At 43.4% G+C, this 144,179-nt stretch overlaps 3 protein-coding genes across 5 annotated transcripts; 1 reads left to right on the top strand and 2 right to left on the bottom strand.

Annotated features, from left to right (window-relative positions):
* Positions 1-26,408: 26,408 nt before the first annotated feature.
* Positions 26,409-114,521, bottom strand: LOC147616421 (ubiquitin carboxyl-terminal hydrolase 9-like). 3 transcript variants are annotated; one of them, XM_086777501.1, is made up of 14 exons: positions 114,248-114,521; positions 113,245-113,492; positions 112,884-113,114; positions 112,530-112,677; positions 59,199-59,258; positions 59,010-59,105; positions 40,308-40,703; positions 40,028-40,168; positions 29,557-29,727; positions 29,170-29,427; positions 28,829-28,977; positions 27,996-28,523; positions 27,592-27,856; positions 26,409-27,317 (listed from the first exon to the last, which is right to left on the bottom strand). In XM_086777501.1, the coding sequence occupies exons 2-14, from the start codon at positions 113,394-113,396 to the stop codon at positions 27,147-27,149; spliced, it is 2,766 nt and encodes a 921-aa protein (XP_086633627.1). In that variant the 5' UTR covers positions 113,397-113,492; positions 114,248-114,521; the 3' UTR covers positions 26,409-27,146. The 3 variants fall into 3 exon arrangements, with proteins under 3 accessions (XP_086633627.1, XP_086633628.1, XP_086633629.1); XM_086777502.1 differs by having other exon boundaries at positions 29,170-29,421; positions 114,248-114,518; XM_086777503.1 differs by lacking the exon at positions 26,409-27,317 and having other exon boundaries at positions 27,598-27,751; positions 27,826-27,856; positions 114,248-114,518.
* An 8,645-nt stretch (positions 114,522-123,166) lies between these two features.
* Positions 123,167-136,054, bottom strand: LOC147616420 (uncharacterized). Its single transcript, XM_086777161.1, has 3 exons — positions 135,980-136,054; positions 135,473-135,883; positions 123,167-123,255 (listed from the first exon to the last, which is right to left on the bottom strand). The coding sequence occupies exons 1-3, from the start codon at positions 136,047-136,049 to the stop codon at positions 123,167-123,169; spliced, it is 570 nt and encodes a 189-aa protein (XP_086633287.1). The 5' UTR covers positions 136,050-136,054.
* Positions 136,055-139,337: 3,283 nt separating this feature from the next.
* Positions 139,338-141,934, top strand: LOC147616419 (uncharacterized). Its single transcript, XM_086777079.1, has 2 exons — positions 139,338-141,614; positions 141,698-141,934. The coding sequence occupies exons 1-2, from the start codon at positions 140,734-140,736 to the stop codon at positions 141,855-141,857; spliced, it is 1,041 nt and encodes a 346-aa protein (XP_086633205.1). The 5' UTR covers positions 139,338-140,733; the 3' UTR covers positions 141,858-141,934.
* The last annotated feature ends 2,245 nt before the right edge of the window (positions 141,935-144,179 follow it).

The following is a 144,179-nucleotide window of genomic DNA, read 5'->3' as shown; positions in this document are numbered from 1 at the left end:
TGTGCTAAGGTGGCCTCTTCATTCCTTTCTCCCTCATCCATTTGTGGCACTTGTTGTGCTGTTGGAGCCTTTGTTGCACCAATCTCCATGGAGGTGGGCTGATCTAAGATTACATATTCACGGAGTGGTGAAAGGTTTGTGAACACCATATGAGCAGGTGTTTATTGTGTTGACTCAAGAACTGCTCTTGTTGTCAAGCTGATATTCTCTTTTTCTTTTGCTTCTTGTTTCTCCAGAACCTGTTGAAAAGATGTGATGTCCTATGCTACCTCTTCTTCCATCATATGCTGGATTTCGGATTCTAATTGTTGGAGGCTGCCTCGCATCTTTTTACCTTTCTTTGATTTCTTACCACCCTTCAGCTCTTGAATTAGCTCCTTCATTTCCTTTAGGACTGCCTGTCCCTACTACAGCTCTTCTAAAATGAGGGTAGAGGGCTCTATGGATCCTTCAGTCTGAGGTGCCCCTACCTCCTGAGTGCCTTGCGGAATGGGAATATTCGCTACATGACTAAGCATTTTTGCTATAGGAGATATGGATTACACACCTTGGATTGGTGTGACTTGAGGTAATTCTCCATTTTGCGGTGGATATACTAAGCCCAGCCCTCCTATTTTTCCTCATGGACTTTCGCTATGCGATTGAGAGGGACCTTGTTATACCTATCCACTGGCTTTACTTGCATGAGCATTGACATTGCTCTGCAAGCTTTCTCATCTACTTCATCCCTTATATTCTCATATTTTGCTCCAGTTGAGTTGAAGGAAACCCTCTTCAGCATGTCCTCCATGGGCATCTCTGATCGATGATATAGACATGTGTCGGTATGAGTGGGGGAACTGCAAATATTCTCGTATATCATTTCCTCTGTGATGATGAGGACCTACTCAGTGTGGACCCATCCGCCTTTGTGACTATACCCCTCTTGGTGTTTCTGTCACATAAGTCTTCAGAAATTTCACACAGTTTTGGGTTGATGGTGCAAGGGAGGATCTCTGCCATTCTGCCAAGGCCTACCTTCTCTAGCTTGTTCTTGACATCATCTATATCTTCTAAGATCTTCAAACACTCTGGGCTATAATATTGGAACATAATCTTCCCGTGAGTTGTCTAAATGTCTTTGTGGATCATTGTACCTTGGACTGTCTATGCATATAGCCCAAAGTAAGTTAGCTTGGTGCCACGTGGTGCTCTTTTCCTCTTGGAACATAATCTTCCCGTGAGTTGTCTAAATGTCTTTGTGGATCACTGTACCTTGGACTGTCTATGCATATAGCCCAAAGTAAGTTAGCTTGGTGCCGCGTGGTGCTCTTTTCCTCTTTTTCACTAGTGACCCTATGGTACTGGCTTGAGTTATGGGTGAGTTCCCCTCAACCTCTAATTTGGAAGTAGCGAGGAGGCCATCTGTAACATGTGAAAAGAACATCAGTCATTGTGAATGGTAGGAGCTTACATTCCTCCTTTTTCTCCTTTTTTTTTTGTATGTGTGTGCTAGTGATTTTTATGCATGGGTGTATGATGGGAAGAGTGTGAGTGTGGTGAGCAATGAATCAAGAAGGGATGTGTGTGAATTAGTGTTTGTCGAGAACTAATCCTAATCCGTGAAGTAGCAGGCTAGGAAATGGTTGGGCATGAAGTAGCTGTGCATGAAAGGTTAATCCGTGAGGTGTTAACCCGTGAATTGTGAAAGGTTAGTTCGTGAAATTTTAACACGTGAAGTGTAAAGACATGAGGGCTTAAGTCGTGAAAGGCTTAACTCGGGAAGGGCTTAACCCGTGAAGTAGGAGGAGTTAATTCGTGAAATAGCAAGTTGTGTTGTGTGACGATTATCAGTGTTTAACTCGGGAAGGGCTTAACCCGTGAAGTAGCAGGAGTTAATAACACGGGAAGGGCTTAACCCTGAAGTAGCAGGAGTTAATAACACGGGAAGGGTTTAACCCGTGAAGTAGCAGGAGTTAATTCGTGAAATAGCAGGTTGTGTTGTGTGATGATTATCAGTGTTTAATAAATGTTGATGGTGTAAGCAAATATTAGCATGAAATAGCGGAGTGCTGTTTCACAGGCCATTCCCATATGCATTTATGATGAGATTTAGTGGTTATGTCACTTGAGTGATGATGGGAAGACATGATGAAAACAAGAAATGGCACCAATGCAAGCAATGTGTGCATAAGCATAGAGATGATTTAATGAAAACGAATGAAACGATGGTTCACTAATAATTTAATGAAAACAAAAGACACCATCAAAAGTGTGTGAAGAGCTCCTACCTGAGAATCGATGGTGGTCGCAACCAAGTAATCGATTGAGGAAGAATACTGATGTGACAAACACACTCCAAAAGATGATGCAGATGATGATGCTAAAAAGCGAAGGAAGTTGGTCGATGAAAAATGACAAAATAGGAAAAAAAGATGTATTTATGATCTAGCCATCGGCCCCGGTGACCATCTTAATTAGGTATGCCACGTGTCCTCGATTCGTGGAGTTTTTTTTACCATTTCACAGTGTAAACTAGCATGAGTCAGTTCACGACGTGAACCATTTTGATTCGTGGAGTTTTTTTTACCATTTCACAGTGTAAACTAGCATGAGTCAGTTCACGACGTGAACCATTTTTTAGTGTTTCACAATGTAAAACAGTCCTGAGCGTTTCACGACGTGAACTAGCCTAAACCGGTTCACAACGTGAAACAACTTGTACCCTTATGTATGCAAATATTGATACCCTATTGTTTTCTATATACTCATACACTCCAAGGCCATATGTTATGCATTATGAGGAGTAAAAGTGTACACATAAAACAAATGAACATGTTTCATGGCATGAAAAGCATACCCCTTTACCTCGTACTACCCAATTGTTGGAGCTGGGTACCCCTCATCATCCTCCTTCCTTTTAGTGCCACAGGAACCAATCTTGTACTTTGGAGCATGTGGGTATGTGTTTTTGCAACCGCTTAAGTTCTGAGTGAGAACTTTTTATTTTTCCCTCCATCTAATGGAGGAGTACATCCACCGAATCCTGGTGAACCTATTTTGCTTCTTCATGTGATTATGAGTGCACGTCTCTCTTACCCTGGTCCATGGCTTGGTTTAGCTTTTCCTCCTTGGCGGATGACATTGGTGGTGTCGCTCTCCCTTGATTACTTATTTAAACTTGTTTCTTTTTCTAGATCAACTTTGGTGCTTCCTTAGCACTTGATTTTGCTAGGGCTTTGTCCCGTCCTGTGCTTATGACACTCTTCTGTTCTTCTGGAAGTACATGCGGAATTGGGTTTTAGATTGGTTTTTGGTACCCGTACCATTTTGTTTCCTTGATAATATATGTGTGTCGCTAGTAAGTCTTTTCGTACCCACCACTGTTAAATGTTGAGTTGTATGCGGGCTTGCTTGGAATACAGCTTCTTGTCCTTGTCTGGATTTCCTTATCTCTTGCTTGTAGCATGGCTTTTTTCCTTTGTTACCCATACCATGAGGCTTCCTATCGTTGTTTGGATTTCCTTGTCTCTTGCTTGTAGCATGGCTTTTTTGCTTTGTTACCCATACCATGAGGCTTTGTCTGTCTCATAGTATCCTTACGCTTCAAGCTAGGCCTTAGGAACCCACTGTTTTTTGCCTGAATACTTTTGTTGCCTTTGCTTTGGTTCTCTTGATGAAGAGGGATGATCTTTTGATGTGGATGCGTATTCTATTAAGTCTTCTGTTTTTTGTGGCGTTGGAAATTCCATGTTGCATGCCACTTCATGTTTCCCCTTATTCAATGGACTCCATAATGGCATGGTGATGGTGTCTTTACCATCATTAGTTGTACTTCTCGTATTGCCCATTGGATGTGGCAGTTGATGGTGCAAATCGAGGATTGTCCAAGAAGCATTTCCTTTTCCATGGTTCTTGCAAGCATAACAAACACCTTCCCGACCAAGGGATTATTTCCAATTGAGATGTTTATATTCAAAAGTCCTATTGTATATGTAACAGATGGATGCACATTGCGAACCTGTGCATTAGTTGCCTCTAGGGGGGGTTTGTTTAAGGCTACCCATGTCTCATAGGAAATCAAATTATGACTTGACCCCGTATCAATTAGTGCGATGCTTGTCATGTGACCCTCCTTTTGTAGTGAACTTTACACTGAGTCGTGCAGGTTCAATATCCAAGTCATCCTTGTCAAGAAAGGTGAGTGAAGCCATGTTTACGTGTAGCGTTCTCCTTGGAGTCTTTGTTTTTCTTTGGCTTCCTTCACCTTGGATTCCTCTTGAGCTTGTTTGACCTTTTCCATGACTAGCTCTTTTTTTTAAAAAGGAGATGCTCTTGTGTGAGCATTTCCTGGGTCAGGGGTCCATTATATTTCTTGAGTTTGCTTCCATTGATATACCCTTCCATTTCCACCCCTTCAATAGTTTTAATTTGGACTGACCCTTGAGGGGTGATTTCAGACACTCTAAAAGGCCCTGACCTTCTGCATTTTAGTTTCTTTTTCTTGGTGCTTTTTCCCACACCATACATGAGCATGAGGTCCCCCGTTTTTAATTCTTTGTATTTCAAGTTATGGTCAATCCAGTGTTTTTTCCATAGTTTTTCGACCATAAGCCCATGCAAGTAATCAGTCTAGTTTCATCGAGTTTCTCCAAGTCAACCAACCTCTTGGTTGGCTAACACATTTTTAGTGAGCCTTTCTTGTACAGAAATTCACAAGCTTGGAACTCAAAATTTCATAGGCATTACCGCATCAATGCTATAAGCTAGACAAAAGGGAGTGTACCTTATATAATGTGCGATAAGCCCATAGTAATGTAGTCAGCTTGTGTTCCTAATCTGTGTGCGATTGGCTTCCAAGGTTTTAGTCAACATAGCACATAAAATCTTGTTTGTGCTCTCTGCTTGGTCATTTTCTTGTGGATAATAAGGTGATGATTTGTGACGGACTACAAGGAATCCTGTAAGTAATTGTTCAATCACCTCATTAATAAAATGTTAACGCCGATCACTGACTAATTCAAGTGGGTAGCCAAATCTGGAAATGATCTGTTCATATCAGAACTTGGCCGTAATCCGAGCATCGGCTCTTTTAGAGGCTCTCGCTTCTGCCCACTTAGTGGAATAATTTGTGGCCACGATCACATAATGAGCTTGTGATGACAGATGCGTTGTTGGACTAATGGGTCCAACAAAAGCAATACCCCATTTCTCAAAAGGTTGTCTCACAATCACGAGGGTGAGTGGCATCCTGTACTTTTGTTATGGAATAGAAAATTACTGACATTCCTCACATCTCTTTATAAATTCTATGGCATCCTTAATTACATAGGCCACCATAGTCCCGCTTTGAAGCACTTTGCGAGCTCTAAATTCTCCAGCAAAATGTGCTCCGACTATTCCTACGTGTGCTTCTTAAGATCGTGAGACAAACTCATCTTCTCGCACACATCTCCTAAGGATATCGTCCTTTCCTAGCTTATATAATTATCCATCAATCAATTGATAAGGTGCGGCCAGTTTAATAAGCCAATGCATCTTATCTTTGTTCAAGGGTTTATTTTTTTATGAATAAACAAGCATCTAGAAGGTCATCGTCAATGCCTGTTTCTGGTTCTCTGTTAAGAATCCTAGACATATGGTCCACCAAAACATGTTGTGTTCATTTTCGCATTGTTATGGCTCACCCTAACCCTCCTTGAAACACATCCTTGAAACCCTTGAGGTCTCCAAGCTCTACAACTCCTTGAGAATCAATTCCACCGCGCCTCTTCCACCACGAATGTTGTCACACCGCCACGTTGCACTACGGGTACTCGTCCCTCCTCTCACCTCACTTCACTCACACACACTCACTAGCATGCATAAGGGAGAGAGATTAGCAAGAGGATTAGCAAGAGAAAGACTCAATTGCACAATGGGAGAGTATGTTGTATTATGAGAGAAATTCACTTATATACATGGCCAGAAGTGTTCACACTCACTTATGTTATATTATGAGAGAAATTCACTTATATACATGGCCAGAAGTGTTCACACTCACTTAAACTGTGGCCAGTCGGGCACTTTAGGCTCATAAGAGGCCTAATGCTATTACAATGACTACTCTCATAATATATCCATGAAGTACATCACTTAGGACTTCATCCTAGCTTACTACCACACGCTCTTGAAGCGGGAATCGCCATAAATACTCTGTCACACCATTACGAGCGCCCATCCAAGTTGTAGCTTTGGACACTATTGCTTTATATCTTGAATGTATGACCCTTTGGTGTATCTATCGTGACTCCTTGATAATGGCGGTAGCTCTTGTTAACCCTAGAATTGGGTTAACATCCCCCCTTCCTGATGGCGATCGTGTCCTCGTGATCGCGTTGAAGACCTTTGTGTGGGGAGAATGAACAAGCTTTGTCGATGGCTTTGATGTTGAGTGACATTAAATGGTCTTTGTTCCTACGGAAGGAATAAGAAAAGCTAGTTAATGAATGAAGAGGTTAGTGGTATATTGGGAATTCCTAACGGGGTGGGGGGTGGGGTTTTTTTGCGAATGGTTGCATTTTTATATTTGTGTGAGTCCCCTTTTTTTCTCTCTCATTTTTTTTGGGACTCAATTTGTTTTTGGCAATCATAAGCAAGGTTACATGTGATTTTTGTTAGTGGGGACACTAAGAGATGTTAATAATTGGAGAGAAGAGAGGGAAGGATCCGGAGGAACGTAGACTTACTCATCGGAACGAGATGGTGATTCTCAGTTCCTCATTCGATTCATTGAAGCAACATTCATCATTTGAAGAAATTGGCCTTTGATGATGTCCCTTTGTGTGGCAGGATTCTTATCAAATGTTGTTGAGTAGGATCCGTTCCTATCTTCTTCTGCCCATGTGCTTTTTATGTTTTTATATATATTTTAAGTGCTCTTATGAAGCAAATTTACATGAAGTACAAGAATTGAGTCATATAGACTCTTATTGAACTGCTCTATGTTAAATTACGTCAACTTGCGAGGCTATATGGATATCTTCACTAAGGATTGAAGATTATTGATTTGTGAGAATGGTGGCGTTGTTTGGATGGGTTTGTAATTTTAAGGAAAATTCCAGGCAATGGATTGTACCATTGACCAGGATTTTGCCCACCATGGCCCCCCCATCCAGAGATGTACCTGGAAGTTATCGATCGCTGTGTGAAGGAATATTCCATGAGATGGCCTAATCCCGTGAGATTGCAGTTTTTTTTTTGTCCGTGAAGGGATATTCCATGAGATGGCCTAAACCCATGAAAGTGCAGGCCATGAACTGGAATTCCGTGAGATGGCCTAAACCCATGAAAGTGCAGGCCATGAACTAGAATTCCGTGAAATGTAATTCCGTGAGATGTAATTCCGTGAGATGGAATTCCGTGAAATGTAGTTCCGTGAGATTTAATTCTGTGAATTTGCAAGTCGTGAATTGGAATTCTATGAAAGTGCAGGCCGTGAGATGGAATTCCGTGAAATGTAATTCTGTGAGATAGAATTTCGTGAAATGTAGTTCCGTGAATTTGCAGGCCGTGAATTGGAATTGTGTGAGAGGGAATTCTGTGAGAGGGAATTCTGTGAGATTGCAAGTTTGACCCCGTGAAGTTGTAGGTTTTGACCTCGATAGTTTTTTTTTAATTGAGTTTATGGGTCAACTGGGTCATGACTTGCGAGCAACAACTTCTTGTGCACTTATTTCTCACATGGGACGACAAGAGCATTGTTATTTTGTCCTTGATGCACTCATAAGTCTCTGTTGTAGATGTGGGTCAATATTGATTGTTGAATTTTTTGCTCAAATGTTATCAAGGTAGTAGGTAACACTATTGATTGTTTACTTGAACATACAAGCTCTTGTGTTGGTGTAGAATTCAGAAGAGTGGTTGAGTCATTTGCTTGATGTTGCTCGGGCCTCCATTCTTATCAAAATGAAGCTATTAAGGTTGAAGTTGGTGGTGAGGTTTTCTTCACATTGTTTAATTTTGGCAACCATATGATGGAATTACCATCATAGTATCATTGTTGTTGAAGCACATGCACAGGCACCCATCTTTGATGAGCATTATAAACTGGTGGCCGATGTGCTTAGTGCTAAGGCTTCCTTCTTTCTGCAAGCTTAGGGGACTTTGTCATGCGCTTGGGTACCCAAGATTTGGTATTTCTTTGGTAGTATCCTTGTGTGCCTATAGTAGTTTTTTTGGTACCCACACTTGTTGACTTGGTGGAGTTCTTTGAGGAACTTGCATAAGCTTTTGTAGATGGTGTTGTGGAGTACTTTTCTTCTTCCTTGGCCTCTCAGTGCTGCATTGAGGAAGAGGCTTTGACAGTCGAGGCACCCAAATTTGATTAGCACCTTCATAGTAGCCTTGAGCTACAAGTAGTTGCTTCTCCACCCACATCTTGATACTATTAAGATACCTTGATTGTGGTTGTTGTGGTGGAGTTTTCTTTTGGGTTGATGTGGAAGGTTTGGAGCCCTCCTTGACTTTGGTTGGCATTGAGGCTGCAGGTTTGAGACTCAGAGGCTAGAGTCTCTAGTGGATTGACGAGGCCTTTGAGTATGTGGTTGTCTTCTTTGGTGAGGTTTGTCGATGAAGATGCAGCATAGGCTGCTCCAGGGCCTTCCCTTTGAGCTCCTTGTTAGAGATAGATGGTTGGGATATGGAAACTTCTTCAGAAATAGCTGTTGATTGTGAGGTTTTGGCATTGAACTTCGTAGGTGAGGATAGGGTTGAAGGAGTAGATGCTCTAACAAAGTCAGTTGTCGCTCGACGCAGATGGTAGATCATTGTCTAGAGGGGCTTTTGTGGAAGAGGCTTGTATCCTTTTGCATTCAGTATCATATAAATCCATTAAAGTTGGATCCTCTTCTTTGCAGTATGGTAATGTCAACTTTTTGTGGTTGACCATCATGATGACTCTATTGCTAGCAAAGCACCGTGGTGCTTGGACAACAATAGTCCATTTATGCCCCAAGATCAAATCTGCTTCTAACACATACTCCACCACAAAAAACTTGCAAGTGACGGGGTTAGTTTCAATATACATTGTATGTTTAAAGTATCCCAAACATGGCATGTTCAAGTCGTGTAAAGGTAATCCTTTCAGGATGTGTCATGAGTGTTGGTTGACCTAACAAATCCCATAGCTCGAGGGTCATGAGATTGTGTTCTCATGTTGGATAAAGTTGTGCTTGAGCTATGGTGATTTTATTTGAAATTTCCAATCCAACCAAAATCCTAGGGATCTTTTCAGTAAGATATGTTGGAAGTTCCATCTCCTGCAAGGTCTCTTCCTCCCATAATAGTAATTGTATATTGCTTGTAAGAGTGTTCAAGGTGAGTGTTTGCATAGATTCATCTATTGAATACAACAATTCGCCTATCCAAGTTTCACCAAGGATGACATCATACTCAAGAGAATCTAGGGTAACATGGAATGTAAATTCCATATCGCCACCATCGATTGTTTGAGTAGTGTATCTGAAGTAGCCTGGAACTTCAATGTTTTTTCTATTGGCTCCTTTTGCAAGACTATTGTCTATAGGGATGAGTTTAGGTTGTCCCAATGATACCCAAGTGTCTATTGTCTCTCACAATGTTATGACTAGCTCGAGGGCTAATCAATGCACGTTTGCACTTAACATCATTGCCTATAGGGAAATCCAATCATACCATAATAGAATCTTCCAAAGGAACCATGGATGTTTCAATTTTTGTTTCGGCTTCAAATCTTGCTTCTGTTTCATACTCCCATTCACTTTCATCCTCATTTTGGCTCTCAACTTTTTCAAGAGTACCCAATGTGTACACTGGCACACTTGGCCCTCTGACAATTCTTAATGAGGTCTATTTGGAAACTTGCGAATCCTCACAATCCTATTCTATGGAGATATTTATGTCTTGGTATAACTCAGGTTGAGCCCTTAAAAGGTGCAAGTGCGGATGTTATGCTGGAGCATTCCTCCAAATGAGGTTTTGAGAGACTGTTTTAATCTTGTAAGGGAATTATTGAATTCCTCACGTGTTTTCACAAGCGTATAGTTTTTGCAATCTGTCTCTGCAATGACTCTTATGTAGAGAGTATGTCTTCCTCTTGAAAGGGGAAGCAGTACTCCTCTCGGCTTTGTATTTTGGTTACTGTTTAAGGATTGGCATTATGAGACTCAATCACAACTGGTGACCCTATAAGACATTCAACCAAGCTAAGCATGCTCTCTTGAGCTTGCTTTTTGCATTCTGCATATATCATGTGATCATTATTATCCATTTGGGGTGGTTGGGTGGGTTCTAATTTCTTGATTGGTCTATGTGGTGCACTGAGTGAAGAGTAAGAACTTGTTTCATCCTCACTTAGTGACGTACTAGAACTTGTTTCATTTTCTCTTTCTTTGGTTTGCCAATTTTTCATTATGTTTACCCATGCGACGAGATCGAATTTTCTTTTAGGCTTTTGTATCCTATGTCACACATATGGGTTTTGTGGTTGTGTGGTGGTTGTGTGGTGGTGGTCTTTGAGGTGGATGCTTCTGCATCATGTATAGCTTTTCGCTCTTTTGGGATTATGTCCTCTATAGGCTCCTTTTCCTTGCCCTTTAATTCAACCTTGGTTTTGATAGTTTGTTGTCCCTTGTTTTTTTTTTGTTATAGAAGGTTTTGTTTTCTGTTTTGGGTTTTGTTTTAGAGCATGTTCTTCTACCCATGTTGAGGTATTTTCTTTTGCATTCCTTTTGACTGTTTATCATGCCTTGGCTTGTAAACATGCAAGCACATTCAAGGACACCGTGGACAATTGCCCGTTTTGTACACTTAAGATGTTAAGAGTTGTATTTTGTGAGACAAGTTGCATCAAAGCAACTCGTCTTGGGCAATCTTGGAACATGTAATCAATGCCACGTTGTTCAAACATGGGTCGCAAGGTGTCAGTGACTATGAGCATGGAAGTATTCCAAACTGTGCAGTCTGCCACCTTGTGAGGTCCACGACAATAGAAACAAACACTTAAGTGCTTCCTGAGCAGTTTCTACCCTTTGGACTGTTTCTGTTTGGTGCAGGAGAGATGGAGGTTTTGAGTCAATTATGGATGAAGCGGGACACTTTTTAGTATCATGGTCAAAGGTTTTATAATATATGCAGTATAGAAGAGCATGTGTCTTGTATGCACACATTAGGGATTGGGATGATCGTAGTGATTGCACTCAACACAAGGTATTTTGTTCCTCACTTGTAAAGGCATTAAGGATGTGTGTTTTTGAAGGTTCTCATCCTCTCTTAGAGATGTCGATTGGAAGGTTTTAAGCAAGGCTGCATAGAGTTCGGGGAATCTCAATTCTTCTGAGATCAGTCTTTCTCTTGCCATGGCTTCACTTGGTTTAGATGAGGAACACCTCGTAGTATGATCATCTTCTAGCACGTTGTCATCTAAACATATTGCTTCTTTACAACATTGATCGAATGTTTCCGGATTGGATACAACAATGGTCAAGTTGTGTAAGCTGTTATTCTTCAAGCCCATCATGAATTATCTCTTCAATTGAACATCGTTTAATTTTTCTCATGACTCACAACGTGAGTCCAAGAGTTTTATTCGAAGGATAAAATCTCTAATGGATTTATTTGGTTGACACTCAATTGAATAGAGTTCTGTTGCTGCACTCCACCACTGATCACCTTATCTGGAAAAGCCTTGTATAAAGGTTGATTTCAAGGTTTTGAAAGTTGGTGTTGATTGTTGCAGGCATCAATGTAATAAACCATCGACTAGCTTTTAACTCTAAGCATAGGTTCAACACATGTACATTGGTGGGACAGTTGGGATTTCCAAAGGCTTCACATCTCTGTTTAAACATTTGAACGAATTGAACAAGGTCTTTTGTTCCGTCGTATTTGCCCATAATTTTAAAAATTTGTATAACTATATTTTTATATGATCACTTAGGCCGCATGTGAGTGCTCTTGTTGTTGGGAGCGACTCATTGAGTCCTTAGGCTACCCCCCCTTCCTAGACTAGTCAGTATGTCCAAGGTGTGGGCATCCAAGAAAGGGTTGATACCTATAGGATATGTGGAGATGTTAGATAAGGGACCAAACCCTGGTGGGATCGAAGTGATAGGGGGCGTAAAACCCAGTGACACGCTTGTTAATAGGCATGGCCAATGGCATTGGGAGGTGCATTTGCGGCATAGATCTCAATGGCTCGAAGATATTAGCCATTGGGTTCAGTCTTTTTGTGTGATCCCTGGCAATCCCTCTATCGTTGCCATGTCGGATTGCCTAAATTCTCCTTAATGAGCAAAAATATTTATTTTTTTATATTCTCTCTCTTCGTTGGGTCAAACGAGTGTCCATTCACCCACCCTAAATAGCTTAGGCGCTTTACGCACATGAATGATAGATAATTTTCCAGAAAAAGCATATGCTAGTAACTTCTCAGATGGAAGAGGAGGTCCTAAAACCTATTTTCCATCACACTCTCAAGACGAAAAAAAATTCCAATAATTTTTTCCTGTTTCGCAGTACGTTTTTGAGGGTGTTCCAAGAAGGAATTTTGAAAAACTTTGTAGTATGAGGGAGTTGTAGTATTTTTGGAGTACTACAACTTTGTTCCCCTGAGTCGTCCATGATTTTGTCGTTTTTTTTAACCCTTAGAAAATAGCTCGAATATGGCTCGTCATCGTTTTCGCGCTATTTTCTGTGATTTTTCGTGTTTTTTTAGCTATTTTTTGCCTTGATTTTTTGGTCGAATTTTGAGGCTACTAGTCGGAGGCCAAAATGATTGATTTTGACTTCGGATGGCCAGTCCAAAGTCAAAGAACTCGATGTCAACTTTCTGATGAGCCCTAGAGCGCTTTCATCAGATATACGGTTTAGGAGATACGGGCCTCTAAACAGGGGTGTTTTTCATAGTTTTGTTTTGTGCGCGCGCGTGCAATTTTCGAGGGCGTAAACCCTTAGGCCGTGAAGTTGTAGAAAACGGTTCACGCCGTGAACCGGACTTCACGAAAATATTAAATTTGATTTTTTTTTTAGTCTAGTGGGAAATACGAATTTTCCTTTTTTGGGGGGATATTTTTTTAATTTTTTGGGCATGGTAAGTGGGAATAAAAAAAGTCAACCTTTTAATGACACCTCTTACACCCTTCATAAATGACTCCCAAAATGGACACTTTGACAACTCATGAGTATCTACTCATTATGCTCAATAGCCTTAATGAGTTATGTAAAAAAGTGATTAAGAATTAATGCAAGATTAATCCTTTCACTAATCTTTCTCACTTTTATACTAATCAAGGACTCTAATTAACCACTAATCTCTAATTAATTCACACAATTGAGCACACCACTGGATAGAACAAGAGAATGCTAATCTTTGTGCATCAACAATTGTGTAAATTAATCTAAAATAAGAGATTAATTAGATTATTAATTAGGGTCTCCTCTTTTAAGGTAAAATTAAGCAGAGAGAGTCAAATTTCTCCAATTAATGAAAAATTTGATGTAATTAGGTGTTTTGATGCGTCTAGATGCTCTTAAAACACTCAAAAACACCAATTTCGACTACTCATATGATCAATTTAGACCCCATTAAACACATTTTCTTTTTTCTTTTTTCTTAACCTCTTGAGCAAGATTAATCACCCTTAATGATAAAAATCAATCCATTAAGAGAAATTAGTCAAATTCTAGGGTTTTTTTATAGTTTTAAGAAATTTTTTAAATTTTTTTGAAAGATTTAGCTACTCCTAATGCTTGCTAACACTCTAATTCAAACAATTTCAACAACAAACACATAATTAAACTAAAATTAATGATCTTAGATCTATGTTTAACACTAAAGAGAGCTAATATTCACTAAAAATTGCATTCTATTATATTGTTTGATGCAATGAATGCAAACTAAGCCTAATATAAACTATGTGCAAGCCCTAAGAACATGAAAAACCACAATAATAATGACAAAACAATAAATTAAGCTAAAAATTAAGCAAAAAACATTCTTTTCAAAAACAAAAAAGAGAGCTATTCTACACCAATCTCACACAAATCACATCTTTTTCATGGGAAACCTTTATCACCATCAAATCCACATCTTTTTCATGGGAAACCTTTAATCAAGATAATGGGCAATGGGTAATGTGTAGATTAGAGAAAAAACGATGGAAAAAGCCAAGGGATGGTTCCGCCGCCCTTGAGGTCTCCAAGCTCTACAACTCCTTGAGAAGCAATTCCACCGCGCCTCCCGCGAGCGTTGTCACATCGCCGCGTTGACCTATAAGTACTCATCTCTCCTCTCACCTCACTTCACTCACTCCACACACACTCACTAGCATGCATTAGGGAGAGAGATTAGCAAGAGCAAGACTTAATTACACAATGGGAGAGTATTGTATTATGAGAGAAATTCACTTATATACATGGCCATAAGTGTTCACACTCACTTAAACTATGGCCGGCCGAGCACTTTAGGCTCATAAGAGGCCTAATGCTATTACAATGACTACTCTCATAATATATCCATGTAGTACATCACTTAGGACTTTATCCTAACTTACTACAACATGCTCTTGAAGCGGGAATCGCCATAAATACTCCGTCGTCACACCATTATGGACACCCGTCCAAGTTGTAGCTTTGGACACTATTGCTTCATATCTTGAATGTATGACCCTTTGGTGTATTTACCGTGACTCCTTGATGTAAGATAATGGTGGTAGCTCTTGTTAATTCCTAGAATTGTGTTAACACTCACCATGACCATAAAGTCGAATTCCATGAGAAAAAGCAACCATCGTGTGATTCTTCCTATAGTGCAAGGCTTGTTTACTAGATATAATAGGACGTGATGGTCCACAAAGAATACAAATTTGTTGGACAGCAGGTAATGTCTATATTTCTTTGCAGCGTACCATGGCCAACCCTTCACACTTAGTGGTGGTGTAGTTTATCTCTGCATCATTCAGTATTGATGACTGGCAAAGCAAATTGGGTAATCCAATTTGAATTCCCCAGGTTGTGCCAATACACATCCTATGGCAAAGTTTGATGCATCGATGTGCAGATGGAATACAAGATCCCAATTGGGTGGTCTCAGGATTGGTACACTAGCCAGTGTATTCTTCAACTTACCATAGGGCTCTTGACATTCCTCAGTCCATTCAAAGACAATGAGTAGTCTATACAATGGCCTAGCAATTTCAACATAGAATATGATGAAGCGTTGATAATACCCAATGTTGCCCATAAACCACTCTACACCTTTGTAGTTGGTTGGTGGGGGTAATTCCAAGATCAATTTTACCTTGCTCTCATCAGTGGAAATACCATGCTCTCATCAGTGGGTTGGTGGGGGTAATTCCAAGATCAATTTTACCTTGCTCTCATCAGTGGAAATACCATTTTTAGACACAATGTGCCCTACGATTACACCATGCTTGACCCAGAATTGACACTTTAAAGGGTTTACGGATATACGATATAATTGACATCTCTCAAACACCTTCCTCAAGCAAGCCAAGTGCTCAGTCCAGCGTGAGTGCACACATATTGTCAATGAATACTTCCAGCCACTTTTGCAAGTAGTCCTTGATGGCTGTGCACATCAGTCGTCGTTGTTGGAAAGTTGTTGGGGCATTGGTGAGACCAAAAGACATAACCTTATAAGCATATGTCTCCCACATCGTATTGAAAGTCGTCTTGTGATGGTCTTTTGGTGCTATGGACACCTGATTAGACTGAAAACCCATCTAAGAAGTTGTAGACTTCTTCACTTGCTACTCGTTCTAATACATGTTCCATATATAGCAGTGGATAGTGGTCTTTCCTAGTGGTTGCATGTTCTTCACTTGCTACCCGTTCTACTACATGTTCCATATATAGCAGTGGATAGTGGTCTTTCCTAGTGGCTGCATTGACCTTTTTGAGATAAACACAGACTCTCAATTTTCCATTTTTCTTTGGCATAATCACAATTGGTAAAAGCCAATCTATCTATGTGCTCGATTTCATAGATGAAATCCACAGTAATAATGAGTTAATCAATTTCCTCCTTTACAATTGCCACATATTTCGGATTCATCTGATACAGTTTTTGTCTGGATGGTCTTGATCCTTCCATGATCAAGATAGTGTGTTGAACCACCTTGGGTGGTACACCCTTTATTTCCATGATGATCGAGATAGTGTGTCAAACCACCTCGGGTATTTCCATGTATTTCCAAGAAAAAGAGTCCTTGAATTCTTTTAAGAGAGCAATGATCTCTTCTTCTTTAGCCCAATTAAGTCTTTAGTAATGTAGATAGGTTTGGTGTCCTTCCTTAGCTCTCCAATATCAACCTCCTTAACTTCAGCTAGAGAACTTCACCTGGACCATCGTAAGATGTGGATTGGCCATCTTCCTTTACTATTTTAGTTGTCAATTGGACCACCTTTCATTCATCAATGGTGCATGTTTTGAAATGGTCCGGCACTGAGAGTAGGTATGGCTTGTCATCCTCCTCATCTTTCATCCGAGCCATCGCCTTCTTTGCCTCACGCTTAGTTTTAGCCAGAGACTTATTTCATTTTCTATGTCATGCCTTAGTGAGTTTAGGCGTTTTCGGCTCTTGTGGTATAGCCTTTTTCTCTCGTTTTCCTTCCAGGGTTATCTTAACTCCTCACCCCAATTCTTAGAAAACTCCTCGTGCACCTTAGTGACCTCAAGATATCTTAGCCACTGAGAATATGTGGGTTTGCTTCGTATTAGGGCATTTCGTCAAGCAATATACCTCTTTTGTTTATGCCATCTCGTGAGGCATTGGGTGTTGTTGTGTTGCGACCCAGGCCCTCTATGTTGGGTTCACGTCATGAACTGTTTTTCATGCTACAGTACCAACTGGTGTTTCACGTTTCAAATTTTCAGCTCAAAATTACTTTAATTTGAGTCGGATAGGTGCAATTAGGGTACTCTCATATCTCTGATATGTGTGACAATCCTTAATTCGTGAACTAGCAGTCTGTGTGAAAGGTTATTTCGTGAACTGCTAACATGTGAAGCATTAGTATGTGAAGGCTTAAATCGTGAAGTGTTAACTCGTGTGAAGCAATAGGTTATGGTTCATGCCGTGAAGTAGTAGACTGCAGTTCACGTCGTGAATTAGACTATGCTTTATGTCGTGAAACAGAATGTTGTTCACGTCATGAAGTGCTTCACTGCTATTTCACGAGATAAGATTTTTTTTGTTTTGTTGTGTCAGATGTGTTAGGATAAGGCATCCTAATTTTAACAAGGTAATCTCGAGATTCCCGGTGCGATTGCGAAAAGTGTTTCACACCGTGAAGTAGCAAGTTATGTTTCACGTTGTGAATGGTTTCCTGCACTTTCACGTGTTTATAGCCACGTTGACAGAACGATCGTTAGAGAGTGATTCCGTATCCAATTGATCCAAAGAGGTTGTGCCAAGGATTAGGAATGCAATTCAAGACATGAACACAACCAATGGCTCCTTTTTTTGTAGTTTTCATGATTTTTAGAAAAAAACAATACACTGTATGTCACCAATTGCTAGCTCACCCACACTTCCAACACACGATTTTCCAGAACTACTATAATTCCTTCTCTACCACTCAAACCTTATCTACACAATTTTCCAGAACTACTATAATTCCTTCTCTACCACTCAAACCTTATCTACACAATTTCTTCAAAATTCACCTTCCAAATGCAAAGGCAATAGTGAATCTTGCATAATGGGAGGTGGAGCTCTAAGAGGATGAAAGAAACAATGGTGTTTCCCCGGGCAATGGTGCCAAAAATGTTATGGGCTACCGCACCTCCCAAGAGAGAACTCTACCCATTCACAATCGGAAGAAGAAAGAGACAACAACCATCATCGGGTACTTACCAATACTTTGATCTCGCGTCCCTTAAGGCTCCCCAAGCTCCCTTTTGGAAGCTCCACTCCTCCAATCTCCACCTCCACACTATCACCCACCACTGTAGAGTCTCTTTCACCACAATGCAAGGCAATCTACCTCTCACTCTTTCACACACACATGCATAGAAGAGAAACATGCACTAGAGTATACTCTCTCTCTCTCTCTTTCACTCACAAGAGTAACTTGATTAATCTTTAATTATTTTTTAATTTACACATAAGGCAATACACATGGTTTAGCAAGTCAATACTTAATTTACAAGAGTAACTTGATTAATCTTTAATTATTTTTTAATTTACACATAAGGCAATACACATGGTTTAGCAAGTCAATACTTAATTTAATAATGTAGTGTAAATTAATTAGTGATTAAATAGAGCCTCTCAATCATTTCAAATGAAAATAATTAGTGAAAGGATTAAGTTTTAATCACTATTTTTCACAAACCATTAGTGATCAATCTGAACTCCATGAGAAGATGCCTAGTGAGTTAATGTGCATTCAATGAGAGAAGATGCCTAGTGGGTTGGGTAGTATTCACGTTTGGGTGTCATTTATGACAAAAATAAACTCCAAAAACCATGCCAAACTAGCTCTCAAGTTCGGGGACATGAGCCCTTATAGTCCCTATGAAAAGACAGGAGCCTAGATACATGATCCTGCAGACATAAGCCTAGACACATGAGCCGTGAGCCTGTCCACCTAAACTGTGGAGTCTATGCACGTGAGATGTGAACCTAGACACGTGAGCTTGCAGACATAAGAAGCTAGAGATGTGAGTCTAGAGGTAGGTATACCTAACATTGTACTGACCAATTATTACTAACATTGTGAGTCTAGAGGTAGGTATACCTAACATTATACTGACCAATTATTACCACCTGAAGAACTCATAAGGACATACCTACTCATGTCCTTTGAGGATTTTCCTATCATATAATCTGTACCAGATGCCAAGGGGGAAAATTATTATCTTTTATAATTATTATTAGAAATTTTAAGTATAATTATTTCCCACACTAAGTGCACAAACACCAACCCTGTCATAGGTATAGCTCCTAGAAGGATTATTTTATAAAAATAAGATACATGAGCTTAGTTTATACAAAAAATACATGAGCCTACATACATAAACTTGAACACATGAGCCTACATACATAAACTTGAACACATGAGCCTACATGTGTGAGTCTAGAGGCATGAACTTGGATATGTGAGCATGGACAAGTGAGTTCGTAGACATGAGCCTAGACATGTGAGCCTAAACACGTTAGCTTGCAAATGTGAGCCCTACATATGTGAGTATGCAGATGTGGGTCCAGAGGTATGAAACTAAATATGTGAACTTGGATACGTAAAAGTGCAAACATGAACTTGCAAAGATAGCCTAGCAGAGCCAAAAAAAAAAAAACAATTTCATACCTACTCCAAAAGCACTAAGGATCTTTATTGCTTTAGATTAATTGTTAGAAATGATAATACATTCAATTATAGCACATCAGGCCATACTTTCTTTAACCCACCAAGCCTTCAATCATTGCCCTAGTTACTCAATAGATTAGTCCTCTTAAGAAGGTAAGACTCCTTCGGATCCCACCTCAAGTGAGGAGATTTGGAAGAAATGAGCTAATGAAACACAAACATCTAGAAATAGGAGCCACCACCATGGTCCTTTGAGCTCCCCAAATTAGCTCTATAAAATAGTGCCATAAGCTTTATGAAGAAGGCATTAAACCACCCTATTATTGGGAAAAGCTTTAGTGAAGGAGTGAGAGGAGGACCAAGAACCTCAAGGTTCGCTCCCACAAGAAGCGGTCAAACCATGTCTGACACCATAATGTTTCAAACATTTGGTGTCAAGATCTTAAGCGAGGTTTATCTCCCAAAGCTTACCACCACCATGATCAACAATTAGCCCAAAAACTATAACTTCTACGATAATTGGAACGTCTATTTTGTTGTACCATTAGGGGTAGGGTGTTCCTCAATACACGAAAAACAATAAGGGTACACAGTGCAAGCAAGAGTCCCACTTTCCAGATGAGCTCATTACAGAAACATCTTCACCACAAAACCAAGTTCCAATTCTTCTCCATTTGGACAAAGAACAGGGAACCAAAGGAACCTGGGAGAGCATTCTCATAATGTGTCCTCTATGAGCCTATAGTCTCAAAGCTAGGCCGATGGGGCCCACCTAGACAATAATCACACTATGTGTTGTGTCCACACACTACCAACCCTAGCTAATGTCCACACACTATGACCAGCTGGACGCGGTCATTTATGTCTCACACATGCTGCTACCTAACATGCCAGCACATAGCATAGTTGGCACACACTGACATCGAGCTTGAATCTCAACAAAGTTCAAGAGTTCCTCGACCTTGAGAGTTCTATACCAACCTTCTAATGTTAGACTAAAGGCATTGGTCTTGGAAACCTCATTTTGTTCTCCTATGGCCTCACACACTTGATCCCTATGAGTATCTTGAATAGGCTTCACCCATAGATTATGCCTCTATGTTTTTGAAACCACGGTGCACCAAAGAGTGAGAGATCTCAACAATATGGTAGTAGGTCACCGATGCAATTTTCGATGCAAGGGCCCACACCACATTGCAAAGTGCCCTCACAAAGATCTTGCACTAAATCCTCCAAGTTCTCTAAGCACTCCATATCACATGCCCAACCCTAACATAATTCCTTACAAAGACACATGCTATAAGTGCATATTCAACCTTGCTTACAATGATTGTCGCAACACAAGGGTCCTTCATAAGCCTTCCTTTGAACTTTAGCTTCTCGTTTTACAAGTTCTTGAATTTTATCCTTGAATAATACCTTGGATTTGATACCACGGGCCCTTCTAAGGGAAACATTAAAGATGTGGCCTACATGCCATGTTATTGAAGTCTCTCACCCTTGTTTGCACCATAATTTAGAACAAGGAGGCATAGTCAATTCCTGGGGGCAACTCAAAACATTGAGGAAGCTGCATTTCTAAGGAAGGTGGTAGGACAAAGTCTTGAGGATGCCTAAAAATAGCATGAAACAAGCAGGACATGTAAATCTAGTGTTGCTAGTAACAAGGATATAGATCAGCCAAGTGCACAGTAGTGCCAGAAAGTGTCGGAGGCACTCGAAGCAATTGGGAAACAATGTAAGACCACGGAAGAATGACCTCAACAAAAAATAGTGTTGTGTTAGGGTATGTCCAAAAGATGGATGGGAGCCAAAAGATGATCCCAGAGAATGGTTATAAAATTAAGGGGAGTATAACTCTATCAAGAAGGGGTTAGATATTTTGCCCCAGCCTCTACAAAATGGAAATCTAAAAGTGATGGACATCTCGCACACCCGAGTATAATTTATGGGATGAATAAGATGAAATTAAACACCACATTGGATCAGTTTCTTTGTTTGGTGTGTCCAACTACATGCAATAATTAATAAATTGGATCATAGATAACGCAATACCTTGTGGATCAATAGAACCTATTCCGAACTTTCACGAAGCAGTCCTAGAGCTCGAAATTTAAGGGGTTAGACATTATCAAGAGTCCTTGTGGATGGATTTGGTGTCAATGTTCTCTATTGGAGCAATGGCTCAGAATTTAGGAATCACATAGATTCAGAGACATTCATTCAGCACCATTTGCAGTTAAAATGGTAGGTCGGCAGAGTTATGCATGTTGGAATCTTCCACCTATGGATAGGAAATTAGTGTGACAGTTTGCAAGTTTCCAAAATCTTTTGTGATATTGTGGATGAAGGACAATTCAGTTGTTGGGTCATCCCCTACTGCTACATGGAAAGATACAACAAAATTAGAAAACTTATACCGTGGGGCAAAAAGAAAATTAAGGTGTCAGTAGTCTCAAAAGGAAAAGTGGATCCTTCTATCAGCCCTCTCTATGCAAAAGGTTTGATTTGGATGGAAGGGGTGGATAATGAAGAAGAAAAGATTCTAAAGGAGGACAATCCATATTTGTTTTTGATTTTTGATGTTGATGTTGCCCAGTTGGTCTCTCAGTATGAGCCGGACATTATGTGAGTACTAGCCAATAGTTTCAGTACTTTTAATAGATCTAGCAGTGTTAGAAGATATGGTAAAGAAGGATCTAGAAGAGGCCATAGAAGTAGATGTTCCAGTACAAATAAAAGTTGTGATTGCTATAAAAGAGGCACATGAGAAGGACATGTTGAAAAGTGGCCGATGAGTAGAATCCTCGAATGGTACAAGTTAGTGCTAAGCTAAGTTACACGAAATGTTGTCTTCAAGAAAAAAAAACTTGTAGTTATACAGATATGAACGGCAATAGTCCCAATTTTTATCACATTAAAATCAACCTTAAGGAATGTGACGTTCCGAGTAGTAAGGATACCGAATAAACCCAAATTATTCAAGGCAAGTCAAGGAAGAAATTAATAAAATATTAAAGGTAGGTCCATTTATCTAGTTGATGAGGCAAGTTGGATGTTACCAACAGTGATTATGCCCAAGGAAAATGGAAAGTTGAGGGTACTGAAAGTTGAAGTCATCCAACATCACATCCTTCTCTCATTGCGATGCAATGGGAAACATGTGATATACTCATTTTTAAATGATTTTATATAGCGGCTACAATCGAGCTTGAATGGCCCCAAAAAGATAGCTTTTGTTACAAAATGGGGAGTGTTTTCTTCTAATGTTATGGCATTTGGATTGAAGAATGTCCAAGCCACTTTCTAAAGGATGGTATAGGAGTTCTTTCATGATTATCTCACAGCTTTTCTGAGTGTTTATTGATGAATTTAGTGTCTTGAGAGAGAAGCACTCAAAACATTTACAACATCTAACCTTATGTCCTAAAAATTGACAAGAAACCAGGCTCAATTCTAATCTAACAAAGTGTGCCTTTGGATGGTTTTCTTCTAATGTTATAACATTTGGATTGAAGAATGTCCAAGACACTTTCTAAAAGATGATATAAAAGATTTTTTATGATTACCTCATAACTTTCCTGAGTGTTTGTTGATGACTTTAGTGTCTTGAGAAGTGCTGAAAACATTTTAGCATCTAACCTTGTGTCTAGAAAAGTGCCAGGAAACCAAGCTCAATTTGAATCTAGCAAAGAATGCCTTTGCAATAGGAGCATTGCTAGGTCACATTGTTTTAGAGAAAGGATTAGGAGTAGATCCTTGGAAGGTCTACTGAGGCTGGAAGCTCTATGAAATATCAAGGAATTTGGGACCGATCAAATGACACACACAATTTCTTTGGAATATTTGGTGTATGTGGCATGTCCACTGTACTTGAAGTATGCCCAATATCATTGTGAAAAGGTATTCCAGCACCTCAAGCTTTTGCTTGCGCAGCCTCGATTGTGTGACCTCCAGATTGGACGAGGCTTTTCCATGTTTTTGTGGATGACTCATATGTTACAATCAAGAGTTCGCTCATGCAAGAGATAAAAGGTGGATGGTATGTAAGAGATAAAAGGAGGATGGTACGGTTCGATTTATTATGCAAGCCGGATAATTTCAAGTGCCTTCAAGAATTACTCCATAAGTGAGAGTGGGAGACCTTAGACATGACATACTAAGTAAATAAGTTTTGGTATTACCTATTGGGTAATCGTTTTGTTTTCTATGTCAACCACTAGGCTTTATTATATTTGGTAAGTAAGCCAAACATGATAAGAAAGTTAGCAAGGTTGGTGTTGTTGTTGTAAGAGTTTGATTTTACAATATGGAACAGACTTCACTATGAACAACTTGTTGCATATTTCTTGTCCCGAACAAGTTCTAGAAAATCGACAGATGATGTGACTAGTTTTTCATGCAGATCAGTTCACATTGGAAGTTCCTCAAATGACTTGGCATGATAAAATGATGATGTTCTTGATTGATGAAGCATTTCCAAAAGAAATTTCATGAGATCACAAGAAGAGACTGGCTCTTTGAGCAAGACATTCATGGTGATTAAATCCTAATTGTATAAGGTGGAATAGATTAAGTGTTATAGAGGTGCGTTTCTAGTCAACAACCTTGCACCAGAGGCACACCAAGGAGTAAGTAGACGAACTTTTTTCGAACACATCACAAGCTGAAGATCTTTAGTGAATATGGCAACCGACAATTTTGAAAGATACATGGCAATACTAAAGCTTCATATTTTTATCATAGGTTGGGTCAACCTAATACTCCAGATAGAATGCCACATAAACCGGTATTGCCTTTAGAGCCTTTTTCAAAAATGGGGACGATTTTATTGGATCATTTAAATCCCCAGCACATAGAATTGGCAACAAATACATTTTGGTGGCCACAGATTATTACACCAAGTGGGTGGAGGCCAAGGCACTCAGAGATAGTAAGACCATATCAGTGGAACTTTTTTTTATGTGAAATGATCATGACAAGATTTGGATGGCCAATAGAGTTGGCCAGTGGCCAGTGATCAAGGAGGCCGTTTCTTGAATGATGTGATCTACATTCTCACAAAGCAGCACATGATTGTACAAAATCCATATAGGGTAATATTCTCAAGGCCAATAGTCAAGCAAAGTCTACCAATCAAGTATTACAAAAGATCCTAAAGAAAATAGTCAATGAAAAGCAAACTGACTGAGATCGAAAGTTGTACTCTACACTCTAGGCATTTCGGACAACTTATAAGATAGCAATGGAACATACTCCTTTTTCGTTGTGGTCAAGAGGTGGTGGTGCCCGTAGAGTTTGTCATTCCAAGTTTTAGAGCGGCGATTATTATTCCAAAAACTTTCTCTAGAGGAATCTATGACTCATAGTCTAGAATAGCTACTGGCGCTAGGAGAGAAGCAGTTCTAATGTCATATGCAATGGTATCAAAAAAAATTGAAGGGCATAAATACCAAATTTATAATATTTAATGTGGGTGACCTAGTGTTACGGTTTAATTCCAGAATGGGTCTACACCTCAAAAAGCTGAAGTTACATTGCATAGGGCCATATTGGATATCCACGAAGATTGGTAAGCTACCACACATACAACACCCTTGTATTCTATTTCAATAACATCATTGCATGATGAGGGTTTCACTCCATGTAGTGTACATGCATTGAATGAAACCCTCATCTTTGCATGATGAAGGCTTCACTCCCCATAGTGTACATGCATTGAGTTGTGCTCAGATCCCTTCATGCAACATTATTTTATATGGAATGATATTTCTCGAACCATGCTACTCTTCAATATTTCATGATTCGACGAGTAGCACAGTTGCCCATTATCCCATCTTTCCTCAAAGTTTGTTTCATTCGCACATTTCCGTTTTGTGCTTTTGTTCTCAATTCTTTGAGCTCATCGCATACTTCCTTCCATACGTTTTGCACTTGCATTTGCTCATGTTTTTTCCTTCCCTTCACAACAATGGTGGAATTCGAGAAGCTCACAATCCTGTTGGATGGCAATATAAATCACGATAGAGCTTGGCTCGAGAATGTGGGTATGTTGCAATTTGCTTCACTTCAGTGGTTCCTTGCAATAGATAACCCAAATGCCACATAAAAACTCATTGGGGTGCAAAAGGATAGAGTTGTCAAGACAACTCGTCAAGGAGTTTTCATTCTAGCCCCAAAGTATGGATCAATGTTCCATCTATATGGAGGGAGCAACAGATATTCCTTTTGCCACCGAGGAGAAGATGGAGTCGTTCTTTGGTTCCAAAGGACTGGCTAAGGGGTATAAGAAGATAACCAGCCATGATGATGCTTACAACAGACTCCGTTTTAGGTTTCCAATTGAAATGACAATGTTGCACACAAGACAACTTATATGTCAAAGAAGGCATTATGACAATCTATATGCTCCTGAGGTAAGCCTATCTCTTGAGCTACCATTTTATTTCCACATGGAGACAGATAAACAATGTCAAGCCTAGCTCAGGGAAGGCAAATATTGGGCCATATCTTATTTTACTACATCCAAGGCATCCATGTTGCAGTACCAACCCTAGTAACAATAACAACTAGTCTACTTGAAAAGCTACAGTTCAATCAAGAGATGAAGAAGGGACAAGAGCTTGTATTCTTAAGGTCAAAGACACATGCTACGGTAAGCTCTTGACATGAACAGCTCACAATCCACAACAACAAATTTGAAATTTTCGGGACTCGTGTAATCTACAATTTATAGATCGAGTTGGGGTAAGTGCTCAAACCTCGAACAGTGTTGCAACATCAAAAGTTTCTATGATTCCAGCCTCCAAAAAATAAAACATGACAAAAACACAACTGGAAGCACAAACTTTTTTTCGCTATTGCTCTCCTCTAATTTGGTAATATTGAGACATTTATAAATGAGCATGTAACTAGCTCAAGGAGGGAGCTGTGGGGGATATTAGATATAGACAATAAAGTGCTAATTAGTTACATTAACAATTCTATCTTTTACCTAAAAATAAAGTGCTAATTAGTTACATTAACAATTCTCTCTTTTACACAATGACATGAGAATGGTTTGTGGATGGAAGTAACAACAGAAAACATTGACTTACTTCTAATATAAGAATGTGTGAATTGTACTAGAAATCAGTTCTACAATAGATCCATTCATGTGATCTGATCTCTACTGTGCTAGCTTCAATCCTTGCAAAGAACAGACCACGTGTAAAATGATTGCTAAGATCTATGAAGCAAGCAAAATCTTCTCTTGGAACCTGCCTTAAACACAAGTAATCAGACCCCTTGGCCTTCAGCACTCTTGCTTGGGCGTGGGCAAAGCCACATTATTCACATAAGTTTTCCATCACCTCAAGGGAATTCCTTCATGGAAACTGGAACTTCGGTGACAGATTTACTTGAAATAACACACACCATAATCCCATAAAGGGCACTTTTCTGTGTTCAGTATCTATGAAAATCCAAAACCACCTCTTAGTTAAGAAGGCATTGAGAAGGCCGACGTATTGTTATGCAAAATTGAGGGAAGGAGGTAAGAGTTTAAGCATGGTTGCCAAGCCTAGCCGTCAACCTCCAAATACATTATTCTCCATCAAAAAAAATCTCTTCAAAGAATATTGTAGTCTTTACATGCACTAATCTGCTGGACCATGCATCAGTTTTAGATGCATACGTCAGCATGTCCCTATCAAGGCCTCAAAGAAGCTCAAGGGAAACCGTGATGCGAAGACCTTGAATCACATCCTTCCTCAATGCATGTTCCATATTCGCATAGAGGAGAAAAGTGACCTTCCTATCACATTAGATCAGCATCATTTTGCAGTTCCATCATCACAACTCAGTACACCATTGGTTGACGTATCATTTTTACGTCTAACTCTCCTGTAGAACAGAACATAAGCCGCAGCAGTCATGACTTCATCTTCACTAATGGGAGAAACCCGACTATCATCAAAGTTGTACCATCCATTATCATCATCGAGCTGCATCAGCACAGTAAAACCATCATGAAGAGCACTTAAGTTGAAGTTCAGCCATGGAGTCAGCCCCCCATATTAGCAGAGAAGGGTAAAGTTGAATCACCATTTGTCAACAAAAAGCATCACTTCAATGACACCACTTACGTATGTCATCGTTTTTAAAATGCACCACTTCACTGACACCATTTATGTTTGTTGTCATTCTTGGCATGCACTGAATGCTCTACTCATAAGAATACTAGTGGATTCAAAGAAAGAGAATGGAATATAAAAGTACCTTGACATAGGCCGTATAATGGCCTCCACCCATGCTCCCATAATGATTGGTAACAGCATAAAGTTCATAAATCGCATCATCCTTGTGAGGGATGTACCTACTCAAATCTAAACCATGGATAGGGAAGTTCACATACGTCTCAAGCTTGTCCTTCAAGTACCTGCTAAAAGAAAACCTCTTTAAATGCAAGACAAGAATATCTGGAAGTCTCCATAAATCCAGTTTCTTACTCGCCTGCTGATGCACCTTACAGACAGGACAATACCTGCAATCAATCATGAAAACAGTCATTTCACGATGATAAAAAAAATAAAAAGAAAATGTAAAGCAAATACATGAACAAATGATAAAGCAAATGCATAAACAACCAATAAACAGAATACAGATAAATAGCCTTAACTCACCACATGTCTTCTGGACCCAAAGGTTCTTCTTTTAAAAAGGCATCTAGACAACCGTACAAGGAGACCACCTCCTGCTGTGGTGTCTTTACAGAACATTTTGAGCTGAACACTTCAGGCATCGCTTCAAATTGGCTCATGTCGTAGTACTCAAAAGCCTTCTCAGACCAGTCTACAACAATATGGACTCTTGTATTCAGCTGAATAGACCTAAAAACGGAAGGAAGAGGCTTCCCCAAGTCTATGAAAATAAGCTTTTCCACAAACCCCTCTTCTGCAAGCCAGAACTGAAAAAGACCATCTTGATTGAACCCATTGGCTAAATCCTCAGTGGGGGAATCTCCTGTATTCAAACCAGGCTGAGCATTCTCCAACATCTTTGTATCTTGGTCGATGTGAATTCTGTTTCTGAATGGGCGTAGAAGATTTTCAAAAAAGTTCACCAAATCTGCTCCTCTTCGTAAACCCTCTTCTGGAAGGGAAGCAATAAAAGGGGGTCCGATCATATTCAACTGTTTTTGTGGGGCATCCCTGCATATGAAGCAAAATTCAAGACCATTTGTCTCCGTTATCTAGAGCCCTGTACATAACGAGCCGTGCCAGCACTTCTAAAAATATAAAAAATCATACATATATGGCCTTGTGCAAAATCAATGCATTGTTTGACAATGGAGTTGGATCAACACCCAAGCCACATAAATGCATATTACACACAATAAGTAGACACAACACCAACGATCAAAATGTATCAATAAATGCATCTTGTTTTCATACACAAAACAAAATTTACAAGGCCATATAAAAAGAAAAGAAAGAAAGTTCGATAAAAAACTTACTTCACAGAGCGTCGATGCATAAAAACCAACAAAGGAGCTTTTTCAAATGTTTTGGGAAGCCTATGTGCTGCTATATAGTCAGCATCACGAACTAGCTTTAACCAATCAATGTGATCCTCCAGTAATTTGAACTGATTATGATAGTCCAGCTGGAAATTGGGTTTAAAATCAAACAAGGCTTAGAATATCGACCTTGATGTTGCTAAGGAAGCCTTCGATTTGAAACTTTCATAGCACACACTCGCAAGCAATCTATGCTTTCAAGATAAAAGTTTCACGACTCACATACCTCTGTTAGGAAAAACCTCTCAGCATAGATAAAAGCTTCACGACTCACATACCTCTGTTAGGAAAAGCCTCTCATTGTTTTGCAAATTACAAGCCTTCCCCACAACAGAAACAAGATCTTTGCATCTCCTTTGCTTTGGCACTGTAATTGTATGAAGTGTTGGAGGTGCACTTCCATCACTACTGAACACCCTCACAGTAAACGTGGGATTTGTGGTTGATGATAATGGTAATGAAAGATACATGAAAGGATCGAATGTTACTGAGACTTTATCGCAAAGCGGGCATACAAGAGTAGACTTATACTGGCCCTATCAAAGAAGATCAAAAGAGTTACTTCCACTAGTTAGTTTGTATTTCCCCAACCCCACAACAAAGCTATCATATTGATTAAATGGCAAATCAAACAACATAGCAGAGGTTTTGAGAGCTGGACAGACCTGGCAGATATCCACGATTATCGAATCATTGCGTGCTTTGTGATTTCTCCAACTTTCATTTGCTACTTCATCATCTGATCTTCCATCGATATCTTTCGGTTCGATATAAGGCTTAAACTTCACTCGATTCAAATCTTCATGCAACCCATCTAGAAGGAAGGCCAGAAGTTCCTAAAGCAATGCGGCAATGAATGACAACCCAATCAGCAAAGCCACCTAAGCAAATAAGGCTCTAGACTACACAACTTTTGGAGACTCCTCACATGAATATAATGCACATAAGTGTGACGTTCATTATTCAAAAACCCCATTTATCAAGTGCATTCATGGCATACTTCTTTTTTTCCCTTTTTTTCCGACTAGCCTTAGGCCCAAGATCCAACTGTAGTTACCGATTTTTCACCACCCGTAGGTGCTTAATTATCCGCTGTAGACGATGCCGAAGAGGAAGCACCAAGGGGGGATTTTGAACCCAAGAACTCTTCGTCCTAGGCAAACACCTTCACCACTCGGGCTATCACCTCATTGGCGCATTCATGGCATACTTACGAAAAACAGAAACGGGAATGGTGTGGTCATTAAGGGAACTAGAGTAGAACAAGAAGAAGTGTTCTGTTTCTGAACATCTTGATAGATTTCAGAAGCTCCAGCATTTTTCTTGACTTCTTGATTGAAAAATGGATAAAAGAGTTATGTAATATCCAACAATTAGATTATGTACTCTCTACTTCCTAAAAGGAAGAAGTACTTTTTGTAATGTCAGTTTATAATTCTCAAATAGGGAATTAGGAAAAAGAGCTATGAACTAGTTTTTGTAATTTCAGTTTATACTTCTCAAATGGGGGATTAGGAAAAAGAGCTATGTAATATTGAAATGCCCAATAAATTGGTTTTACTCCCTAATCCCTAAAAAGAACTTACATTTTTAACTCCAATTTATACGTCTCAAATAGGCTTTTCTAGCTCTAGTTTAGAACTAGAAATAGGAAAGGGTTACCAAATCTAGTTTCAAAAGAAAGGCTAAGGAAAAAAAAGTATCCTGAGAAATAGATCCTTCTTATTAGTCAGAAAAAAAAAAACAAATACATAAAGCAGACTACAACCCTCAAAAGAGGTCAAACGACCCTCTGAGGAGGTCAAGATACAATGCACAACAGAGGAGATCTCCTTCCTTGGCTGGCCGCTCTCATTCCTCTCTAGGGGTTGAAAATAAAAAGCATCATAGCCCTCACTGGTAGGAAAGAGACCGGGGAGAGGCTGTGAAAAAGAGCACCAACTAGACAGTGGAAGGTCCAGACATGGATCCATGCCTAAGAGAAAAGGTGGTGAGCTCTACTCGAGGAGTCGTCAGCCCACAAGGCTTACAGAGCTGGTTTGGATGGGGAATAGGTAATCCATCCTGCTACAGAGACGCTCCCACCTTGCAGGTCTCCAAGGAAGACCACTAAGCACTCGCCTGATTCTCAGCAACCCCTGGATGGTCGTCTTCATAGAGATGAGCCACCTGTGCCTCCATCCATCAAACAAGCCACTTAGATCTCTGAAGCCAGAACAGTCAAGTTCCATCCTCCTACTAGTTAGGCTTGGCTAATAGCATCCGTGAGGCGAATGTCACCAACAAACTCAGAGAAATCGATGACCTCATCCCAAATAGTGGTAGCCACCAACAAACTGTCCACTCCCTTATGAAGGGCTACACTCAGTGGGAGGGAGATGTCACATGAGTGCTAACAGCGGAAGACTTAAACACAGAATAACGCTCAGCCCCGAGAGAAGAAATGGCCCAGACTCTAGGTGCACAAGAAAGTTGCACGACACTACTCCATCAGATTCAAGTTCCCTGTGACCCATCGCCCTCAAAGGGTGTGGTGCCCGTCCAGATGAAGCAGATAGTTTTTGCACCAGCAGGGTGACAGATCCATCAATGGCCTTTGCTGCATCTGGCCTGCCAGATGTACCAAGCGGCAATGCTGTTAATAAGCGCTTACCTCTTATTAAATATTATTAGTGATGAATGTGGGAATAAAAAGGTGCTAGGTGGTTGTGTAAACCGACATCTGTTTACTTAGTACTGTAAAGCGGTTCTAGTGTGTGTGAACAGCTGCTAGTGTGTGGGTTCTTTTGTGTGTGGGAACCTCCTCTTAAGAGGATCTTATGTAAGCAATGATGTATGTAGGTGACACCTACTAGGGACACTTTGCATCATGGTTTGACATGTGGCATATGTGGTGGTAGCATATGTATGCTACTGTAAACGGAAGGGCATCTGTACACGGAAAATCTTATCAATCATGGAATTTGAAAATACACATAAGCATGCTAGATAAAACAAGATGACGAATCTGCACAGTACACCACACTAGGGGCCAGAGGATGGGCTGAACACCCCCCCCCACCCCCTCTTTATGGTTAGATTACCAAAAAGGAGTCTGCTTCCAAAATACAACTTCACGGGCGTCCCAGGATTCTCCATTGCCTAGCACCTATCTCTTCCAATACAATATGAAAGCAAAACTAAAACACATGCAGAATTTGTTGATGATCCTCAGCACAAGAGAGCATTCCTGGCATAAAGCATATGTAGGACAACCATGGACAGCCCATAGCACTCCCACATCAGCCAACGACAGCTCTGCATCTTCATCTTCCTTCTGTCTGGCTCATAGAACTAATTGACCAGCCTTGTAGGGCTGTTAGCAACAGTCGACCAGCTCTCAGTAGCCACAGAAGGGGTCGACTGGTAGCAACACACATACCAGAAGGTCTCAGCTCAGCAAAGGATCACCCTCCCTCCAATCGACCAGCTTTCCCTCCTATTAAGTGCCCTGACCAGCAGCTTTGAAGAGCTGTAAACAGCCAGCCAGTAGCAGGAAAAGCTCCCAGGAGTAGTCGACCAACTTCTCCCATACACCTAGATGGTTTCCGTCGCGATGGAAGGTGGGAAAAGGCTGCCAACAGCTGCAAAACTGGTCGACCAGCTCCCATGCACCGCCTACCATAAATCTGGAGTTCTCCCCAATAATAGAGCCTCCCCGCTGAAAATAGCTTAATCGTGTGCTTTTCTGGTCCAGAAGGGGGCGCCTACTATCAGTTGGTTCAAGTCAAGTCCGGTGCCCACCTTATGGCTGCCACATGTATTAAAATAGTCCTATCTTACAAGTTGTCCGGTAATTTATAAGTGTGTGTGAACCTGCACCCATAATTATTAGTATGTGAAACTATAAAGCCGTAAATTGGGTTTTTGGGGACACTTACCACCTGCAAAACACATGTTGACCACTTGTCAGTTGCAAACATGTGTGCACATACACGTCCACAGGGTGACCAGGTGTCCTTGGCCCCATGGACAACGTAGGTAGAAATCTCAAGCATTGTCCAAGCAAACAATACAAGTCATCCAAAGATAAAATCAAGGTCATGCATACATGAGTGCAACCAAGTGCAAGCAGCGGCACAGAGAAAGACTTTAGGCACAGGATTAAGTGAAAATTTGAGATTTTTTTAAATTCATGCTTAATTGCATGATTCAAGGCAAACAGGACAATTTCATGCACGCAAATGCAAAATTTTTTGCTTGATTGCACAAATTCAAGCTACAAGCTTTGCAAAAATTTGGGGGTTTTCGAAAATTCGTGCTTAATTGCACAATTGCACCTCCATGGTACACAAGGATTTAGGGCTATTGCAATTTATGTGCAATTGGCACAAAATTGAGACCAATGGTGCATTAAAATTTGGGGCTTTTCGCATTTGTGTGCAATTGGCACATCATTCAGCTCTCTGGTGCACAAAAATTTGGGACTTTCCATTGTACGGGCCTTGATTGGATGTTTATGCATTGATTGTCCAGAGATTTGCATTGCTTGATTTGTCAGGACACTCCAAACAATTACTGAAGCATTGTATTGAGGCAAAAAGTTTGCTCAAGAATCTGTGATTGCCTGGCATAGCACTCCGGGGCATTGGGTTTTTGCCTGCAGGTGCTTTTTACAACATACTTGGTTGCAAGTGTTTGCATATCTCTTGGTAAAGAGATTTCAATGTTATAGTTGGGAATACAACCGATATATTCGGGGTTTTGTCCCAAGAGGACAAATTGGATGGCAATAACTACTCCCTCTGGAGTTTCATGGTCCAAAACCTTCTTGTGGCCAAAGGCTTATGGGGTTATGTATCAGGTGAAGATGTACACCCTACAGACATAGTACCTAACACACCTGGTCGTGGTGCTCAACAAGCTGCAGTACCTACTCCTCCCTCACAAGAGCAGAAGAGATGGGATACTCGTGATGCCCAAGTGATGGCTTTCATCACTTTGTCAATAAAGCGATTAATTATACTGCATATCAGGTCTTGCAGGACCTCACAGCGAGCTTGGGATGTACTTGAAACCATGTATCAAGCAAAGAATGAGCCAGGGTTGCATATCTCAAGAAGGAACTTGAGAACTTGGACATGAATTATGCTAACAGTATGGCCGATCATCTTACGAAGTTCCAAGATCTTCGGGAGAAATTGCTCATTCTTGATGAGGTCATTTCTGAAAAGGAGCTCGTTTCCAAGACACTATCATCACTGCTAGAAACTTACTTGAACTTCCACACATTGCTCACTCTATCTATGCGGGAAAACCTAGAACCAATCTTGTTTGAAGAGTTAGTTGGCTTGTTACTATAGGAGGAGCAGAATCAGAAGAACAAATCTTCCGTCATGCGTGGTACTGATGGGGCTTTTGTTGCCCAAGTCAAGGGCAAAGGAAAAGCCAAAAGCAATTTTCAGCCAAAGACTAATTTGTGACAACCTTCACAAAAGGCTAAAAGTGATGTATGCAAACCCAAGAAAAAGGACAAATGTCACTACTGCAAAAAGCCGGGTCACTATTTGATTGAGTGCAGAAAGCGCCTTGCAAAGGAGAAGAAAAAGGAAAGTGGCATGGCTATAGATTCTTCTTCATCACCTGCAAAGAAACATGATGCATCAGTAAATCTCATGAAGGATAAGTGGACTTTTCTTATTTGCAATTATAATGCATCATTCGAGCATATGTCTCTCAATGTCAGATAGATACGACGCATGGTACTTTGACACTAGTGCTTCTAAACACATTACCTCACAAAGGAATTTGTTTTTAAGAAGCTTATGGCTGCCCCTAAAGGCAAACGGGTAACATGTGCAAACAATTCTTCTTATCCAGTTCAGGGTGTTGGGGAGGTGATCCTCACAACAGCAGATGGTGCAAACTTATGTCTTCCAAATCTATTGTATGTGCCAGGGATTAAGAAGAACTTGTTGTCCGTCTCCTCTTTTGCTAAAAGAGAATATGCAGCGAACTTTGAGGACGACGGATGCAGAGTGAAAGACCGTGAAGGTGGATATGCATTGGTCACTTCCGGCACATTGTACCATGGGTTATATAAGCTTGACAGATTTGACAAGAGAGAGCATGATACTCATGTGGTTAACAGTCTTACACTTGCCATGCTAGAGGCAAAATTGTGGCATGCCAGGTTTGGGCATGTCAATTGTGGCAATCTGATGCTATTGCAAAGGCATCAAATGGTGCAAGACATGCCTCATGTAGAACTGCCACCAAAACATGTATGTGAAGGGTGCATATTGGATAAGATGCATAAAAATGCATTCCCAAAAGATGAATCAACAAGGGTTGTCCGAAAATTACAGCTTGTGCGCAGTGATCTGTGTGGTCCTATGCAGACACCATCTATTGGAAAGCATGTATACTTTGTAACCTTTATTGATGACTACTCCCGATTTACTTGGATGCATCCCTTGAAAGAAAAATCTGATGTATTTGCATGTTTTCAACATTTTGTGGCACAGACTGAAAATTAAACAAAAGTTGCAAAGTGCATACCTTGAGTACAGATCGAGGGAGGGAATACATGTCCATTGCTTTCAAAGCTTTTATGGCAAAAAAGGCCATAACACATTAATGCACGATGCCATATTCTCCTCAGCAAAATGGTGTTGCTAAGAGAAAGAACATGTCATTGATGGACATGGCTAGATGCGTGGTTAAAGGCAAAGGCTTGCCTCACAAATTCTGGATGTAGGCAATCATGTGTGCTACACGTGTGTTGAATAGATGTCCTACCAAAGCATTGAAAACCATAACGCCATATGAGGCCAGGCACAAGAGGAAACCTAAAGTTGATCACTTGAGAGTTTTTGGATGACAAAGCCACTAAGTGCATATTTCTGGGCTGCGATAGTGGCAGTAAAGGCTACCGTCTCTTTAATCCTTCCACACAAAGGATTTTAGATAGGAGAGACGTGTTTGCTGAAAATTCAGACCAACCATTGGCTGAATTTTTCGGACAGCCACCTTCAAGCCCATTTAACATGTTTGAAGGACTTCTCCCATTGGGAATTGATGGCACAACAGACCAACCATCAACTTTGCCTAATGGACAACATTTGGGAGCTCAAAATCAGTCCATAAATGAGCTCATTACACCTCAAAATGTAGAGGAAGCAGTGGAGCAAGAGCAAACAGTAATGGAAGAGGCTAGAGTTGTGCCTCGTTGGCTACTCTGTACCTTGCATGAGAGCAAGCTTTCAGCTCCACTTGGTAGCAGGACACGGGCTGGTTCCCATAATTCAAGAGAACATGAAGATGTTGCTTGCATGAGTACTCTTTGTGATTTAGATGAGCCAGATTCATTTGAAGAGGCTCATGAGGATGAGCATTGGATAAAAGCCATGCAAAATGAGATGGATTCTATCCACAAAAACAACACATGGGATTTGGTAGACTTACCTGCCGGCAAGAAGCCGATTGACACAAAGTGGGTATACAAGTTGAAAAGAAAGTTTGATGGTAACATTGACATGTAAAAGGCCAGGCTCGTGGCCAAAGAGTATGCCCAATAAAAAAGGTATTCATTATGATGAGACTTTCGCACCTACTTCTCGTATGGCCACAATTAGATGTGTTGTTGCATTGGCTGCCCATCATGGATGGAAAGTGCATCACTGGGACAAAATCAGCTTTTCTCAATGGGGATTTGCAGGAAGAAGTTTATGCAAATCAGCCCATTGGTTTTGTGATGCATGGTCATGAAAGCAAATATGCAAGCTTCGAAGCACTTTATGGTCTCAAGCAAGCTCCTCGAGCTTGGTATGAGAAGATACATATTTATTTGACCAACCAGGATTTTTGCAATAGTCCAACAGAGAGCACCCTCTATGTGAAAGAGGATCATGGCACTTTGATTATGCTCATTCTTTGTGGATGACATGTTGCTAACTGGGAATGATTTGGAGAAAATTTCAACATTCAAAGCTGAATTACAAACGTCATTTGAGATGACAGATTTGTGATTATTGCATTATTATTTGGGCATACAATTTGTGTAGACAGATGTTGGGATTTATGTACAGCAATCAAAGTACATTAAAAAGCTGTTGCACAAATTTGGGTTTCAAGATTATAAGCCCATCTCTACTCCGATGGAGCCAAGGCTCAAATTGAGCATGTATGACGTTGGAGAGCCTTTTGATATGAGTGTTTACAGCCAAGCAATGGGCTTCCTCATATACTTATGCAACATATGCCCGGATATTCAATTTGGGTTTTCCCAGTGTAGCAAATTTATGCACAACCCAAAGCATTTGCAAGTAGTGAAGCAGATCTTCCGTTATCTTCAACGCTCCCTGGATCTTGCTTTGGTATATACCGGGCGGGCGGGTGGGCAGGCGGCGGGGGTTTGGTTACATGCGTACAGTGATTCAGACTGGGCTGGTGACTACGATACACGGCAATCCACCATTGGGAATTGTCTCTTTTTGGGGCATTCATGCATATCACGGTTGAGCAAAAAGCAACCCTCTGTTGCCACAATCTATCCTCAAAAGAGTTGGTAAGTCTGTGAATAGGGGTTGTTGAGAAGATCCATTTGGTGCCAAGTAGCCACGGACCACCATGGAAGGGGGGCAACAGACTGATTTGACCGTATAGGTCACTAGTGTGATGTATTCCACCCCCTCCATTCTTGTAGTCTCCCTTCAAGAGCGGCTAGCCAGAGATGGAGCATCCCCTAATGTTTTTTGGGTTTCTCTTTGTACTTGTTTAGTCTCTTTAGAGGGTTGTTGTTTCCACTATGCTAATGTTTTCTTTTCACTAATAAAAAATCTATTCTTTGGGCGGGAGGGGGGGACTTATGTGTAAGCTGAAGTGAAAGAAGCCACGGATGAGAAGTACAACTCCATCAGAAAGAATGATACACGAAAGCTTGTTCCACTCCTAAAGAAAAAGCAAAAAATTAGGAACCAAATGAATCTACAAGCATAAATATAAATCAAATGCAAGCAATGTCAAACACAAGGCAAGGTTAGTGGCATATGAGGAAGGTATTGATTATGAAGAAACTTTTACTCAAGTAATCAAAATGACACCATCCCGAATCTAAAGGTTATGTGATAAAAGCAAAGGATCATTGGGCATGCAAGTTGACCAAAGCTCCATATGGTTTGAAGCAAGCTCCAAGAGCTTGGTGTTCTAGATTTGACGAGTATCTTCTCAAGAATGGTTTTATTCATAGTTGCATTCCATACTCGTACTCAACCTCGTAATCCGTACAATACTTTGTGTACCGCACACATACCCTCGGCGTTCCATACCCTGTACAAAATGCACAAGCTTCTATGTAAACTTTGAAGTTCTTGTTTGTCCTATGGATGGGAACAATAGTGTTTGTGGTCCAAGCGAGAGGGGAGCCTGGATATTGTACTCTTTTGACATATCATTTTTACATGTTCTTGGAGCTCTCATGCCCAAGCTTCCATGGTGGTACTCCCTCATGAGTGCAACGTGGTACTCCCGTGGAGTGCACATGTGGTACTCCATGTGATGACTGCATCTTTCTCGTCTCTCTCCTCACCTCTTTCTTGCATAGTCTACTCTTGAAATGTTAGAACAGAAATTGTGGAAATTAGAATAAGAGAAGGCCAAACTTTGGGTACAACAAAACTTTGATAGATGCAAAGCATCTTGTCCTTGGGCTGTAAACAACAGCTCCTTCCAGGGCCCACTGTCACCCTTAGAAAGTGGGGTCATTCTGCCCACCTTGTCTGTCTAGAGGTGAATCTAACATGTTGAAATCTACCTACTACAATCCCAGTAGGAGGGTCATGAAATCTCTCACAGCGGGCAACAGTTATCTTACATCTCTGTCCCTACTCAGAAGTGGACCCCAGTACACAACAAGAACTGCTATGATAATCTATACCAAGACTAGTACTACATGCGCATTTGTCAATGCCCCACAGACCACATTGCACCAGCACATCCCAATTCCGCAGCAGACTCTTAAAGTCCTTTCCCAACCAGTGGAACCCTCCCTCCTCCTAACACCTCTAGGAATGCAGCGACTGAGGCACACCCACCCATCTCTCTTTCCGATGTCTCCTCTCCACCAGGTTATCGGAGGGCCTCATCAGTGCCCATTCAGGAAACTCTCTCCACTCAGATGACTAGATGAACAGGACTGCCAGTGGACAGTGGACAGTGGACAAGAAATTTTTACCAATATTATGCCTCCCCTCACGACAACTCAACCGAGGCATAAAATAGAACACCGATTCAATGCAGAATGAGCAGATTCTAGGCTAGGCACAGTGGCTTCATTTATAGGATGGGGAACATTGCATTGGCTTCTTTAACCACTATACCCCTAACTCAGCTAGAGATGTGACAACCTTTGATACAAATGTGATAGAGGCTCTTAGGAAGACAAGTGCACTTATCGCCTACATCATACACTACAATGAGATTCACACACGCCTCAGTGACTTTGCCAGCGTCTCAGCTGGCCGACCCGACACCTCGGCCGCTGCTGCTGCCGCGTCGCACAGGAGGATCGCCACAAGCTCCTCCTCTCACCTTGTGTGCAGCTCTGTGTGTGTGCACCCATCTGGCTGTTTTTAAATGGGAAAAAATGTACTCGTTGAATTCTGATTGAGACATTTTTTCTAAACATCGTTATTTTTATTTGTTGGGCAACGATATGCTAAAACGTGGGTTACGTTTAATAAATAAACACGTTGGGTAATGTTACAAAAAAATACTCAGGACTTTTTTTTTAAAAGATTTTTCTTGCGTACGTTTCCTGCAGCCATTTCTCCACCTTTCCCACCGTTCCATGTGTGTTTCTTGCCATTTCAAGACCCGTTTCCTGTAACAAGATAGGGCATGGACGTTTCCAGCTGTTTCTTGCCATTTCCAGGTGTGGTGGTGGTGGGAAACGCAACGTTTCCCACCTCCGTTTCTCACGTTTCCTATGACTTGTTTTCAAATTACCTTGGCCGCGACACATTCATGTGAATGCCCCGCCCAAACAGCTTGGAAGTATAGACACTAAGCAATATTTTCAAAGTCTGTTTAAAAAAAAACATGACAGTTATCAAACCCCTGCATGTTTTTGAAATACCCTTATGTAGAAGAGTAAACCTGTGTATCATGCTGCTTATGACCACTAAATTGAGGAGCAAAGCGTGCTAGCTTGGCTTTGAAAGCTCTTGGTGCGACTGATTTTTTCCCTGGCACCCATAATTGCCGTAAAAGCTCACCAAATATTGTTGCTAGCTCCCCCTGTGGCAAAAAACCATTGATCATGAACAATAAGCTGGGCTCCTATCAAACCAGCATAGTTTATGCAGCAATTATTTAAGGAAGGAACATCTTGTCACACATAAGCTAAATGGCAGATGTATTATCCTATAAATCCTACCTCCATACCCAGAAGATTTTGCCGATTTATTTCCCGACTATAGTCTTGCAAAAAGAAACCCACTACTTGTGGTGTGTGTGCCAAACATTGCAGAGCACTATTCATGAAGCAAGTATTTCCAAGGTTTTGGAGGCCAGTTATTCCTATTGCCACAGATCCTGCTCCAGTTGTAGAGAAGGCAAGCCTGTCATTCATATTTATGCATGAGCTGCTTTGAGGGGAACAGTTCAACTGGCACCGACTTGAACTTCTTGTGACAATCTTGCTCCTTGTTGGTCCACCTGCTACAGAAAGATTTGACGTAGAAGGATGAACAGTCACCACAGCTGACTCTTTCACCATCAAATCGTTATTTAAAGAACAGCTGCCACCATCCAACTCTACTTCCACGAGAACCTATAGCCAGAGGCAGAAAAAGTATAGCATCAAGCTTCTCAAAAGAAACCAAATGGAAGTAAATCTTGAAATTGCAAGCGTTGATGAGGGCCCATCAAAATAAAACAATCAATATAATCAGAAATCCAACAACAAAGATGGTCTAATGCAGTAACCTGGAACATACGTTGAAGCAAAATCAATCCTGAAATGCACAATCACAAACTCAGGCATAAAATTGTACAAGACCAAGCAAATGAAACGGTTGGAAAATAGATAAAAGAGACAGATAGCCAAAGGGCACAACGCTAGGAACAAAGTTGGGTACCCCCTTCATCCCAAGCGTGGCAGAAAGCCTTATACCAACCATCGGAATGCTTTGGTTACCAAGACACAGAACACTAGACATACAAAACTTGCATGCCCCATGCAAATCTTCAAAATTTTGTGCTGCCCACCTGTCCTGTTTAAGTTGACCTAAAAACCAACAACTTTGAAAGCTGATGATTGACCCCCTCCATACACAATAGTTACAGCCATAATATGGAGAGAAATCATCAAAGTTGGGGCCCCCCTTTATCCCAAGCGTGGTATGAAAGCTTTATACCAATCATCAGAATATACTTTCGTACCAAGGTACACAATACCATGTGGGGAAAGGCAGGCATCAAACAAGATAAAGAGAATGGGGAAGTTTGCACAAGTCCTAGACAAGTAGTGGAAGAAATTACAAATAAAGCAAACACTTGAATAACAAGAATTGCTAAGTAATTTGTGACTGCACCTGTCAAGACGAGCTGGAGCTCCCTCCCCAGTCACCTATGCGCCCCCCAGCCCCCCGCGTTTCTGTGCCCGCCCCCTCCGCCTTCCTCCTTTGGGGCGGCGGTCAGAAGGTGCAGGGCGGAAGGGGCTCGCAAAGAAGAGGAGGCACCAGCAGAGGGAAGCCATGGAGGAGGAGGTTGGGGGGCCGGCGTCCTTTGCCTTCTAGTCTATGCCTAACGACCCCCCCCCCCCCCCCCAAAAAAAAAAAAAACTTCTCTTTCCTTTGTCGCCCCTCCTCGCTTTAGCCTCACCCTTCTTCTCCAGCCCTTTTGCCTCTTCACCCTTCAGGTTCCCCACAGGTTTTGGTGTATTGGCATGATTCTGCTTTCTCTGGTCTCCACCCTTCCGGGAGGACTCCATGGCAGCAGCTTCGTCATCCCCAACCGAGGCTGCCGGCCCCTACCTTTTCTCCGAAGTGAACCTCCAGCTCCTACCATCAACAGTAGCCTCCCTCAAACCTCAACCCTTGTATGCAAGATTGTGGGCAGCCCACCACCCAGTGCGCAGCCACCTTTAAAACTTGTTCCAGGCCAGCCTCATTGGTGAGACGGGCAAGAACATAGATATCCATACCCTTGGGCACGGCTACTACCAGGTGGAGTTCGACACCCAACAACTTCAGATTGTGAGCTTCACCTCAGCCCCATTGCGTTGCACACGACCCAGGCATTTTCAACACACTGGTACCATGGCTTTGATCCCGCCTCCAACCCTCTTGCTGGAGTATCCGGATTCTTGGTCACAGTCTGCTTTTTCGGGCCTCAAGAAGGAGAACCTTCCGCTTCTCCTTGTCATTGGGAGAGCGATACTGCAATGGTTGGACTCGCCGACAACAGCAGCCTCGATGTTGGCGTGTGTGGCTAGGATCCCTTCACTTCCCATCAGCATTTCCTCACCGGAGTTGGTACCGCACGTCATCTCCCTTCAATGCCTCCAGGGGGGTTCCCATCCTTCAGCGGGTGGAGTACTCAGGGCCTTCCTGGCCAGTGCTTCATTTGCCATAAGATGGGTCACCTCGCCAAAGCTTGCCCTCGTCTCGCGAGTCTAGGCGAGTACTACATGCCAGGCCAGCCCGCCAAGCGCCCCAGCACCACCTCCCCCCTCCGGCAAGACAACGCCCCAGCACCTACCCCTAAGGATAAGGATGGGGGTAGGTGGCAGAGACGACCGGGAGGAGCCAGCACCGACGCCCTCCTAGAGCAGCACGCCACTGCCAGGTGAGACGATCCAATAGGATCCACTTGGAAATGGTCGTGTCCGAGAACTGTTTCAAGCATTTATCTCAAGATCACATCCTTTGATCCCCCCCTCCCCCCAAGCCTCCCCTCCAGGGCCTCCTCCACTCCCCCATCTTCCCTCTCCAGAGGACTCCCACCAACGCCCAGCACCCCTTGACACAAGGAGGAGCCGCCATTCGGGTTTCATCCACAGATTGATACATCACTTCTCGGAGCCTGTCACATGACGGTTGCAACTTCCCTGGTGAAAGCCCTTCCCCCAAAGTCTCCAACTAGCCCCACCCCCAGACCCGAGTCATGGGGCAGCTTATGGACTACAGCTTCTTCAGATTCCTACCAGGGGATGCGGGTGACTTTGCAGAGACTTAGGAACCTCTCCGAGTCTGTGTCATCTTTCACCGATGCAGACCAGCCACTCCTAAGAGTGGTGCAATGATCTTCTCCTTCCCACATAGTGTAGCAACAGAGCCAGAGTGGAGTACATAATCTGTCTCCTCCACTATTCATGGACAGGTGATAAAGCTCTCCCATCACCTAGGGGGCTTGCACCTCACCACATTGTCACACTTTTGGTCCTTGGCCCGCATGGAGCTTGGAGGATCAGGCCACGGGGACAAGGATGGCAAGCTTGAGAGCTCCAGTTTGGGGGCGATCCTCTTCGTCTACCTTCATGTATCACTAGCACCCCCCTCAACCCCTCCTACAGATACCTCTATTGTGATAGTTGGAACCCAGCATATGCATACAGCCGAGCCAGAGTGGGGTGGGCCCAAATGGAGCACAGGATTAGGGAATACCTCCACGTCTGCCCACAAAGCGGAGTGGGCCCACATGGAGCACAGGATCAGGAAATACCTCGAATGTCTGCGCACCAGGACAAACTGTGACTACACTTTGATGAGGATGGTCTCTTGGAACATTTAGGGATTGGGCAGCCTACAGTGCTTGAAACTCGCGGCGGGTGCCCGGGGGACTAGGGCCTTTGACACACTTGTTGATACCATCAATGCATATTAAAACATTTAAACATGGCCACAGCCTTAACACATATCCATCATCACTTTGCATAAAACATAAAGCTGGACAAAACATCCACAAATGCTGAAAATGGAGCTTGACGTGTGACACCGCATAGAGGCCGGAATGGGCCGACCCCCCCCCCCTTGGAGTATTTTATTACCCAAGGAGAATAATATCATGTACAAGCTTTGAGGGCCTTACTCTCCCCACGGGAGATGCCGGATTATCCATATACAAATGCCATAACACAGCCCAACACGAGGCAACCAAGCCGAAACATAGGCTGTAGACATGCTGAGCCAACAATATAATCCATATACCTCCGTGTGGGTACTGATTCTTCCCCAAAAACCACGGGTCTTCATGCAATAGAAAGGGTACAGCAAGTACAACTCTCCATTCAACCGGTACAGTAGGTACAATGGCTGGTACAGCCGGTACAGTGGCTGGTACAGCAGATACGGTGGTTGGTACAGCCGGTACGGTGGCTGGTACAGCAGGTACATCAAGTACAGAAGCTAGTACAGCCGATACGGTGGCTGGTACAGCAAGTACAACAAGTACAAATGCTGGTGCAACAAGTACAATGGCTAGAAATCATAATAAATGATTAAATACCCTTGCCTTCAGTATTTCTTCGCGATGGAAGCCTCCAAAACAGTCCCTAACAGCCGGTATTCTTCATGAGCAGCCTTCAAGAGAGAGAGAAAGAGAGTAGCCATCATTAGGGCAGCCTGTAACGGTGGTAGAGGCTAGTGCGCAGCAAGAGAGCCTCCATTAATGAAAGAGAGAGGGCTCCAATTTATAGATTTGGGCCTCCCATGAGCTAAAACGGCAAGAGAAGGCTACAATGACAAGTGGAGAGCCACACAATAGCTGAAGTGACAAGTGTGAGGCCACTTGTCTCACTTTGATCCACTTTCTAACAAGTGTCAGGCCACTTGTCTCACTTTGGTCCACTTTCTTGCCACATGTCCCAATCTAAGAGATGGGTCCTTCCATAAACTTTATCTCTAAAAATATCCCAACTGGTAGACATTCTGTCATAGGCACTTTGCCAACTCTTGGTATCTGCTCAATTCCATATGTAATGATGCGAACAGAATTTCCATTGGAGTTGGGCCAAAATAGTAAGTCTCCTAAATTTTAGGAGTGTGGTCCTTTGTATTCTAGGATAATCCCCCATTCCCAAAGCTTGTACTTTCCAAATATTTACACATCCACCAGACCCCTTTCAGACTCGGAAATGTCCAGCTGGTGACAGTGCTCTAGGCGGGGAATCCTTCGCGAGGAGCTGCAGAGAGCCTTAGCAAGAGGCTCCATCAACATTCTCTTTCTTCGAGAGCATCACTTGTCAACTAGTCATACCCGAATCGTGGGAAGATTTTAAAGGGCACGAGCCACACTTTTTGGTCACCCGCCTTTGGCCCGTCTCGGGTATGTATCCCAGTTAGCAAGCAACTTCTTCACGCAGTAGTGGACTCCGCACCATAGTCCCTGGGAGGGCACAGTGGGTGATCATCAAGCTTGGCCCTCCTCAACATTTATGCCCCTAACTCCATGACACGTCCAGCAGACTTCTGGAGCATGATTCGGTAAGGCCTCCCTCAGGCTGATTTTTGGTGTATGGGGGGGCGACTTTATATGCTAGAGACCTCGGAGGATAGACTATGTGGCAGTCAGGATACCACTTCTGGTGCAAAGCTTCCGGCCTGGGAGGAGCTTGTCTTCACCATCAGGGGACAGGACCCCAAGCATCTCCCAGAGTTTGGGCATAGCCCGGGGAGTTTGAGATTCTCCATATTTAACGGAGCGCAGGGCCCAACCTCTCCTGTTTGGATCGTTTCTATGTTGATGAGTGGGCCTGTAGACAAGGCAGTTTGGTGGGTATGTTAGACAGCACTTCCTTTTCAGATCATTCGCCCGCAGTCATCCTCTCTCTAGAGGACCCCCAGGGACAGAATAGTTAGCAGAGCCTCTGCATACCCAAGAGCTTGTTCCAGGACCCGTATTTCATGAGGGCACCACAGTGGCATCTATGGATACTGGGCTGAGCGAGATCATCAGACCAGACTATCAGAGTTTAGAGAGCAGTCTCCACTGGAGCCTAGCCTCCCTTCAGTGCTTGCAAGAGCACACCAGACAGCCCTTCAATTGAGGCTCAGATTGCCACAGCCCACATTGAGATCAATTCCATAGAGGAGAGGAGAGTGGAGTACACATTCCATGCTCACACGTCTTTATGGATTCACACTGGTGACAGAGGCACAAGGGATTTCTTCCCCCTCCTTACAAAGAGATGGCATCTGGAGCCTTAGAGGATCAAACGGCACCATTGTTCGAGCCATAGCCACTAGTTTCCTCAGTTCCCTATTCACTGCAGAGCCTCACTCTGCGCAAGTATAGGAATACTCATGAGGTGATCCCACCTACTCACCGGAGATTCTTGATGAGACGCTTCTAATCCAAGGAGTTGCAGAGGCTTGCAAGTGCTCCCTAAGAGCAAGTGCCGAGGTGAGGATGGGCTTCTGGTCCCCTGTTTCTTGGTCACTAGGAGCTCATGAGGGCAGCTATCGAGCGGCCTTCAATGAGATTTTTGGCCCTATGACAAAGATACTCGCAGAGGACTTGATTCACTTGATCCTTAAGGAGGGAGGCAATAGGTTGGAGATTCACCACTAGAGACCTATCACCCTCTTAGAGACAACCTCCAAAATCCAAGCCAAAACCATCAGTTGTCTACTGCAGCTTACCCCATGGTGGCTTGGGACTTTCTTGAGGGGACTATGTGCAGGATGCGCTTCCCTGCTACCTGGGTCTCCCCCTCTGCTCGGCCTCTCATAGTCGGGTCCTTACCCAGAGTGCTCAAGGTGACAAGTTTCCACTTTCTCATTTTGTACGCCAAGGATGTCCCCTTGTGTCCTTCCTCTTCCTCTTTGTCATGGAAACAATGATCAATTTTTTAGCTTCCCACGAGACTGAACTACAAGGCCTCACGCTTCCTATTGTTGAGAAAAGTGGTGCCAAAGCATAGCACTAAGAGATTTCCACAAAATGGATAGACCGGAGGTCCTCCATCACCTTAAGCTTTTGGGGTGTGGATGGCTAGACCAATTTTTGGAAACCTCCAATTAAGAACGCATTGCCATGAACACAATTGAGATGGATGACCTCTCGGGACTTGGCCCCCCACCCAACTTCAGAAATGGTACCAGAGCCATGGGTTGAAGTGTAACCTCTGAGCCACTAAAGAAGCCAAGTTGAGCCTTTGAGCCAAGAAAACATGGACAAGTTCAACCTCTAAGCTAAGAAAATTTGAGAAAAGTGGTGCCAAAGCGTAGGACTAGGAGATTTCCACAAAATGGATAGAGTAGAGGCCCTCCATCACCTTAAGGTTCACCTTCATCATCTAGGGTGCATTTTTCTGAACTGTGGCTGTCCAACCAGTTTTTTAACCTGCAGCCATCTGTGTATTTCTGTTGGACTACCTGAAGCTCTACAGTTGCCATTATCTTCACATTAAAAGCTACATTTTGACCTTGCCGCCTGTTGATTTTGATGCTGCCAGGCTACCACTTTTGATGATATTGCAGATGCTGATGTTGGCGTGATCTTCACCATCACACTGCTACTATTGTTGCTGCTGATGCTGATGGCGCCACTAATCTTGCAGCAGCGCCAACGCCTTGTTCTCCACGTACCTTCGAGCCTTCTGCATGTCTTCTTCAACATCTGCCCCGCCCCGCCCCCATCTCAATCTACCATCAGCAATTTTTTCCACCCCTCTCCATTCATCAGGCTCTCTCAGGATGACAGGAACCGGGTGATCATATATGATTTATTGGGACTATACATACAGGATACTTGGATCACAACACATGAGCCACTCTCACACAAAGGGCAGTACTACATGGATACTTTCATGAGGCTTACAGAGTATGGTTTCATACTGAGGGCCAGATATCTTGACTTATACATGTCACATGCCATGCGGATTGCAGTGGGCCATAATGCCATTGCGAGTGTAATCACACCATCTGGGGATAGAGACAGGGAGAGCCATGCAGATACCTCGTGAGGAGAGGATATGCACTAGTGCCAACGGGAGGTCGAGTTAGAGGAGCACTTCACATGCAGGTGCACCGTATATTATGAGATTCAAGGGAGGTTTCACAGTCTCTTCAAAAAGGGGTTTGGACCCTTATCCAGGATAATGGATTACCCAGATCAACGGTGCCTAGGCCTCTTCATACTAGAGCTTCATCACCATAGAGACTCACTGATTAGGGAGTCGAGACCCTGTGGGAGGCATCCACCCCGGCCCTAGGCGACCATCACTCAGTTCTTCCGACCACCAAAGGATGCCACACCAACCGTGGATGACATACCCACAGCCTCATCAAGCCACACATTCTCAAGTGCCCAACCCCCCGCCAGACCCCACTTTGGTGTGACTAGAGATCGGGCCACAACACTACAGCGAGCCGACATCCCGCACTCCCTGGACCTCATCAGCAACACAAACATCAGCCACAACTTGAAGAGATCTTGGAGAGGCACAGAGCCACCTTCCAACCTTCTACATGCTAACCCCATGCCTAATATCCTTGATGGTCCCCTCCTACCGGGGGGTTAGCTCCATAGGTTGTATCCCTCTACAATGGGAGGATCTGTAGATGACAAAATCAGCCAGCTTGATCATATCCTTAGGGATCTTATCAAGGACCAAAAGAAGACATTGGACAGCACCATCACCGCCATCAAGAAGGACTTATTGACGCGCATGGGAAAGCTGGAGGCCGAAGCGGAAATATGGAAGGAAGAGAAGCTTACCATGCAAGAGGAGTGGGAGAAGCAAAAGCTCACCATGCAGGAGGAAATCAACCTTTTGAAGGGCGAAGTGGCATCCTTACGCGATCGTCCACGGGAGGAAGGAGAGACTCTTGAGGTGGACAAAGAGGCAATCAAAGAAGAGATCACCAAAACCCTCACCCACACAATCGAGGGGAAAATGGAGGCGGCCCGCGAAGGATGGGTAGAAGTGATGAAGAAGAACATCAAAAAGGAGGTTCAAGAAGATGTACAAGTGATGAAGAAGAACATCAAGAAGGAGGTACAAGAAGATGTACACATGATGCAGTCTACTCTTGATGAAGAGAAGATGCGACGGATCCGGCGCCTAAACATCCGAGTCACAAGGATACCAGGAGAGCACTGCCTCCACGCCCGAGATTGACGGGTGGAACATATGTACCAAGCTGGGACTAAAGGAGGATGAGCCGCTCCCATTCACTAGAGTATGGAGGACAACCCCAAAGGAGTCCACAAAGGCAAGGCCTTAGTGCTACAGTTCCCGGACGAGGAGAGTAGGATGAGCTTTATGAGAAGATGGGCTATCTTGAGGAGCTTGCCAGGGAACCCCATCTACTTCGATGATGACCTCACATGGATGCAACTGGAGCACAGAAGATTATGCATGCCGAAGATCAAGGCGGCACGCAAAGAAGGGAAGAAGGCACATTATAGGGATGGTCACATCTACATTGATGGAAAGAGGGTCGAATAGCGCCATCTGGCCTATGAGACACGGAGGAAACAACATGAAGACAAAGAGATACACATAGCAGTCTGGAACTGTAATGAAGTCCTATGGACACATCCAGGGAAACTTGAGGAGGTGATGGAGGGCCGGGATATCATCTTGATGACAGAGACACATGAGAGCCTGGAGAGGGGCTTACCACGGGTTGAGGGTTATCACTGGGAGTCAGCTCATCGACAGGGGATGAGACAGGCCACCTCCCGAGGTTCAGGAGATATTGCAGTGCTTTTCAGACATGGGTTACATGAGCATGTTCGAGTCGTAGCATGAGACTCGGAGGCGAGATACATGCGGATTAGCTTACGCCTCTCAGAGACCAGATGGATTTATATCGCCCTTTGCTACTTTCCTCCGAAGGGGTCGCGGTTTGCCACCACCGAGGGGCCGGGTGGAGGAGAGGCTAGTGAGTCTCCATACTCTGTCTTATCTGAGGAAATCTCACACTATTCGACACTGGGAGAAGTCTTCTTGATGGGGGACTTCAATGCACGGACTCAGAGCAGACAGTGCGAGATCTATGACTTTGAGGATCCCTTGAGACTAGAGCTGCTAGCTGCAGAGGATACATGGACCACTCGGATCTCCGCTGACGGAGGAGCTGACGGCACTGGATATGGGCAACATTTGCTGGAGCTTGGGGCCCAACACCATCTCGTTATTAACGGGATGACTCAGTGGCCAAATTCAGGTGGGTTGACTTGCTTTCCAGTGAGGGGCGGCAGCAGTACAGTGGACTATGTTATGGGATCTCGGGAGGCAGCAGATATGGTGTCTCAATTTACCGTACCACCATGCCCCATTGGGGCGGATCATACATATCTATCCCTCACTTTCAGGAGCTTATTGGAGACCCACTCACCCATCATACAACCACCACGCACTATTTTCCACTTCACTCAGGACCTAGCCGATGTGTATGACTATCATGTTCATGATCAGCTATTTGCCTTAGACCCATCAGCACCCATGGCTATGCTCACCTCCCAGCTCTCACATGTACTGCACTCCGCAGCCGCGAGGAGTTTCCCATACCACATACAGACAGGACAGCCACCTACATCTGGGAGCATGCCCCAGAACCAATGGTATGATGATGAGTGCAGAAACCTTTACCGCAATCTCCGAGTGCAGAGGGCTCACGGGGAGATCACCCAGAGACAGGCAGGCAGGAGGATGCATACTCTCACCCGCCGTAAGCGGCGAGCTTATGAGGAGGCTCAGTACTGGGACACATATCACATGCTCATGAGCAGAGATGCTGCTGCTGCTTGGAGGAGACTCAGAGAGCCCCATCCTCCCACACCTATTACCGATCCTCAGACCTAGCAGACATATGCAGAGAGACTCTATGATGTGCCTGCACAGCCCACATAGCCATGCTCCACAGTCTCCACCTTCTTCACCCCACCTATGGTTAGGAGGGCCATATGCCGACTCCAACATGGACGGGCGATAGATCATACAGGATTACAGGGAGAGCATCTCATCTATGCTATTGATACATTGGCACCATTTCTTGCTCATCTCTTCAACAGAGCTCTGTCAGAGGGGTTTCCGGCTGAGTGGACGATGCACACTATTGTGCCGATCCATAAAGCGGGAGATGTACTAGACCCCGGGAACTACAGGACCATCATGATTGGCCATATATTGGCCAAACTATACAAGGCAGTTTTGGAGGCAGAGCTGAGCACTCATGCAGAGGAAGGGGGATTGAGAGCAGCAGGCCAAGCAAAGCTTCCGACGAGCCTTCTCGACCATCGACCACATTTTTACATTGAGGTGCTTGATTGATCAGGCCAAGGCATGGAGGCAACGGCTCTATTGTTGCTTTGTGGATTTCCGCAAGGCATTTGATACTGTGCCCACAAAGCGCCTCTTTCGGCGACTACAGACACTAAGCATACCCTCAGACATGATGTGGGGCATATACAGGCTATATGAGCAAGTCTTTGGGAGAGTTCGATGCCCAGGAGGCTTGTCCGACACAGTTGCTAGCACCATTGGTGTGAAGTAGGGGTGTCTGCTCTCCCCCACGCTCTTTGGGCTCTATATTGATGAGGTGATCGATTACATCACACAGGGAGGAGGCTCTGGGGTTGAGCTATCACGTATTACTGTCCATGTTATGCTTTATGCTGATGACATCGTCTTGGTATCCGACACGCAGGTTGGGCTTCAAAGACACCTTGTGGCTCTTGATGACTCTGCGCACAGCAGGGTCTCACAGTGAACCTTGGGAAAACCAAGGTTATGATCTTCCACACCTCACCCGCAGTCAGGAGCCACACTACTCTCACATTAGCAGGAGGGCGGGTCGAGGTGGTGAGCTCTTATGTTTACCTTGGCATCACATTTACTAGCTCAGCTGGACGCTTCTCCATGGCTCAAGCAATCCAAGACAGAGTGACCCGGGGGTATGCAGCTCTTGCTGGCCTTGAGCGTCAGTGTCATCAGGCATATTTTCAAGAACCCCACACGAAGGGGTGGCTCTTTGATACATTAGTGACACCAGCCTTGATGTATGCAGCAGCGGTTTGGGCACCAGGGCTTGCAGCCTCCACATGGGTACAGCTGGAGAGACCACAGATGTTAATGCTCTCGAGGATGATACGCAGCAAACCATCCGTCCCGCACGACATTGTTCGAGCTGAGTTTGCTGCACCACCTATGGCAGTGGAGGCATTGCTCCAGACGATCTCCTTTATATACAGGATGAGGGGGATGCCCATAGAGAGATTATCCTGCCGAGCTTTTGAGGCATCCAGACAGCTGGCCGAGGCACTGGATCTTGGTATGCACAGATGCTACAGTGGTTCTCACATCATGGGATAGACATTGAGCGGTTGCCACCTTTTCAGTATGATCAGTCTGCTCCACGGGGTTACCCCTCTCTCAATGAGAGGAACAGAGTGATGAGACAAGACATATGGCAGCGCTACATACAGGAGACATGGACAGCACCAGAGAGCCCACTACCACCGAAGATGCTGTATTACAGAGACCACTTTATGAGCATCTCAGGGGATGGGTTTATATAGCAACCGCGGTATATGGATGTATACATGCCACACAGCTCTCGCGTTGCTATTGGACAGCTACGAGTCTCATCACATCAGCTAGAAATAGAGGCTGGGAGAGCGGCACGGGTTCCCAGAGCCGAGCGGATATGCAGATTGTGCCGCGAGGAGGTGGAGACTGAGGATCACTTTGTATGTAGATGTAGAGCCCACCATGGGGTTAGAGATAGTTATGCAGGATTGTTTGAGGAGCACTCTTCACTACATCAGTTGATGGAGGCCTCGGACCAGCGACAGCTTGGCAGACTACTACTAGAGCTTCATAGTTCTCGAGAGAGACTCCTCCAGACACCCGCTCCCACTAGGGGTGGGAGACAGTCCCAGCTCTCAGATTTCTTCCAGAGAGCTATGTCAGTGCCAGCTGATGTACCACGTGGGGCGACCGCACAGAGAGCAGAGGAATTGAGAGCCAGGAGGAGACCTAGACAGGCTGGACACAGAGCACCCCGACTCCGTCACACCGAGAGAGAGCAGCTATCCGGATGAGACACCAGATGGAGACACGGGAGAGGCTAGCTCGCTTTCATTCAGACTCAGGGTACATGTTCACGCCACTCACAGCCTCAGCATCGGCGATGTATGATATCTTATAACCCTCTTATGGCACTGAATGGAGTTAGACATAGATCTGCATAGCATACTTGTACTACCCCTTTAGCATATAGAGACGCATCTTGCCTTAGCACTCCATCCACATCCCCACCCCCCTTTATATTCTTTGTATATGGGCTCCACCGATCCATGATGATTCACAGTTGTATCCAGACACATGCACACTTTTTCTTTTCTTTCTTTTCCTTTTCTTCGATGACCGGAAGAACACAGTTGTATTATTTTGTGTCTCATAGGCCGACTTTGGCCTCTCGTAGACGTTAATCTCTCTCTCTCTCTCTCTCTCTCTCTCTCTCTCTCTCTCTCTCTGTGCTCTCTCTCAGCTCTGCATGGACCGCCTCCCTCCCCTTCAGTAAAGTTTGGACTCCCCTCTTCTCCAGCTCTCTCATGAGGACACCAACCGGGTTATCCAGTTAGATCTTCTCGGCCCCTTCGGTACAGATGAACTCCCCTCTTCTCCAACTCTCTCATGAGGACACAAATCGGGTTATCCGGTAAGATCTTCTCAACCTCTACACCCAGTGCAGCCATGAATACGATAAGGCTTTCGTCAGAGCACACAAGTGGCAAAGCAACAAAAAGATCCAATGCAGGTACTACAAATGGGCCACAAAGAAGCAAACTGTTTTAAGAAGCTTGAAAAAGACCGAGAGAAGCACCATACACATCTTGTTGGTGAAGATAAGGAGGAGCCGACTAAAGAGATAGCTGCAACAACATCCTAAGTCTCCCTCAATGAGGAAGACTATGATTGGGCATTCTAGTTTTCTCTTGTGTTGAGTCAATAAAGGGTTCTCTGCCTAGGTTGTCCCCCGAAAAAGATTTGTAATGTTTGTGTGTGTTTTGTGCCTTCACTTATAAAAGGCTCCGTGTTATCTTTTATCCACGTTAGAAGTTGGGGGGGGGGGGGGGGGGGGGGGGTGGGTGGTTGTTGGTTGTTGGGCCGGCCTTGCTGCTTCAATCAATTGCTGCTTTGAGGATTAGCATGGCACGAGAGGTGCGCATGGATGGATCACTACCTTGCAACGTGATGGAGTTAGAAGGTAGTTACTTCTTTTGCATGTTGGGTTTCACCACCTTTGCTCTAAAGGGGGGATAGTTGGGTATTCAGAGTCTGTGTGTGTGTGTATCCATCGTATACGTGTACCCCTTTTTGTGTACCCACTTGTGTCTATTTGTGAACAGCCCTTGTATGTGTGTGTGAACACTCACTTATGTAAGTGTGCGTGAACCACCTCTTGTAGCCGTTTATGTGTGTATGTGATGAGCAGTGAAATCATTGGCCTAGCCATGTGTCATTGCCCCTTTTATGTAATGTGTCAAAGTGTAAGGTTATCAATCAATTAACAAGTCACTGAGTCGTGCAATCATTGTCCCTCTCTCTTTCAGTTTGTTATTCTCTCTCTCTCTCTCTCTTCACCATGGAAGCCTCCATAGGTGCTGGCTCTACTAGCGGCAACTAGCCCTAACCCTAGGAATAAGGGTTGGCTTTTTGACACCCTAGTCACCATGGATATCTTCAAGCCTCCAGAGCTGCTGGCTCTACTAGCCCTAACCCTACTTTCCCACACCGACTAAGGGTTGGCTTTTTGACTCCCTAGTCACCCCGGCACTAATGTGTGCAGCTGCTTTTTGGGCACCAGATTTATCCTTGGCAGATTGGCAGCACATAGAGCGTCCTCGGATCAAGATGTCCCCCACCAGCAAAAACTAGCTCCTATATTAATGTAGGCCCTGTTCCAGACAATCACTTATATACAGAGGGTGAAGGAGATGGATCCACTTTGACTCCCCCAACTTTCACTACAATCATCACAACAGATACCAGCCAAAGGAGAGCAGGTATGGCATGGTACTCACTTGGTGTCAGGCACATGAGCAGCCTTCTCAGGGCCAGATTTATCCAATGAGAATTGGCAGCAAGTTGAGTGGCCCTAGGTCATGACGTTCTCCCGTATGATCCGCAACACACCATCAATCCCAAACACTAGATTATTCAGGCAGAGTTTGCTGCAACCCGGATGGTACATGCACTCTTCTAGACAATCACATACTTCCATCGCATCCATCACATGGACCCCCACAGGTACCCAAGGCTTGCCCTAGAGTCCTCTCGCCCATACTCATTAGCCCCATGCTTAATATTTTGAAGAGTGTTATACCATCTATTGGGGGGTGATTGTGATCTACTCATGGCCACCCCACGTCTCCCCCCTATATAGCGACCTATGAGGACCGTATCTACAGAGGTCATCAATCATCACTTTGTGTTTAGCCCCTTACCTTGTAGTCACACTCTTAGCAGTTCTAATAGCCACCTAAGATCCCTTTGTGGTAGTGGACGGATGTGGATCGCAGTGTATCTTTGCTTATTGCAATATATTCAACTTCTCTATATCATTGTCTTCTATTATTGTCAGTCATGCGGGTTGGAGGGGTAGGCAAGCAAATGCATGCTACACTATCATCGGTGGCAGTTTGGGCGGTGTACCAACCACAGAACATTATCTATCCCTTTCTTCTGAAATCAACAATACTTTGCAAACCAGTAAATGGCAACCAACCCAACCAAAAAGCTGGACTTAGAGAACCAGTTTCAGGCTCAGAAGCTTAAAGAGGGGGACACAAAGTAGCAGTTCCTGACAAGGATCAAGGACATTCAAAACCAAATGGCAGCAATCTGCATGACTAACACCATTGAGTATTTAGCTCAAAGGTGTGTTAGGGTGTTGCTTCCCATGTATGACAACTTGGTAACATCCCTGAACATAGGAATTCGACCCACACCTCACACTTTTAAGGGATTCAGATCCATTCTACAGGAGGAGTTAAGAATGAAGGTGCACAATGATGAAGGTTTTGCCGTCTCCACCAATGCATGAGAGAAAGGTAAAGACTCGTCATCATCTTCGCCACGAACACATAAGAGAAAGGTAAAGTCAGTACAACATGTTGAGAGGCTGAAAGCTGATACTATAACGCTTCAAGCAGGCCTAGAAGAGGCCAAACTGACCATGGAAATGGATACCCAAGGTCTTCGTAATGACCTTGAGGCAACCTCTAAATGGATAGAGGTTGTGAAGAAACAGAAAACAACAGCCATCAGAGTCCCACACCTCAGGAATATGGGGCAGCATTATGCAAACAGATGGGTATTACATGAACCCCTTTTGTGGATGTATAGCAAGTCACGAAAGAGCCAACAAGGGAACAACCCCTCATCCTGAAATTTAAAGACCCCGAATCACAAATTTAGTTATTGAAAAAAAGGGTGGACCTCAAAGCCACCAAGATATACCTAGGAGATGATCTCACACCCTTACAGGTGGAGCACAAGAGAACTAGGATGGCTGAAATCTTGGAAGGAAGGAAAATGGGTGGTCTACCATGATGGTAGGGTCGTCATCACAAACAAGCCCCTGCATGATGACACGGGATCTAGAGACCATATTTAAACTCCACACGGCCGTATGGAATTGCAACGGCAATCTAGGCTGACCCGGAAGGTTTTGCAGAGACGGGGTAGTGCAAGGTAATCTGGTTCTGGATATAGGCCCGAAGTTTGGTGTGGAAAATGATTGTTTTTTACACTCATTGAAGCCCTGAGTTAGGGCTACCTGATGTGTCAGGATATGTATGGGAGTCAGCTTTTAGAGGGCAGACGTGCACCACTGGGCAGCAGATGGGGTTTTTCTTTTTCTTTTTTTCTTTGTTCTCTTCTCTTTTCTTTTTTCTTTTTTCTTTTCCTTTTTTTTTTTTGGGGGGGGGGGGGGGGGGGGGGGGGCGTTGAGGAGGAGTGGCATGCATGTTTCGGCCTCACATACATAAAGTGATCACAGTGATTAGGCGGGATGATGAGGCCCGATTCATGTGGATGCTTTTAGCCATGCCTGGCCTCAGGATGATATACATTGCATTGTGCTACTTCCCGCCAAAGGTATCAGCAAATGCACCAGACTTGATGCAAGATGGACAGTCACCATGTTCCCCCCTCTTTGCAGATATTGCGGAGTCCTCCCAGCAAGGGAATATTCTCTTGCTGGGGGACTTCAATGCACGGACAGCCCCGAGACAGGTCCAGATGTATGACTCTCAGGAGGATGCCATCATGCTGTCATATATGGATTTGGGAGAGAGGGGCCTACAGAGGACCTCACAAGATGCAAGACATGTCACAGAATAGGAGACACTTCTGGAGATGGGAGATATGCATGAGCTGATCATATATCATGGGATGTCCTGCTGGCCCACATCAATAGTCTTAGTTGTTTCCCATATCATGGAGGCTCTAGTATAGTAGACTCTCTGATGGGGTCTCCTACTCTTATGTCCCACATCAAGGACTTTACCATCCCACCCCCAACCATAGGAGCCACTTACACATACTTTTTTTTTTTTTGTAACGCTTCATGTCATTAATTACAGGTGGGAAACCTCAAAACGAGGAAAACCCACCAAAAAGACCATATACAAGGGAGACTACTAGAGTGTTCACTATGTTCAGGAGCCACTTACACATACCTCTCCTTCACTCTCTCGTGTCCCTCCTTACCGGCCACACCAGCCCCAGCTTCACTCGCATCCATTTCCATCATGATCTAGATGATATCTACGAGGATAACCTCTCCCTACACACATCAGCCTAGATCTCTCCCTCCCCGTATTCACACTCACACCACAGCTCTCCTCCATCATACACGACTCCGCTCATGCTCGCTTCCCCTACACTACCTGCTCCATTACCAACTCCCCCATAGGATCCCAACCTCAAAATGGTATGATGAACAATGAAGAAACAATGGCTCCAACTCTTGTGAAGATAGAGAGCACCGGCTGATTTCAGCACATGAGATGAAACGGTTTTCTAACATCTTACCTGCAAGAAGAAGCGTGCATTTCTTGCCAAATGAGAACAAGAGCTATACCAGCTCTTCTTGAGTGAGGATAACTCAGATGCTTGGTGCATTCTTGAGGGGAAAAGGGCCCCAACTTTTGGGAAGCCTATGTACAATGGCTTTATGAGGTACCAAATCAGCCCATACCCCAGATGTCGCACATTCCACATCCCACGACATCATTCTTTTTTAACGTTGACACACCACATCATTCTTTTTTAACGTTGAAAAAGCACTCGGGCTCTAAAAACGCTTCATAATCAGAGAGCAAAAGATCACGAAGATCTATGCGCGGAACACTTTGCCCACAGGCATCACATACTAGCTCCCACTCATGCAGAACTCTTGAATAAATCCCTTTGTGAAGGCTTCCCTCCCTCTTGGACCACAAACACTATTGTTCCCATCCATAAAGCAAGAGACCCATGGACCTGAATGATTACAGGACTATCATCATTGACCATACGGTCTCACAACCCCTTTTATGTCTTTCACACAGGTTATACAATATTTCTTTCTTTCTGTCTATTTGCATGTGTGCATGCGTACACGTCTAGAGGGGATGCAGAAGGCTAGCTGATCCACGCAGGAAAAGAAGGGTGGGTTAGAAGTCCATGGTAGGCCCTAGAGGGAGGCCAGAGTGGCACTAACACCCGGGAAGGATAACTCTCCAGCTCTTTCAAGTTGAACAGGATTGGCATTTGGCCTGTTGTTACAACTTCAATTGGACCCCTTTTAGTCCAGGTTATTTTTGCTTGTAAGTTGCTCTATAATAGTTTCCTTATCGGTTGTTCATTGACCATTGACTTCCTCTTTAGAAGTGGAATGCCAGTCGCAACATAGAACATAAACTTGAAAGTAGCAAGCTTCTAAAGCCAACATTAAAAGAGAAGCTAAAGCCAGCAAGTTCAAGGCAAAACACAGCCACAGTGTGAATCATGTTTCATTCCTATTATATAGCTCTCTGCATCCTTGGGAATTGGGAAGTAGCAAACACTTTGTATAGGACACAATCAGCAGAATTCAATAACCGCAAAGTAAAAACATAATAATGATACCTCATGATCCATACAGATATCAGCATCCTCAAGAGTTTGTGTGTGATCACTCAGTAAGCCACGCTTTGCCTTTCCAGAGTAGTCCCATATGAATATCTGACATTCACATTCCCAAGCAAATTATTTCTCCAAGTAAAAATCCACCCAGAACCTCTAATTTTTAATTGAAAAAGACGCATTGCAGGTTGCCTGTTCAGATCCCAACTTCAGCAGTTCAGCAGCTCTGCGATAGAGTTCTCCAACAGTGTCCTGTAAAATTGCAAGTTTTGGCATGTCATTGGTAGCAGGAGTGTAAAAAGAAGCCAAATCTATATTACATTTGAAAGCCTACCCTTGTTAACATCGTAGGTCCTTTTGATAGCCCTTGCAGGACAGAAATTATCATGAGGACCAATTTCGAAACCTTCCTTTATGAACAAAGGGACAAGAATGGCATCCACTGTCCAGTCCTACTTAGTTTCCCCTCCCCTCCTGTCCCTAGCTTATAATAAATCTTCGTTGTCCAAGCAGAAGCACTCTGAACTACATCTCTCTGGCTCCCTAAGCTAGTTAATGCTTAGTGACCAAGATAACAGAACTCTTTGAGTGAGCACTGGATTCATCAGAGACCCCTCACCAATTGACGTTTGAATTTGTATGTTGCATCCTAAGGGGCAGCCCCAATATTGCATGAGAGGAAAGAGAAGTTTGATAACTTGTCATTCTGTGGCCTTGAGTCAAAGACCACCTGATTGTGCCTTTAGTTGATTCTTAGTCAACAGTGATTAGTTCACTCGTGATGCATTAGCATTAGTACCCACAAAGGTCAATGATGCTCCAGGTGCGCAAAAGGTGCCACGGAGGCATCCAATGAGCTAACGTGCCCTCACCCTCTGAGAGATGAGGTCTGCAGGAGTAGAGATGGCTCCACTGAGACTGAACACCCCCCCCCCCCCCCCGCCCCCAACCAACAGGTTGTGCCATGCCACAGATTTTTGCAAAGGACTTATCTCGGCTAATCCCCTCTCCCCCCAGGCTGAGGCAGCAAGATAGAGTTTGGCAACATACTCAGGAGGTGGTCTCACCAGGGCTGTAGATATTCTTGTGCTCTCCGTTCTCATGTGATAAGTTGTGCGAAGCTCTATGGACCCTGCCTCACAGCAAGTGCCCCGGAGAGGATGGCCTTCCGATTTCCCTCTTCGTTCTTCACTGGAATCTCATGGAGGATGGTTTCTAAGCCACCTTCAATGCGATCATGGCCTCTGGCCACATGAAGGACAGATGGCAGACAGCTCGTGGCCTGGAGGGAGACTATCCAGCCTCGTCATTGGGGCGGTCTTGGCATCATTGATCCAGCTATCCAGCGCAGAATGCTGTTGGGCAAGCTGGTCATGAGAGGCCTTCAGCCAAGCAGGGAGCCTTGAAAGGCTTTTCTTCTTGCATGGAGTTTGGCCCGTACTACCTTTTTCAGTGGCACCTGGACCCCAGCGTGCAATGGATCTTCACCAAGGCCCATTCTCACAGTCTCAGTTCCTCTTTCAATGACCTCTTTGTAGCCATTTTGATTAGAGCTTGAGGCCACCTCAAGCCTGCCCTCTCCCAGTTGCCCCCAACTACAAATTAGGAGAGACTCCGCCAGCCCTTGATATGGAACCCCCTCTTCAGGTGGCCCAATGGCCACCCCCTAGGCGCTCCATCTCACATTGCTTGGGGGCCCTCTGCACAGGTCCAACTCAAGAGTCTTTGGGAGAGTGGGCTAGCTTTAGGAGCCCCCCCTCCCCCCAAAGACACAAAGAGACGTCTCACGGGGATCAAGGGCAAAGACCAAATTAGCCTCCACATTGATTCAACCACCCCCCCTAACTAGCAAACCCCCCCTCCTAGATCCTACCCCCCCTATGTGGCTCGAAACCTTCACTCGCCATGATATCCCCCTAGCATCCCTTGGTTCAGGTGTGGCACTAGCGCTCATCTTTTTAGTTGGTCCTAAGGGCCAAATCACCCTTTCCCCCATCACAGAAGATTTCGGTGGCTCACTTCAGCAGGTGAGGATTCTTGGATTTAGGCTGCGACGTGCTGCTCCAAATAATGGTTCCAAACCCAAGTGTAAGAATACTCCCCGAAGTCGAATGTCGTGTATCCAGCTTGGAGAAGGTATGAAAAACCTCATAACCAACCAAGATCAGATCCTGTATATAATCAATCATGGGAGAAGCAAACTGCTCCTCACCGGAACCCTCAAAAGAAATAGAGTCAATATGCTCCAACTCTGTACCAAGAGTAGCCAAATGCTGTATAAAAGCATCCTCTGAAAAAGGTCGGCATCGCAACAAGATGTAAAGACTCTGTAGAAAAGATGGGGTCCATTCGGGTCCAACAGATGAAGCCCAAGTGAAGGTAGAGCTACCAGCAAGATCGGTTCAAAAAAACGCAGCAACCATGGCTGCAAATCTGAAAACGCAGAGGTATAAGGGGCTGTGAAATAGGCTGTATATGGAAACATTGAAGCCTCAGATCAAGAACTGCTCCAAAGAACAAGAACAATCAGGGGGGGGGGGGGGGGGGGGGGGGGGGGGCACAAGATAACCAGAAGGGACAGACAAAAGGTGTCAGAATACACAACGGAGATGATGACCAGATCTTGGAACACGAGAGCAAAACGCAATGCAAAAAATAGCAGCACAAAAGAGAGAGAGGTAGAGGCGTGTAACTCTGCTCTATATACACAAAAGAATCCCGGAATGATACAAAAATGACAAGGGGGATGGGGGCCATTTTATATGGCCCCCCAACAGCAGTCGGCCTGTTGTAGGGCAGCCGACAGGACACCAGAGGAGCCCACGACTTGCAAATAGCAGTCGGCCAGCATAGAAGGTCCACGACCTGTCCAGACCAGTCGGCCAGCTCCAACATGTGAACACAAACATGCTGATGCAGTCGGCCAGCAACTGGGTCCTCCTACCATCACAGGGCAGCCACCCATGCCAAGAAAAATAGGAAAAAATACGGAGAGAGGGGGGGGGAATGAGAAAACACCTAAAAAGGGCGGGCACACCCACAACAAAGGCCCTGGTGTATATGTGTAGACAGGAGATGACTTCTAACAAAAGGGAGCCCAAAGAGATCCAAGATCAGGGCTAGGGAAAAAGCAAGCCCACACAGGCCAGAAACGCAGCCTGTTTGGGACAGCTATGTTGCTGTCCAGACCTGAAAAAAAACGCCTGAGAACCCTGGAAGGTGCCGCCAAGAAGGGCAGGTATGCTGTCCAGAAAAAACATGCCCTTGTCAGGCTGCCTAGAGGCTGCAAACTGACGCCCTGAAGAGGAGGAACTGCAGCCCACTGAAAGAGGGATGAATCAGCCCTTGAAAAGCTTCAACGCAAGCTTCAAAGCAAAAAACGCAGATCTGTCCACAGGTAGAAAAACGCAGATCATAAGAGGTAGAGGAGGGAGCATCCAACACTGACAATCACCAATTCTCTGATACCATGATAGAATGTGCAGCAGAAGAAGGGAAAGTGGAAACACAAGAGAGAGTGAGAGAGAAAGACGGAGAGGAAACACATGTGAGAACCTGCTCTCAATATCATCACCAAAAGGAATACATGTCCCGAGCAAGAGGGGAGAACCTCATATGTGAGGGACTGCAGCTAGACAAGCAATGAAATATGAGGGAGGCATGCCACCTATATATACTCCTCCATGAAGGCAACCGACTGGAGCAAAAGTACCTCCACGAATGGGAAAAATACCCAAGACCATAAATGGGGAATAAATATGGGTAAAATACATGTGAGGGGTGACCAGCCCCTCAAACTAACATGGTCAGCCCTAGAGGCTAAAATAGGACACCAAATAGGAAGCCAGCAAGTAGGGGATGATGTCTAACAGGCCCTTGCCTCTCTCTCTTGCCTATCTAATATCTATATAAGAACAAGGCTACAAGGCTACAAGCACACACACACCCCTTCAACTTTCAAGGCTTCAAGGCTTCAAAGTTCAAGCAACTCTCCCTCTCAACTTTCAAGCCTCAAGCCTCAAGAGTCAAGCCACACTCTATGAGTGTATATAGATTCTACTCTCTCTAGAGTCTAGTCTCTCTCCCTCAAGCTTCTTCTAACTTTCAACTTCCAAGTTCCAAGCCTCTCACACAAGGCCCTACTCTCTAGTCTCTACTATCTAGACTCTCTCTCTCTCTCATTGCTCAAGGCTCAAGCCATCTTTAACCATCATACCATGGCATCCTCCTCACATGCCGGGGCTTCCCGTAGAAGAAGAACGGGATGGACATGGTGGGAGGAGGTTAACTACACTCCATCCGCTCATGGAGGCGGTTCTTGGCCATGGGCATGCAAGCTTTGCCCGTACCGGCAAACGGGTGGCGCCGACAAAGTGTGAGCCCACCTCTTGCATGAGAGTGGGCTTGAGGTCAGATTTTGCACGAATGTCACGCCCGAGAAGAGACGGGAACTTCTTGACAAGCTTGCCATCTACGAGGCGGTCGAAGCGGCAAGAAGGACACCACGAGTGGCCGTGGATCCCGGAATGATGGGGAGAGGAACTCAAGCCTCTACAATGGAGTCATGTGGTGGATCGGGATCATGCACGCCATCACCTTTACCATCGAGTCGGAATGCTGCTCCATCCACGACGCCGGCACCCTCCATCTCCACGGCCTCTCAACCATTACATGGCCCACGGCGACAATCTACACTTGGGGAGAATTGGAACCCCAAGTTGAAGGAGGAGGTAGATATGGTGGTAGCCCGCTGCTTCTTCCACAACCACATTGCCTTTCAAGCGGCTAGGTAAGTGCAATCGATCATTGCCAATTTATCATTCATGTTTTCATCATCCTAGTCTCCTTCTCATTAGTAAATTGCTTTCTTGAATAGGTCGGAATACTTCAAGGTCATGGTTAAGAAGATTGGGGAGTATGGCTCAACTTATACGCCCCCCTCATCCGAGAGCTTGCGCACTACATTGCTTGAGAAGGAGAAGCGCATTGTAGAGCAAGCGGCCGACAACACAAAGTGGCAGTGGGAGAGGAACGGAGTCTCCCTCATTGTGGATGGATGGAGTGACACCCGCAAGAGGAGTATTCATGGCGTGGTTGCATATTCCCGTGGAGAGATGTACTTCATCTCATCTCATGATGCATCCGGCACCGGGAAGAGCGGATGTGCTTGCGACGAAGTGGGCTACCACTATGGAGATCATTGGCCCCAAGCATGTAGTGGGCTTTGTTGCAGATGGGGAGCCTTCCAATAGGGCGGCGGGAGCTATCCTCCAAGGTATGTATGGACATGTAACGGTGTCCTTTTGTATGGCTTATTGCCTAAACAATCTTCTCAAAGACATAGGAGCATTGCCATGGATCAGCCCGATCATTGAGGAGGCCAACACCATGGTCTCCTTTGTCCTCAACCACCAAAGACTTCGGCATGAGTTCAACAAGAGGTCCTCTCTCTCTCTCTCCTCAAATATTCCGACACCCGGTTTGGCTACAACTTCCTCACGTTGGGCCGGTTGAAGGATTGTAGCGGTGCTTTACGGGGGCTTTTCCTTAGCGACGAGTTTGTCGACATGCAAAGTCCCGTACAAACACTGGCCAAGGATGTAGGTTACACGCGGATGACCCCTCTTGGTGGGAGCGTGTGAAGACCACAGATGCTATGGTGAGGCCCATAGTCTACCTATTGAGGATTGTAGACGCTATGCAACCATGCGTAGGCAAGGCCTACGAGGCCATGGATCGCATGATAGAGAAGTTGAAAGACTTCGTGCGTGACGAAGACAGATACGAGGAGATCCATGCCTTGTGTCTAGGAAGGTGGAATTCCCACTACTCTCCATTGCATGTAGCAGCTTATGTGGTGGACCCAGAATTCCAAGGCAACAAGCAGGAGAGCGACCGGGAGGTGAGCGCTGGATGGAGGATCATCTTGGACCGTCTTGTGCCTTATGCATCGGTTAGGCGCAAGATCAAGGACTAGCTTTCCATGTACAGGACATTTCATGGCTCCTATGGTTGTCATGATGCACAGATCAACCGCTCCAAAGTTGGCGCTGCTCTATGGTGTGACGACTTTGGTTCGAATGGACCGGAGCTACAGCAGCTTGCCATCCGCAGACTTAGCCAGGCCGTCAGCTCCTCTTGCTTGGAGCAACTTTGGAGTACCTACAGCCACATTGCCTCTAGGAAGAGGAACCAACTCGGGGTAGAGCATGCCAATGACCTTGTCTTCGTCAGCCCAAACTTGCGAATGCTTTGCAAGAGCGTGACCAAGAAGGCAAATCCCTTCACCGAGTGGGAGATGAGTCAACAAGAAGAGCAACAAGAGGATGAGGTGCAGGAGCAGCATGCCAGTGAGGATGAGAGTGAGGATGAGCTTGATGCTCCTTTGGCACAAGCTACCCATGACCATGAGGCGAGCACTTCACGTGGATGATCATTCATGGATCATGATTCATGGGCCTTACTACTTAGCTCTAGCCTCTAGCCTCTCACAACATTGCTACGTCTTCAATTATGTAACATCTAAACATTGCAGGATTCCAAACCTGCAAGATTACAAACCTCCAGCCAAAACCTTTAAAACTGTAATACTAACCTCTCTCCCTTTAAAAAAATAAACCCGTTGTTGTCTCTCTTGTTCTTGAATGGTGCACTGCCCGACTCCTTCAATTTCATATACACTTTCCTTTTTCCTTTCACGACCGCATATACACTTGGCTGCCACACATCACTCTTTCCACCTAGGATCTATTTCATACCATCCTATATACATTATATGTTCCTATACACCATGTTTAGGCTGGGCTCGATACGGAGGTACGGACGTGCGGCAGACAGCGATGGCGGGGCAGGCGAGAGAGAGAGAGAGAGAGAGAGAGAGAGAGAAATGAAATGAAATGAAATGTTATATCAACGTCTTCAAAAGGCCAAAGTGACCTATGAGAGAGAGAGAGAGAGAGAGAGAGTTGTATTAACATCTACAAAAGGCCAAAATAACCTATGAGACCAAAAGGTTACATCATGTCCATGAAATACATCATCATGGGTACTAAAAATAAAAATCAAAGAAAGTAATAAGAGCTGAAATGTCAGATCTGATCCCAACACAAAAAGTGTCCAGCTCTCATATCACCATAAAATATCTTGCATAGGACATAGCAACATGGCACCCAATGTGGTAAAGCTGGGCTGGCGGGAGAAAGTCCTATGGTGGTGGGAGATGATGGCTCTGATCCTCTTGGAGTGATGTGGGCGTGGGCGGGGACCACGAGGTCGAGGGTGCCAAGCTCTGCATAGCTCAATGGCTCTGTCTAGTGTCACTCCTCTTGGCGGAGCTCCTGCATCAGCTTGAAGTTCGAGTATAGTGGGTGAATCTACCCTTGTCACTTTGGTCTGGAAGAAGTCGCTGAGAGCTCTCTGTACTGGTTCTCTGACAGGTGCCGCTGGTCTAGGCGGCAAAAGGGACTCCCTGTGTTTGTGAAGTTCCAAGAGGAAAAGTCCCAAGCATCTTTGGTGTGGGAAATCAATTATCCTCGAAAGTGGTCCAAATCCATCTCGGAAGAGGCAGTGGAACCTCCCCCAAATTTGATAGTATACTGGGCATCTGCATACATAGTGGGCCTCTGTCTCAGCCTCTGTGTGACAAAGCTGACATATCTTGTCCTCTGGTGTAGCTACCCCTGGCCCATATCTGGCTGTCTCCACTCTCAACGAATGGGATGAGGTGCGGATCTGTCCAATCGCACATCGCGCCCTAGATGACAGATGTGTGTCCATGTAGTGCAGGTGTGTGATGAAGCTGTCCTCTGTCAGGCGAAGAAAATGGTCCCTATAAAAAGCCATCTTTGTCCCAAAGGGCTGGACAGGTGGGTGCCAAGTCCTTTGTGTATGGAGTCTCACAATGTCCTTTCCAATGAACCTGTTCAGCTCTGTGCGGTTGAGAGCAAAGGAGGGCGCCTCTATGCTACACTGGAACGGAGGGAGTGCCTCCATCTGCATGCCATGCATACCAAACCAAGTGCTCACCTGGGCATACCAACACTGTGTGTCTCCGTCTAGTGCTAGCTGTCTCGAGGACTCTAGGGAGAGCCTGGGGTATCTGTCTGGTGGGAGCTCCCATAATCTGTGCTAGTATGTCACTATCTGGAAAATAGCCTCTGTCACAATCGGTGCAACCCCTATCTCCGCTCGCACAATCTCGTGTGGCGCTGATGGCTTACTTCTAATCATGGGTGATGGCTTACTTCTACTCATGGGTGAGATCATCATCAATAGCGGCCTCTCCATCGGCTTCCACCCATCATGTGTCTGTTTCAGCTGGCTCCTCCATCCGTCTCCTCCTGTGGTATAAACTAAGACCTAAGATGGGAGCTCCATATAGTAGTGCGGGTGTGACTAGTGTATCAAATAGCCAGAGCTTTATCCACGGCTCTTGAAACTGTATCTCTGAGCACTACCTCTCAAGTGAGCCCAAGGCTGCATAGCCGCGCATCAATCTGGTTTTGGCTGCCATCCGCGTAGAGAAACATGGTCCATTAAAAGTGACCCAAGGTATGCATAAGAGGTCACATGCTCCATTGACTCCCCACTATATGTAAATTGTTGTGCAGATCTGCATATCCACTGCGAGGAGGTGTTAAAGATCATAACCTTGGTCTTCCCAAGGTTTACGGTGAGGTCCCGATCCTTGCAAAGGTCTGCAATGCATCCAAGTGTCTCTGCAACCCCTCTGGTGAGCCAGAAATGAGGACAATGTCATCTGCATACAATAGAATGGGTATCAAAACTTCTGCCAAAAGTGCTCCGGATCTCCGTGTCTGTCTATGTAGTCAGACACCTCATCAATGTAGAGCCCAAATAGAGTGGGAGATAAGGGACAGCCCTATTTCACCTCGATAGTGCTATGTATGTCCTTTGTTTCCCCCCCTGGGCCCCGCACTTTGCCAATGACAAACTCATAGAGTGTGAGGATCCCCCAGAGCATCTTTGTTGGTACTCCCATGTCCTGCAATCTCCTCATCCATCTGGCCCGTGGGACTGTGTCAAAAGCCTTGCGGAAATCCACAAAGCAGCAGTATGTCTAGTGCCAATGTGCTTTCCCCTCCTCAATGATACCCCACAATGTGAAGATGTGGTCCAGTTTGGAGTGCCCTCTCCGGAAACCTGCTTGCCCTGGTGCTCTGAGTCTCTACTCCTCCGCCCATCTGCTGAGTTCATGCTCCAAGATCGATCCATAAATCTTGGCCAATGTGTGACCAATCATCATAGTCCTGTAGTTACCGGGATCCATTGGATCACATGCTTTCAAAATGGGCACAATGATATTAGAAGACCAACTGGGGGGAAACCCTTGCATAGGGCCTTGTTAAACATGTGTGGAGCCAATACATCCCTTGCATGTGAGAAGTGCTTGGTAATCAGCCCATCATGATCTTGTAATCTCCTGTCATGTGTAAGACATGCACTGGCTAATCCCATGCTAGTCCTGAAGAGGCAACAAGATAGAGACAGATCAGAACCTGAGTTTTGGAACATGGGTTGCTGCTGTGGCAAGGGATTTGACCGGTGGTGGACATGGAGGGCTGTTGGCCAGTTCTGGAAGGAAGAAAGACCCGTCGGCTGCAGCAAACTCTTGGTTTTTGCCCTTGACCTTGCCAACGAGCAGTCGGCCAATCTATCAGTGTATTCAAGGCCTATAAAAGACAACTATGCTCATTGATTTGAGGCATTCAGTCCAGCATTGGGCTGGATCACTAGATTAGGTTTTACACCTTTTCAAGAAGGCGGCCATAGGCTGCAAGATCAGACGTACCTTTTTGTACTATAGAATATACTGAATACTCAGCTCTCTCTCTCTCTCTCTCTCTCTCTCTCTCTCTCTCTTCTGTATGCTTTTTGCATTAGCATGCTCCAGGATGTGTTTAGGGCTGAAAGAAGACTCCCAGAGCTTCTCCATGTAACATTGGTACTAGAGCATCAGCCTTAGCAAGGCTGAACACTGATTCAGTCCCAGATGAAGGTGCCCAGGTACGAGGTCCAAGGCAAGGAACACAAGACATGGAAGAATTCCCAAGAGGTTAGTTCGTGGTGTTCCACAAAACCCAAGGGAATGGCAGTCCTATGAGTCAGGTGCCACTTGGGGCACACCAGGAAAGGCTTTCAGGCCATGGTTCCAAGGGAGGTTGATCCTCCAAGGAGTCGAGTGAGAGTGCCAGACTCAATAGTCAGGAAAGAAGACCACAAATAGTGTTCAGGGATACGGCAGGAATGGAAAGGAGACAGGACGGAACGGATGCACAGATCTTCATTAGAGTTAGAGTGGATTTGGAGACCGGGCCGGGTTTTTAGTGAAAAGGTTGCTAGAGAGGGAAGGATGACAGGGGGGCTTTTGTGATTTATGTGCGATTGACACATAAAACAGCCCATTGGTGTACACAAAATTGGGGCTTTTCACAGATTTGCATTGCATGTGTTATTAGGACACTACAAACTTTATTTGCAGCCGTGTATTTGGGGCAAAACATTTGCACAGGACCTTGTGGTTGCCTGGCATTGCACTCCGGTAAGTGCGCTTGGATTTTGCCTGCAGGTGCTTTTTACAGCATATTTGGTTGCATGTGTTTACATATCTCTTGGTAAAGGGATTTCAGCATTATGGCTGGGAATACAACCGATATATTTGGGATTTTGTCCCAAGAGGACAAATTGGATGATAATAACTACTCCCTCTGGAGTTTCATGGTCCGAAACCTTCTTGTGGCCAAAGGAATATGGGGTTATGTGTCAGGTGAAGATATACGCCGTGTTGACATAGCACCTAACACACCTGGCCGTGGTGCTCAACAAGCTGTAGTTCCTACTCCTCCCTCACAGAGAAAAAGAGATGGGATACTCGTGATGCCCAAGCGATGGGTTTGATTGCTTTGTCAATAAAGCGATCAATCATACTGCATATGCAGTCTTGTAGGACCTCACAACAAGCTTGGGATGTACTTGAAACCATGTATTATAGGCAAGGAATGAGGCCATGGTTGCATATCTCGTGAAGGAACTTGAGAACTTGGACATGAATGAAGGTGACAGTATGGCTGATCATCTCACGAAGATCCAAGATCTTCGAGAGCAGTTGCTCAATATTGATGAGGTCATTTGTGAAAAGGAAACGGTTTCCAGGACACTGTCATCACTGCTAGAAACTTATTTGAACTTCCACACATCGCTCACTCACTCTATGTGGGGGAACCCGGAACCAATCTTGTTTGAAGAGTTGGTTGGCTTGTTACTACAGGAGGAGCAGAATCGGAAGAACAAATCTTCCGTCATGCATGGCAGTGATGGGGCTTTTGTTGCCCAAGGCAAAGGCAAAGGAAAAGCCAAAAGCATTTTTCAGCCAAAGGCTTATTTGGGATAGCCTTCACAAAAGGCCAAAAATGATGCAAGTGCCAGGCAAGCCCAAGAAAAAGGGCAAATGTCACTACTGCAAAAAGCCGGGTCACTATTTGAATGCGTGCAAAAAATGGCTTGCAAAGGAGAAGAAAAAGGAAAGCAGCATGGCTGTAGATTCTTCTTCATCACCTGCAATGAAAGATGATGCATCAATAAATCTTATGCAGGATGAGTGGACTTTTCTTACTTGCAGCTATGATGCATCATTAGAGCATATGTCTCTCAGTGTCAATGAAAGACACAACACATGGTACTTTGACAGTGGTGCTTCTAAACACATTACCTCATAGAGGAATTTGTTTAAGAAGCTTATGGCTGCCCCTGAAGGCAAACGAGTAACATGTTCAAACAATTCTTCTTATCCAGTTCAGGGTGTTGGTGAGTTGATCCTCACAGCAGGATGTCTCTCAGTGTCAATGAAAGACACAACACATGGTACTTTGACAGTGGTGCTTCTAAACACATTACCTCATAGAGGAATTTGTTTAAGAAGCTTATGGCTGCCCCTGAAGGCAAACGAGTAACATGTTCAAACAATTCTTCTTATCCAGTTCAGGGTGTTGGTGAGTTGATCCTCACAGCAGGAGATGGTGCAGACTTATGTCTTCCAGATGTATTGTATGTGCCAAGGATTAAGAAGAACTTCTTGTCCATCTCCTCTTTAAGCAAAAGAGGATATGCAATGAACTTTGAGGACGATAGATGCACAGTGAAAGATCGTGAAGGTGGCTATGCATTGGTCACTTCTGGCACATTGTACCATGAGTTATATAAGCTTGATAGGTTTGATAGGAGAGAACATGATGCTCATGTGGTTACCACTCTTACACTTGCCATGCAAGAGGCATAATTGTGGCATGCTAGGTTTGGGCATGTAAATTATGGCAGTTTGATGCTATTGCAAAGGCATGTTGGGGTAAAGGCATTATGCCCAGCCTTGTAGTGTGTACAAGCCCATAAGTTTATAGTACATAGTACACTTAGTACTTTTAATGTACTAAGTGCACTATGTGTACTAGAGCAAATATACATGTGTGATAGGGGAGTCACACACTCATACATTGAGTTGACTTATCCCCATATGTCTCTCTCTCTCTCCCTTCTTCTCTGTATGTGTCTCCCACATGAAACCCTAACTCTACAGCTGAGCTTTCATAGCTCTTTCAACTGGTATCAGAGCCTTGGCAAACAGAACTGCACAGACCTGTTGAGCACTTGCCTCTCGCTTTCAATAAACACTATTCAACTAGTGCAGAGGGCCAACCCAACTAAGCCACAGTAAGGCTGGCAACTACAGAGCACAGCTTCGGTGCAAGTGCAGAGGGTTAACTCAATAGAGGCAAGCGAAGGATGAGCACTAAGCCTATAGGAGAAGGAGGATTGGCGACGACCACTGCCGCTGCCTGTCGCTGCACAGTGGGCCGGACAACCTTGAAAGCTGCTGGATAAACACGTGGCAGCAAGAAGCCGGCGAGCGAGGAGGAAAGGCAATGGCGCCTCACGAGCACGCGCAAGGAGTTTCGCACGCAGCTGGAGGAGTCGGGCGCCGTGCGGGAGAAACTCCGACCTTGATATCGCAACTCGGGCGCCGTGCGGGAGAAACGAGGCTCGCATCGTCCAAATGGCATCCGCCTTGCCTGTGAGGCTGCGCGACTGCTTCAATGCCTCCAGCTTTGCCTTGCGAGCGTAGGAGGCGTAGGCGTTTACCAGTGCCGTCTGGTCCCTCGCCTGCCCAAACAGGGCCCACGCCTTCGACCAGCCTTAACTCTAACTGTGTTTCAGCTGAGCTTCCATAGCTCATTCAACGCTTAAGGATACTCACGCCTGAGGAGCCCTTCATCTGCACAATCTTTCTGCAGCAGCATCAGCACGACCCCCCCTTTCCTGCAATAGAAATTTTCAAAGGTATTTGCTTCAATTTTTTTTTGGGATTTGCAATTGAGCAGGTACAATCATCAATTGAGCAGGTACAGGTCCAAATTGCTCAATTTTTGAGCAAAATTGGCAACAATTAGGTGACATTGGTCACATTCAGGATCAATTTGCAAGAAATTGGATGTCAAAATTTGGGGCTTTTGATGTAATTGTGCCATTGGGCATTCATACATGCTGTATGATGTGAGCAATCTCACATTTGGGCAAAATTGTAGGAAATTGGAGTGCAGATCAAAGGGCTTTTGTGCCGATTGGGTTGATTTGCATGCAGGCACTGGCATTTGATGCTTTGGGCAATGTGTTGATGCCTGTTAAGCACTCAATGTGCCTGTAAATCAAGGGGCTTTTATGTATTGGATGTATATGTGGCCAGGGGGAAGCATTGTGAAGACTCTGGATGCCTTCATGTGCATTAATGTACCATGTATGATCAAAAATTGATTTTGAATCAAGGGGCTTTTCAAGATTTTATGCTTGTTGAGCTTGGCAAAGCAGCAGGCAAGACTTTTATGCCTTGAATCCTCAGAAATCCACTTGCAATCAAGGGGCTTTTGCCCAATTTCTGTTCGGGACTGTTGTATGCAGTGGTGGAGACTGTAAAAGTCTGATTTTCACTCATTTGGACAGCCAGGAGAGCATTTATTGCTGTTGTACTTGCTAGTACAGATTTGGTACAACTTTGTACAAGTTTTGGCATGGCTGTACATTGATTTGAGTGAGGAAAAGGCTCATTTTCAGTTGCTGTACTTGCCGGTACAGGTTTGATACATCATTGGTGAGCACTTAGTACTGTTGTACAGTACTTTGAAGGGGAACAGAGCACATCTAAGGTGCTGTCCTAAATCTGCAGCAACCAGATTTTGGTGATTTTATCACATACAGTGGGAGTAGAGTTGCATTTGTGCTTCCACAATGGGAGATAAACTTTGGGAGAACAACTGTGAGCACTTTGTGTGCCTTTTGGTGCAGTGTTTGCACATCTTGCAAGTTGCAGGGAGTCAGGCATTGACTGTGTCAAAGGTTGCATATTGCTATGGCAACCACAGGTGAGAGCTCTTCATTGCTTCACATCAAAAAGCTTGAAGGCTCACATAATTATGACATTTGGCAAACCAAGTGCTATAATGTGTTGCTCCAGAAGAAGCAACACAAGCCCATCAAAGAAAGGGGTGTAATGCCCGCTTCTCTTACTGCTGAAGAATGGGAAGATATGGATGAGCTAGCAAGATCCACCATCATGTTGTCTGTGTCGTCAGACACTTTACTTTTCAACATACGTGAAGAGAAGACAGCTTGGGGAATGTGGCAAAGATTGCAAGACTTGTATGCCCAGCAAAGTGCCTCAAGCAAAGTGTATTGGTTGAAGAAACTCATAGGTCTTCAAATGAAGGAAGGGGGGGCGTCTATGACAGCCCATCTAAATGAGTTTAATGGTGTTGTCAGCCAGGTCATCAATGAAAAGTTGGCAATGGACGATGAGTTCAAAGCCACCTTTCTCTCATGCACTTTGTCAGAGAGTTGGGACACATTCAGGACAGCCACTAGCAATTCAAATGCTATGCTGTCATATGCAGATGTAGAGGGTGCTCTCCTTCAAGAGAAGATGAACAGGAAGAACAACTCTGTTGGAAAGTCCAATGCAATGAATGCACGTGGGAGATCCCAGCAAAGGGGTAAAAGCCAAGAACGGGGAAGGAGCAAGTCCCGCTCCAAAAAAGACTTGGAATGCCATTATTGTGGCAAGAAGGGACATATCAAAAAGCAATGCTACAAATGGAAGAATGATCAAAAGGAGAAGGGCAAAGGAAAAGACAAAGACAAAGATGAAGCCAAAGATGCAAAGCCAAAGGGCAAAAGTGGAGTCAAGATTGAAGAAGTCAATGTGTCACATGCAGGTGACAGTGAGGATGAGGTCCTATTCACGTCTTCACTTGATGCCCATTCACTTCTTGCAGGAGATGGTCATGGTATGCACTCATGGATCATTGATTCAGGTGCCTCCTTTCATGTCACACGATGCAGAGACTTGTTTGTCAGGTATACTGCTGGCAATGAAGAAGTAGTTTATTTGGGTGACAACCATGCATGCAAGATTCTTAGCAGAGGTGATGTGAGGCTTGTGTTTTCAGATGGCTCACAGCTTATGCTCCATGATGTCAGGCGTGTGCCTGAAATCAAGAAGAACCTGCTTTCTACTGGACAGCTTGATGATGTTGATTATGTTACCACATTTGGTCGTGGAAAGTGGAAGATTAGTAAGGGCTCACTGGTTGTTGCCAGAGGCTCTAAGGTGGACACTCTTTACTTCATGCATGCTGGTGTTTGTCACCATGCTAATGTAAATGCAACCGAGCTGCTGGAAATCTCTCTGTGGCATAGCCGGTTGGGACACATGAGTGTCAAAGGAATGGAGCAATTGTCTCGTTTTGGTTACTTGCCTTCTCTAAAGTTCTCAAGTTTTCAGTTTTGTGAGCATTGTATATATGGCAGGCAACTCTAGTGCCCCCACAAGAAAGCTCTTGGAAAGAAAGATGCTCAGTTAGAGCTTGTGCATACGATGTATGTGAGATGCCTCAGCTTTCTTTGGGAGGGGCAAAATATATTGTGTCCTTTATTGATGATGCCACACGCAAGGTGTGGGTTTATCCTCTTCGTTTGAAGAGTGATACATTCTCAGTGTTTGAGAAGTTTGTTGCTCATGTTGAGAATCAAACTGGCAAAACACTGAAGGCTTTGCATTCCGACAATGGTGGAGAGTATATGTCCAAACAGTTTCAGGACTTTTGTGATGCTAAAGGCATCAAGAGGAAGCTCTCTACTCCTTATGATCCTCCACAAAACGGGACAGCAGAGAGGATAAACAGGACCATTCAAGAGAAGGTCCGTTCTATGTTGTCACATGCTGCGTTACCTCATGGTTTTTGGGCTGAAGCTGTTATGACAGCCGTTCATCTTATAAACAGGTCACCTAAAACGAGGCTTGGTGGGAAAGTGCCAGAGGAAGTATGGACAGGGAAGCCTCCATCCTACAAGCACTTGAGAGGTTTGGTTGTGTTGCGTACGTGCACATACGCAGGGAAATACGCACCAAACTTGATCCTAAGTCTCACAAATGCATATTCCTAGGATATGGTGACAGAGGTGAAATGGGGTATAGACTTTGGGATCCAGTGAATAGAAAGATTATACGCAGCAATGATGTCATTTTTGATGAAACATGCATGTATAGGGAGCCTGCAAGGCAACAAGAGCCTAGCAGAGTCATCTTTGATGATGATGGACATCATGGACAACAACCAAGGGCTGTAAATCAGCCATTACAGCAACAAAACCAGTCCTTAAATGGTGCTGAAAATGGTCCAAATGGACAGCCAGAGGTGGCAGAAGATATCCCTATGGATATCCCACAGTTAGAGGAGATACCGGGCATGATCTTTCAACCTTATGGCATGGAACAGGAGCCACCAATAGGTGATATGCAGGCTGGACAGCAACCTGCAAATGATGGTCATTGGGTATGGAGGTCCACAAGACCCTCCAGACCCCCTGACAGGTTTGTTCCAGGGGTTGACTACTTGATGCTCACTGACTGTGGAGAGCCCTCATGTTATAAGGAGGCTTTACAGAGGGCAGATTAGGCTCTTTGGGAGGGTGCTATGAAGTCAGAGATGGATTCTCTGCACAAAAATGGAACATGGAAGTTGGTGCATTTGCCTACAGGCAAGAAGGTTTTGCCATGCAAGTGGGTTTACAGGCTCAAAGTTGCACCTGATGCAAAGCCAAGATACAAAGCCAGGTTAGTGGCTGAGGGCTTCAAGCACGAATATGGTGTGGACTTTGATGAGATCTTCTCTCCAGTGGTCAAAATGACCACACTTAGAGCTGTATTAGCTTTGGTTGCTCATGATGATCTGGATTTGATTCAGATGGATGTGAAGACTGCTTTTCTTCACGGTGATCTCCATGAGGAAATATATATGCAACACCCAGAGGGTTATGAAGTGAATGGAAAGGAGAAGCTTGTATGCAAGCTGAAAAAGAGTCCAGGCACCAAGGGAATGGTATCATAAATTTGATACATTCATGAAATCCCAGGATTTCAGGAGAAGTGACATAGATCACTGCTTATACACCAAGAAAGCTTTGGATGGCAGTCTATTGATCCTCATCTTGTATGATGATATGTTGATTGCCGGGAAATCTCGTAACGAGATGGATGCCTTGAAGAAGAGGCTGCATCAGACCTTTGATATGAAGGATTTGGGTGATGCAAATCACATTTTGGGTATGCGGATACTTCGGGACAGAAATCAGCATGTGTTGTATTTGTCTCAGAAGGAATACATTGGCAAAGTTTTGCAGAGGTTCAATATGGATGGGGGGAAGAAGACTAGTACTCCTTTGCCTCCATATGTGAAACTCAGTGCTATGGACAGCCCACAGTCGGATAGTGACAGGGCTGATATGGCCAAGATTCCGTATGCGTCAGCTTGTGGCAGTCTCATGTATGGCACGGTGGCTACTAGGCCGGACATTGCATTTGCAGTGGGAGTGGTTTCTAGATACTTGGCCAAACCTAGCAAGAAGCATTGGGAAGCAGTGAAAGGTGTCATGAGATACCTGAAGAGCACACAGGATATGCGCATATGCTTTGGCAAACAGGATGCATTAGTGCATGGTTACACGGATTCGGATTATGCCGGTCATCCAGATAACCGGAAGTCTACTACCAATTATGTGTTTACATTCAGAGGAGGTGCTGTGTCATGGATATCCAGGATGCAGAAGTGCACTGCCTTATCTACTACAGAGGCCGAGTATATTGCAGCCACAGAGGCTTGCAAGGAGGCATTATGACTATCTCGGTTAGTGGTTGATTTGGGTTATACAGGGGATATTCCATTGTTGCATTGTGACACTCAGAGTGCCATCCAGTTGGCAAAGAACCCTGTCTTTCATGCAAAGACGAAGCATGTGGATGTGAAGTATCACTTCATCAGAGAGGTGATAGAGAACAAGCAAATTCAGCTTGTCAAGATTCATACGAATGACAACCCGGCTGATCTGTTGACAAAGAGTTTGCCTCCAAAGCGGTTTGCTCATTGCAGACACTTGATGGGCATTGAATGAGGCCAGTTTCAGCCTTGATATGGCCTTGTATATTATCATGTACATGCTGATTTTTCTTTTCCTTCATTTAAGGGCACTTTGCCTTTAAGTGGGAGGTTGTTGGGGTAAAGGCATTATGCCCACCCTTGTAGTGTGTACAAGCCCATAAGTTTATAGTACATAGTACACTTAGTACTTTTAATGTACTAAGTGCACTATGTGTACTAGAGCAAATATACATGTGTGATAGGGGAGTCACACACTCATACATTGAGTTGACTTATCGCCATATGTCTCTCTCTCTCTCCCTTCTTCTCTGTATGTGTCTCCCACATGAAACCCTAACTCTACAGCTGAGCTTTCATAGCTCTTTCAAGGCATAAAACTGCCACCAAAACATGTATATGGAGGGTGCATATTGGACAGACATTGGAGTTAATGGTTGCACTTTTGAGTAGAAGTCTTTTTTAAAGTTTAGCTTAATGTTTGGTTCTAGCTCTTGGGGCTTTAGGTCTAGAGTTTACAGTTCTCTGTTTTGCTATTTTGTTTTTTGTTTTTTGTTTTTTTTTTGGTTTTTTTTTTGGTTTTTTTTTGTTTGTTTGTCTGTTTTTGTTTTTGTTTTTTGTTTTTTGTTTTTTGTTTTTTTGTTTTTGGTTAATGTCTTAATTAAAAGTCTTCGTTTGATATTATCTTTTGATTTCCTCTCCTTAGCAGCTAGGTTTGTTAGTTTATTTATTTTTGATCTTTCAAATGCTTTGTTTTTGTCCTTGTCCTTCTTCACTATTATTTCTTTCTCAAATCTCTCAATTTGTAAGTTCAGATTTTTCTGACCTTATGAAGGTATATATGTGAAGGGTGCATGTTGGGTAAGATGCATAGAAATGAAAAGATGGATCAACAAGGGCTGTCCGGAAATTAAAACTTGTGCACAATGACGTGTGTGGTCCTATGCGGCCACCAACTATTGGAAAGCATCTATACTTTGTAACCTTTATCAATGACTACTACAGATTTGCTTGGGTGTATCCCTTGAAAGCAAAATCTGATCTATTTGCATGTTTTCAGCATTTTGTGGCACAAGTTGAAAATCAGACAGGTTGCAAAGTGCAGACCCTCCGTACACATCAAGGGAGGGAATACATGTCCATTACTTTCAAAGCTTTTATGGCAGAAAAGGGTATAAAGCATCATTGCACAATGCCATATTCTCCTCAGCAAAATGGTGTTTGTTGAGAGAAAGAACATGTCATTGATGGAAATGGCTAGATGCTGCATGGTTAAAGGCAAATTTATTGGCATATATGCTATGAGTACTGCGACGTGTGAACATGGGCTAACCGAGGCCTAGAGCCTAGGGCTCTGATACCATGTCAGAATACGCAGCGGAGATGATGACCAGATCTGGGAACACGAGCAAAAACGCAGGCAAAAAAACAGCACAAGAGAGAGAGAGAGATGTAGGTGTGTAACTTTGCTCTGATATACACAAGAAGATCCCGAATATGATACATGAAGTAGTGGGGAGCATGGGGCATATTTATATGCCCCATAGATGCAATCGGCCTGTGCTAGAGACGCTCCACGACTGAATAATGCAGTCGGCCAGCAGTAGTAGCCTCCACAACTGAAGGACCAAGTCGGCCAGCCACCAGCACCTACACGACTGTGTAAAACAGGTCGGCCAGCCATGGGGTGCAGTCGGCCAGCCCCATGGGCTCCTGCCAACCATCTGGCATCCATCCATACTACTGAAAAATGGGAAAAAATAGGGGGAAAATGCGGGGAGTGAGGAAAAATTATAAAACACCTGATAAGGGCGGGCACACCCACAACAAAGGCCCTGGTGTATAAATCTAGACAGGAGATGACTTCTAACAGGCACACCCACAACAAAGGCCCTGGTGTATAAAAATAGACAGGAGATGACTTCTAATAGTATTAACGTCTACTAGAGGCCGAACTCGACCTATGAGACAAATCGATGTACAACTGTCAATGTCTTCTGGATGTCTAGAAAAAAAAGAACAAAATGAACATGAAATAAACTATGAAAGTATTGAGCTAGTGGGGGGGTGTGATGGATGGAGCACTACTGCTAGAGGCTCAGTATGCAACCTATATGCGCAAGGTATACAAGAATGCAATGCAGATCTGTCTAGCTCCAACCAGTACCAATCACCACTCGGGCACTGTGAGGCATGTACACATCCATGTATCCAGGTCTCTGTATGAATCCATCCGTTGCGATACGCATAAACTGATCTCTGTAGTATAGCATCTTTGGCGGTAGAGGCTGACTGGGTGTAATCCAAGTCTCTTGAGTGTATCGCTGCCATAAATCCTGCCGAAGGACTCTGTTCCTCTCACTGTGAGAGAGCTGGATGTGTGGTGCATGTATATCATACTGGAAAGGTGGCAGGTGATCTATGTCAAGACCATGCTGAGTGAGCCACTGTATCATTTCTGAATACCATGATCCCTATCTCCAGTCTCTGCGAGTTGCCTGGACGCCTCAAAAGCTCTATGTGAGAGTCGATCTGATGGCATATCTCTGATCCTCTGTATGAAGCAGATCGTCTGGAAGAGGGCCTCTACTAGCATAGGAGGTGCAGCAAACTCTGTCCGGACAATGTCATGTGGGACCGAGGGTTTGCTGCGGATCATCCGTGAGAGGATGAGAATCTGAGGCCTCTCTATCTGAGACCATGTGGAGGTGGCGAGCCCAGGTGCCCATACTGCTGCAGCATACATCAAAGCAGGGGTGACTAGTGTGTCAAACAACCACCCCTTCGTGCGGGGCTCCTGGAAGTGTGCCTGGTGACACTATCTCTCTAGCATGGCCAGTGCTGCATACCCGCATGTGAGTCTATCCCTGGTTGCCTGTGCCATAGTAAATCTTCCTGGCTGAGTCGTAAATGTAATCCTCGTAAATGTAATCCCCAGGTACACATATGAGTCTACCACCTCTACCTGTCCTCCTGGTAGTGTGAAGATGGCCTGTCGTCGAACCGGCCCTGAGGTGTGGAAAATCATGGCCTTGGTTTTCCCAAGGTTCACTGTAAGCCCCCTCTGTGTGCAGAAGTCATCGAGTGCATGGAGATGGTGCTGTAGTCCCATCCGCGACTCAGAGACCAGAATAATATCATCGGCATATAGCATAATGTGGACTGTGGTACTTGAGATGTCTACCCCGTCCCCACCACCGTGACCAATGAAGTCAGCCACCTCATCGATGTATAGCCCAAATAGTGTAGGAGAGAGTGGGCATCCTTGCTTCACACCTATGGTGCTAGCCATCACATCAGATAGCCCCCCGGGGCATCGTATGCGCCCAAAGACTTGCTCATATAAAGCATAGATGCCCCAAACCATCTTTGATGGGATTCCCAATGAATGAATGTAGGCGCTGGAAGAGTCTCTCTCGTGGCACCGTGTCAAATGCTTTGCGGAAATCCACAAAGTACAGTATAATCTCTTCTCCCGCGCCCTAGCCTGGTCAATCAGATATCTCTTAGCGAATATATGGTCAATAGTGGAGAAAGCTTGTCGGAATCCAGCCTGCCCTGGTGCTCGCAATGGGCCTATGAGACCAAAGTGGTACAATAATGTCCATGGCATATCTCATCATGGAATGGAAAATAAAACAGAATGAAAACATAAATATAGCTATCTCACTGGGGTGATACAAAACTGTCCATGGAAACTCGTCATGGAAAACTAAGAACATAAAAACATGGGAGCAACATCAGCTCCGAGTAGATGGTATACCACTCTCCAAAATGTCAAGCATGGGGTTGACAAGTATGGCCGAGAGGTCTCCCTCAGCTATGTCACGTGGAGAGAGAGAGAGAGAGTTGTATTAATGTCTACAAAAGGCCAAAATGACCTATGAGACCAAAAGGTTACATCATGTCCATGAAATACATCGTCATGGGTACTAAAAATAAAAATCAAAGATAGGAATAAGAGCTGGAATGTCATATGTGATCCCAAAACAAAAAGTGTCCAGCTCTCATATCACCCTAAAATATCCTGCATAGGATATTGCAACATGGGCCATGGCGCCCAATGTAGTAAAGCTAGGCTGGCGGGAGAAAGTCATGTGGTGGTGGGAGATGATGGCTCTGATCCTCCTAGAGGACGCGAGGCAGGCAGTGATGGCGGGTGGGTGCGCAGCAGGTATGGAGGTACGGACGCGCGACAGATAGTGATGGACACGTGGGTGGGTGTGCAGCAGGTACACGTAGAGGTACGGATGCACAACAATGTGTAGCAGGCTTAGTCATAGGGGATGGAAGGGACGGACGCTTGGAACGGCGGGACGCGGAGTCGGGATGACGGAACAGGAACAGGGATGGCAGGGGACGGTCAGACATCCCCCTGGAGGCGTCCCTCACAAGGGACGGGTACGGGGACGGCTGCAAGAGCGGGGACGGCATTGTGTGGGGACGGCAGGGAGCCGTTGCGCATTGTCCCGACTGTTTTTTGCCCGTTTTTTTGGCTGTTTCTAACCATTTATGGACATTTGGGTGGCCGTTTGGGGATGCCTTGAGCCTTCAGGCTTGGCCTCTGAGGCTTGGGCCTTGAGGCTTGGGCCTTGCCTCTCTCTTGCCTTGGCCTTTAGGCTTGGGGCCTTGGGGCTTAGCCCTGATATAATGTGCGCAGCGGAAGAAGGGAAAGTGGAAACACAGGAGAGAGAGTGAGAGAGAAAGATGGAGAGGAAACACAGGTGAGAACTTGCTCTCAATATCATCACCAAAAGGAATACATGTCCCGAGCAAGAGGGGAGAACCTCGTATGTGAGGGACTGCACCTAGACAAGCTAGGCAAGCAATGAAATATGAGGGAGGCATGCCGGCTATATATACTCCTCCATGAAGGTAGCCGACTGGAGCAAAAGTACCTCCACGATTGGGAAAAATACCCAGGACCATAAATGGGGAATAAATATGGGTAAAATACATGTGAGGGGTGACTAGCCCCTCAGACTAACATGGTCAGCCCTAGAGGCTAAAATAGGACACCAAATAGGAAGCCAACAAGTAGGGGATGATGTCTAACACCCCCTCTCAGCACCGGATGCTTAGCAAACTCCAAGAAGCCAGAGACGCCGTCCTCGATCAAAGATGAAAGACTACAGAAACAGGTACTAGGAAAGCTCCACAAGCAATCTCCTCAACAACTCGGCTACAAAAGCAATAGAACAAGCTGCCGGGTACACCGCTCCTCTGGAAGAAAACATGCTCACCCCCAACGGCACATCGACCCACATCTGACCAAGGTGGCCTGTGATAGTTCTTAGCGGCATCAGCTTTGGGAAAGCCTACCATTGACAAATGTGCAGGGGGACCCTGGCGAGTGGGAGTAGCAGGACCCCTTCAGCCTGGAGAGCGTGACCACCCCTTTCTTCCATTACACAGCGAGGATGGGTCGCAGGATACAGAAGCATGTTAAAGGCAGCACCTCGAAGACAGCAGCCCATTGGGCCTCCCAAGGCATTTCACTCCGATTTCTAGGAGATTTTTGGAAGCGACTGTGGGATAGCTTTCGGCCAAGGAAGGTCTCACTCTTCCTTTGGTGGTTAGCCCACCGCAGCCTCACTGTCAGCACTTATCATCAGCAACATTGCTGCATGGCATATACAGAGGGCCCATTGCAGCGAGGCCATCAAGGGCATCCTCACCCCCACTCCCCAAGCTGAGTCCATCAATGCTATTTGGACTAATATCATTCACACCCTCTCTACGGCCAGTAGGGGAAGCTCCAAGGAGATTCAGATCGCATATGTAGGTGGCGAGAGGTTTTCTTACACACATGGTGCCATAGGCTCTTTCTTCTTATCGGAATGGCGAGATCATATCACACTACAGGCCGCTTGTTTGGCTCCCCCCCCTCCCCCTCTGGGGCCCCCAGCGGGTTGTATGAGGGAGTTCCCTCCAAGCCATGGAGGGAATACCCTTGCCAAGATTTATCTCCACTCATTTGAGGATTCTGAGCCTATGGCTGTTTTCTTGTAACTAATAGAAGGATCTTACCATTGGTGGACTGCCTACTATAGAGTCTCAGCCCAATCAGAATCACTACAAGCACATAGCTGAAAATCACTCCCTTGGCATAGAACAATCCACGTGATGGTTTGCCGTAGAGATACCTGAATATGCGCTCCACACTGGGTTGTGCATGAACTTACTCAAGAGAGAAACACCATATGATATGTATGGCCGTGTGTTGCATAGAGAGATAAAGCATCCAACAACCTAGGTGTAAAGAGTAGCATCAAATGGCTCACCAGCATCAAAGCTACTAAGCCTCAAAACTAGAGTGGCAATGGGCTTGCAATCCTCCATGCAAAACCTGAGACATACTAATACCATCTTATTGCTGCATAAACGGTATGCCCAAATAGCAATGCAACAAGCAAGATCTAGCATCTCACAGGTTGTCCGTAAATCAGCCTTGCATGCTGAAATTGCATCTCATTGTTCCCTATTTAGATCATGTCACCCCGTGGCAGTGATGTCTAGCTCCTGTAGTCTAATAGGGTCATCCAGATCAAGTAGTGGGACCTGGTGACTCCCTGCCCTTGCGTTGAAGTTCCCAAGTAGGACTTCCCCCAGCTGTGAACTCCATAATATCCCCATATAATGGTAAGTACGGTGACTGGCCATGCTGTGCGGCATAAGGGGAGTGGCGCGATGGAAATAACACACAGCAATGCGGATGATTCTGTCTCCAAGATCTCCTCAAGCTGGGGCTGATGTTTGTGTTGGTGGCGTGGTCCAAGGAGTCTCGGCATCAGGCTCGCTGTAGTGCCATGGCACAGTCTAGAGAGAAAGAGAGAGAGAAAGAAAGATATATTAAGCGTCTACTAAAGACCCAATGGGCCTATGAGAGAGAGAGAGAGAGAGAGAGAGAGAGAGAGAGAAAGAGAGAGAGAGTTATATTAACGTCTACGGAAGACCCCAAGGGTCTATGAGACCAAAAGTTCCTCACTCTGATTATACACCCCCTAGACAGAGGATTGACACCAGTTGGGAGATTATTGCCAGTATTACAGCATGGCAGATCTGGAGAGCTAGATGCCAGAGGCTGTTGAGGGTGTCCAGATTTTTGGGTCTCAGTGCATTAGTGTACTATATGGGGTGATATCATCCACACTCTTATGGCTACTTGGGCTCGCATTCAGGGGCCCTCTCGTTCTGCGCAGGCGAAGCGTGTGATATTTATGCGGGAATGGGACCATGGCATCTTCTTTTCCTCTAGTACCACAGGTCTTACATGGCATCATGATGCTCCTTAGTGGTTGAAATCACCTTACATATTGGGGTGATTCTATTCTCTTCCGGCTTATAGCTGTGATTGTTGTATGTTTTTCTCATACTTAATAGAAGTCTCTTTCTGAAAAAAAAAAAAGAAAAAAAGTAATACAATGGTAACATGGATATATTGAGCCATGGAAAACTGGAAAAAAAAAGTAAAATGAAAACATCTGATAGTACATGTGATCAATAGATGATCTTATGTAGAGTGAGATATGTCATGATCAGCTAATGACGATACCTGCCTGGCCAGAACCGATCTGATGGTGGAGTGACTATCAGGCCTGTGTGATGGAAGCGTGTCATGTGGGCGGAGAACCTCACGAATTTGTCTGTGTGTGGTGGAGGGACCTGATGCTCTGGGTCAGGGACATCTGGCACGCTGAATGGATCGAGCTCTCTCTCCAAGAACTCCTCTGGGGCGTGGACATCTAGCACGCTGAAGGGATCGAGCTCTCTCGCCAAGAACTCCTCCAGGGCGTGGAGCTGGAGCGTGGGTATGGGTGGTGGGCTCTGATGTCGTAGTAGAGGAACTGTTGTGGGTAGTGGATTCTGATGTGGGTGTGTGTACCACAAAGAAATCAATGAAGGCTCTCTGTGATGTGTCCTGTCGGAGCCAGGGCTGTCTCTCAACGTGCTGCCTCAACACTACATCCCTCTGTCGTCTGAGCTCCATCAAGTACATGCCCAAGCACCTCTGATCCTCAAGCTATATCACCCGTGTGAGTGGTCCAAATCCCTCTCGGAAGAGGCTATGGAATCTCCCCCGTATCTCGTAGTAAGCCGGCAACTGAACATATAATGGGCCTCATCCTCTACTACTCGTGTGGTGCATACTGTGCATGTCCTCTTCTCATGTGGGATATCCTCAGCTTTACCAGTCTCTTACTTTGAGGCCGTGGGAGGATACCTTGAACTGGCCGATGGTGATACGCATAGCATGTGACGTGTATCTGTATGTATCTCGGGATCTCAAAGAATCCATCCTCGAGGAGCCTCAGGAAGTGATCTCTATAGAACTCACACTTCTTACAAATCTCTAACGGAGACACCCATGTATGGTGTATGTGTAGCGCGAGTAGATCTAACAGGAGACAGTCCATCTATATGCCATGTGCATGAAACCACTAGACTACCTCAGAGTACCATGCATGTGTCGGTAATGGTGGTGGTCGTGTCGTTGAGGAGGAGGGCAGTCCAGCTCATCTCAATCGCTCCCTCTCCCTCTCACAGTATAATTGCATAGAGGACTCTAGTGCTAGTCGTGGGAGGCGATCTCTGTCAAGCGTGTATACATGCTCAATATAAGTGAATCTAAAAAAGGGCATCTATAACCAGTGGGGCCACCCCAAACTCTGCATGTAGAATGTCATGTGGTACAGATAGCTTACTCCTGATCATGCGTGAGAACATCATCACCTATAGCCTCTATGCTCCTCCAGTGATCCTTCCCTAGGCTTGACCCCCAAAAGGCTCCACCATAGATAGCCGCTGGTCGTACTAGAGTATTAAAGCGCTAGCACTTAGTGCGAGGTTCTTGGAAATGTGCCTGGAAACACTGTCTCTCCATACGGGCTAGGGAGGCATGCCCTCTCGCAAGTCGGTCAGTGGCAGCGATGGTCATGCAGAACAAAGGGCCTGTAAAAGTGACTCCTAGATACACATACTTCTACACAATCTCTACTGGGGCATCTCTGTATATGAAAGAAAATCGTGAGGCGACTGCATAAGATGTGTTGAAGACCATAACCTTGGTTTTGCCCAAATTGACCATAAGGTCTCTGTCATGGCCCTGTGAAAATGGAGCAGGACAAGTGTGGGCATGGTGGTTGCAGAGTCAGAATATTTTATGATTCACATGGGGGGTGCCCGGACAGTGTTTAAGATGTGTGGACATCCCTAGGTGTGAAGGGGGAACATTAAAACATTAAGTTTGAATGTTTATTGAAGTTTGCCCCTAGGCCTTAGTGGCCCTAGGAACTTATTAAGTTGGGGCCCTAGGGATTAAATTGGGAAGGAGGTTTTCTCTCTCTTCTCTCTCTCTCTTCCCTTTTTGGGAATCGTGTAGTAAAAGGGGAGCTTTCCCTCATGCGCATGATGAACTAGCGTGGAAAAGCACAGGAAGGGGAGGCGACTGCTGAAGAGAAGTTGTGTTGCTGTTTTTCTGAGAGAACCAGCCGTACAGCACTGTACGGCCAGATTTGGGCACTCTCTCTCTCTCTCTTTCTCCTCTGCTGCTGGCGGCGCACAGAGCTGCTGCTGGAAACTCTGCGCAGAAGCTCAGAACAGGCTGTACAGCCAGTTTTCCAGCCCAAACCCTACTGTACGACTGCCGTACAGTGTACGGGCAGTCAGGTACAGCACATACAGGTGCCGATGGCGCTTTACTGGGTGCTGGACAGACCTGTGCAGGCTGATTCAGGCAGGTACAGAAGTGGACAGCAGGCTGTCTATGCTAGTACAACGCCTGGCACGTATCCCGAGGCGGTACAGACGGGTACTGTGCTGATTTTCAGATCTGTATTTTTCAAGGACAGCATAGGAGTGAGCATCAGGAGGAGGATACAGGCAAGTGCAAGCACACGTGTGAAGCAGGATTGTGGATTCAAGTGCCTGCAGGCACAGATTAGTGCTGTTGCTTCCTCCAGAGTTGTTTCACGAGCTGAACTTGGTAAGCCTTGACTCTGTTCATCTATCTCTCTTTCTATTGCTTGATGTCTGCTACAGGTATGTGTTATCTGGCTCCTTGTGAGAGGAGGAGTATGGCAGATTGACAAGGGATTAAGACAGGGATTGAACAGCACATGTATGTTTGAGCTGAGAAGATGTATCATGCTCTTGAGTTATGCCAGATGTATGCCCATGGCTGGCCTGCTTTGTGAACTTGGCTGATCAGAGGGAGGCACAGTGTGTTGCTTGAGGACACAGATCTGTGTGCATAGATCCTCTGTGCTGAGAAGGATTTGTGGGCAGTCAGATTGGACTTACAGGTGTAAACTCTTGGCTGGTTTTTGTGTTGTACTCAGCCATACATATTATTTTAATGGAATAAAGAAATACCGCAAGGGGCGCCAAGCTTTGGGGCCAACAGGTGTCGTTGTGATTTCAGATTTGGGCACTCTAGCTCCAATCTGTGTTTTGTTTCTCATCTAGACTACAAGTGGACGGGTGATTGCTCCTACCGCACTCTGGTTTTCTAACAGAGGCCGGTTTTAAGGTTCCGTCCCCGGGACCAATCATCAACTTTCTGAAGGGGGTGAGCTCGTGGTTGTTTTGGAGAAAGCCATCGCTGAAAATTCAGCAATCATGTCTGATACAGAGGAAGAGTACTTCTATCAAGAAGAAGAAGAGCAAGAGTCTTCTCCTGAAAGAGATGTATCTGAGGATATTTTTGCAGGAGAACAGGCTGCAGATGTTGAGCCTTATGAGGATGTAACACAGCCAGAAGATGTGCATGGTAAAGAGGATGATGATGCTCGGTTCAAAGATCGCTTGGCTAGTGTTATGGATACTTTTATGCAGCTCACTCAGAGTGAGAGATTTGCTGAATTTTTGAGATCTCGCTCAGAGCCCCGCACAGAGCCCCAGAAAAAGAAGAAGAAGGTTCGTTCGAAGAATCTTTCTCAAGGTCATAGTGGTACCACTCCACAGGATCCATCTCCTGCCCAGTTTCCGAACATGCAGCATGCTTTTGGTGCTAACCCACAGAGTTCCTTCTATGGACAGCCACCTATTCCTCAGCAGAACATGCATCCAGGGTACTTTGGTGGTGGCTCAGTGTTTCAATCCATGACTGGGGGTTATCCTCAGGGAGGCATGGGTATGTATGGGCCTTTTGGAGCCAATTTTCAGCCTGGCATGCAAGGGAATATGTATGGTGGTATGCAGTCCGGTATGCAAGGAAATGTGTTTGGAAGCATGCAACCTGGGATGCAAGGCAATATGTTTGGTGGCATGCAGCCAGGTATGCAGCATGGAATGTTTGGAAACATGGCTGGGATGTATGGTATGCCTGGTGTTGGAATGGGAAATGTTGACCCAATGATGGGTATGAATGTTGGGGGCAGCAATCTCACGAAACCACTTCCATATGATAATCTAACGCCTATGGGCAAGGCGAAGGATTACAAGGAAGGGGGAGCTGCAGTGAAGTTTGACACTTTCAGTGGGGCCAAGGATAAATTGAAGGCACTTACCTTTTTACAGCAGTTTGATGCTGCTTTTTCTGGTGGGAATTACACAGAGTCCTCGAAGGTGAGGAAAGCTGCCACTTTTCTCAAGGGCAATGCTTTGCAGTGGTGGTCTACTCTTCTTTTGCAGGGCATAGCACCCACCACATGGGTCCAATTCAAACAGGTTTTCTCTTCCGTATGGCTCACATCTACATTTGAGGTGGATGTTATGACCGCATGGCACAAGCTGGATGCTTCAAAGTGTGATAGTTTGGAGGATTATAACAAGAAGTTTTGGGAAGCTCTACTCCCAGTGACTTCTTATCGTGCCGTGCCATTATCTGAGCAGGTTGAGAAGTATTGTTGTGGGCTGCCCAAGGAGGTACGAGATTATTGTATAAAGACAAGAGTAACGAACATGTCACAGATGATTGAAAATGCTATGACAGCTAATGCGTTACTCACAGGTGGTTCATCTGGATTTAAAGGCAGTAAGAAATTGGGCAAGAAAGCTGAAAAATTTGGGCATGCTTCTCGTGATACTAAAGGGTCTTCAGAGACAAAGTATAAGAAGTTGCCAATGCCCAAGAGGACTTCTGAGGAAAGACAGGCTTTGAGAGATGCTCAAAAGTGTTTTTACTGTACTGAAGAGGGGCATATGTCATTCAATTGTCCCAAGAGAACGTCCAAGAAGGACCCTGACAATAAAGGAGAGCCCAAGCCAAAGAAACAAAAGCCTTCTGCAGGCTTAGTTCCTGATCTTGTGGGGGAGCAGCTAAGTGGTGAAGCTACAGAGTTGTGCAGGGCATGGGGCAAAGTGAGAGATCAGAATGCTTTGATCTTCTTTGACACAGGTGCTAGAGCCAACTTCATTTCACCAGATTTGGCTGGCCGATTGGGGATTCGCGCAGAGGAGATGGGGCCGTTACATGAGGCAAATATGGCTTGTCCAGGGTATGCAGAACCCGTTACTCCTATCATTGGGAAGCTTCGGCTTCATTTGCAGGGTTATGTGGACAGCGAGGAGTTCTTCATCATGCCTTTGGATGGCTGTGATGTTTTGTTGGGGATGCCATGGTGCCACAGGGTACATGCGGTGGTGGATACTTACAATAGGAAAATTACTCTGACTCATAGAGGGAAAGAGCATGTATTGGATGTAAAACTCAAAGGGGAATCTGTTCCTATTGTATCCGCTTCGGCGATTTCATCAGTAATGAAGAAGCATCTTTCCGCGTACTTGATTTATGTAAAGGATGCACAGGATGATGAGTCTAAGTCTAATTTGTCAATGTTAGATAAGGACAGGGCTGATTTCTTAAGTGGGTTTCAAGACTGTTTTTCCGAGTCATTGCCAGGAGAATTACCTCCTGAGAGGCCAGAAGATCATGCCATAGATCTGATTCCTGGTAGTACTCCACCGAATAGACCGCCGTATCGTGTTAGTGCAGCCCAACAGGAAGAGATTATGAGTCAGGTGCAGGAGCTATTGAATAAGGGGTTGATTCAGCCTAGCTCATCACCCTTTTGCTCACCTGTGCTCTTAGTGCAGAAGAAGGATGGTTCTTGGCGCATGTGTATTGATTACAGGGCGCTGAATAAGAATACCATCAAGAATCGATTCCCCATACCGAGGATCGATGATATCTTGGACCGCTTACAGGGCTCCACAGTTTTTAGTCGTATTGACTTGAAAAGCGGGTATCATCAGATACGCATTAGACCCGAGGATGTGCATAAGACAGCATTCCGAACCACGTTTGGGTTGTATGAGTTCTTGGTTATGCCCTTTGGTTTGACAAATGCGCCTGCCACATTTAACAGAATGATGGACAGGATTTTCAGACCTCATAGAGAGTTTGTGGGCACATTCTTTGATGATATGATTGTGCATTCACGAACTGAGGAAGAGCATAGAAGGCATTTGGCCATTGTGTTTGCAGAACTCAGAAACCACAGGTTGGTGGTTAATGGCAAGAAGAGTGAGTTCTTTTTGCAGGAGATACATTTCTTGGGGCATATTGTGTCTGGTCATGGAGTCCGTATGGATCCAGCAAAGGTGGAAGCAATACTTAATTGGCCAGCTTTGAGGACCGTGCATGATGTACGCAGCTTTCTAGGATTGTGTTCCTATTATAGGCGTTACATACGGCACTTTGCTGAAATTGCTTCACCTCTTCATGCTTTGACGAAGAAAGCAACTCCGTTTAGATGGGCTGATCGGGAAATTACAGCATTCAAAAAGCTCAAAGAAAAGCTTACTTCGGACCCAGTATTGGTGTTACCGGACCTCCGAAAGGCTTTTGTTGTCCAGTGTGATGCATGTGGAAGTAGCATTGGTGCAGTTCTCATGCAAGAGGGACATGTGATAGCCTATGAGAGTAGAGTTTTGCAAGATGCCGAGAAGCATTTACAGGTGTATGAGAAAGAGATGTTGGCTGTAATTCACGCTCTTTCTACATGGAAACACTACTTGCTTGGGGCTGATTTCACTGTACAGACAGATCATCAGACCTTGCGATATTTCCTCACGCAGACTAAGCTTTCAGAGAAGCATATGCGTTGGGCAAACTTTTTGTCAATGTTTCACTTCCAGATTGTGCATGTGGAAGGCAAAAAGAATGTAGTGGCAGATGCTTTGTCACGCAAGCCACAGGTCTCTGCAGTTTCACTTGCTTATCATCATGAGCTTGATGAAATGAAAGAGCAGTATGCCCATGATGAGGACTTTGAAAGGTTGTATAATCAGATGTCTGAGGGTCAGCGGCATGAGCATTACACTCTCAGAGATGGGTTTTTATTGATGCATGGCAGACTGTGTGTTACCAGGCCATTGCGACTCAAGGTTATGATTGAAAGTCATGCTCCACCGTATGCAGGTCATAGAGGTATTGACGCCACAGTAAAAGCAGTGGAGACTTTCTTTTATTGGCCAACCTTGAGAAGAGATGTTGATGCCTTTGTGAGGCAATGCATCGTATGTCAGAAGGTAAAGTTTGACCGTCAGAAGACACCAGGGTTATTACAGCCTTTACCTATTCCGGATAGACCTTGGGAGAGCATTGCCATGGATTTTGTATTTGATCTTCCACGGACACAAACGGGAAATGATGGCATCTGGACTATCATATGCAGGTTCAGTAAGCAGGCTCATTTCATTCCCGTGCGGAAGACAATTAAAGTGGATCATATGGTGAAGTTGTTCATGGCGAACATCTTCAAGTATCATGGCTTGCCTACGTCTATCATTAGTGACCGTGATCCACGGATGACGAGTTTGTTTTGGAGAGGGTTGTTTGACAACATGGATACAACTCTCAAGTTTTCATCGTCATTTCATCCACAGACAGATGGTCAGTCAGAAGAAGCTAACTCTACAGTGTTGGATCTTCTCAAGTGTTATGTGTCAGAGCACAAGCAACAATGGGAAAAGTATCTTCCTTTGGTGGAGTTTGCATATAACAACACTGTACATAGCTCGACAGGCAAGGCGCCTTTTGAGATTGTAGAAGGAGGGAAGAAGGTACCACCCATTTTGCATACAAAGGATAAGATCTTTGAGGCTGATCAGTATGTGGAGAGCTTGGATGAAGCTTATCGGAGAGTTAAGTTGGCCCTCCAGAAAACTCAGCAGAAGCAAAAGAAAGCCGCAGACCGTCACAGACGTGATTTACAGTTTGCATTGGGTGATTGGGTTCTTTTGCGTTTTGAAAAGGCTAGACTCAAGAAGATGAAGGGTAAAGAGCGCTTATTCCCTAAGTTGAGTATGCGATATTATGGGCCTTTTCAGGTTTTGGAAAAGATTGGTGAGGTAACCTATCGTTTGAAGTTACCAGATCACTGGAGGATTCACAATGCTTTTCACGTGAGTCTTCTTAGACCTTTCCGTGGGGATGTGCCTGAGGATGTATCAGATGAGGCTCAGCCGGAAGTTGAGGAACTTGATGAGGTTCTGATTCCAGAGCAGATACTGGCACATAAAGAAAGGAAGGTACGAGGTAAAGTTTCCCGTCGCTATCTTGTGAAGTTCAAGAACTATTCACCGATGGATGCGAAGTGGATGGAGGAAGGTGACTTAACAGATTCACCTCAGGTTTTGCAGCTTTATCTCGATGCCTTTGAGTTAGAGCCGACTCTTATTGTGGCTCATTCAGGTTCAGCAGAGCATGGGTCTGGAGCATTACCTGATGCTCAAGAGGGGGGTAGCACCTCCACTCCCTTGGTACAGACAGGCTCAGATGACATCTAGAGGTCGCTTGGTGCAGTTTTTATCTCACCCGAAGGTACTGAGGCTGACAGTACATCTGTTTATGGGACTTCTATGATATATGTGTACTAGTCACATGGAGATTTTTGTGGATATGTATGGTTCACAGTGGTATACAACTTGGACTATTACTATGCCATTGGTTTGCAGTGAATGTTGATACATGTGTATGGCCTAGAGAGATTGGGACGCTGATCTTGCCATATTGTATATTTCACTTTGGATATTTTGATGCATCACCAGAATGCAATCGAGGACGCTTGCATCTTTCAAGAGGGGGGTATGTCATGGCCCTGTGAAAATGGAGCAGGACAAGTGTGGGCATGGTGGTTGCAGAGTCAGAATATTTTATGATTCACATGGGGGGTGCCCGGACAGTGTTTAAGATGTGTGGACATCCCTAGGTGTGAAGGGGGAACATTAAAACATTAAGTTTGAATGTTTATTGAAGTTTGCCCCTAGGCCTTAGTGGCCCTAGGAACTTATTAAGTTGGGGCCCTAGGGATTAAATTGGGAAGGAGGTTTTCTCTCTCTTCTCTCTCTCTCTTCCCTTTTTGGGAATCGTGTAGTAAAAGGGGAGCTTTCCCTCATGCGCATGATGAACTAGCGTGGAAAAGCACAGGAAGGGGAGGCGACTGCTGAAGAGAAGTTGTGTTGCTGTTTTTCTGAGAGAACCAGCCGTACAGCACTGTACGGCCAGATTTGGGCACTCTCTCTCTCTCTCTTTCTCCTCTGCTGCTGGCGGCGCACAGAGCTGCTGCTGGAAACTCTGCGCAGAAGCTCAGAACAGGCTGTACAGCCAGTTTTCCAGCCCAAACCCTACTGTACGACTGCCGTACAGTGTACGGGCAGTCAGGTACAGCACATACAGGTGCCGACGGCGCTTTACTGGGTGCTGGACAGACCTGTGCAGGCTGATTCAGGCAGGTACAGAAGTGGACAGCAGGCTGTCTATGCTAGTACAACGCCTGGCACGTATCCCGAGGCGGTACAGACGGGTACTGTGCTGATTTTCAGATCTGTATTTTTCAAGGACAGCATAGGAGTGAGCATCAGGAGGAGGATACAGGCAAGTGCAAGCACACGTGTGAAGCAGGATTGTGGATTCAAGTGCCTGCAGGCACAGATTAGTGCTGTTGCTTCCTCCAGAGTTGTTTCACGAGCTGAACTTGGTAAGCCTTGACTCTGTTCATCTATCTCTCTTTCTATTGCTTGATGTCTGCTACAGGTATGTGTTATCTGGCTCCTTGTGAGAGGAGGAGTATGGCAGATTGACAAGGGATTAAGACAGGGATTGAACAGCACATGTATGTTTGAGCTGAGAAGATGTATCATGCTCTTGAGTTATGCCAGATGTATGCCCATGGCTGGCCTGCTTTGTGAACTTGGCTGATCAGAGGGAGGCACAGTGTGTTGCTTGAGGACACAGATCTGTGTGCATAGATCCTCTGTGCTGAGAAGGATTTGTGGGCAGTCAGATTGGACTTACAGGTGTAAACTCTTGGCTGGTTTTTGTGTTGTACTCAGCCATACATATTATTTTAATGGAATAAAGAAATACCGCAAGGGGCGCCAAGCTTTGGGGCCAGCAGGTGTCGTTGTGATTTCAGATTTGGGCACTCTAGCTCCAATCTGTGTTTTGTTTCTCATCTAGACTACAAGTGGACGGGTGATTGCTCCTACCGCACTCTGGTTTTCTAACAGAGGCCGGTTTTAGTCTCTCTCCTGCAAAATCTATCCAATGCATTTAAGTGTTTCTGTAAACCCTCGGCTGAATCGGAGATCAAGACAATGTCGTAAGCATATAGCAATATGGGCACGATTGTCTGAGCCAATGATGAACCTCTACCTCCGAAACTATCCACAAATATTGTGACCTTATCAATGTATAGGCCAAAGAGTGTAGGTGAGAGTGCGCAGCCCTGTTTAACCCCGATAGCGCTACATATATCTCTTGAGGTCCCACCAGGTGCACGTACTCGGCTGAGTACTGCCTCATATAGTGCCATCACACCCCATATCATCTCATGTGAGAACTGGAGCCCCTGCAAGCGTCCTGTCACACGGGATCGAGGGACGGAGTCAAAGGCTTTGCGGAAATCCACAAAGCAACAATACACGTCTCTTTGAGCACCTCGCCTCCTCTATGATAGCCCGTAAAGTAAAGATGTGGTCCAGCGAGGAGAAGTTCCTCCTGAAGCCTGCCTAGCCTGATGTTTTGTTTCCCATCCACTCTACCATAGAGCTCATCATGTCCTCTAGTACTACCCCATAGATCTTGGCCATTGTGAGACCAATCATGATAGTCCTGTAGTTACCTCCGTGGGGTCTCCTCCTTTGTGGATGGGGACAATGGTGTTGGTAGTCCACGAGGGTGGGAAGTCTTCACAAAGTGCTCTGTTAAAAAGACTGGCAAGAATGGGAGCCAATACATGGTGTCGTGGGCAAAATGTTCCGCCCGTAGATCCGAGAGAGAGAGAGAGAGAGAGAGAGAGAGAGAAAGAGAGAGCTCACAACCTCGAACACAACTAGAGAGAAATAATGGTTCACATGGAGATACAATCACGCAGCAAAAGCACATAATCTCATGATTATTCTCAATTGTGTTTCTTCTTCATTTTTTGCCCAATACAACCTTTTACTAAGTGCATATAGAAAGTCTCTACACTTAAGCCATGTGTCATTAGTACTATAAGTGTGAAGTACTAAGGTTTCGTGCTAACACTAAAAGTGTGCACTACCCCTAGCACTTATTACTAACTCCCTAACACATTTACCACTACCAAATGTGCACCTCTCTCAGACGATCTATATATGTTCCGCTTGTACTGGTGTTCATAGTGGCGTCAAGTATGGTACGAGACAGTGGCCCTTCTCAAATACATCACTGTAAAATTCTCTACCTTGCCCCCTTGTTTTAGTAAGCATAACTGTGAAGATGGTTGAGAATGTTGGCACAAATTAGGGTAAGGGTTCGAGACAGACACACACACACACAGAATCACACGGTGGATGGTGATTGATGCTCACACAATGGATTGCATTGGAATATGTGGAGCTAGAGAGTCAACTCCATAATATCAAAATACAATAAAAGAGGTGGTGTCCTTTCACACCAGATATCTAAGGGGAAAACCCCAAAGGGAGAAAAGGTGCGATAGGTCTTGGGATTTGTGTGAGCAAGAGGGGGACTGTTTTGTGGCTGATTGGTGGACTGTTTTGGGCTGATCGGGAAGAGGAAAAGCAAGAGGAAGGCAGGCTGATTTGCTGGACAGCCACTTGCAGGTTTTAGTTCTTCTTTGTTCCCACCCACCGACCCTTTTCAGAGTACATCCCCGCTATGGCAGATCTGTTTGAGATGGCCGAGAGACATGTGAAGATCCCGACACTCCCCACATTCTTGGTGGACCGTCAGTTGGACGGGAGCAACTACGGCATATGGAAGGTGATGATGGAATCCGTTTTGGAGTCCTACGACCTCGCTGATTTCGTCGTTGTTGGTGTTCCACCGCCGGAAGTAGAGGAAGGGGAGTTACCGTCAACCCGAAAGGACCGGGAGGCCCAGACACAGATGTGGGATCGTGTCAACGCCAGGGTCCGTTCGTTTATTTTCCTCAACTGCACACCACAGGTAATCAATCATGTAAAGCATATGACGCTGGCCAGAGGTATATGGCAGCATTTGGCCTCACTTTACAATAGGGTATCGCCCATGAAGAGGATTTCCTTGGAAGTACAGATGCGGGTTATGAGCCCTACAAAGTCGGCGACGATGCGGGAGCATATTAACAAGCTGCAGGCTCTTCAGCAGGAAGTTCTTCAGGCTGGGAAGGACATATCGTCAGAGGACATGGCCATCACATTGCTGTCACACTTGCCCTCTTCGTACTCAGCATTTTACTCGTCTTTGATTACTAGTGGCAGGCTCAGCACCATCACGTGGGAGGAGCTTGTGCCCATGGTCCTGGACCAGGAGGAACGATTCACGAACCCTCCTCAGGGTGGAGGTTCGGAGGCCTTTACTGGCCAATGGTCGAAAGGCCGTAACTCGGACAAAGGGAAGGCTTCATCGGAGAAGTCTTCTAAGAAGAAGTCCGACACTGACCGCGAGAAACTGAAGGCAGAGAGGACCTGTAATGATTGTGGCGACAAAGGCCACTATTGGAGGCAGTGTCCCAAGCGGAAGACCGAGAAGGGTGAAGATTCCTCAGCAACAATCATGAAGACTCCGGCTTTTGTGCACCTGGAGGTGATGGACACCGATGTTTCATTTTCTTCAGGCAGGGAGGAGATTGGAGGACTCTCCGCAACGGATACTCGGGAGTGGATTCTCGATAGTGGTGCTTCCAGGCACATGACTCCTTCCCGTTCCGGTTTACTGGATCTCTGCAAGCTTTCTGGTCATATTCTTACTGGGGATACGTCCACTATCCCAGTTCATAGTGAGGGCAGGATGGAGATAGTTCCCGATGGCAAAGGGGGAAAGCATTCCTCCCAGGTGTTGTATGTTCTGGCACTTGGTTTTCATCTGTTGTCAGTGCATCAGGTTTGCAAGACTGGCATACGGGTGGAGTTTGATGAGCATTTTGTTGCTCTCCAGGACAAAGCAACAGGCCAAGGGGTTTGGGAAGGCCAAGTGGTTTCAGCACTCTCTCTCCCAGGTCCTCAGGTTTGTGATGAGTGGCAATCTGGTAATGGCCACTCAAGTGTGGATACGCTACACGTGCGGGATTTCCGGGACCAGATGGTGGATAGCTTGCCAGTAGATGGCAGCAGTTGGAAGGAACTTTCCAGTACTGATGTTGGTAGTTCTTGTGTTCGTCAGTCAGAGGAAGCTGAACAAGTCACTTATGCTCTGATGTCTCATAGTGTTCGGGACATAGAACCTCCAGTAGATGAGGATGTTCTTTCCATGGGGACCTTTCGGAAAGCCAGGCAGGTGGCAGGTGCTTACTTGCAGAAGGAGGTGGTTTCTCCAGGCTTTGTGGTTCCGGATTCAGAGGGGGTGGTTGACAGGTTTCATCATGTTTCCAGGACTTGTTTGTGCACCGTAACAGGTGTTGATCCTTGTGAGCAGTGTGATGTCTCTATGATTCAGAAGCTGTATGGTTCATTGATCTGGTTGAGGGACACCAAATTGGACGGGAGCTTCCTGATGAGGCGGTTGAGCTCATGGTTGCGGATGTCTCTTTGGGAGGCAGGATTGCGTTTCCTGTGGTTTCTGTGGCATGCGAAGGATCAGGGACTCTTGTACACAGGAGGGGGATTGTTGGATGGAGTCCGACTCCACGGTTGGAGTGACTCGGTTTGGGGAGGAGATTCGGACACGAGGAGATCTACTTATGGCCCAGGAGTAGTTTTACGGAGCAGCAGGAGGTTACATTGCAGGTTTGGGCTTCCACTGGAGGAACCCATGGTCATCCAGAGGCACTTTGTTCATGAACAGATCGTTGCTGATGACATCTTGCTAGAGTTCTGTTCAACGGAGGACAGTACGGTGGACCTCTTCACGAAGTCGCTCTCTCAGGATTTGCTCAGGCGGCACCCCAGCTCCCAGTGGTTGGTTACACAGCCAGGAGCTGAGAGGGGGTGTTAGAAGTCATCTCCTGTCTAGATTTATACACCAGGGCCTTTGTTGTGGGTGTGCCCGCCCTTATCAGGTGTTTTATCATTTTTCCTCACTCCCCGCATTTTTCCCCTATTTTTTCCCATTTTTCAGTAGTGTGGATGGATGCCAGATGGTTGGCAGGAGCCCATGGGGCTGGCCGACTGCACCCCATGGCTGGCCGACCTGTTTTACACAGTCGTGTAGGTGCTGGTGGCTGGCCGACTTGGTCCTTCAGTCGTGGAGGCTACTACTGCTGGCCAACTGCATTATTCAGTCGTGGAGAGTCTCTAGCATAGGCCGACTGCATCTATGGGGCATATAAATATGCCCCATGCTCCCCACTACTTCATGTATCATATTCGGGATCTTCTTGTGTATATCAAAGCAGAGTTACACGCCTACATCTCTCTCTCTTGTGCTGTTTTTCTGCCTGCGTTTTTGCTCTTGTGTTCCCAGATCTGGTCATCATCTCCGCTGCGTATTCTGACAATGCCCGCCCTTATGAGATGTTTTCTCATTTTTCCCCACTCTCCGTATTTTTCCCCCATTTTTCCCTTTTTTTCTGTGGCATGGGAGGCAGTCTTGTAGTGGCAGGAGGACCTTGAACCTGGCCGACTGCATCTGTGGAGTCTCTGGAGGTGGCCGACTGATTTGCATGGGTCGTGGACTTCCCTGATGCTGGCCGACCCCCGGTGCTGCTGGCCGACTGAGTATTTTCAGTCGTGGGGATTTTGTGTGTCCTGTCGGCTGCCCTACAGCAGGCCGACTGCTGATGGGGGGCCATATAAAATGGCCCCCAGCCCCCTTGTCATTTTTGTATCATTCCCGGGATCTTCTTGTGTATATAGAGCAGAGTTACACACCTCTACCACTCTATCTCTTGTGCTGTTATTTTTCTGCATTGCGTTTTTCTCTTGTGTTCCCAGATCTGGTCATCATCTCCGCTGCGTATTCTGACATGGTATCAGAGCCTAGGCTCTAGATAGTTCCTGGGATTTGTGTGAGCAAGAGGGGGACTGTTGTGTTGCTGATTGGTGGACTGTTCGGGACTGTTCGGGAAGAGGAGAAGCAAGAAGAAGGCGGGCTGATTTGCTAGACAGCCACTTGCAAGTGTTAGTTCTTCTTTGTTCCCACCCACCCACCCTTTTCAGAGTACATCCCCGCAATGGCAGATCTGTTTGAGATGGCCAAGAGGCATGTGAAGATCTCAACACTCCCCACGTTCCTAGTGGACCGTCAGTTGGACGGGAACAACTACGGCATATGGAAGGTTATGATGGAATCTGTTCTGGAGTCTTACGACCTCGCTGATTTCGTCGTTGTTGGGGTTCCACGGCCGGAAGTAGAGGAAGGGGAGTTACCGTCGATCCGAAAGGACCGAGAGGCACAGGCACAGATGTGGGATCGTGTCAACGCCGGGGTCCATTCGTTTATCTTTCTAAACTGCACACCGCAGGTAATCAATCATGTAAAGCATATGACGCTGGCCAGAGGTATATGGCAGCATTTGGCTTCTCTTTACAACAGGGTATCGCCCATGAAGAGGATTTCCTTGGAAGTACAGATGCGGGTTATGAGCCCTGCAAAGTCGTTGACGATGCGGGAGCATATTAACAAGCTGCAAGCTCTTCAACAGGAAGTTCTTTAGGCTGGGAAGGAGATATCGTCAGAGGACATGGCCATAACGTTGCTGTCACACTTGCCCTCTCAGTACTCAGCCTTTTACTCGTCTTTGATTACCAGTGGAAGGCTCAGCACCATCACGTGGGAGGAGCTTGTGCCCATGCTCTTGGACTAGGAGGAACGATTCACGAACCCTCCTCAAGGTGGAGGTTCGGAGGCCTTAACTGGCCAACGGTCGAAAGGCCGTAACACGGGCAAAGGGAAGGCTTCGTCGGAGAAGTCTTCTGAGAAGAAGTCCGTTACTGAACGCGAGAAACTAAAGGCAAAGAGGACCTGTAATGATTGTGGCAAGAAAGGCCACTATTGGAGGCAGTGTCCCAAGCGGAAGACCGAGAAGGGTGAAGATTCCTCAGCAGCAATCATGAAGACTCCGGCTTTTGTGCACCTGGAGGTGATGGACACCGATGTTTCATTTTCTTCAGGCAGGGAGGAGATTGGAGTGATGGGGAGAAACTGAATTAGGGTTAGAGTTCATTGATGGGAGACATACACAGAGAAGCAAGAGAGAGAGAGAGAGAGAGAGTTGTGGGGATAAGTCAACTCATGAGGCATGAGTGTGTGACTCCCCTATCACACATGTATATTGCACTAGTACACATAGTGCACTTAGTACATTAAAAGTACTAAGTGTACTATGTACTATAACTTATGGGCTTGTACACACTATAAGGGTGGGCATAACGCCTTTACCCCAACAACCTCCCACTTAAAGGCAAAGTGCCCTTAAGTAAAGGAAAAGAAAAAATCAGCATGTACATGATAATATACAAGGCCATATCAAGGCTGAAAATGGCCTCATCCAATGCCCATCAAGTGTCTGCAATGAGCAAAACGCTCCGGAGGCAAACTCTTCGTCAACAAATCAGCCGGGTTGTCATCCGTATGAATCTTAACAAGCTGAATTTGCTTGTTCTCTATCACCTCTCTGATGAAGTGATACTTCACATCCACATGCTTCGTCTTTGCATGAAAGACAGGGTTCTTTGCCAACAGGATGGCACTCTGACTGTCACAATGCAACAATGGAATATCCCCTGTATAGCCCAAATCAACCACTAACCGAGATAGCCATAATGCCTCCTTGCAAGCCTCTGTGGCTGCAATATACTCGGCCTCTGTAGTAGATAAGGCAGTGCACTTCTGCATCCTGGATATCCATGACACAGCACCTCCTGTGAATGTAAATACATAACCGGTAGTAGACTTCCGGTTATCTGGATGACCGGCATAATCCGAATCCGTGTAACCATGCACTAATGCATCCTGTTTGCCAAAGCAAATGCACAAATCCTGTGTGCCCTTCAGGTATCTCATGACACCTTTCACTGCTTCCCAATGCTTTTTGCCAGGGTTGGCCATGTATCTAGAAACCACTCCCACTGCAAATGCAATGTCCGGCCTAGTAGCAACCATGGCATACATGAGACTGCCACATGCTGAAGCATACGGAATCTTGGCCATATCAGCCCTGTCACTATCCGACTGTGGGCTGTCCATAGCACTGAGTTTCACATATGGAGGCAAAGGAGTACTAGCCTTCTTCCCCCCGTCCATATTGAACCTCTGCAAAACTTTGCCAATATATTCCTTCTGAGACAAATACAACACATGCTGATTTCTGTCCCGAAGTATCCGCATACCCAAGATGTGATTTGCATCACCCAAATCCTTCATATCAAAGGTTTCATGCAGCCTCTTCTTCAAGGCATCCATCTCTTTACGAGATTTCCCAGCAATCAACATATCATCAACATACAAGATGAGGATCAATAGACTGCCATCCAAAGCTTTCTTGGTGTACAAGCAGTGATCTATGTCACTTCTTTTGAATTTCTGAGATTTCATGAATGTATCAAATTTATGATACCATTCTCTTGGTGCCTGTTTGAGCCCATAAAGACTCTTTTTCAGCTTGCATACAAGCTTCTCCTTTCCACTTACTGCATAACCTTCTGGCTGCTGCATATATATCTCCTCATGGAGATCACCGTGAAGAAAAGCAGTCTTCACATCCATCTGAATCAAGTCCAGATCATCATGTGCAACCAAAGCCAACACAGCTCGAAGTGTGGTCATTTTGACCACCGGAGAGAAGATCTCATCAAAGTCCACACCATATTCCTGCTTGAAGCCCTTAGCCACTAACCTGGCTTTGTATCTTGGCTTTGTATCTGATGCAACTTTGAGCCTGTATACCCACTTGCATGGCAAAACCTTCTTGCCTGCAGGCAAAGGCACCAACTTCCAAGTTCCATTTTTATGGAGAGAATCCATCTCTGACTTCATGGCACGCTCCCATAGAGCTTTGTCTGCCCTCTGTAAAGCCTCTTTATAACATGAGGGCTCCCCACAGTCAGTGAGCATCAAGTAGTCAACCCCTGGAACAAACCTGTCAGGGGCTCTGGAGGGTCTAGTGGACCTCCGTACCCAATTACCATCATTTGCAGGTTGCTGTCCAGCCTGCATATCACCCATTGGTGGCTCCTGTTCCATGCCATAAGGCTGAAATATCATGCCCGGTATCTCCTCCAACTGTGGTATATCCATAGGGATATCTTCTGCCATATCTGGCTGTCCATTTGGACCATTTTCAGCACCATTTAAGGGCTGGTTTTCCTGCTGTAATGGCTGATTTACAGCCCTTTGTTGTTGTCCATGATGTCCATCATCATCAAAGATGACTCTGCTAGGCTCCTGTTGCCTTGCAGGCTCCTTATACATGCATGTTTCATCAAAAATGACATCATTGCTGCGTATGATCTTTCTATTCATGGGATCCCAAAGTCTATACCCCATTTCACCTCTGTCACCATATCCTAGGAATATGCATTTGTGAGACTTAGGATCAAGTTTGGTGCGCATTTCCCTGCGTATGTGCACGTACGCAACGCAACCAAACACTCTCAAGTGCTTGTATGACGGAGGCTTCCCTGTCCATACTTCTTCTGGCACTTTCCCACCAAGCCTCGTGTTAGGTGACCTGTTTATAAGGTGAACGGCTGTCATAACAGCCTTCAGCCCAAAAACCATGAGGTAATGCAGCATGTGACAACATAGAACGGACCTTCTCCTGTATGGTCCTGTTCATCCTCTCTGCTGTCCCGTTTTGTGGAGGATCATAAGGAGTAGAGAGCTCCCTCTTGATGCCTTTAGCATCACAAAAGTCCTGAAACTGTTTGGACATGTACTCTCCACCATTGTCGGAACGCAAAGCTTTCAGTGTTTTGCCAGTTTGATTCTCAACAAGAGCAACAAACTTCTCAAACACTGAGAATGTATCACTCTTCAAACGAAGAGGATAAACCCACACCTTGCGTGTGGCATCATCTATAAAAGACACAAAATATTTTGCCCCTCCCAAAGAAAGCTGAGGCATCTCACATACATCTGTATGCACAAGCTCTAACTGAGCATCTTTCTGACCAAGAGCTTTCTTGTGGGGGCACTGTAGTTGCCTACCATATATACAATGCTCACAAAATTGAAAACTTGAAAACTTTAGAGAAGGCAAGTAACCCAAACGAGACAATTGCTCCATTCCCTTTGACACTCATGTGTCCCAACCGGCTAGATTTCCGGCAGCTCGGTTGCATTTACATTAGCATGGTGACAAACACCTGCATGCATGAAGTAAAGAGTGTCCACCTTAGAGCCTCTGGCAACAACCAGTGAGCCCTTACTAATTTTCCACTTTCCACTACCAAATGTGGTAACATAATCAGCATCATCAAGCTGTCCAGTAGAAAGCAAATTCTTCTTGATCTCAGGCACATGCCTGACATCATGGAGCATAAGCTGTGAGCCATCTGAAAATACAAGCCTCACATCACCTCTGCCAAGAATTTTGCATGCATGGTTATCACCCAAATAAACCACTCCTTCATTGCCAGCAGTGTACCTGACAAACAAGTCTCTGCAACCTGTGACATGAAAGGAGGCACCTGAATCAATGATCCATGAGTGCATACCATGACCACCTGTAAGAAGTGAATGGGCATCAAGTGAAGACGTAAAGAGGACCTCATCCTCACTGCCACCTGCATGTGACACATTGATTTCTTCGATCTTGACTCCACTTTTGCCCTTTGGCTTTACATCTTTGGCTTCATCTTTCTCTTTGTCTTTGCCTTTTCCCTTTTCCTTTTGATCATTTTTCCATTTGTAGCATTGCTTTTTAATGTGTCCCTTCTTGCCACAATAATGGCATTCCAAATCCTTTTTGGAGCGAGACTTGCTCCTTCCCCTTTCTTGGCTTTTCCCCCTTTGCTGGGATCTCCCACGTGCATTCATTGCATTGGACTTTCCAACAGAGTTGTTTTTTCTGTTCATCTCTTCTTGAAGAAGAGCACCCTCAACATCTACATATGACAGCATAGCATTCGAATTGCTAGTGGCTGTCCTGAATGTGTCCCAACTCTCTGGCAAAGTGTATAACAAAAAAGTGGCTTTGAACTCATCGTCCATTGCCAACTTTTGATTTATAACTTGGCTGACAATACCATTAAACTCATTGAGATGGGCTGTCATAGACGCCCCTTCCTTCATCTGAAGACCTATGAGTTTCTTCAACCAATACACTTTGCTTGAGGCACTTTGTTGGGCATACAAGTCCTGCAATCTCTGCCACATTCCCCAAGCTGTCTTCTCTTCACGAATGCTGAAAAGTAATGAGTCTGACACAGACAACATGATAGTAGATCTTGCGACTCCTTCCCGTTCCGGTTTACAGGATCTTTGCAAGTTTTCTAGTCACATTTTTTCTGGGGATACATCCACTATCCCAGTTCACAGTGAGGGCAGGTTGGAGATAGTTCCTGATGGCAAAGGGGGGAAGCATTCCTCCCAGGTGTTGTATGTTCCGTCACTTGGTTTTAATCTGTTGTCAGTGCATCAGGTTTGCAAGACTGGCGTACGGGTGGAGTTTGATGAGCACTTTGTTGCTCTCCGGGACAAAGCAACAGGCCAGGTAGTTTGGGAAGGCGGAGTGGAGAATGGAGTTTACAAGCTTTCAGCACTCTCTCTCCCAGGTCCTCAGGTTTGTGATGAGTGGCAGTCTGGTAATGGCCACTTAAGTGTGGATACGCTGCAGGTGCAGGCTTTCCGGGACCAGATGGTGGATAGCTTGCCAGTAGATGGCAGCAGTTGGCAGGAACTCTCCAGTATTGATGTTGGTAGTTCTTGTGTTCGTCAGTCACAGGAAACTGAACAGGTAGCTTATGTTCTGATGTCTCGTAGTATTCGGGACAAAGAACCTCCTGTAGATGAGAATGTTCTTTCCACGGGGACCTTTCGGAAAGCCAGGCAGGTGGCACTTGATTACTTGCAGAAGGAGGTGCATACTCCAAGCTTTGTGGTTCCGGATTCAGAGGGGGTGGTTGACAGGTTTCCGAAGGCCTTGCGTGGTCTTCAACAGGTTTCCAGGACTTGTTTTTGCACCGTAACAGGTGTTGATCCTTGTGAGCAGTGTGATGCCTCTTTGACTCAGAAGCAGAATGGTTCATTGATCTGGTTGATGGACACCAGGTTGGACGGGAGCTTCCTGGTGAGGCAGTTGAGCTCATGGTTGTAGATGACTCTTTGGGAGGCAGGATTGCGTTTCCTGTGGTTTCTGCGGCATGCGAAGGATCATGGACTCTTTTACACAGGAGGGGGATTGATTGATGGAGTCCGACTCCACAGTTGGAGTGACTCAGTTTGGGGAGGACTCAGGAGATCCGGACACGAGGAGATCTACTTCAGGCCCAGGAGCAGTTTTACAGAGCAGTAAGAGGCAGTCATCTTTTGCCTTGTCGAGGACAGAGGCAGAGTACCGGGCTGCTTGTGGTGCTGCTTGTGAGGTGGTGAGGATGCAGAGGTTGCATTGCAGGTTTGGGCTTCCACTGGAGGAACCCATGGTCATCCAAAGGCACTTTGTTTGTGAACAGATCGTTGCTGATGACATCTTGCTAGAGTTCTGTTCGACGGAGGACAGTACGGTGGACCTCTTCACGAAGTCGCTATCTCAAGATTTGCTCAAGCGGCACCCTAGCTCCCTGTGGTTGGTTTCACAACCAGGAGCTGAGAGGGGGTGTTAGAAGTCATCTCCTGTCTATTTTTATACACCAGGGCCTTTGTTGTGGGTGTGCCCGCCCTTATGAGGTGTTTTCTCATTTTTTCCCCACTCTTCGTATTTTTCCCCCATTTTTTTCTTTTTTTCTATGGCATGGGAGGCAATCTTGTAGTGGCAGGAGGACCTTGAACCTAGCCGACTACATCTGTGGAGTCTCTGGAGGTGGTCGACTGATTTGCATGGGTCGTGGACTTCCCTGATGCTAGCCGACCCTCTGCTGCTGCTGGCCGACTGAGTATTTTCAGTCGTGGGGATTTTGTCCTGTCGGCTGCCCTACAGCAGGTCGACTGCTGATGGGGGGCCATATAAAATGGCCCCCAGCCCCCTTGTCATTTTTGTATCATTCCCGCGATCTTCTTGTGTATATAGAGCAGAGTTACACACCTCTACCACTCTATCTCTTGTGCACCATGACACGCTCCCATCACAGACGCCTGACATTCACTCTGCCATCAGATCAGTTCTGGCTGAGGCGGGTATCGTCATTAGCTGATCATAGCATATCTCACTTTACACAGGATATCGGTTGATCACATGTATTGTCAGATGTTTTCATTTTACTTTTTCTTTCAGATTTCCATGGCTCAGTATATCCATGGTACCATTGTATTACTTTTGGTCTCATAGGCCCTTGGGGTCTTGCATAGACATTAATATAACTCTCTCTCTCTCTCTCTCTCTCTCTCTCTCTCTCTCTCTCTCTGCACACCTCTCTCTATGTTGTGCGATATCTTCGTCATGAAAGATTGTTGAATTCTGTCCATTGACATATCAATTCGATTCATCAAGCTTCCGCATGTTACATTGGTATCAGAGCCTTATTCAAGTGTGAAGATTCAGCCAAAAAACCGAAAAAAAAAAAAACCGAAAAAAAAATCGCGCTTGTGTGGTTGGTTTCTAGACTCCAGAGGACCACCCCTTTCATTGTGACTCCTATCCCCTTGAAGGACAATTGGTTTTTAGCCTCCGAAAGCCCTTGGCAAGTCTCCGACATGCATAGTGGATGGCTTGGTTGCGTTTTGGAAAGGAAGTGCATATTCCCACTATCGCAAACTTCGACGAAGACAGAGAACAAAGAATCCGGAACAAGAAGCACCTACCAGTCCTTCAAGGACAGTAGACATTGTTGTGCACGAGATGTTCCAAACGATGATGCAAGAACTCGCAAGCCAGAACACCAAGTTAAAGGGCAGAAGGCGCAGATCTTGGCCCGAGAAGAAAGAACCCATACTCCGTCTCCTTCTCTTTCCCAAAACCCGATAGCAAATCCTCGTCCGAGTAACCCTCTTGAAGGGTTACTACTGCAGCCGAATCGCCACTCAAGTCACAGATGCAAGCATTGGAGATTTGGTTGATGGAAGACTGAGCGGCACCATCCCATGCGGCCATACAAGAAGATGCCAAACAACGCGTAAAGCACAAAAGATTTCTTGCGGCTTTAGATGCAAGAGCAACACCAGCTTCTTTCTCGAGTCCTCCTCTCGAGAGGATGAACTTTTGTAAGTATAATGGTAAACTCGACTCCACGACCCTTTACTCCTAGTTGCATCAATTTGAAGCTTATTTTGCTGATGTTAAGAAAAATGACACTGACTAAGTAATGATGTCTAGTTGGGTATTAAGAGGACGAGCCCATCCCATTGTGGACTTAGTGGGCTCATGCCCACACCAACTTCGGTGTGGTAGATTTTGTCTAGGACGAATTTGTCCTAGATTTGAAGCGACAGTTTCTACCGCCCCATTACCTTGAGTGACTCAAAAACGAGTTCAGAGGAGCGTATCAAAACGCGCAACCAGTCCGGCAATTTGCAACTGAAATTTTGAACTTCCATTTGCAATTCGGCATTTCTGATAAGGACAAGAAAGGACAGTTTCTCTATGGCCTTGACACGCAAGTCCAGTGGGAAGTGCGTATGTTTCGGCCAGCCACCTTTGAGGATGCACTCTTGCTTGCGTAAAGTGCTAAGATGAAGTACAATAGAGAAAAGCTCTATTGCCTTCCACCCGCCTCAGAAGGAAAAGGCCAGAACCAGACGGGATCTTCCCCAACACAGGAGAACTCGACTAATGTGCCCAAGCTTACTCCAGACCAAAAAGCTCACGCAAGCAAGACCAATGGACGGCTGAGCCCAAAGAAACAGCTCAGTACAAGGAGGAGAGTAGGTGTTTCTTTTGTCACACAAAAGGACACACTTCTAAGGATTGTCCAAAGAAGACTACCACTCACCAGACTCCCACCCCAACCTCCACAACTAGCGTGGTGAGTCTCGCTCCCACACAGACTCCATCAGTCGTCCCTAGTTCTTCGGAATCCAGTTCTTCGGTTGGTGCAATCATCAACCAGGAGCTCAAAGATAAGCAGCAGGGCGACCAAGACCAGGAGTATGAGCGCAATGAACTGCTCAAGACGTTTGGCTACATATGTGGCCAGAGAGTCGTCATCTTGTTTGACAATGGTAGCATGGAGAATGTGGTCACACAACAGGCCGCTCAATGAGCCTAGCTCTTGTTGAAATGGAATCGGAGTTGGACCACCAACTCCAAGAACTGTTGCATGCTAGCTTTATACGTACTAGCGTATCGCCATTTGCCGCTCCGATCCTGTTTCTCAAGAAAAAGGATGGTTCTTCTCAATTGTGTGTAGATTATCATGGACTCAACAAGATGACAATAAAAAGCAAGTTTCCAATGCCTCGGATACATTACATTTTAGAGAGGCTAACTGAGGCCAAGGTGTTCTCGAAATTAGATTTGAAAAGTGGCTAACCACCAGGTTCGGATTGTTGAGGGGAACATCCCCAAGACAACCTTTCGTACGGAACGGGCCCACTATGAATCTGTGGCCATGCCTTTTGGCTTGACGAATGTCCCACCCACATTCAACCGCATGATGATGTGGATACTCCAAGACTTAATTGGCAAGTGTGTGTTCATATTTTTGGACGATATACTTGTATTTTCAGCTACAATCGAGCAGCATAACATTGATGTGGAGGAGGTTTTGAAGTTGCTGGAAAGCAATGAGCTCTATGTCAATGAGAAAAAGTCAAAGTTTTATTTGTTCGAGGTTCACTACCTTGGATACATAATCAGTGCCGAGGGCATCCAACTTGACCCGACCAAAGTGGCCGAGATAGTCAATTGGAAGATACCGTAGACAACTTATGATATTTGTGGGCATATGCTAGGCATATTCCACTCACATCGACAAGTTCTCTGACCTCTCGACAGATCTTACAGATCTGCTTAAGGGTGTCAAGACTGCATCCGAATGACTCCATGAGCTTTGGAGGCATTCAAGAACCTCAAGGTGGCTTTGTCAGTGACTCTTTGTCTAGCACTGGCTTCGTGGAATGAGCTGTTCCAAGAAATCACCGATGCGAGTAACATCGTGACTGGAACTGTTTTACAATAGAATGGCCATCCAATAGCTTACATGTCTCATAAGCTCCTACCCCCCCCCTCCCAAAAAAAAAAACAATTACTCGGTCTATGATCGGGAACTCCTCCTAGTGATTCAAGCCCTGAAACATTGAAAGCATTTCCTTTATGGGCGAGAATTTGAGATTCGCACTGACCATCACGCATTGCATTGGATTCAGACAATGCCAAGTGCACAGTGGAGTGACCGTCAGCACCGCAGGAGCCAAATTTGGTGGCATGATCGAGTACCTTCTAGGAAAGGCCAACTAGTGCTGAGGCTTTGAGCAGGAAGAGAATTATGACTCTGATTCAGAACACTAGACTAGACCTTGTTGGTACGAGACTAGATAATATGAAGCACACGTACACGGATTTCGAGGAATTCGGTATACAATGGGAACAGGCATTGAATGCAACACGACCATGCTACTTTTTTATACGGGATGGTTGGCTTTTCTACAAAGACCACCTTTGTGTCATGAAGTCGTTCAGGGCAGCTCTTCTCCATGACGCTCATGATGCCGTCACCGATGGTCACAGGGACATGAATTCAACTTTGGAGAAGCTAGAAAGGCAATACTATTGGCCAAAGATGAGGCGAGATGTGTTCACTCATGCAGCACCGTGAGGTTTGTCAGAAAGTGAAAGCTTCCTGTGGGAAGAAGATAGGGTTATTACAACCTTAACTCATTCTCGAAGGACCTTTCTAGGATATATCTATGGATTTTGTGAAGGAGATTGGGTCTATCTTCGGATTATGAAGCAACAGCTGAAACAGGTGGGCAAGCAATGCCCGAAGTTATCTTTCAAAAGTTTCGGACCATTTCCTATCCAGAGAAAGATCAATGAGGTGTCAATGAAGTTGAAGTTAACTCCGAGCTCGTCTATACACAATGTGTTCCATGTCAATTGGCTAAAACCATATGCCGGTCCAATCTCCTTCAGAGATTAAAGACGAAGTGGAACCAAACATTGTTGAAGACATTGAAGTGATGGTTCTCGGGCGTATCCTTCTACACCACTTCAAGCACCGTTCTAGCCGAAGACAGAGACAATTCCTCACGAAGTTTCAAGACCAAGGGACTCACAAAGCGGTTTGGCTTGACAAAGGAATTTTTTGACAACTATCCGGCTTTATTGATGGACTATCTGGAGGCTATGCAGCTTCCGTCAAGTTAAGCAAAAGAGGATGTCACATGCAAGTAGAAACCCTGTGGCAAACCCATGGAAAAGCAACATCATTTCAGATTGTCTTGCTGCCCAGTGGATTCTGCACACGATGGCCGAATCATCCATCACATGCCTTCAGCTTCATTACATGGAAGCCATAGCTTGGGCCATGGAGACCAGCAGAATAGAGTTAGCGGATCACCTTCAAAACTCAATGCTCTCAATGAGACACTATGTGCCGGGGGGCGGGGGGGGGGGGGGGGGGGGGGGGGGGGGGGGGGGAGTTGTGCATCTTTGGAGGCTATTGTGTACACGCTGCTTCTTACAAAAAATCTGAACGATAAACAGATTGCTTACAGGATTTGACATGCCACATTTTTCAAGCTGTCTGCAGGTGTTCAGAAACTAGCTAGCACAACTGCCTTTCATAAGGTTATACACAGGTGTTTCATAACTAGCAAAGGACTTGGGCAAGATTATGGTGATTCAATTGGTGAGTTTAAAACCTAGACTATGGATGCTGATCTCCTCTACTAAAAATGGTGTTAATGGCCATACATCTGTACGAATTCGTGATTACACAGGAGAGAAAATTGCCACTGTATTCAGTGACAACATGATTCCGAATTACATAGCGGAGCTGACTTGATAGATCAATTAGCACAAAAGAACAGCCATCAAATTGTCCATGCATGTTCATAAGTCATAAATTTTTCTGCTATGGAGGCTACTTTGAAAGATACCTACGTAATAAAGATGGTTTGCGAAACTAGGGTGCAGGTGGAACACCCCCGCCCAAAAGTCAGTGGGTGACTATTTTCTCTCTCCATTGGCGTCCCCCTTTGGGCGCTTTAACTTCCAAAGGCGCTATGGTGGCACAATTAGAAAACCCTGTGGCAAACCCATGGAAAAGCAACATCATTTCATAAGGGATTGTCTTGCTGCCCAGGGGATTCTGCACAAGATGGCCCAATCATCCATGACATGCCTTCAGCTTCATTACATGGAAGCCATAGCTTGGGCCATGTCGACAAGAACAGCAGAATAGAGGGAATCACCTTTGAAACTCAATACTCTCAATGAGACACAATGTCTCACAGACTCCAAGGGAAGATGAACTATTAGTAACAATTATAACATTCAATCCAGCCATCTCATTTTGCATCCTTGATAGAGGACTTACAGACTAAGGGCCTTGGTTCATCAACTTGCACATGAACGCATATTAATAGCATGAAATGAAGCCAAGTAACTGAAGTTCAGGGGGCTTGAGAGGAGTGCACCTGTATGCTAGCTTTCACGATCAGCTGAGTTCCACCTGGCGCAACAGTGACTCGAATGCGCAAAGGATAAATTTCTATTGCTAGATGGTCATTTGGCATTGATTTAGTGCATATGACTTTCCTTGCCAGAGCAGGCCCCCCCCCATACCTAAAGAAAAAACCATCAAAATCAATCATCCAAATGCTTCATTAACTCAGGACTGTATATGAAACAAAAGCCAAGGTAATAACCACATTGTGCTTATAATAACTTAATCACAGACTGCTGGCCCAATAATAACTCGCAATCTGGGTGTTGCATAATCATCCTGTTAAGTTTTATGTACAAATCAGCATGTTGGGAAAAATAATCACCATTTCTGAAAGGCTATCCAGACTTGCTCTGGCAAAAGAACAAAATCCTGATTTTCGTACAAAGCATTTCTTAACTCGGGTTCATCTTCTTGCTTAAGATGTGTTACCAAACCCGAGTTATCTATACAAGAAGGGCGCTTTGAGGTGGTCGCATTATTTGATAGATTGGGTTCAAACGCATCATTAGTAGACACCTCTAGATCTACATACGCCACCCATTGTTTCCACCACCTGGAAGAAAACATTAAAAAAAAAGTCCCCAACTTTGGTACGAAAAAACTCCATGGCTCAACATGGTAGAACTGAGGAACATGCTTGCCTGACAAAACTTGCACAGGACTCTTTCTAGATGCGACAATACCTGAAATTCACGAGGAAGTATTTGTCCCCCGCTTTTGTGTTTGCTATAGCCGCCTCGAAAATGTCTCGTATGACAAGCTTTTCCTCTGCTGCAGTGGCAGGGTGCTTAGCATCCCCAATACTAAGAGAAAAGTCTCCACCAGGAACGGTCATCTTTCAGTTCCCCTTCTCCCATTCAAAAAAGTCTGGCTATCCATCTACCTTCTTCCATGAGTAAACCTGCGCAGGTGTCTACTGTCGTCGCATGCCCTTCACATTGCCATAAATAAATGTAAGAATAGATACATGGTGGAGTACTTGGACACACAATACCTTGTCATGGGATGAGACTAAGGTTAAGGTGATAGCTGAACTACCACCTGCCCCTTTTGTGAGTACTATTGACAACACTACTATTCCTCGGCCACGCATATGAGCAGAGCACAAGGCTGTAGCCCCCCAACAAAGGTCCCCATTGAAGGACATAGAGCAAAGCACAAAATCTTCATGTCTGTGGTGTAGATGTATAAAGAGTTTAGGGTGGGGAGAGGAGGGAAGAGGGGGAGAAGGGGGAGGGGCTTATTCTACTCTCTTCCTTCTTGAATTGCCAATAGTACAACTGTTTCTTTCACTAATTTGCAGTTTGAAAGCAGATAAAGCCTGCCCACTACTGTCTTTAAACGAAATAATTGTTTTCACTCTATCATCCACATAAAACTTTGGACCTTACTGTATTCTTGTCTACAAAATAAACCAGAAAAAAACAGAACTTTCCCAAATACCCAATTGTATTTGCTATTAAACAGACAAATCCCTCTTCAGCGAGGTCTCTTGAGTGTATTCTGTGAAAACAGTGTACAGAGCTTGCTAGTATGAAGAAATCTACTCAGATTTTTATGTCCTCAATACATCAGAAAGGATATTTAAGTATTTGCGCGCGCGCGCGCGACAGAGCCTGGAAGCCCACAAAGCTATGGTGATTGTGAGCAGAGAAACATTTCCTAGCTCAGAGAAACAACCCTTGCCTGTGATGTGAGCCGACACCAATAGAAGGAATCGTTGCCGACACCAATAGAAAGAATCGTTGCCTGTGTTGTGTGTAGATTTTATGTATCGTGACCACCTTGTAACGCAATTGCTAAGTCGGCGAATCATATACCACTCAATTCATTTTTGTAGATTTTTACTCTCGACTGTGTATTTTTCCCCTCTGCTCACCCCATTCCGAGATGTTACACACATTACCTTGGGAAGAGGATCCAATTACACGTCTCAAAGAGCCTTTGATATTTTGGGGACAACAAGATAAATAATATTATTAAAAGAAGAAAAAGAGGAGAAAGACAAAGCATTGTGAGTTTCTTCGGTCTCTTTTCTATGATCGTGTTGACCACGTTACTTTTTTAACAAATCCAACCTTTTACAGCTCCATGTGCTCATAAAATTTGCAAATTTTGGAGCTTATACATAATTCAAATGCCTTGAATCTTGGAGTTTTCTCAAAATTTTGATTATTTTTAAAATCTGAGCAATAAAATCTGAAGGGAGATCCTTGCCGTGCATTCCACACCTATGGAAGAGGATTCTAAGCGTGGTGTCCAAAACTATACACCCAATGAACCCTACTTACATGAAGCTTATCAAGGAAAAGATTCAAAAGCTTTTAGATACTAGATTCATCCATGAAAGGGAGTGTAAAATTGTGGTAATTCTTCAAAATAACAAAAAGATTATCATGTGTGCAAATGTTATGGCTCACCCTAACCCTCCTTGAAACACATCCAAAAGGAGATTACCTAATGAACCGCAACTATCGTGAGGATCTTTCCAATGGCCATCATAACCCTTGAGGTCTCCAAGCTCTTGAGAAGCAATTCCACCGCGCCTCCCGCAAGCATTGCCACACCGCTGCGTTGTACTGCGAGTACTCGTCCCTCCTCTCACCTCACTTCACTCACACACACTCACTAGCATGCATTAAGGAGAGAGATTAGCAAGAGGATTAGCAAGAGCAAGACTCAATTGCACAATGGGAGAGTCTATTGTATTATGAGAGATATTCACTTATATACATGGCCATAAGTGTTCACACTCACTTAAACTATGTCCGACCGAGCACTTTAGGCTCATAAGAGGCCTAATACTCTTACAATGACTACTCTCATAATATATCCATAAAGTACATCACTTAGGACTTCATCCTAACTTGCTACCACACGCTCTTGAAGTGGGATCACCATAAATACTCTGTCACACCATTACGGGCGCCCGTCCAAGTTGTAACTTTGGACACTATTGCTTCATATCTTGAATGTATGACCCTTTGGTGTATCTATCGTGACTCCTTGATGTAAGATAATGGTGGTAGCTCTTGTTAACCCTAGAATTGGGTTAACATCCCCTCCTTCCTAATGGCGATCGTGTCCTCGTGATCGTGTTGAAGACCTTTGTGTGGGAAGAATGAACAAGCTTTGTCGATGGCTTTGATGTTGAGTGACATTCTATGGTCTTTGTTCCTCCGAAAGGAATAAGAAAAGCTAGTTAGTGAATGAAGAGGTTAATGGTTTATTGGGAATTCCTAACGGGGTGGAGGGTGGACTTTTTTTTTTGCTCAGTTTGTTTTTAGCAATCATCAACAAGGTTACATGTGATTTTTGTTAATGGAGACACTAAGAGATGTTAATAATGGGAGAGAAGAGAAGGAAGGATCCAGAGGAATGTAGACTTAATCATCAAAATGAGATGGTGATTCTTAGTTTCTCATTTGATTCATTAAAGCGACATTCATCATTTGAAGAAATTGACCTTCGATGATGTCCCTTTATGTGGTGGCAGGGTTCTTGTCAAATGTTGTTGAGTAAGACCTGTTCCTGCTTTCTTCTGCCCATGTAATTTTTATGTTCTTATGTATATCTAAGTGCTCTTATGATGCAGATATACATGAAGTACAAGAATTGAGTCACATAGACTCCTATTGAATTGCTCTGTGTTGAAGTAACCAATTGTTAATGAGGATTGAAAGAATTACGTTGACTTGTGAGGCTAATATAGATATCTTCACTAAGGATTGAAGATCATTGATTTGTGAAGATGGTGTTGTCGTCTGGAGAGGTTTGTAATTTGAAGGAAAATTTCAGGCGATGGGTTGTACCATTAACCTAGCTTTTGCCCACCATGGCCCCCCCATCCAGAGATGTACCTGGAAGTTGTCGATGGTGATGCTTTGGTGCAAATGTTCTCCAGTGCATGAGTATGGATATGTACTCATGGAGTAGCTGCTACATTAATTTAGCCATAAGAATATTAAGCAATAAGCTTAACAAATATATAATGACTATTAAAGATCGTTATGCAAGTGTTAATGCGTGAGATGGCTTAATCTGTGATGTGGCTTAAATCGTGAAAGTGCAAGTTCTTAAGCCATGAAACTGTTAACTAGTTTTGACTATTTTGCGAGACTTGAACTCATGAGATTGCAGGTTTTTTGGCCGTGAAGGGGTATTCCATGAAACAGTCTAATCCCGTGAAAGTTAATCCCGTAAAATGGTGTTTACGTGAAAGTGCAGGCCGTGAACTGGAATTCCGTGTGAGAGGTAATTCTGTGAGGGGTAGTTTCGTGAGATCGAATTCCGTGAAGTGTAATTCCGTGAGTTGCAGGCCGTAAATTGGAATTCCATGAAGTTTAATTCCGTGAGATGGAATTACGTGAAGTATAGTTCCATGAGATGGAATTTCGTGAAGTTTAATTATGTGAGATGGAATTCCGTGAGATTTAATTCCATGAGATGGAATTCCGTGAAGTTTAATTCCGTGAGATGAAATTTCGCGAGATGGAATTCCGTGAAGTTTAATTCCGTGAGATGAAATTCCGTGAGGTTTAATTCCGTGAGATGGAATTCCGTGAAGTTTTTTTTTTAAAGAGGCCGTGAAAGGTTATTTCGTGAAATGGCCTAAACCCCTGAAAGTGCAGGTTCTGACCTCGATGAATTTTGATTGAAATGATTCTATGGGTCAGCTAGAGCATGACATATGAGCAACAGGTTCTTTTGCACTTATGCTTCACATCCAAAGGGGTGACAAGAGCCTTCTGAGTTTATCTTTGATGCGCTCATAAGTCTCCGTTGGACGTGGGAATTGATTCTTGAATTTTTGGCTCACATGTTGTGAGGCCGTAGATAAGACTGCTCCTTTGTTACCGTTGGGGTTGCTTGAACATAAAAGCTCTTGTGTTGGTGCTGAATGCACGAGAGTGGTTGAGTGATTTGCTTGTTGTTGCTTGGGTCTCCATTCTTGTCGAACTTTAGGTGAAGCTGTTAGGGTTGAAGTCGGTGATGAGGCTTTCTTCACATTATTCGATTTTGGCAACCATATGATGGAATTACCATCATAGTATCCTTGTTGTTGAAGCACATGCACAGGCACCCATCTTTGATGAACATTATAAATTGGTGGCCAATGTGCTTGATGCTAAGGCTTCCTTCTTTATGCATTCTTAGGGGACTTTGTGATGCACTTGGGGACCCAAGCTTTGGTATTACTTTGGTAGTGCCCTTGTGCTTGCAGTAATGTTTTGGTACCCACCCTTGTTGACTTGGTGGAGTTCTTTAAGGAACTCACAGTGGCTTTTGTGGACGGTGTTGTTGAGTACTTTTCTTTTTCTTTGGACTTTGAGTACTGCGTTGAGGAAGAGGCTTTGACTATTGAGGCACCCAAATTTGATTGGCACCTTCATAGTAGCCCTAAGCTACAAGTAGCTGCTTCTCCACCCACATCTTGATACTATTAAGATACCTTGATTGTGGTTGTCGTGGTGGAGTTTTCTTTAGGGTTGATATGGAAGGTTTGGGCCCCTCCTTGACTTTGGTTGGCGTTGAGGCTGTAGGTTTGAGACTCATGGGCATTTTTGATGAAGATGAGGCTAGAGTCTCTCGTGGAGTGGTTATCGATGATGAGGCCTTTGAGCATGTGGTTGTCTCCTTTGGTGAGGTTTGTCGATGAAGATGCATAGGCTCCGAGGCCTTCCCTTTAAGTTCCTTGTTAGAGATAGATGGTTGGGTTGTGGGAACTTCTTCAGGAATAGTTGTTGATTGCGAGGTTTTGGTATTGAACTTTGTAGGTGAGGATAGGATTGAAGGAGTAGATGCTTTATCAGAGTCGGTCGTTGATGTAATTGGTAGGTTATTGTGTAGAGGGGCTTTTGTGTGGAAGAGGCTTGTATCCTTTTGTGTTCAGCATCATAGAAATCCATTAAAGTTGGATTCTCTTCCTTGTAGTATGGTATTGTCAACTTTTTGTCATTGACCATCATGATGACTCTATCGCTAGCAAAGCACACTGGTGCTTGGGCAGCAATAGTCCATTTATGCCCCAAGATCAAATTTGCTTCCAACACATACTCAACCACAAAAAACTTGCAAGTAAGGGGGTTAGTTTTAATATACATTGTATGTTCAAGGTACCCCAAACGTGGCATGTTCAAGACTTGTGTGAAGGGAATTATTTCAGGATGTGCTGTGAGTGTTGGTTGACCTAACAAATCCCATAGCTCAAGGGTCATGAGATTGTGTTCTCGTGTTGAATGAAGCTGTGCTTAAGTTGCTTTATTTGTAATTTCCAATCCAACCAGAATCCTAGGGATCTTTTCAGTAAGATATGTTGGAAGTTCCAGCTCCTCCAAGGTCTCTTCCTCCTGTTAATAGTAGCAATTGTACCTTGCCTGTGCAGGAGTGTTCAAGGTGACTGTGTGCATGGATTCATCTATTGACTACAACGATTCACATATCCAAGTTCTACCAAGGACGACATCATACTCAAGGGAATCTAGGGTAATATCGAATGTAAATTCTATATCTCCACCGGTAGTTTGAGTAGTGTAGCTAAAGTAACCTAGAACTTTAATGTTTTGTCCATTGGCTCCTTTTGCAAGACTATTGCTTGTAGGGATGAGTTTAGGTTGTGCCATTGACACCCAAGTATCTATTGTCATGATGTTATGGGGCTAGCTTGAGGGCTAATCAATGCGCATTTGCACTTAACATCATTGCTTGTAGGGAAATCCAACCATACCATGATAGAATCTTCCAAAGGAACCATGGATGTTTCAGCTTCAGATCCTATTTTTGTTTCATATTCCCATTCACTTTCATCCTCTGTTTGGCTCTCAGATTTTTCAAGAGTACCCAATGCGTACACTAGCACACTTACCCCCCTGACAATTCTTAATGAGATTTGTTTGGAAACTTGTGAATCCTCACAGTCTTGTTCTATGGAGTTCTTTATGTCTGGGTATAACTTAGGTTGAGCCCTTAATGGTGCAAGTGCGGATGTTATGCTAACTTCACCATGAGAGAAGAGCATTCCTCTAAATGAGGTTTTGAGAGACTGTTTTAATCTTGTAAAGGAATTATCGAATTCCTCACGTGCTTTCTCAAGCATATAGTTCATGCAATCTATCTCTCGAATGACTCTTTTGTATAGAGTATATGTCTTCCTCTTGAAAGGGGAAGCGGTATTCCTCTGGGTTTTGTATTTTGGTTGTTTTTTAGGATTGACATTATTAGGCTCAATCACAATTGGTGACCCTGTAAGGCATTCAACCAAGCTAAGCATGCTCTCATGATGAGCTTGCTTTTTGCGTTCCACATATGTCATGTGATCATTATTATCCATTTGGGGTGGTTGGGTGGGTTCTAGTTTCTTAATTGGTCTATGAGGTGCACTAAGTGAAGAGTTAGAAGTTGTTTCATCCTCACTTAGTGACGTACTAGAACTTGTTTCATTTTCTGACTTTCTTTGGTTTGTCAGTTTTTCATTATGTTTACCCATGCCACGAGATCGAATTTTCTTTTGGGCTTTTGTATCCTGTGTTGCACATATGGGTTTTATGGTTTGTGTGGTGGTCTTTGAGGTGGATGCTTCTACATCATGTATAACTTTTGGCTCTTTGGGATTATGTCCTTTACAGGCTTCTTTTCCCTGCCCTTTAACTCAACCTTGGTTTCAATAGTTTGTTGTTCCTTCTTTTTCTTGGTTTTAGAAAGGTTTTATTTTCTGTTTTGGGTTTTGTTTTAAAGCATGTTCTTCTACCCATGTTGAGGTATTGTCTTTTGCGTTTCTTTTGAGTGTTTCTCCTACCTTGTCTTGTAAATGTGTTGTAAATGTGTACGCACATTCAAGGGCACCATGGACAATGGCCCATTTTGTACACTTAAGATGTTAAGAGTTATATTTTGTGAGACAAGTTGCATGGAATTAACTCGTCTTGGACAATCTTGGATTATGTGATCAATGCCACATTGTTCACACATGGGTCGCAAAGTGTCAATGACTATGTGCATAGAAGTATTCCAAATTGTGCAGTCTGCCACCTTGTGAGGTCCACGACAATAGAAACACTAAAGTGTTTGATTAATTGCTTCCTGAGCAATTTCTACCGTTTGGACTGTTTCTGTTTGGTGCACGAGAGATGGAGGTTTTGAGTCAATTGTGGATGAAGCGAGACACTTTTTAGGATTGTGGTCCAAGGTCTTACAATATATGAAATATAGAAGAACATGTGCCTTGTATGCAGAATGGGGATTGGGATGGTCATAGTGATTGCACTCAACACAAGGCATTTCGTTCCTCACTTGTGTAGAGACATTAAGGTTGTCTAGTTTTGAAGGTTCTCATCCTCTCTTAAAGATGTCAATTGGAAGTTTTTAAGCAAGGCTACATAGAGTTCGGGGAATGTCAATTTCGAGATCGATCTTTCTTTTGCCATTGCTTCACTTGGTTTAGATGAGGAACACCTCGTAGCATGATCATCTTCCAGCATGTTGTCATCTAAACATATTGCTTGTTTACAACATTGATCGAATGTTTCCGGATTGGATACAATGATCAAGTTATGTAAGCTGTTATTCTTCAAGCCCATCATGAAACATCTCTTAAATTGAACATTGTTTAATTTTTCCCATGACTCACAACGTGAGTCCACGAGTTTTATCCGAAGGATAAAATCTCTAATGGATTCATTTGTTTGACGCTCAATTGAATAGAGTTATGTTGCTGCACTCCACCGATCACCTTGTTTGAAAAAGCCATGTATAAAGGTTGATTTCAAGGTTTTGAAGTTGGTCTTGATCGCAAGCATCAATGTGATGAACCATCAACTAGCTTTTCCCTCTAAGCATAGGTTCAATGCATGTACCTTGGTGGGACAGTTGGGATTTCCAAAGGCTTCACATCTTTGTTCAAATATTTGAATGAATTGAACAGGGTCTATTGTTCCGTGTTATTTGCCCATAATTTTGGAAGTTTGTACGACCGTATTTCTGTATGACTCACTAAGGCCGTATGTGAGTGCTCTTGTTGGGAGAGACCCATTGAGTCCTTGGGCTACCTCCCTTCCTAGACTAGTCAGTATGTCCAAGGTGTGGGCATCCAAGAAAGGGTTGGTACTTATAGGATTTGCGGGAATATTAAGTAAGGACCAAAGCCCAGTGGGATCCTTTGAGTCATAGGTGGTTGCGCTTGGGGGACTTCTTCATGAGAATAGATGTTGATTGCGAGGCTTTGGCGCATTGGAATTTATTGGTAAGGATGGAGTTGAAGGGGTATAGTCAGTCATTGATGCAGATGGTAGGTCTTTGTGTAGAGGGGCTTCTGAGGAAGAGGCTTTTAGCCTTTTGCATTCAACATCATAGAAATCCATTAGGGTTGAATCTTCTTCTTTGCAGTATGGTATTGTCAACTTTGTGTCGTTGATCATCATGATGACCCTATTGCTAGCAAAGCACAGTGGTGATAGGACAGCAATAGTCCATTTATGCCCCAAGATCACATCTACTTCCAATGCATACTCAAACACAGATTTTATATACATTGTATGTTCAAATTACCCCAAACATGGCATGTTTATGTCTTTTGTGAAAGGAATTTTCTCAGAATGAGTGTTGAGTGTTGGTTGACCTAACAAATCCCATAACTTGAGGGTCATGAGATTGTGTTCTTGTTGTGGATAAAGTTATGCTTGGAGTGTGGTGGTTTTATTGTGAAGTTCAAATCCAACCATAACCCTTGGGATATTATGAGTAAGATATGTTAGAAGTTCCAGCTCCTCCAAGGTCTCTTTCTCCTATAATAGTAATTTCACAATGCCTGCAGGAGTGTTCAAGGTGACTATTTGCATGGATTCATTAATTGAATACAACGAGTCATGTATCCAAGTTCCACCAAGTTCCACCAAGGATATCATACTCAAGGGGACTTGGGGTAACATGGAATCTAAATTTCATATTTCCACGGATTGTTTAAGTAGCATAGCTAAAGCAACCTAGAGCTTCAATGTTTTGTCCATTGGCACCTCTTGCAAGACCATTGTCTTTAGGGATGATTTAAGGTTGTCCTAATGACACCCAACTGTCTATTGTCATGATGTTATGACTAGCTTGAGGGCTAATCAATGTGCGTTTGCACTTAACATCATTGCCCTAAAGGAAATCTAACCATATCATGATAGAACCTTTAAGTGGAACCATGGATGTTTTAGTTTTTGTTTTAGCTTCAAATCTCGTTTTGGTTTCATATTCCCATTCACTTTCATCCTCTTCTTGGCTTTCAGCTTTTTCAAGAGTGCCCAATGTGTACAATGGCACACTTAGTCCTTTGACCACTTTAACTGGGGTCTATTTGGAATTTTGTGAATCCTTACAGTCTTGTTCTATGTAGGTGTGGAGATCTTGGTACAACTCATGGTTAGCCCCATTGTGCTGACACTATGCTGGCTTCGCCCCACTAGAGAAGAGTACTCATCCAAATGAGGATTTGAGATATTTCTTAAAGTTCGTAAGGGAGTCATCGAATTCCTCACGTGCTTTTGCAGTCGTAACATTCGTGCAATCTTCCTCTGATGACTCCTCTTGGCTTTATGAGTTTATTGCGGTAGAGAGTATGTCTTCCTCTTAAAAGGGGAATCGATACTCCTCTAGTTTTTGTATTCTGGTTGCTTTGTTAGGTTGGACATTATGAGGTTCAATCACAACCGGTGATCCTGTATGACATTTAACAATGCTTAGCATACTCTCCTAAGCTTGCTTTTTGCGTATCGCATATTGCATTTGATCATGATGTTCAAGTTAGGGTTGTTGGGCAGGTTCTAGTTTCTTGATTGGCCTGTGAGGTGCACAGAGTGACGAGTCAGAACTTTTTTCATCCTCTCACTAAGTGACGTACTAGAACTTGTTTCATCTTTTGACTTTCCTTGGATCGTCAATTTTTCATTATGTTTACCCATGCGATGAGAACAAACTTTGTCTTGGGCTTTTGTATCATGTGTTGCACATGTGGGTTTTGTGGTTTGACGATTTGTCTTTTAGGTGGACGCAGTCGCATCATGTGTAGCTTTTGGCTCTTTCAGGGTTATGTCCTCCCTATAGGCTCCTTTTCCATGTCCTTTATTTCAACCTTGCTTTTCGACAGTTTGTTGCCCCTTGTTTTTCTTGGGTTTAGAATGTTTTGCTTCCATTTTTTGTTTTTGCTTTAAAACATGTACTTCTATCCATTTCAAAGTGTGTTCCTTTACATTCTTTTAGACTATTTCTTGTGCCTTGGCTTGCAAGATTGTAAGCACATTCAAGGGTACCATGGACAATTTCCCATTTTGCACACTCATGATGTTAAGGGTTGAATTTTGCAAGATAGGTTGCATTGAAGTAACTCGCTTTGGGCAATCTTGGAATATGTACTCTTAATTTTAGTCTCTTCTCTTTATGCAAAATTAAGTAAAAGAGAGAAAAATTCCTCCAATTGATGTAATTAGGTGTTTTGATGCATCTAGATGCTCTCAAAACAGTCAAAAATATTAATTTGGACCTCTTACATGATCAAATTTGACCCCGAAAAACACATTTTCTAGTTTTTTAACCTCTTGAATTGGATTAATCACCCTTAATCACAAAAACCAGTCAATTAAGAAAGATTACTCGATTTCAAGAGTTTTTAAGAGTTTTTGTGAAATTTTTCAAATGATTAAGCTACTCCTAATACTTGCTAACACTATAATGTATACAAATCAAACAAAAATTAATGGTTTTAGCTCTATGTTTAATTCTAAAGGGAGCTAAAAATCACTAAAAGTTGCATTCTATTGCATTTTTTGATACAATGGAAGCAAACAAAGCCTATTACACTCTATGTGCAAGCCCTACGAGCATTAAAAAACTAGATTAAGAACAACAAAAACAACGATTTAAGTTAAAAATTAAGCAAAAAAACATTCTTTACAAAACTAAAAAGAGAGCTATTCTTCACCAAATCACACACAAATCTCCATCAAAACCACATCTTTTTTGTGGGAACTAACTAATCAAGACAATGGGTAATGCGTAGATTAGAGAAAAGCGATGGGAAAAGCCAAGGGATGATTCCCCGACAGTGGTGCCAAAAATATTATGGCTCACCCAAACCCCCTTCAAAACACATCCAACAAGAAGATTACTTGGTGCAAACTATCGTGAGGATCTTTCCAATAGTTGAGCTCGTAACCCTTGAGATCTCCAAGCCCCACAACTCCTTGAGAAGAAATTCCATCGTGCCTCTCGTGAGCATTGTCACACCACCACATATTACACTATGTGTACTTGTCCCTCCTCTGACCGCACTTCACTCACACACAGTCACTAGCATGGATTAGAGAGAGATTAGTAAGAGGAAGAATCTATTGCACAATGGGAGAGTTCTTTGTATTTTAAAAGATATTCACTTATATACATGGCCATAAATGTTCACACTCACTTAAACTGTGGCTGACCAGTATTTTAGGCTCATAAGAGGCCCAATATTTTAGGCTCATAAGAGGCCCAATGCTATTACAATGACTACTCTCATAATATATCCATGAAGTACCTCACTTGGGACTTCATCCTAACTTACTACCACACGCTCTTGAAGTGGAAATCGCCATAAGTATTCCATCCGACCATTACGGGCGCCCATCCAAGTTGTAGATTTGGACACCATTGCTTCATATCTTGAATGTATGACCTTTTGGTGTATCTCACTTGACTCCTTGATGTAAGATAATGGCAGTAGCTCTTGTTAACCCTAAGAATGGGTTAACACATCTCTCTCTTCTCTCTCCCCTTTCTTGAATCCTCACCAGGCACATTAGGTACTACTAGGAGCAATTGTGTTAACCATGTATGAAAAGTACCTTCCAAATGATTAAATTGGTAAATGGAATGATAACAAGGCCTTTGGGAATCTTGTGCAACCTATAGATCAAGAAATTTGGTTTGACCTTCAAGCACACCTTTGCAATAATGAATTTCCACCACAAACTTGGTGTGTATGATATCATATTAGGGCATCTTTATACCTAATTATCTATGAGTTTTTATAGCTCTAAATGCAATTTTGAGATAACAATAGCAATTGAGCATCTAGTGCATGATTAATCTCCACCAAGTACTACTCTCCACTTAACCTGTAAGGATTTTTTAAAAAAAAAATCTGGATTTCTTTTCCAAAAAATGTAAAAGTCTATGCTAGAATTTCTTCTAAATAGCATGAGTAATCTCATGAATCACGACTTTCTTTGAGGTTAGCAATCCCTTGTATATACCTAAAATACATAACCTGAAGTTATTAACCACGTTCTTTAAAAAGAAAAGGAAACCATGTACTTTGTACATACCTAACAATACATAACCTAGAGTTCTTGACCATGTACTTTAGAAAGAAAAGGAAACCATGTACTTTGTATATACCTAACAATACATAACCTAGAGTTCTTGACCATGTACTTTAAAAAGAAAAGGAAACCTCTTTGCATGATCATTATCCCTCTCCCTTGCTTGGATCCCAATTAAGACAACACTTCAAGAAACCACCACAAAACCATAAACTCTAGGAATCACATCATGCAATAGACTTAGGAGTCAAGTTAATGGACGAGTGTTTCCCCAAGTGACCTAGTATGCTAACAACCTTCATAATAGCCTATAAGAATGGGATAATCATCATACCTTGATTGAATGAAAAAAAAATTGTTGCCCTATCTTGACGACGCTGAAGTGCACTAAGCAAGTGAAGAGGCACTTTAGCTTGAGAAAAAACTCCCATCCAACAAGGGCAAGAATCATGGTGAAAGATGCAAGTGGTTTAAACATAAGGGAGGCTTGGATTGATCTACTTAATACCTTGGTGGATCCCTCGATTTTTCTTCACCAAGGCATCTCTTTAATTTTATAGAAGGATTTTCAAAACCTTCCAAGATGTAACTAACAAGGTGTGATACCTCTCCCCTTTTAACCAAAGCATAGAGGAGCCCAAAGACCCCATTTCATCTATAATCAAATCATTCCATACAATAAGTTTCTCTTTTGCTTTTTCTTTTAAACTTGATAACCATTATTTTAGAAAAGGTATAATTCCATGCTTGACAACAACGATCACTAAAAGAGAAGTGGAGGGAAATTTATAATCTACCTTTGAAATGATTCGATGTGTAATGTGCATCCAATGTCTCCCACTATAAAGTGTGCACACATAGGTGAAGAACCTTGTCCAAGCTTTTTTCTTTGAAAGAATCCTTTGCCTAAAAGCTTGCAAAGTAGTGCCTCTTGCACTAGATATCAAAGCCAATAATATTCCTAGTTGGTGTAAATGGTTGTGGTGTCCCATGCAACTCTACACTGAGTATTTGTTGTGTCATGTAAATGGTTGTGTCCCATGAAATTTCACCCTAATTATTTATTGTGCCATCCAAGTCTAACCACATAAAAATTTTGATTAATGCCCACTATTAGCTAATGAAAAACACAAGCAAGATGCAACAAACTAGGTTATTTATAGCAAGACCTTATTTAGCAATAGACGTAGAAGCTAGCTTCAGCTTTATGCTTACAAGAAGAAGCTCACCAATCTAGCCCCCCATGCTAAAAGGCCAATTAAGGAGATCCCCTAGGTTAGAAGAAAAGGTGTCGATGTAGATAATCATGTAATAGTATCTATTATGTACTCCCCTCAAATATTAAAAACATGAATTAAACTCAAATAAATTACACCACAAACTACATGACAAAAAATATTCAAGAGAGAGCACAAAGACAAACTCATTAGGTGCAACCTCCCAGCAAATGTATGTGACTCTCCTCCCACATGCAATATTTTGTTAAGAAGTATGGATCGAGCTCTCCTAATTACAAGACGTCAACCTAATCATTAACAAATCCTACACTAATGTGACAACATTAATCTAAGGTGAATAGAATGAAGAAAACTCATAAATGAGCATGTGCTAATTAAGATGCACTCAGGTATAATTAGACACCAAGATGAATTAGCTTGGGTACATAAAGAGACTTGAGATAAGTACAAGTGATATGATTCATTGCTTGAAATGGCCCCCTTTTATATGAGGAAGTATACCCTTGGGCTTGTACATCAATGTGGGATAAATCCCTTTGCTCATGTGGCTTCATTTTAGGCTTTGTACTTTCTTGGCTTACTCAACTCACTCCCTACCTTTTCCTTGTGCTCTTTGGCACCACATTTCTCAATACCCCTCCCTTGGTGCCAAATCTTTGGGCTGGCTTTTTGAGTCCTCCTCCTCTCTTCCCTCGACTATAGATAGATACCCTCCTGCAAGAAGACTTTGACCACTTGATATGCGCAACTCCATAGATTTGATTAGGAGCTGGTGGGCCTTTGTTTCTTTTCTCTTTATTTTTTTTAAAAAATAACTTTGCTTTTCTCTCTTTGCTACGCTGAGAGCATTAGGATCCCTTCTTCTTGCTCTTCTTTACTATTTCTTGGCCTCTGCATTAATTTGATTTATGTTGGGAAGCTACTGAACTATCCCCTTGCTCGCTCTTGACAATGTCTCTTGGAGTTGCACCCCAATCTTACAATTTTCTTAGATGGTGAGATGCTCTTGATAGTTGATGACTTCAGCCTACCACTGTGCTTGTTGAAATCCACCCTAGGTGCTGTCCTCCCTTTCTTGCTTTTGATAAACACTACTCTTACTACCTCTACAAGAGGAGAAAATGAGGGATAAAGAACTAATCTAGAACCTAATGAATCCACTATCACCTACTTCAAACCTACACTAGGAGAGCTAGACCTAAGCTCTCATACCATGTTAAGTATGGATCAAGCTTTCCTAATTACAAGATGTCTACCTAATCATTAACTAATCTTACATTAATGACAATACTAGTCTAAGGGTGGATAGAAATGAAGAAAACTCATATGAGTGTACTAATTAAGATACACTCAAGTATAATTAGACACCAAGATGAATTAGTTGGATCCATGAAGAGACTTGAGATAAGTGCAAGTGATATGATTCATTGCTTGAAATGGCCCCCTTTTATATGAGGAGGTACACCCTTGGGCTTGTACATCAATGTGGAATAAATCCCTTTGCTCATATGGCTTCATTTTAGGCTTTGCACTTTCTTAGCTTACTCAACTCAATCCCTACCTTTTCCTTATGCTCTTTGGCACCACATCTCTCAACATATTTAAATCATATTCATATTTTTAGCCCATGTGGAATGTTCCTCTGTGGTATGGGACACTTAGACTTATTTTATATATGTTCAGTTGAAATGATTGTTACATGTGTGTAATATATATTGATCAAGTTTTCCACACTAATCATAAAGTTGTCCTCTCATCCATTTATGCAACTGAAGAGAGTTGTAACCCAAGCAAGAGGGTGTTATGGAAATCACTCTTATGTTGTTGGGAATTACATATTTTATTTATATCGGGAATGCCCATGTGTACTTTGCCAATGGGTACATGTAGTTTGATACTATGGTGTGGCCTATTTATCAAGACAACATTGGGATTAATTAATGGGACTTCAATTGATTGTTTAACTCATGTGGATCATGACTGTGAGTACAGGTGGTGAAATGTGCAAGGGTAGAGATTGTGTCATATAGATGATGGATTGAGCGGTGGTGTGAAGACAAAGATCATGTGTTAATTGTGATATTGATTATTTTATAGCCTATTAGGTGGCTAGAGTTTATGTGTATATGTGCACATGATAGCTTAATGTGTGTGCGAGCATAAGTGAATTTATAAGCATTGGTCCATTTGTATATGTTGTTGGGCCATGGTTTTATCATGTGGTAAATCTAAATAATCCTTGGATAAAATGTAGATAGTCATAAGATGGTCTTAAATTTATAGCAATTCTTGCAAACTTAAGAGGGTGTGACAAAAACTTGAACTTGGAATACTTTACTAGGGTCAACAAGTTTTTATCTTAGCCTAAAAATTCAATAATTTAATTATTTTTCTTTGTCTTACAATTTAATCTTAAGTTTAACTTAACTTGATAGTTAACTAGCTCTTTCCTATTGGGAATTAGGTCATGATAACAAAGGATGCCATAATCTTCCTATTATCTTAGGCTGAGTAAAGTCATTATTAGAGACTCTCGTCCACCACGATGGCTATCGATCTAAATCGTATTGGAATTAGAAAAGACTATCGGAGACTGTTGTCCACCACTATGGCTATTGATCTAAATCCTATTGGAATTAGAAAAGACTATATAATACAATAAAAACCAATATATAATAGCAAATATGAAATTGTTTATAAATGTGAATTTATACATACCTTCACCTTTAAATAGTGTGTTGGTTGTGTTACCCTCTTGCTTGAGATATTTACCGTAAATGAAAAGAGAAATTTTAATGGAAAACAAACTTTATTTTCAGAAGTCCTAGCAAAATAGGTTAGTACTACAAGAGCATATTTCACAAGGAAGAATCTATTACTATGTATAAAAATGGTATAGAAGCTTTATGTTAGAATTAAATATTTATAAAGAAGAAAAATAATATCTACATTTAAATCATTTTATGAATTGAAATTTTAATAGATCAAAATAATAATTTTTCAAATAAAACTTAGCATCACCCAAGTAGAGTCAAAACTAACTTTTGATATTGGAGTAAGAGAGTCTCACCTTAAATTAACGGTTTGTTTACAAAATGAAATTTTAAAATAGTTATAATATGAATTGTAGCACATTCTATATTCCTCTAACGACATGAGCATGATTTGATACAAATATATTTTCAAGTGGTAACTTAGATTTTAGATAATTTAAATGAAAAAGAAATTCTTTATTGGTTATTGTTGGGTCATCTTCGATGCTATACCCTGAATGATTTCTTATCGTTCCATGAACCGACAAAAAAAATGTTTGGAGTAAAAACTCGAGTGTTTCCAATAGGAATCATGATAAAACACTCTTCATGATCTTGTGACCAGATTTTTGATCCTCTAATTTGTTGTTGGAGATGCGTAGTAATGTTTGGAATACATTTAAATTTTGTTCCATTATACTAGCTAGTTGGATACACTCCACCACAAGTCCTAGTAGTTCTGATGGTTGATAAGGATCATCCAAGTCATTTTGATTTAAAAAAGACAAGGATCATGAGGAGACATCTGAGTCATTTCAATTTGAAAAAGATATTCTGACAACAATAGAAACTTTCAAGTGTTTTAGAATTAAGAATTAATAAGTAGTTCTTCTATTAGTGTGGACTTTTGGAAAAGCTTTTGGTGTCAAAAGAGAGTTTAATGAAAAGCTCATTTGGTTTAAGTTTGAATATACAATATAAAGAAAATAAACTAAATATCTTTTGTAGTCATCTTGCCAAATATAAAAAATACAATTACACTTCACTACTACAGAGTGATTGTTTGACACATTTATTTTTTAAACATATAGCCATCCATGCATCTCTTCTATTGACTTATTAGCTATGTGAATTTTCTAAAGTCAACACGTTTAATAATTTCATTTTAGCCCTCGTCTAGCTATCAAAATTCAAAATTCCTAGATATAGACTAGTGAGGGTCAAAAGAGATTTCTAGATTTTGTCTCCATCCTTACTTCAAAAACATTTTGTGCCTACATTCATTCGTCTCACAATAGAAACAATGGACTACTCCACACCATAGCCATATCATATAAGTATGCACACTAACATAATAAATTGCTCTTATCACCCATAGCACTAAATTTATGGCCTCACAGTTTGTCCAATTTTTATCATGTCACGATTAAATCTCATGCATTCTAAAGTCATTCTATTTTGGATTTTATCCAACATAGCATCCATTAGTTCTTCATGCATGGCCTCTGTTTGATTTAAGGTAATTACTCATAATGGTAAGGGTTGAGGCAATGATATGAATCCAATACGTCATACCTTGCCATCACACTTGCATAAACCAAGATCTCGTGGTGGGGAGCATCATGATCTAATCACACACATCCATGTATACAAGATTACTTTCTTCATCTGCTTTGTTGTATTATGAAACATTGCTTTTCTATACCTTCAAGAGGTCAATCCCCCTTAATCTCACCGTATGATCTACCTCTACTCTAGGTATTCTCCCTTCATAATTTCACAAGTAGGCCACATCGAGCTTCTCCCCAAGGCTCAATAAGATGTCCTGACTCCTCAATTTTGAGGCAATTTCTGTATCCTTGTTCATGGTTGCTAGTCTAAACTATGCCTCCCAATTTTTCCATTATAAAAATATAATTTATCTGTCCTTATTCATGATTGCTGGTCTAAACTACTCATCCAAAGTTCTATATTCTAAAAATATAATTTTGTATTATTTTGAAAAGTACTCGCAACTTTAGTCCACCTTGTCACCCACCACTTTCCAGTGTTTGATTCTTTTACTACTTAAACCATATCCATAGGCTTAGCCTATGGCTAGCCCCGTCCAATCCTATAGGTCTATCCTTCTACCCTCCACTAGACCTATATCCGGTGTGAACTCATGCACTTATATTTGAAATGGCTACTTTACTCACACACACCACATAAAATAAGTTTACACATGACTCCTTTGAAAACAATACTTTCATAAAAGAAAAACAACATCATATAGTTCCTTTCATATGATGCATAATTCCATATGTGCAATAAAAAATCATAGGGTAACACATCACACAATATTCTTACACCACAACCATCCTTAGACTAAGACAACATGCACTAAATAATGAGCCCGAACACTCTGTGAGCCTTAGACTAGGCACGCACTAATGATCCCAAGCACACTTGGACCATCATGATGATGACCGGAGGAGCCTTGCATATCTCACATACACCTCAACATGAGTGCCATAATCCTAAGAGTCATTGCTTGTATTAGTTTTCATCTATCATAGAAGCATGAACACTCTAGGTACGGATGCCAGGAGCTATGTATGTTTAGTACCATCACACATACTTAGTCACCATGCACTACTTGTCTGTTTTACTCCAAAGTCACTTCCTTGTTTGTGGATGACAACCCACTCGAAAATCCATAAACATGTGTAGTACCTTTATAGGCTTCCACAAATAAATAACACATATGCATCACATGAATATGATTATCAAATAGTAATTTCAAGACAATGATTCAAGCAACATACAACATATGCATATCCAAAGTCTTTTTCTTTAAAAATTCTTTCTTTAGAATTCTAACCTTCCTTTATCAATTTCACCTTAATGTCTCCTATGAAAAAGTCTATATACTTTCAATAAGCTTGGGTGATGCCCCATCTCTCTACTTTTTCTCTCTCTTCACTAGGAGTTATTCCTTCTCTCTTTACACGTGAGGTATCTCTAATTTAAAATTTGTATCTAATCTTCCGCATACTAACCTAGTATCTATCCTAGACTTAGATTTTACTTCCACATACTAATCCAATATCTATCCCAGACTTGGATTTTCCTTCCACATACTACATCTAATATCCATCCTAGACTTGGATTTTCCTTCCACCTACTACCAGTGTACCCTAGGCTAATTTTCTCTCTCTAGGAATTATTTATCCTAAGGATAATTATAAATTAAATTTCCCTAAGTATTGGGTTAACATATCCTAATCCTTGATTTTATTATAATACTATGCAACAAGAAGGTTTCTTTAATTTATTAAGGTCTACACAAGGTTAAGCATATATTTAAACAAGGAAATGAAGAAATCCTTAAGGGTCAATTAATTCAATATAAAATTAATGTATAATAGAAAAGACAATTAAGATACAAGGGAATGACAGAAATTCTAAAGGGTTTATTTGTATCTTGAAAATTAGCTTTTAAGGGAGGTTTTACACCCTACATGTAAATAATTGAAGCTTCCTCCTCTACAAAAGCCCATGAGTATTTTAAAGATCCCAATGAGCTTGTAAAATCCCCAATTATCACTCTTTTGAGCCTAATTGAGTACTAACAACCTAGGTAATGCAATCATGTGACTAAAAAAAAAGTGCAACATTGAAATCTATATAAAAAGTACTCTCCTCCAAGAGAAAAATTCGTGGATTTCTCATGAGCAAGGGGGTCTTTATATAGTTGAAAATGATGGCTTGCTGCTCCACATGCTCCCCTAGTTAACTCAAGGTCAATAGCTCACAATATCCCATGCAAACTTAACCATAGACTTCATGCATCCACTCATTTTCCATGCACTCATCAACCACCCCCACATACATCCACTCATACATAAAGCTAACTCCTACATTTATACATGTCGAGTTATCTATTAGTCTCTATGCTTATCCTATATGTAATATTTATTTTACTTCCTAAAAATTACTCCTAAGGTTTTGCACTCCAACTTCCAACCTTAGTCTTTAGATTTTTATCTATTCAACCTTCATTTAATTAAAATGTGCACTCTTCTCTATTTTTACTTTTTGTTAAGGCTAATGCTTACACACCCTTAGTTCATCCATTCAACCTTAAACATCCAGCCATTTGAAAGTACAACTAAACCATCAAAAATACAACCCATTTTTGAAAATGCTAAAATATCTCAAAAAACACTATTTTTTAAACTAAAAAGAGTATGAGCTCCTAAAAAGCTAAAAAAAAACTGTTAAAAAGTGCAAGTTTTACACTTCAATACTTTGAAAGATGATAGAGCTGCTCATAAAATCACACATTTTTTGAGAAAAAAATACTCAATTTGCAATAAAATAATAATGTCCACAAAATTGGTTACAATGAGAGGTCTTATGCCTCTCGTGTTAAATCTTTGACTTTCTCCAGAAGAATTTTTTTGGTTTGTTCTCGTAGATGACCTGACTTTTTCAAGGTAAAACCATAAACAAGAACTTCCACATCCTCCATGCTTAGGCTATCCACGCGACGTTGACTACGATTTGCTTTCTTTCCCTTTTTATTTACTCGAATCATCTCTGGATAATATTTTCCTGATAATGCATCATCTCCATTGACCTTGTACCAGTGGACCTCAATTGAGCTTACTTTTCCATTTTCCTCAAGGACTTTAAGTACCTTTGCCAACCAAAAAGGACATCCGCTTTCATCATCTGTTGCTAACACTGCAATCATTGCACCTACAGTGAGCTCCTCAATATTTCCTTCCCACATTTCCTTCTCTTGCAGTCGTCGTTGACTAGTCCTTCTAGCACCAACATACGCTTCGCGAGTCTCCCCATGCACCAATGTTTGCAATTCTCCAGGCAATTCTGTTTGTTGATTTGGCATTTGAATATTATCATCACGGTCTTTAAGTTCTTGTACTCTCCAAAGAAAGGGCTCCAGATTTATCAGTGATCTTGAATTGCTTTGAACTTCCTCAATCAAGATTTCTTGCTCATGAAAAAATGTATTCCACCATCCAAGTGAGCAAGCTGGAAAATACACATGTGCTGATTGTATGGTCTCTTTAATTTCTATCAAACATTGCTGATAATTGATGGGTCGCTTTTCTTTTTGAGCTTTTGCTGCTTCAATGCTTGATGCCAAAAGCATTTTTGCTGCCTGAAGAATTTGTCGTTCTGGGACACTGAGTAAAAACTTCAAACCATCCTGAGGATGCCATGCCTCTGAGTTAGAGTACTTCTTACACCACAAACGTGTTTCAGCTTCTTTTTCTTTTATTTTGAATTGATGTTGGAAACTATGGTCATTAAGCTGAGCAAATGCAGGGCTTGCAAAATCTCCACCTGTTGCAAACTCTCTAAAATCATAGGTGCCTTTCAAAACATGAATTTCTGGCGTAGGATCATAAGCTTCTTTAAGAATTATGCACACCTCTGGAAGGTCAAATGCACTTTTCCTAGCAAGTTTGACTGAAAACCTACTAAACATCTGATCAATTTGATCATGAGTGTGACCCACCAACAAAAATCCAAGTTTGACCTTTTTGAAAACTTTTTGCTGCACCAACATACTCAAATAAGCAAGCACTATTTGATTTTTGTTTTCCCTTGCCGTATTATCTAGCTGCACATAAAGTGTGCTAGGTAATTCTCCTTGCCATTCACTTACTATTTTCTGAATTATGGTGATGGTCAAGTTAGGGTCGTTGTGTAAATTTGGAAAGTTTATAAAAACTTTTGACGTCATGATGCCATTAAAGATGAGGGCTCCAACAACGTGTAGTTGTATGAAATTCTCTTCCTTCAAATTCTTTGGAGCACGCATAAAATGGGGTATCAATGTCTTCTTTTGATCCATTCCATCTATGACTAATCCCAAATACATTTCTTTCTGCTCAAGGCACTTCTTTCGATGCTTTGCTAGCTTTTGACGCTCTGTACTTTGTTGTTCTCGATGAGCTTTAAGTGCTTGTAGAATAGGACCTGAAAACTCAAAACAATGTAAAGCTAGTTTAAATTATACCACTTGGAATTCTCATTCATAAATTAAAACGTACAAAAAACACAAATCAAACATACCTTTTTCTTCAAATGTCTTTGCAACATCTCTTTTGGCTTTGAGCTCTGCACAAATTTGACAAATCCCCATTCTAGTTTTCTTGGGGATTTTCACATCAGCAAAATATTGTTTCCAAACTCTAAGAAATGAAGTAAATGAAAGAGATGACATGTTTCTTCCTTTCAACGTTTCCACGTAGAGGTTGTAAACTTCTCCCTTTGTAAAATTATCAGGCAAATGGGTGAATTTTGAATTTGGCATGCGCTCACCATTGTAAGTGACAAATCGTTCCATCCAGCTCTTGAGAAAACACAGCTGAGGAGTCTCACGTGTACTAAATGAGTACCGTGAATTTTCTTCCACCCGTTGCAACTGCTTTAAGATCTTTTGCATCCGCTGATTGCTTAAACAAAACACTTGAAAAAAACACTTTCGACACACAATCGTGCCAGAAACTGTATATTTTATCTTCTCTCCAGACCTTAATAAAAAACCATGTAATGCTGTATTTTGTTGAGCACGTTTTAAAGCAAAGAAGTTTTCACGTTCCTGCTTAATTTTTCTGAATCCAAGTGTCCTCAAGCAGTTTTTTTTACAACAATACACCCTACATGCCTCTCTCAATGCATTGCGATGCAAAAACTTGTCTTTTCTTCTCAAGGGAGTGGTTGTCTCCACACGAATAGGCTGAACTAATGATGGAGAAACTGGAACATCGGTATCAGAATTTGATAAATTAGCAAATAGTGGGCTTGTAACATCATCATCACTGATAGATTGGCTCAGACTTTTAGGAGTGAGTACGGATACAGGCACTTGAAAAGAGCAAAATGAGCTTGAGAGAGACTTTTGTTGCCCTGCCATGACTAGGAACTTCACACCTCTAAGTTTCTCTAAAAAACAATGGTCTAAGCTACAAAGTGGAGTGTAATCTCAAATCCAAATAACTTACTTTTAATGCTTAGATTCAAAAATAATAATATTAATATAAATATTAAAATTTATTAATTATTATAAAATATGGGACTTAAAAGATGAGAGGAAGTCCTTTTTAGAGACACATTCCAAGGGTCTGCCGCTAAGAGAGCCACAAGAGCATTTTTTTAAATTTGGAGCATTTTTCTTGAGTTTAATTCTGTAAGGTATGCATTTTCTTGATTACTTTGTTATTTGTTACAATTTTGAATTTTTCTTTCATTGTCATTTGGTTCAAAGTTTGCTACGAGGAAATTATGGCTAAGAAGAAAAACAAAAATATTATCTAAGGAGGTAAGTGATTTCAAAAATAGACTTTTTTTAAAAAGGTATTTTTTTGAAAGAATTGTTTGTCTTTTAAATACACAAAAATACCAAAACGAAGATTTCATACGTAAATTAAGAAAAAAAGAGGTTGAAAAAATAATATTTTATAAAATAAAGATTTAATCAATAATTTTTAAAAATTATAATGACTTCATTTTTTAAAAAGCTAATTCTTGTGTTGTATTCTGGAATACAACACAAAAATCGATAAGTTGCCATGTTTCTTGTGTATTAAGTAGTTTGTATTCTAGAATACAAAGCTTGAAGTCACATTTTTAAAAATTTAACACTTATGCACTTTGAGATTGTATTCCAGAATCCATTGCTTGTACAAGTTGTATTTTGGAATACAGCTTCTCTCAACACTTGAGTTGTATTCCAGAATATGAAGCTTTTACAAGCTGTATTCAAAAATATATTTTTTCTCTGTACTTGAGATTGTATTCCAGAATACACAATTTCAACAAGTTGTATTCTAGAATACAACTTCTCTGTACTTGAGACTGTATTCCAGAATACACAGTTTCAACAAGCTGTATTCTAGAATGCAACTTCTTTCTGCACTTGAGTTGTATTCCAGAATACACAGCTTCAGCAAGTTGTATACTGGAATACAACTTCTCTCTACACTTGAGTTGTATTCTAGAATACAGAGCTTCAATAAGCTGTTTTCTGGAATACAACTTTTTTTTACACTTGAGTTGTATTCCAGAATACACATCTTCATCAAGTTGTATTCTGGAATACAACTTCTCTCTTCACTTGAGTTGTATTCCAGAATACACGGCTTCGGCAAGCTGTGTTCTACTGTAAACCAAACTCAATGTAAACCATTAGAATAGACCTTCATGCAAAAAAGATTTGCTTTTTATCTAATTTTAGAAGACATGCAAAGAAAGCAAAAGCTCTCGAGTTCGCGTCGCGCGCGCGACTAAAAAACAGCAAACTGTAGTTTTCACATAAAAAACAGAGGAGGAGCAGCCCGGGAGTATTTCAACCAGGCGTCCTGGGCGTCTTGGGGTTTTACCCCCCTTTTGAAGCCAACGGAACGGTCAGAATCTCCATCAGAGCAACGTAGCAGAAGATAGATTTTGGGATAAAGCAAAAGCTCTTGAGTTCGCATCGCGCGCGCGCGGCAAAAAAACAGCAAACTGTAGTTTTAATATAAAAAACGGAGGAGGAGCGACCTGCAAGTATTTCAATCAGGTGTCCTGGGGTTTTACCCCCCTTTTGAAGCCAACGGAGTGGTCAGAATCTTCATCAGAGCAACGTAACAGAAGATAGATTTTGGGGGTAAATTTTTCTCAAATTGTGTTCAAGAAAGAGGTTCTGTAAGTACTTTGATGATACAAAGGATCCTAATTGTTTTGGGTTTGATCTATTCATCTCTTAGTGCTTTCTCCTCTCTTTTATATCTGTGTATTGTGGTTAGAAGCTTCTTGTGAGTTGTATTCTGGAATACACAGCTCTAGAAAGTCATTTATTGAAATTCAATTACAAAACACATCTTTGGAGGAAACAACCTGTTGTATTCTAGAATACATCTCTCTCTCCCTCTTTTTCTCTAGTGTGCTGAGGAGCTCTCTCTCTTACATTCCTATCTCATGTTTGCTTACACATCTAGGTCCGTTCTTGCATGGAGGTTAACACTCTCTCTCTCTCTCTCTCTCTTTCTCTCTATGTCTATTTGTTCTCTTTCACTTTTTGTCTTTCTCGTTTGTTTGCCCTACATACACATTTACTAATCTTAAATGTTGTTTCATTTAACAAATCATATTTTTGAAAAATATGATTTTATCTCTATTTTTTTATCTTAGCAATGAGATAATGATTTTTTATTGTCTTGTTTAGGTTTAAGATGGCCTCACCAATACGTGATGCTCGAACTTCTAAGAAGCAAAAGAAAAGTAATCAAGCAACTGCATCTGTCCCTGTGGGTGGCTCAGGACGTTCAGGAGTCTTGACACCTTCTCGATCTCAACCTGCTCCAGTTAGTCCTCACTTTCAAGCACCTCGAGTGACTGTGACTCTTCCAAACCCTGATAGATGTCCAAGTGAGCCAAGAAGACAACTTTTAGCAGCTCACCAGTTTCCAGAGTTACAAGATCAACCACCATCAAGCAGAATGGTTTTAGCTACTCATGGACTTCCTCCATCATCTCAAGGAACCACACCTTTAACTCAACATCAGCAGAAAAAGTCCTCAAGCATGGAAGCTACAACTCTTTGGAGTAGTGCAAGAGGTAAAGCACGAGAAGGATTTGCTTGGACAATTCAATTTGGCATGGTAGGTAAGCACAAGACAATCGTTGAGCCAAACACACCTTTCCTTTCTATTGCGGAAGAAAAAGGAGACTCTGAAAATACAAAGTATTTAACTTATGGTCGCATTGTTGAAGTCAAAGAAAGTATATCTCGTGGGATCATTCATCATCTGGTAGACAACAACAAAGGAAAGTTTCTTGCAGTTAGAGTTTTCTCTGCTAATTTTCGGCTTGAAGAGATGAATCCTGTTTCTACCCAGCAAGAGTTTAGAGATGCAATGATTACTCGCAAACGGGTATGGATATCTTTCTCTCGACCTTTTTTTCATTAGTGTTAAAAAAATTTCTTATCTTTGTGTATTCTAGAATATGTAGAGAACTGTTATTCTTTTTTAAGTTTGTTTGAGTCATGTCTTTCAAACTTATATATTGAAATACGTAGAGGTCAAGTCAACTCTAGTTTGCATGTATTCTAATAAACATGAAGTTTGTCTAGTCTAGTTTGTATGTATTCTAGTATACACGTAGTTCAAAAAACTTCTTATCTTTGTGTATTCTAGAATACATTGAGAACTATTCTTTGTTTTTTAGTCTATTTAATTCTTGTCTTTCTAGCTCATATCTTGAAACACTTAGAGGAATAGTCAAGTCTAGTTTGTATGTATTCTAGTATACAAGAAGTTTGTCTGCTCTAGCATATGCTAGAATGCATTCTAGTATACAAGAAGTTTGTTTTGTTTAGTTTGAATGAATTTTAGCAAGAAGGAAGTTTGGCTTACTTTTTATGTCTGGTTTAATGAGTTTACCATGTATTCTAGTATACAAAGAAATGGTTAAAGTGTTCTTACTTTTACATAAGTTACTCTTTGGTTCTTACTTTTAAGTTCACTCTATCAAGTCTTAAAATCCTCTTCTACTTAGAATGACTTTTTCTTTTTCTTTTTTTGTAGTCTTTTTCTGAAGCATTTCAAGAGCATCATGATAATTTGTACAATTCCAACCACTCCACTGATGATTCTGATTATGAAGAGAATGAAGGTACAGACATAGATGACTCAGAAGAAGATGTTGAAGTTCTTGAAGAGACTTCTGGGTCAAAGTCTCAAGATGTGAGTGATACTTTGCTTTCTGGACCTGGAGCTCCAAAGTCTGATCCTTCAGAATCTTCTGGTCTTAATACCATAAGAAATAAAGCCAAAAAGTTTCATATGGTTGATGAGAGACCCTTAATTTTACTAGTGTCTAATATAGAACGTCCTCCATTAGATCCTGTTTCAAATAAGAGACCACTAGAAGTTCGAACCATTGTCCCTGGACATGTGAGTAATCTTAAAGTAATGATGAAGGAGAAACCAACAACAAATGTTTTACCCCTTCTTGTTCTTGTGGATAAGTCTTCTTGTGTTAAGAAAGAGAGTTTTGAGAGATCAAAAATCAATCAATACAAATACTTTGTCTTGGGGGGAACTCACTCTCTCATTGCTAAAAAAGAGTTATGTGCTGAGTATCCTCATGTAGAGAGCTATAAGACAGTCCTAGCATGGGTCTATGCTGGGTTAGGTGATGATGATGCAAAGCTACTTGCCCTTGATCACAACATTGATTCCGAGATGCGACTATCCATGTCTTTCTTACAAAAGATAAGATTTTTTCACAACGAGTGGATCAATCATATTCAGCAAGGTCATAAAGTTGATGAAGCTTTCAAAATCAAGCTTTGTGAGCAAGTTGGTCTTGTCACAAAGAAGTCAAGCAAAGCTGGACGCTCTGGAAAAACAAATGTTCGAGGTCATGACAATTTCTTTCAGTTAGCCTTTCGTGATGGAGAGATATGGGATCTACAAGAAGACATTTTCAAGCTTTGGGAGGAAGGTAAAATCAAAGGGCAAAAAGTAAAGCTCCCACCTGGAAGTCAAAAGGGCAAAGGAACAGGGAATGAGGACACTTTGAAGCCAATTCCTGAAGAAATGCGTATCACGAATTGGCGAGCAATGCAAGGAATACGCGAGAAAAATATTATCATACCCATCTTGGCACGAGTGAAAGGAGGTTCTTTGACACTCGATGAAATGGCAAAGGAATTAGAACAGTACGTTGCTAATTCTTCTTTTTAAATCTACTTATTTTATTTCATGTAAAGTTGTTTTTTTATTTTGTGTTTTTTTGAAACAGGCAAAAGACTTTCTTGTACATGCAAAGAATCATGATTGAAAAACTTAATTGCAAGGATTGGAACGAGGTTCAAATGTTTCATCCCATCACTAGTCAGCCAAGCTCCTTAGAGCGTTTCATTTATCTTTTCAAAAATGCAGTAAGTAAACTACATATTTGAATAGATTTTTTTTTATTTAAGTGTTTTTGAAGGTTTTGTAAAAATTTAGATCAAATATTTTAAAAAATTGATTTTGATTTTTGTATGTGTATTCTTGAATATATTTAATGTTTACTTATTTTCATTTTAACAAGTCTCGAGCACCTCGTGCTCCCATAAAGAGCATTCCTCAAGAGTTTGAGCAACATTTGAGTCGCGCAAGGGCAGAGCGGAAGAGATTAGAAGAGGCACAAACTTTGGAGACCATTCAAGAGGCAAATATTTTCATTTCTGATGATGTGTCTGCAGAACCAGTTCAATATTTTGTTCATGAAGGCAAAGTAGAGAACATGGAATCGTTTGTGACTGCACAACATTTTACTTTAGCCATTGCTGATGCTCCGTATGGATTTAAGGCACCACACTCAATACACGATGAAGTAAAGTATGGTGTAAGTGCATATAAAAGAGTCATCGACGCTTTCAAAAAGGTCACAACGGCTGAATCATGGGCACTGGTAATTTTTCATGCTCATGATCAAATCTCTGCTGCAGAGAAAGCATTCGTTGACAATCAAATGGTCCATCAGCTATGCATATGGTATGTTAAATTTCAAGCATTCTTTTGCAAGTTACAAAAGCTTAAGTTAAAGCCTAACTTTTTCTTTTGTAGGACAAAGCCTAACATCAAAGGCTAACTTTTTCTTTTGTAGGACAAAGCCTAACATCAAAGGCTATAAGCTTGACAGACTTTCTTTTGCTGCCGAGTTTGCTACCATTGGTTTCTGGTCTCCTGCGGGTCCGAACAGTAAAGGAAATTTTAATTTTGCTTCGAAACCTAACCGAACAAATATTTTTGATAGACCAGGCGTGTGTCGAAAGCTCAGGGATCTTTCTGGTGATTCAAATGAGATCATGAATCCTTATCAAAAACCACAACTTTTGATGATGGATTTAATTGAGCTTCTATCTTTAAAAGGAGAGTGGATCATGGATCTTTTTGCGGGGATAGGTAATCATGCAACCTTAACTTATTACATATTTTATATTGCTCATTTAAGTGAGCTTTACCATGTTGATTCTTTTTTTCTTAGGAACAACCACTATTAGTGCTCTTAAAAAAGGAAGGAATGTTGTTGCTATTGAGCTAGATCCAGTTCAAGTTCGTTTTATTCAACAACGAGTCACTGCAATGAAAGAATTGCCGGATGAGTTTCAAGAGGTTGGAATGAAAAACATGGCAGCAAACCCAAGAGTGGTGGATGCATCTGGAGAACCTCAGCCTCCCTTTGGACCTGATGATGAAATGCAATTTGCAGATCTTGAGCCTTATGAAGATCCACATACTGTGGATATTGATATTCCTCTTACGGAGTCAACACCACTCATTGTAGGACGCGAGCAAACTGATGAAGAAGTTAGTCATGAAGAGGAGGAATTTCCTATGCTAGAATAGATTTAGACACTTGTAGTTTCAAACAATTTTTGGTATTTAAATCCTCATTGGGGGTCTTCAAGGATTTCTAGGTTTTGAGAGTGTTTTGAACAACATTTGTTTGTATTCAAAACTAGCATTACAAATCTTTTTGAGGAGCTTGCGTTTTGAGATTGGTTCAAAAAATTAGTCAAATGTTGTCTCTATTGAAGCATTTATAGGAATTGTCTCATAATAAGACTTGTTTTTTTAATCAATGAAGATTAATTTAATCATGACATTGAAGTTGTGCGATAAAAGTAGTTATATTTTGCTTTCTAGTAACGATAGCAATAATTTTGTATTCAAAGTGAAGCTCTTTGTTGTGAGTCTCTATTGCAACTTTTGTGTCATGTTTTTTTGTTTGAAATATTCTAAGATTTTGTAGGGATAGGCTTGTACTTAGACATCAAATAGTGGAAAATTTGGCAAATTTTTAATTTAGCGAATGAATCACTTGCAAGTATGTTTTAAGTTAAGCAAAAAAGTCTCTTTTTAAAGTTCTACTTTATTGGGCACGTCAAAGATTCTTTTGGTGCTAGATTTGGATTGTTTTTAAAGGATTTTTTGGTCTCTCAAAACTACAACTCACGATCGGTTGTATTTTCAAATGGCTGGGTGTTCTTAGTTTAACTAAAATGTGCACTCTTCTCTATTTTTTCTCTTTGTCAAGGCTAATGCTCACACACCCTAGCTTCTTTTATGAATAATAATTATTATTTAATTTTACTAGAAATATTTCATTTATTTCTTTTAGATTTTTTCCCCTATTTCTAAACCTAATGTGCAGGGGGTGCATATGGGAAAACCCCAATTAATTTATCCACATAGCAACTTGGCCATTAATCTTAAATTTTATTTTTCTAATT

Source organism: Cibotium barometz, chromosome 38, assembly GCF_041138505.1.
Source record: "Cibotium barometz isolate CiBa-2024 chromosome 38, ASM4113850v1, whole genome shotgun sequence".
In the NCBI taxonomy this organism is placed as follows: domain Eukaryota; kingdom Viridiplantae; phylum Streptophyta; class Polypodiopsida; order Cyatheales; family Cibotiaceae; genus Cibotium; species Cibotium barometz.
This window is presented reverse-complemented; position numbering and strand designations above follow the sequence as displayed.

Coding starts and splice junctions, on each gene's coding strand:
- LOC147616420 (XM_086777161.1), bottom strand. CDS start 136,049: ATGGGGATTTGTCAAATTTGTGCAGAGCTCAAAGCCAAAAGAGATGTT. Junction 135,884..135,979: donor AAAGACATTTGAAGAAAAAG/GTATGTTTGATT, acceptor TTGAGTTTTCAG/GTCCTATTCTACAAGCACTT. Junction 123,256..135,472: donor AATAGTGCTTGCTTATTTGA/GTATGTTGGTGC, acceptor AATGTCATACAG/GATCACCGGTTGTGATTGAA.
- LOC147616419 (XM_086777079.1), top strand. CDS start 140,734: ATGGTTGATGAGAGACCCTTAATTTTACTAGTGTCTAATATAGAACGT. Junction 141,615..141,697: donor ATGGCAAAGGAATTAGAACA/GTACGTTGCTAA, acceptor TTTTTGAAACAG/GCAAAAGACTTTCTTGTACA.
- LOC147616421 (XM_086777501.1), bottom strand. CDS start 113,396: ATGACCGTTCCTGGTGGAGACTTTTCTCTTAGTATTGGGGATGCTAAG. Junction 29,728..40,027: donor ATAAGCAGCATGATACACAG/GTTTACTCTTCT, acceptor GCATTGCTTTAG/GAACTTCTGGCCTTCCTTCT. Junction 27,318..27,591: donor ATTATACGGCCTATGTCAAG/GTACTTTTATAT, acceptor GTGCTGATGCAG/CTCGATGATGATAATGGATG.